The sequence below is a fragment of the Prunus mume genome, linkage group LG1 (genome assembly GCF_029339155.1).
Source record: "Prunus mume cultivar Tortuosa linkage group LG1, ASM2933915v1, whole genome shotgun sequence".
NCBI classification, from domain to species: Eukaryota; Viridiplantae; Streptophyta; class Magnoliopsida; order Rosales; family Rosaceae; genus Prunus; species Prunus mume.
Window position 1 is genome coordinate 26,692,112 of NC_142698.1, and position 140,156 is coordinate 26,832,267.

General features: G+C 36.7%; 21 protein-coding genes, 1 long non-coding RNA gene and 1 pseudogene across 24 annotated transcripts in view; 9 read left to right on the top strand and 14 right to left on the bottom strand.

Moving 5' to 3' along the window:
* The first annotated feature begins 7,304 nt into the window (after positions 1–7,304).
* On the top strand, positions 7,305–9,833 carry LOC103324634 (L-ascorbate peroxidase, cytosolic). Its single transcript, XM_008226718.2, has 10 exons — positions 7,305–7,373; positions 7,522–7,651; positions 7,724–7,898; positions 8,026–8,091; positions 8,687–8,735; positions 8,834–8,919; positions 9,063–9,142; positions 9,233–9,335; positions 9,425–9,483; positions 9,597–9,833. Exons 2-10 carry the CDS (start codon positions 7,533–7,535, stop codon positions 9,610–9,612), a joined length of 753 nt encoding a protein of 250 aa, XP_008224940.1. The 5' UTR covers positions 7,305–7,373; positions 7,522–7,532; the 3' UTR covers positions 9,613–9,833.
* A 4,059-nt stretch (positions 9,834–13,892) lies between these two features.
* Positions 13,893–16,306, top strand: MPK3 (mitogen-activated protein kinase 3). The gene is made up of 6 exons (XM_008226707.2): positions 13,893–14,157; positions 14,256–14,385; positions 14,631–14,768; positions 14,890–15,222; positions 15,446–15,629; positions 15,751–16,306. Exons 1-6 carry the CDS (start codon positions 14,000–14,002, stop codon positions 15,918–15,920), a joined length of 1,113 nt encoding a protein of 370 aa, XP_008224929.1. The 5' UTR covers positions 13,893–13,999; the 3' UTR covers positions 15,921–16,306.
* Positions 16,307–17,221: 915 nt separating this feature from the next.
* LOC103324598 (protein NRT1/ PTR FAMILY 2.7-like) lies at positions 17,222–20,285 on the top strand. Its single transcript, XM_008226673.3, has 4 exons — positions 17,222–17,468; positions 17,604–17,821; positions 17,905–18,443; positions 19,197–20,285. Exons 1-4 carry the CDS (start codon positions 17,315–17,317, stop codon positions 20,011–20,013), a joined length of 1,728 nt encoding a protein of 575 aa, XP_008224895.2. The 5' UTR covers positions 17,222–17,314; the 3' UTR covers positions 20,014–20,285.
* A 1,345-nt stretch (positions 20,286–21,630) lies between these two features.
* Positions 21,631–25,049, bottom strand: LOC148921464 (uncharacterized). Its single transcript, XR_016123319.1, has 2 exons — positions 24,458–25,049; positions 21,631–24,209 (listed from the first exon to the last, which is right to left on the bottom strand). It is a non-coding gene; the product is annotated as an uncharacterized LOC148921464 (long non-coding RNA).
* A 3,775-nt stretch (positions 25,050–28,824) lies between these two features.
* Positions 28,825–31,853, top strand: LOC103324588 (protein NRT1/ PTR FAMILY 2.6-like). Its single transcript, XM_089044280.1, has 4 exons — positions 28,825–28,986; positions 29,103–29,320; positions 29,689–30,230; positions 30,975–31,853. Exons 1-4 carry the CDS (start codon positions 28,890–28,892, stop codon positions 31,807–31,809), a joined length of 1,692 nt encoding a protein of 563 aa, XP_088900406.1. The 5' UTR covers positions 28,825–28,889; the 3' UTR covers positions 31,810–31,853.
* An 803-nt stretch (positions 31,854–32,656) lies between these two features.
* Positions 32,657–34,287, bottom strand: LOC103324805 (uncharacterized). The gene is made up of 2 exons (XM_089044281.1): positions 33,404–34,287; positions 32,657–33,171 (listed from the first exon to the last, which is right to left on the bottom strand). The coding sequence occupies exons 1-2, from the start codon at positions 34,108–34,110 to the stop codon at positions 32,970–32,972; spliced, it is 909 nt and encodes a 302-aa protein (XP_088900407.1). The 5' UTR covers positions 34,111–34,287; the 3' UTR covers positions 32,657–32,969.
* Positions 34,288–38,766: 4,479 nt separating this feature from the next.
* Positions 38,767–46,726, bottom strand: LOC103324785 (uncharacterized). The gene is given in 13 exon segments (XM_008226896.2): positions 38,767–38,988; positions 39,513–39,593; positions 40,031–40,139; positions 40,310–41,196; positions 41,198–43,672; positions 43,674–43,898; positions 44,003–44,422; positions 44,572–44,675; positions 45,140–45,303; positions 45,401–45,486; positions 45,571–45,809; positions 45,909–46,106; positions 46,350–46,726. Coding segments are annotated over 13 exon segments (5,232 nt in total). The 5' UTR covers positions 46,513–46,726; the 3' UTR covers positions 38,767–38,907.
* A 576-nt stretch (positions 46,727–47,302) lies between these two features.
* Positions 47,303–58,158, bottom strand: VHA-A1 (vacuolar proton ATPase A1). The gene is made up of 18 exons (XM_008226649.3): positions 57,750–58,158; positions 55,596–55,640; positions 54,595–54,717; positions 54,314–54,421; positions 54,074–54,187; positions 53,807–53,980; positions 53,536–53,673; positions 53,149–53,256; positions 52,881–52,988; positions 51,944–52,092; positions 51,064–51,217; positions 50,208–50,368; positions 49,283–49,489; positions 49,008–49,191; positions 48,829–48,912; positions 48,365–48,558; positions 48,169–48,228; positions 47,303–48,047 (listed from the first exon to the last, which is right to left on the bottom strand). The coding sequence occupies exons 1-18, from the start codon at positions 57,891–57,893 to the stop codon at positions 47,843–47,845; spliced, it is 2,460 nt and encodes an 819-aa protein (XP_008224871.1). The 5' UTR covers positions 57,894–58,158; the 3' UTR covers positions 47,303–47,842.
* A 2,053-nt stretch (positions 58,159–60,211) lies between these two features.
* On the top strand, positions 60,212–62,238 carry LOC103324567 (Cysteine proteinases superfamily protein). The gene is given in 3 exon segments (XM_008226640.3): positions 60,212–60,349; positions 61,405–61,986; positions 61,988–62,238. Coding segments are annotated over 2 exon segments (678 nt in total). The 5' UTR covers positions 60,212–60,349; positions 61,405–61,428; the 3' UTR covers positions 62,108–62,238.
* Positions 62,239–62,545: 307 nt separating this feature from the next.
* Positions 62,546–67,658, bottom strand: ADT2 (arogenate dehydratase 2). 3 transcript variants are annotated; one of them, XM_089044160.1, is made up of 11 exons: positions 67,285–67,658; positions 67,132–67,199; positions 65,939–66,031; positions 65,085–65,285; positions 64,924–65,004; positions 64,430–64,525; positions 64,275–64,352; positions 64,078–64,167; positions 63,856–63,996; positions 63,658–63,733; positions 62,546–62,708 (listed from the first exon to the last, which is right to left on the bottom strand). In XM_089044160.1, exons 1-10 carry the CDS (start codon positions 67,574–67,576, stop codon positions 63,674–63,676), a joined length of 1,200 nt encoding a protein of 399 aa, XP_088900286.1. In that variant the 5' UTR covers positions 67,577–67,658; the 3' UTR covers positions 62,546–62,708; positions 63,658–63,673. The 3 variants fall into 3 exon arrangements, with proteins under 3 accessions (XP_088900286.1, XP_008224846.1, XP_008224854.1); XM_008226624.3 differs by having other exon boundaries at positions 62,546–62,915; XM_008226632.3 differs by having other exon boundaries at positions 62,546–62,950; positions 67,285–67,657.
* Positions 67,659–74,613: 6,955 nt separating this feature from the next.
* LOC103324540 (dof zinc finger protein DOF2.1) lies at positions 74,614–76,948 on the top strand. The gene is made up of 2 exons (XM_008226614.2): positions 74,614–74,947; positions 75,815–76,948. The coding sequence occupies exons 1-2, from the start codon at positions 74,909–74,911 to the stop codon at positions 76,733–76,735; spliced, it is 960 nt and encodes a 319-aa protein (XP_008224836.1). The 5' UTR covers positions 74,614–74,908; the 3' UTR covers positions 76,736–76,948.
* A 2,650-nt stretch (positions 76,949–79,598) lies between these two features.
* Positions 79,599–81,290, bottom strand: LOC103324529 (small ribosomal subunit protein uS12). The gene is made up of 4 exons (XM_008226603.3): positions 81,155–81,290; positions 80,231–80,386; positions 79,996–80,122; positions 79,599–79,885 (listed from the first exon to the last, which is right to left on the bottom strand). Exons 1-4 carry the CDS (start codon positions 81,157–81,159, stop codon positions 79,745–79,747), a joined length of 429 nt encoding a protein of 142 aa, XP_008224825.1. The 5' UTR covers positions 81,160–81,290; the 3' UTR covers positions 79,599–79,744.
* Positions 81,291–82,214: 924 nt separating this feature from the next.
* RIP5 (ROP interactive partner 5) lies at positions 82,215–88,039 on the bottom strand. The gene is given in 7 exon segments (XM_089047632.1): positions 82,215–82,518; positions 82,617–83,106; positions 83,108–83,935; positions 83,937–84,314; positions 85,046–85,253; positions 86,565–86,672; positions 87,832–88,039. Coding segments are annotated over 5 exon segments (1,908 nt in total). The 5' UTR covers positions 86,585–86,672; positions 87,832–88,039; the 3' UTR covers positions 82,215–82,518; positions 82,617–82,632.
* Positions 88,040–91,682: 3,643 nt separating this feature from the next.
* LOC103324509 (tetraspanin-3) lies at positions 91,683–95,429 on the top strand. The gene is made up of 2 exons (XM_008226580.3): positions 91,683–92,540; positions 94,909–95,429. The coding sequence occupies exons 1-2, from the start codon at positions 92,028–92,030 to the stop codon at positions 95,251–95,253; spliced, it is 858 nt and encodes a 285-aa protein (XP_008224802.2). The 5' UTR covers positions 91,683–92,027; the 3' UTR covers positions 95,254–95,429.
* A 55-nt stretch (positions 95,430–95,484) lies between these two features.
* On the bottom strand, positions 95,485–97,455 carry LOC103324489 (tRNA-splicing endonuclease subunit Sen2-1). Its single transcript, XM_008226569.3, is given in 3 exon segments — positions 95,485–96,236; positions 96,238–96,374; positions 96,949–97,455. Coding segments are annotated over 2 exon segments (738 nt in total). The 5' UTR covers positions 96,369–96,374; positions 96,949–97,455; the 3' UTR covers positions 95,485–95,629.
* Positions 97,456–98,075: 620 nt separating this feature from the next.
* Positions 98,076–98,739, bottom strand: LOC107882071 (putative F-box protein At4g21240). The gene is given in 3 exon segments (XM_089048857.1): positions 98,076–98,185; positions 98,188–98,481; positions 98,484–98,739. Coding segments are annotated over 3 exon segments (660 nt in total).
* Positions 98,740–102,789: 4,050 nt separating this feature from the next.
* On the bottom strand, positions 102,790–104,086 carry LOC103324774 (F-box protein At1g30790-like). The gene is given in 3 exon segments (XM_089048860.1): positions 102,790–102,858; positions 102,861–103,601; positions 103,688–104,086. Coding segments are annotated over 3 exon segments (1,209 nt in total).
* Positions 104,087–108,099: 4,013 nt separating this feature from the next.
* On the bottom strand, positions 108,100–109,633 carry LOC107882057 (F-box protein At1g30790-like; annotated as a pseudogene).
* A 425-nt stretch (positions 109,634–110,058) lies between these two features.
* On the bottom strand, positions 110,059–111,440 carry LOC103324480 (putative F-box protein At1g19160). The gene has a single exon (XM_008226542.2). It carries the CDS (start codon positions 111,381–111,383, stop codon positions 110,193–110,195), a length of 1,191 nt encoding a protein of 396 aa, XP_008224764.2. The 5' UTR covers positions 111,384–111,440; the 3' UTR covers positions 110,059–110,192.
* A 309-nt stretch (positions 111,441–111,749) lies between these two features.
* LOC103324469 (ABC transporter A family member 2-like) lies at positions 111,750–118,394 on the bottom strand. The gene is made up of 16 exons (XM_008226532.3): positions 117,773–118,394; positions 116,392–116,623; positions 116,124–116,293; positions 115,808–115,993; positions 115,572–115,667; positions 115,291–115,491; positions 115,031–115,190; positions 114,721–114,947; positions 114,358–114,475; positions 114,188–114,264; positions 113,939–114,028; positions 113,574–113,717; positions 112,950–113,255; positions 112,790–112,870; positions 112,287–112,463; positions 111,750–112,166 (listed from the first exon to the last, which is right to left on the bottom strand). Exons 1-16 carry the CDS (start codon positions 118,139–118,141, stop codon positions 111,900–111,902), a joined length of 2,901 nt encoding a protein of 966 aa, XP_008224754.2. The 5' UTR covers positions 118,142–118,394; the 3' UTR covers positions 111,750–111,899.
* Positions 118,395–130,653: 12,259 nt separating this feature from the next.
* LOC148921465 (zinc finger protein ZAT3-like) lies at positions 130,654–131,966 on the top strand. Its single transcript, XM_089043797.1, has one exon. It carries the CDS (start codon positions 130,719–130,721, stop codon positions 131,661–131,663), a length of 945 nt encoding a protein of 314 aa, XP_088899923.1. The 5' UTR covers positions 130,654–130,718; the 3' UTR covers positions 131,664–131,966.
* Positions 131,967–136,016: 4,050 nt separating this feature from the next.
* LOC103324763 (uncharacterized) lies at positions 136,017–137,782 on the top strand. Its single transcript, XM_008226874.3, has one exon. The coding sequence runs from the start codon at positions 136,017–136,019 to the stop codon at positions 137,595–137,597; it is 1,581 nt and encodes a 526-aa protein (XP_008225096.3). The 3' UTR covers positions 137,598–137,782.
* A 142-nt stretch (positions 137,783–137,924) lies between these two features.
* LOC103324458 (uncharacterized) overlaps positions 137,925–140,156 on the bottom strand; it is a 7,226-nt gene continuing 4,994 nt past the window's right edge. Inside the window, 2 exon segments of the mRNA XM_008226521.3 lie at positions 137,925–138,489; positions 139,676–139,795. Of these exon segments, the coding sequence (XP_008224743.2) occupies positions 138,382–138,489; positions 139,676–139,795 (228 nt within the window). The 3' untranslated portion in view covers positions 137,925–138,381.

The following is a 140,156-nucleotide window of genomic DNA, read 5'->3' on the forward strand; positions in this document are numbered from 1 at the left end:
GAGAAGATCTATCTGGGGCACAAGTACGAATCTGAAATAAAAAGACTTGATCAAGTCCAAGAAAGGTGTAAAATCGCTGAAAAAAAGTCACAAGAGCGACTGATATTGCCGATATAAAGCACGAGCTCATGAAGCATATGTTGCTCAAAAGGAAACGAGTGAGATGAGTAGTTATTGGCAATGGAAAGATTGGCCCAAATTGAGAGGGTTGAGAGGTATACCGGAAGTTTGCCAAGGGAAAAAAGAAACTTGGATGACGAGTTAGAGAGAATTTTGTGTATCAGAGACAGGCCCGGCTAGGCAGGAAGTCGACCGCCCTGGGCCTAGCTCAAGGGGGGCCCAAAATTAATTTTTTTTGTCATTGTCAGGTCATATTTAACGATTATATAAATAAATAAAAAGACATCTTGACATAAAGTATTGCCACCGGTGTTGGTTAGGCCTGATTCTTAATTCGAGTTTTTCCAAAGTTCAAATCCCAGCATTGTGTTTCCATCCTTATGCATGGGTAAATGCTATTAACTATTTGAGCTACAAGTGCCTTCTAAATTTATTTATTTATTTCTAATGCAAACATAAATATTTAAGCAAGGCATAAATTTAACTAAATTCATGCATTTTAAATCACAAATTCCGAAAATAACTCGAATTGATCAATGACCATTTCATAGAGTGGCACACTACCTTCACTTTGTTAGATTTTTTTTTTTTCTCTTTCATACAAGTGATATTGATACAAGAGGAAATCGAACGTAAAACCTCTAGTACATGGATAAAAATGCTATTAACCACTTGAGCTACAAGCCCATTGCTATTTGTACCAATTGGTGTCCAAAACTTAGAAGAATCTAGGTGCATGTCAGAGTATTGTACCAACTCGAAAGGGAATCATCCCGATAACAAAAGGGTAATTGCAATTCGGCCATGATCCGCTATGTTGCAATCCCTATATGTGGGTAAGTTGAATTCACTTATAAAATTTTGTAGCTCAACTCGATTGGGTTCTAATGATAGTTTTGGAATGTAATTAGGTGAACTTACATGTATTTACATTATTTTGAAATATAGTTGGTCAAAATAATAAGTTGGCTTAACTTATGTAAAGGTCACCAGCTTCGCAGTGCTTCCTCCTCCAGTTAGGACTCAGGACTATAAAATCCCACATTGAAACAATGGAATCAAATTTCCATATCTTTTGGAATTTGAATCATCAAATTTGCATAAATCTCTTCCTAAGATATTTATGCATGCATCAAGCTCTCAAAGCTCCTGAACATAGCTTTGCCTGAAAACTATCGAACCAGCGTTTGGCCCCAAGCTCCCTAAGATTTTTGATAATTTTGAAGATAAACCTGTAGCATCTGGAAGTATTGCTCAAGTGCATCGATTGAGAGCTACTTTAAGATTTAGGTACCCTGGTCAACATGTGAAGCCTCATAGTAGTTGCCATAAAGGTTAGGCATCCTGGTGTTGGTGAATCGATTAGGAGAGATTTTGTTATAATCAATCTGGTAGTAAAACTTTCGAATTGCATTCCTACTTTAAAGTTGTGGAGATTGGATGAGTGTACAAAATTTTTTATCATGTCTCAAGTTGACCTTGCAAGGGAAGCTTCCCATTTGCATCCCCTTGTGCATCCTGCTGTTTTGGTGGAAACTTGGGAATGTTGTCAATGTTGGTAAAAAAAATAAAGATAATACGTGAGTATAAATTATTATATGTGAATTTTGTGTGTCTTATTAAAATTTTTGTAAAAAAATACATGTTTTAAACAAGAAAAATACTTTCGTACGTGTATAATACATTATTAAACGTAGAAGTGCTAAAATCTTTATACATATAATAACTCTGGGAAAGTAAAAAATCAAAAGGAGATGAGAAAGACATGAGCAATAGCCTAATAGTAATGGATTAGACTCTTGGGCTATGGGGAAATTTAACTAGGGATAAATTACTCAAATGATTCTTAAATTTATACCCGATTTACATTTTGGCCCCTCAATTAAATTATTCGTTTAAATGGTCCATCAACTCAAAATATATTATTCGCTTCATTAAAGGTCAAGATACTGTTACATTATATCAATATTTCCATTAAATATGAGGGCAAATTAATTTGGTCATTTTGTCCATCAACTCTCTCTCTTCAAATTTGTCACTTTGTCCATCAACTCTGTCTCTCCTTCTTCTTCCGTTCTTTCTAGGTTTCTCTTCTTCTTCTTCTTCCTCCTCCTCTTCCTCCCAATCGGTTGGGTTTCTTCTTCTTTTTCTTCCTCCTCCTCCCAATCTGACGCCTAGCTGGGTTTCTTCTTCTTCTTCAAAAAAAAATAGAAAAAACATATAGGGCATCCCAAGCCCAAAAAGCGTAGGGGGAGGGACACCCAATGCGGGAGTGAGTGAATAATATAGAGTTGATGGACCATTTGAACAAATAATTTAATTGAGGGACCAAAATGTAAAGTTGGGTATAAGTTTGAGAAGACCATTTTAATAGTAATGAATTGGGCTCTTGGGCTAAAAATTTAATTAGGACACCCAAACGATTTCATAAGAGTTAATAAATAGAAATTAATTCTTTTGTAGAATTTTTCTTTAATGTTTTTAATATTAAATAATAATTACTAATTAAAGTAATTCAAAAAACCTAAGATATTACTTAATTACATATATTAAATTAAAGAAGTAGGTCAAAAAACAGAAGTAAATAAAATAATTTTATATTTTTTAAATTAAAAAAAAAAACTCTCCTGACGAAAGTTCATCGACACATATCTATGCCGGCAACATTTTTGGGATTACAATTTTCTTTTAAAACAATATAGTCGTGCAGTTACACTATTTATATAATAAAAATGGACACGCCTAGCATATCAGATTCTATATATATATATATATATATATATATAAACACAGAGCTTCCATTAATGGATCCCTCAAATAAGCTTATTTGAGGAGCACCCCTTGTAGGCCTCACTCCGGATTGTATTTCACTAATCCAAACTATATATTTTGTAGATACTCATTCAAAGATCATCTCTACAAAAAATCACTTGAATCCAATATCATTTGACCACTCAATTGAGTTATTGAAATTTTAGTACTTTCTTGAAACACCATGTTCATTGATTTTGTAAGACACAATTGGATGTCGAAACGGTTTCCGATTTGTCTAATTTTTTGTAAGGATGATCTTTGAATGAATACCTAAAAAATAGATGGTTTGGATCATTGGGAAAAAAACTGTAGGATACCCTAAAGGGCGTCCCTCAATAGAAGGGGACTGTATATATATATATATATATAAAACATTTGTAAGTGATAGATGGAACTGCTATGAAGCTACTTATGTAGTAGATCACGCCGAAGAAATATACTGATATAGAGCTCCCCTCGGGTAGAACCCATGTCTCCAATCCAATTAGAACTCCGGAGTAAGTGCTACTCTTTCATTCACCCCAAAAGGGGCTCATTTCACTTACTTTTACACAGAGGTGTAGAAGATACACTACAATTCGGCACTCGGGAGAGGGACGATCTCCAGAGATTCTTGGAAACATCATAAATTCAGTTTATTTATTTATACAATCGAAATCAAGGATGGTGAAATCGAACCTACGAACTCGGATGTATAGGTAAATGCTATTAACCATTTGATCTACAAGCCCCTTCTAAATTCATTCATTTTGTTTTTTCTAATGCAAACATAAATATTTAAGCAATTGAACTGCATAAATTCAACTAAATTCATGCATTTTAAATCACAAATTCCAAAATAACTCGAATTGATCGAATACCATTTCATAGAGTGGCACACTACCTTTACTTTGTTAGAAATTTTTTTTCTCTTTCATACAATTGATATTGACACAAGGGGAATTCAAACCTATAACCTCTAGTACATTGATAAAAATGTTATTAACCACTTGAGCTACAAATTCATTACTAATGTACCAATTGGTGTCCAAAACTTAGAAGAATCTTGGTGCATGTCAGAGTATTGTACCAACTCGAAAGGGAATCGTCCCGATAAAAAAAAAGGTAATTGCAATTTGGCCATGATCCGCTCTGTTGCAATTCCTATATGTGGGTGAGTTGAATTCACTTATAAAATTTCGTAGTTCAACTCGATTCAGTTCTAATGATAGTTTTGGAGTGTAATTAGGTGCACTTACATATATTTACATTATTTTGAAATATAGTTGGTCAAAAAAATAAGTTGGCTTAACTAATGTAAAGGTTGGGTCCAAATAGAGGTTGCCAAAACAAAATGACCAAACCCATAATCACAAGGATTTTTATTTTTTTTATTTTTATTTTTTGGGGTCAAAATCAAGTTGCATTAATAAAAAGGGAGTTTCACTAAAACACCCAAAATGGGAGTTGAAATTATAAAAAAACTCAAGCACTATTTAAACATATAAACACACCCAAAATCCATCATTACACACACTCAAAACCCATTTATAAACACACCCAAAACGTTGACTTTGGGGTTGATTTTGGGTGTGTTTCTATGTTTAAATAGTGTTTGGGTTTTTTTATAAATACATGTCTAGAATTTGGTTTATTTATAAATTTGTATAATAAAAAAGTCAATGGCAGAAACTCAAAAAATGAGTTCAAACAAATTCAATTGAAAAAACTCACTAAAATAATAAAACTCAAAATAGGCATAACACTCAACATGCATAAAATCATAACCCAAAACTGATATAAACTCAGATCCCAAAACTGACCTAAAGCCAGAACCAACCAAAAACAAAAAGGCAAAAAGCCCACAAATAGCAAATGCTCATAATAGACAAAGCCCACAAAATACAACACTGCCTTAAGAAATCCTAAAACAAATAACATATATGTATCGCACAATCCAACAACCACAAACTATGCAACCAAACTAAGTCGACAACTACCAAAGAGAACCCGGTAACCAACGGAAAATGATGATGGGCAAGCCACCCACACTACGAGTGCAACGAACAACACTACCATAATCCAAGCAATAAATATTATTTGCACTTTAAGGGCATCACAACAAGTAACAAATTGTAACATCAGTTAAAGTCTCCGTGATTATTACTACAAGAATAATGCTTTATATGCCTAGTAGCCTGTGAGTCCATATATTGTTTTAATTTTATTTTCAACTACAAAACAGTCAGTCATCTCACATCCTTATCAATTATCTTATAGTAATATCATTGATATGAAGCTCAAATATAAATGTGAAGCTATATAATCAATTGGTAAATATGCTTCAAAGAAGAGAAGATAAAATGTCACCAAATTATATGCTTCAAATAAACATGGTTAAGTAGTTATTTTTAGTAGTTTATAACGAATGTCTAAGCTTTTATTCTAGTACTACAAGAATTCTCCTCCCATCTTGGAGAAACTTAGACATATCAGGGCCGATCTTGAGATTTTGAAGGCCCTATACAAACTTTAAATTGGGGCCTCATATAAACTAACACAAACTTACACTATTATATAATGTCATACAATAAATGTTTTTTTTCTTAAAGTGAAAATAGCTAGGGTATTGAATGTTGGCGTTGACATCGAACAAGCCTTTGACACAAGCGGGTTCTGAAGTTGCGTCCTGAATAGAAGTTGAGGCCCTGCAAACCAACACAACTAGGAACGTCTTTGTGTCAACAATTTGCTCACTCGGTATATATATAACATTTGTTAAACATGTATTATATACAGTAAAAAAAAAATCGGGGCCCCTCAAAATCAGAGGCCCTGTATGGCACCACTTGCACACCTCAAGGCTACCCCTGAGACATACCATAGATGCCTTTAGCTCATTGTTTTTTTAAACACGAACGATAGTCTAAATTAAAATGTGAGAAAAATTTCTCACATACATACTATCAAAATGTCATATAAATTCGAACACTAGAGTCTATTGTTACTTACACTAGTGATTATTGACCTTTTTTTTTTTGCGGTTGATTTTCTGAATTTGAGAAGAAAAAAAAGTTGAGACTTCAAATTTGATGAGATTGAGTTGTGATTATTGACTTCAAATTTTATTCCAATCCAAACGTGTGAAGCGGTACACACAAGAGGCCAGGCGCTAGTGCGCGATTTCGGTCGTTGTCACGTGGTGTTGTCACCCAGCCATCAGGCATATCAACGTGGCATTTTATCATTCGTGTTCGGAGCGACGCACAACCAACAGTCAGCCAATCAGATTAAAGGAGTGATATAAGGTACGTTGTTGTATGAGGTGGCTTTAGCATAATCCTAATGGAATCTTCCGAAGCCAAATGCGTTCACACTTGCGGTGAAGTTAATTTTTCCGTTTCGGATAAATTATTAATCACTTTAGAGTTCTGAAATGACCAAAGTGACCTTACATACATTATAGCGCATCACGACTCTTTCTTCTCTATTTTTAGTGAGTGATTACTGTCCTCAGAACGGTTATCTTGTTTTCTATTTTCTTCATTGCTTTCCTCCTTCCCTTATATATGTGTTTTTTTGGGTTCCGCTATGTTTCCGTATTTAATAATAAATTGTGAACTCTTTATAATACATATATATATATGTATAAAGATTATGATAATTCCAATTATCTCGTGAAAATATTGTTCCTAAACAGACCTAATATTTGTATATTTGTTTATAAATTTTCTAAATCAGTACTCTCATAATTCATGTTTCACTAATTTCTCTAATTTGTATTTATAGTAACGGTTGACATATTTAGTTGTTATTTTTAATCTTAAAAAAGAAACATCTTACCCAAAAAAATGTGAATGACAAAACATTTCCATGTGATATTTTCGATAATATTTACAATGAGCTCATTTTCTTTGTGGTCAGGACAATGAAATTGCAACTGAACTCATTTATAGACTCTCATAAAAATAAAATAAAAAAAAACCAAAACCATGGGTGGCATCCACAGATTTTTCGGCATGGCTTTTTCCAACTTGGACCAACGCACCAAGGGCATTTTGGTCAACACGCACGATAATCCGATCCAAATTCCTCAAAATGTACCTTTTTTCTGGTGGGCCCACTTATTTTTTTGCCATCCCAGAAAATCTGAAATTTTCCCTAAACACAAGGTCTTGACCGTTCGGGTCTCCTTAAATCAGCCACCAACCCCGCAATCACCACCGTACATCCAATTCCCTAAATAAATCTCGACCGTGCAAAACCACACCACGAAGCCAGCCGCAAGATCAGAAAAAATCCAACGGCTCAGATAAAAGCACTAGAACCTTCTCTTCCTCCCAAACCCCCCTATATCTTCCCTTCTCAGCCTGTGCTTGTGCTCTACTCGTGCCACTCCATCACTAGGGTTTCGAAGCTCTCATTTCTCTCATCACCAACAACCAGCCTCTGTTTCCAAGGTACGTGCCGAGCACTCTCACACTCTCACACTCTAGCAGATCGAAACGACCGCGTTTATAGAATACCAATCATCTGAAAATCGGATCTGAGCTGAGCTGAGCTGTTTGGTTTGATTTTGATCTGAGATTTTTGTGTGTAATGTTGCAGAACCTTTGACCATGGGGAAGAGCTACCCTACCGTGAGCGAAGAGTACAAGAAGGCCATCGACAAGGCCAAGAGGAAGCTCAGAGGTTTCATCGCTGAGAAGGCCTGCGCTCCTCTCATGCTTCGTATCGCGTACGTCTCTCTCTCTTTCTTCTCTGTGTGTTTTTGTGCGAGTGAGATTTGATTGCGTGTGGTCGGGTGCAGATGGCATTCTGCTGGTACCTACGATTCGAAAACAAAGACCGGAGGCCCATTCGGAACTATGAAGCACGCAGCTGAGCAATCACACGGGGCCAACGCTGGTCTCGATATCGCTGTCAGGCTCTTGGAGCCCATCAAGCAACAGTTCCCAATTCTCTCTTACGCTGACTTCTATCAGGTAATATTTAAAAAAAAAAACAATTGTAATCAATTATATTTAAGTTTGTTTGTGTTTACAAAAATGAATTAAGGGTTGCTAATTTTTGAATCGGATTTGATTTGGTTATTTTAAATTCTGTTTATAGTTGGCTGGTGTTGTTGCTGTTGAGATTACTGGTGGGCCTGATGTCCCCTTCCACCCAGGAAGAGAGGTTAGTAACTTTTGTTTTTCTTCGTATAATGTATTAATAAAAGTTGTAATTGTCATTTAATTACCATGAATTTATCAAATTTTTCTTTGCCTTTGATCTTGTTTGGGATATTTCGTTTTTTGATGGGATTTTTTGTTTTGTTTTCAATTGAATATATGTTATCTGTGTGCTCGTGGTGCAATAAACCCAAATACGTTGAGTTAGAAGATTGTATTGCCGTGGATAGTCATCTATTTTGAACGATTTCATTCCAGAAAGAGCTTAATTTGTTCTGTAAATCAGATTAATAATGTTTGGTTGATTGCCCTCATTTCCAGTAATTGAGTTCGTTATGGTTTCACAACAGATTTTCTTTTGCTTCAGTTTTTTTTTCCTGTGGTTGTTCAGTAGTCTTAGATTTAAACCCTTTTTTTTTTTTTTTAAACTATTTAGGGAATCTTGTTCTCTTTGTGCCTTCTTTTCTTCTTCAAAATAAAGGTGTTTGCTTTGCAATAATATCATTGGTTCAATTTTTGAACTATGCATTGGATATGCTAGTACAATGTTTTGTTTGCTTCATTTTCTTGTTATATTGATATTCCTCTTCTTGTGCCAGGACAAGCCTGAGCCACCTCCAGAAGGCCGTCTTCCTGATGCTACTAAGGGTTGATAATTACATGATCTTATCTCATTGTTTTAGTTTTAGTGTGTTGTTTCTCTGGTTGTGTGCGCATAATGCTGATATTATGTTGCAATGCTGCAGGTAATGACCATTTGAGGGATGTCTTTGGCAAAACCATGGGCCTCAGCGACCAGGATATTGTTGCTCTCTCTGGCGGTCACACCCTGGTCTGTTAACTCTTATTGCCCTGTTTTCTGCTTCGGTATATATTGTGCTAAGAAATTGCAGTTGGTAATGAAACATTTGTTATTGTGTCAATGTCAATACTGATTTCTGTATCTGTATGCTCACTGGTTATGGAACCTTGCAGGGAAGGTGCCACAAGGAGAGATCTGGATTTGAAGGACCCTGGACTCCCAACCCCCTTATCTTTGACAACTCCTATTTCACGTGAGTTTTGTTTCCCTGCTATGCTTTCTTGATACACCTTTTTGCATAGAGCTATGCAAGTAATGTATATAATGTTGTTTGATGTTTTAGGGTGCTCCTGAGTGGAAAGTATGATGGTCTTCTAATGCTTCCAACTGACACCGCCCTTTTGTCTGACCCTGTCTTCCGCCCTCTTGTTGAAAAATATGCTGCGGTGCGTGTTTTCTTGAGTTTGAAAAGTTTGCATGTGTGTACTTAAACATTACATTGCTGCATTTCCTGATTGTTAAAATTAACTTTCAGGATGAAGATGCCTTCTTTGCTGATTACGCTGCAGCTCACCAGAGGCTTTCTGAGCTTGGGTATTCTTTATATTCTAATTGTGTTGTTTGTGATTAGTTCTAGTTCTACTTCCCCTTGAAATTTATTCAACACTGAATTGGCCTTAATTTCGATTACATGCTTTTTTTTGTAGGTTTGCTGAGGCCTAAGCTGCGAGACTACAAGGATGATGCCAATGCCTGCATGCCATGCTTTTGTTTTTTAGATTGCCTCTTAGCTTTGGGGTTTTAGGCTGTTGGTATTTTTTTTCTATTGGGTTAGGGAAGTTGTGACTTCTGCTTCAGTTTGGAGAATTAATGTGTTAAGTTGGATATAATGATGTGGTAATCATCCTTTAGATTAAATAATACCGGTATTTTTCTCAGCCTCAGTTTGGTCTCGCTGATTGTTAATCTTTTGTGCCCTTGTTCGAAAATGTGGCAATATGGTCATTAATATATGAGCTAGCCCATGTTTGGCGAGTAAGATTGGATTCAATTATGAGATAGAATTGTATTGCACTGAAATATGCTATTAATGGTCTAACAAGATTAGACACTATCCAATTCAACTTAATCCCAACATTATGATGACCTAATATGATTAGACATAATTGAATTCACAATGATTTTCCGTGATGTATTTAACTGGGATTATCCTATCCGGTAATATAATGCAGTTTACCAGAAGATTTGCTGGGATGCGTGTTTTATGTTTACTCTGGACAAGTTCTGGTATAATTGATTCGTGCGACTTCGCTTCCGATTTTATTTGCGGGTCAACAACTAAAAGCAGCATGTTGGAGCGGCCGATGTTTGACGACTTGATAGCCCAAGCAAATTCTCATTGCCCGGTTTAGTTTTTGGTTGTTTGGTGTTGACTGGTGCTTGGGTTGGGCTTTGTGCCATATCTCTGTTCTAAACCAACTCTTAATTGGTGATGCAAAATGGGTGTGTGTGATCCCGTAAGTATAAGGAATTTTGGGGGTACCCAATTCTTGTTTTATGCCTGTGTTTAGATTAGTTAATTAATAAGCTAGCTCAATGTGGGTGAAGTTAGTGGAATGAAAAGTCTACATACTCCTGTATTTACTTCACATGGAAGAATGAAAATTCCATATAAAATCAGGAATTCAACTCCTAATTTTGGAAGAATTGGACTCTTGGGTGGGAGGTGATATTTTATTTTCTGGAGAACTAAGCCGTCTTTTGTACCCATTATATCTTTATACAAATTTTAAAATTCCAAATTTGTCATATACTTTATACAAATTTATAAATAAACCCAAACTCCCCTATATTTTAACCCAACAACAAGGGTATTTTAGTAATCAAACTAATTTTGATTCTAATTCACGGTAATTTAGTAAACAACTTATAATGAATCAATACCACTCATATCCGTTCCTTCTCACTTGATTGCAGATTAGTTAACATGTCATCTATTTGTACCATGACTAACCGAGCAACTAGTTAAGCAATATCAGCCACATGTTGTGCTTTGAGAGGTCGTCATCTTAGCCAATGAAGCCTTGCCACAAGTCACAACTAGGGGCATTGTTACGAGTCTCACATTGGAAGACTATAAGAGGTGGAGACTCTCATTCACCTAGGAAAGAAAATACAAATTTATAAATAAACCCAATCCTAGACATGTATTTATAAAAAAACTAAAGCATTATTTAAACATAGAAACACCCAAAATAAACCCCAAAGTCAATATTTTGGGTGTGTTTATAAATGAGTTTTGAGTGTGTGTAATGATGGGTTTTGGGTGTGTTTATATGTTTAAATAGTGCTTGGGTTTTTTTATAATTTCAACCCCCATTTTGGGTGTTTTAGTGAAACTCCCGAAAGAAAACCACTCTTTACTTAGAAAATGGTATTGACCCTTGGGCCTTGAACTTTTGGGCTTTGGAACTTAGGCCTTGGGCCTTCTTCCCTTTATCTTTGGGTTTAGCCCCTTGTACAAATGTAAGCCAACATTATTATAATGAGAACATCATTTTCTGTGGACGTAACCTATCATTCAGGTGAACCATATATACCTTGTTTTCTGCATATTTATTTACTTACTTTATTTATGATGAATGTCACTAGCTGCCGAAGGCAATAACTTGTCGATGGCCTTCACTAGTCATTAACCTGCTGAAGGTCCTCACCTTCCACTTAACCCACCAAAGGCAGTCTCGTGCCTTGCCTCCTGAAGACACATTCACATGCTGAAGGCCCTTGCCTTCACACATCATTCACCACTTCATATCTATCTAAGTTGATATTAATTTTGGATGTCAACGTCATCAAATATGATATTTTATATCTTCCCTTTATTTTCTGGCTACAAAATGTTCCTTATAATTTTGAATTATCAATGTCCACGTATGTGTGCAGGCCACTCACGGTAGTTGATCAATGTAGAACTCATTTTCAACTATCAATGTCAATGTCCATGTATGTGTGTAAGCCACTCAAGGTAGTTGATTAATGTAAAACTCGTGGTAGGATCCATTTCAGAAAAATAGCCCATCCACTTTTGCGTAGTGTCAACGGTCAACTTTCCCCATTATCCACGCTGGGTTTGCTTTTTGACTTTTCTGAGACCAGATGTGCTCACGTAGAATTCATAATCCAGTCTAAAAACCTACTTCCCATCTTCATTTTCATGTAAAATGGAGAATGCTACACGTGTTTGAAAATTTATTTTTTTGGTCAAACACATGTTTGGAAATTGGATAAATGTAAAACAGATCAACACCCTTTACTCACAACATAATTATATATATTGTGTTTAAGGATGAGAAATTTCCTTCTCATTTTAAATGATTATTGTGTGTGACGATAATATCATCTGACATGTCGATATAGTGTTACAAATGAATTACAAATTTGATTCCCACTCTAGGTGATTATTGTTTTTTGAATTAAGCACAAATGAAGTAGACCATTTATAATTCTAAAGTGGATTTGCAACCATCACATGCATTCTTATGATATATCTTATTGCATTTTAGTACACATCATTAGGGTTTAAACCAGATAGATAATATAAAAGAAGCCTCTTTACTTTGACCAAATCTGTTCGCCTGCAGGTAAAAGGAAACACATTGGTTTGTGACCAGTGTGAAATGGGAATTTGGATAGGTAATTTCCTCATGGTCTTTCTTTTGTAGCTTTTGTGTCAAACCCATTTTGCCAAAAAGTTTTCCAAACCAAACCCAGCAGTCAGTCTTTTATATAAATTCCAGGGACTCTTGGCTGAAAAACGTGTGTTCTTATGATATAGCAAAGCGGTGAAGAATGATGATGAGACACGCAATTAAAATAACATCAATAATGGAGCACTCCTCCTCATCTTTCGAATCTTGTCCTTGCTACAGGTGGGCTCATTACAATATAACTCTTATCCTGTGTCCTTTCATAATAACAACGACAAGTGCTTCGTTTATCCTTCCATTAATTTTACACATTTACAACTCAACAATATTTAGGTCTTGACTCGGTCATGTGGAAAAATAATCACGTATGACATGCTGTGATTGGCATGTGATAATAAAATAATGTTATTTCTATTTCACGTAAGTGTTTCTCGTGATAAGGATGAGACGGTCCTTATTAGTCAGGACTCAACTATTGTCAATATAACGTACTTCGCTCACCACTTGCTGTTAATCTAGTAATTTTTTAACTTCTATTGTTAAAAGAGATCACAAGTTTGAATCACGCCGCCGCTGTTGATAAAAAATTTACTGACACAATGAGCATTATTAGTATGATGTTTTTTTCCCTTGTTTGAGGAGACCTTGAGTTCAAATCTCATATATGATAGTTGTTAATTTAAAAGTTGAGCACGCCATATCAATTTGATATTTACTACAAATAGAAGTTAGGACTAGAATAAGTGAAAGATTTGCTTCCTTCAAATAGAAGTTACTGAAAATTCATACCATCATCCGTTTACATATATGAACAAAATCTCGTTAAAAAAGTATGAACATAAGACCATATTTCAAACTCTTAATCCTAGACCATTAGACAACCTTATTTTTTTGGAAGTTTAGATCCTATTTCTTGTTTTCTAGGTATTTTCACTTGTGAAAGCACAAAATCATGTTCAAAACATAGTCAACGGTCCACAGCAATCCACGGAGGAAGTGCTTCAGCACATCTCACTGCCACTGCTCACACGCAATCACTGTCCCATAAAATACTAAAAAAAAATTCCATAGCAGTCATACAAGAAAATAAAAAAAGCAGAATAATGGCCGTTGAAAACTTTGAACGAATCGTAGCCGTTCATCAGAGGCGGCTGCAATCCTGGTCCTCTGATCCTCTCCCAAACGCGTCCTCGCAATTTCTCACTGGCGCGCTTTCCCAACACCAACGCCCAGCGCCCTTCTTCCTCCTCCTCTCAGCTTTTAAAAGCGCTCGTCTTATTCTTCTCCTTCTTCGTCAACAGCAACAGCAACACCACAACACAAACAGCAGCAACTTTTAGAGAGAGAAGCTGAAGACTATTAGAGAGAGAAAGTCAGGTCACGGACTCGCACAGTGTATTGACATGGCCGACGTCCCTCCCAGCAGTGGCGATTTCCCGGCGGTTCCGTCGCACGGCGGCCAGTACATTCAGTACAACATCTTCGGCAACCTCTTCGAGATCACCAACAAGTACCGGCCTCCGATCATGCCGATCGGTCGCGGCGCGTATGGCATCGTTTGGTACGTCGTTTTTCTCCGAATCGATTCTTTCTTTTCTCCTTCTTCCTTATTTTGAGTTTTGGTTTTTGATTATTGGAGTGTTGTTTGGGATTTTGTAGCTCGGTTTTGAACTCGGAAACGAAGGAGATGGTGGCGATGAAGAAAATCGCAAACGCCTTTGACAATCACATGGACGCCAAGCGCACGCTCCGTGAGATTAAGCTGCTTCGTCATTTGGATCATGAAAATGTGAGATTAAGTGCTTGTATTAATTACCAGTTGTTTCAATTCAGTTCTAATTGCTTGTATTTATGACAAAGTTGACTTGTTTATATTCTTACTATTTATGGACTCAGAAAGGGGTATTACTATATTTAGTTAATTGGCTGAAGTAGAAGCTTTTGGGAAAGATTGAAGAATTTTATAAGAGTTTACTGTTAGAGATGGAAAGTTGAAGGGTTTGCTAAAAGTAGAATTTGATGATTGTCAAACAGGTCGTAGCTATCAGGGATGTGATTCCTCCACCTTTGAGGAGAGAATTTTCGGACGTATACATTGCCACGGAACTCATGGATACTGACCTCCATCAAATTATTCGCTCGAATCAAGGTTTATCTGAGGAGCATTGTCAGGTACTTTATAGTCTTTGCCTTTTAATTTCTACAGCCAAGCTCCATTGATTGGTAGTTTTTGTGTAAATAAATGGTTTTTATCATTTGAGGACTGATTGGCGTATGTTGGTATGCTTTGCAGTACTTTTTGTATCAGATTCTTCGAGGACTGAAATATATACATTCGGCAAATGTTATTCATAGAGACATGAAGCCCAGCAACCTCTTGTTGAATGCCAATTGCGATCTTAAGATATGTGATTTTGGCCTCGCTCGTCCCACTGCAGAGAATGAGTTATTGACAGAGTATGTTGTTACCAGATGGTACAGGGCACCTGAGCTTCTGTTGAACTCTTCAGATTACACTGCTGCAATAGATGTGTGGTCAGTAGGCTGCATCTTTATGGAGCTTATGAATAGGAAGCCTTTGTTTCCAGGCAAAGATCATGTGCATCAGATGCGCCTATTGACAGAGGTAAGATGACCTGACTTTGACTTTGGTATTTAAGAATAACACTTTAGAAGAAATGAAATTTCACTTGAAATACTTATTCTATATCTGGGATATGGTTTTCTGCTTTAATTAAAGTGGCTGCTGCATTGAATTTAGCTAAGTATCTATGGTAGTTACAGTTCTACCATTCTGTTTTCCTCCTGTCACTTGAATACTTACGCATGTTTTTTATTTTTTGTTACAGCTTCTTGGGACACCAACCGAGTCTGATCTTGGGTTTGTACGGAATGAGGATGCTAGAAGATATATAAGGCAGCTCCCCCCGCATCCTCGTCAGCCATTGGCGAGGCTTTTCCCACATGTTAATCCGCTGGCCATTGATCTCATTGATAGAATGTTGACATTTGATCCTACGAAAAGGATAACTGGTAATTTTCTACTCCCATGCCATTCTTCTTTTGGTGCTGTTTTTACCGGCCATATGTGTAGAATGTTGACTCATTGAGGTCCCAATTATGAATTTTAATTGTGTAACTTGTGCTTCCACAGTCGAAGAAGCATTGGCTCATCCTTACCTGGAAAGACTACATGATGTAGCTGATGAACCAATCTGCAATGAGCCTTTCTCCTTTGATTTCGAGCAACAACCCTTGGGAGAAGAGCAAATGAAAGATATGATTTACAGAGAGGCTATAGCACTGAACCCAGAGTATGCTTGATTTGAAAAGCAACATTAGTACTCGGTTTCTATATCTATGAAGTAGAAAGATTTGCATTTTCAGAGCTCTTTGATAAAAAGGTTAGGAAAGGTTATTGTTACCAAAATATTGGAATCATCTACATCATTACTTAGGTGGGTTTGCTGATTTTTTCCATGATGACCGCCCATCAATTTTACTAGACCTCTATATTAATTTTTGAGGTCAGTTCCTCCTTTTTCTTTTTCGGTGATCGAACTTGTATTCTATTTATCTTGTTTGTATCTTGATTTTTTTGTTTTTTGTTTTTTTTGGCTGTACCGAACTTGTACCGTGTATAGCAAGATTGTATTGAGGAACCTAACTGAGATTCAATAAATATCTTTATTCACTCCTTGTGAGACTAATTTGGGATCTTCATTCACAAGCTGTGAAGCTGATATTCTTATTTCATCTGCCTTTTGTTTGATGGACCAATTTATGCGTGACTTGATTCTCAGGTGAAGATTATTTAAGATGTTTTTCTTTGATGTAAGATACTCTTTGGTATTAATATAATACGGTTGAGCAATGAGTAAATTAAAACTCGTTTCACATCGGAGTCCTCCTTGCCGGCTTATTTGCTTGTTTTGTCACTGTAATTCCATTTCCAGCATTTAAGTTCTAACTGCAATGCTGTCGGCCAACATCCATATTTCATATGAGAAGATTAAGATTCAACATCTTACCTTTCTTCTAACGTGTGGTAATTGGTACCCCGCGCTCCATCTGAAAGGAATTTAAGGATGAAAATATTGGCAGTGCAAATAGTATCGGCACTCCAATTTATGAATATTTTGGGAGACATATTGATATTATTTTTGGTATCGGTGTACATCAACGTTGTTGGTTTTATTTGGATTAGAATGTCAATTAAGTTTTAATTTGGTTTATATTTGACTTAATTAGAGTTACGTTTTGGTTTGAATTTGCATCTTGTTCCTTGTAATAACCTTCAAAAATCATGAAATTCTCAACTATCAGAGTATGAGGGGAGAAATAAGCTTACCCACTAGTGTATCGGCCGATATTTTCGTCCTTAAAAGCAATTACATGAACTTGCTTACTTGAGTTAGACCACTTGCTCCAAGTTTCCTTCAAATAGGTCTTCTCAAAGGTTGCCTTCGTTTTTGGAAACTAATCTAGTTGAAAGTTTAGGCATCTACTGGACTAAAATTAGTGTAGGTGGATTTATCTACAGGGTTTTGGCCCTGTGACATTTACCACCATTTGAAATTGGGAAGTTGCTGTCATTGCCATTAAGTCTGGCAGCTGGGTCCGATGATGATGACAGAAGGGAAAGCTAGACCACAATTAGTGTGGCACCTACAGGACTGCACCAACTTTTTTACATTATTTAATAGGGCCGGCAGCTTATGAACATGCATTTTCAGTTAGGACAGGAGGCTGCCACAGAGTTGCAGCAGTTGGGTTGTAACATGGATGCATCACTCTCTGTTGATAGAGATGCAGAAATGCTTGATTCCGGTGGTAACCGCGGTGGTTGGATCATCTTTTTATTCATCATAGGTCTCTCTCTCTCTCTCTCTCTCTCTCTCTCTCTCTCTCTCTCTCATGGACATGACTATATATATGTTCATCACTTCTGTATGTTTGCAAAAATCTGTTTCTTAGAAAAACATGTGTTTTTTTCATTTGGACCAGGAACTTTTATGTGCTTGACACTTGCTGCTGGGGGATGGCAATCAAATTTGATTGTGTATCTGATTCAGGAATTTAACGTGAAGAGCATTGATGCTGCTCAGGTTTCAAATGTAGTCAATGGTTGCACTTGTTTATTTCCAATCATTGGAGCAATTATTGCAGACTCTTTTTCCGGCTGCTTCCCTGTCATCTTGATCTCTTCTTGTATCTCTTTTCTGGTAACAGCCTCACTCTGTCTCTACTCTTGCGCGAGCACGCACATACACCTTGACTTTCATTTTTAAATTGATTACCCTTGCAGGGACTGGTCCTATTAGTTTTGACTGCAACTCTAGACTCCTTGAGGCCTCCGTCATGTGATGACAGATTGAGCTTGTGTGAAACACCATCAGAATCTCAGTTTGCAGTTCTCTATGCCGGTATAGCTCTGGCATCAATTGGACTCGGAGGCACTCGCTTTACTATAGCAACAATGGGTGCAAGCCAATTTGATAAACCAGAAGAGCAAGGGATTTTCTTTAACTGGTTTTTCTTTGCAATGTATACAGCTTCTGTTATAAGTTTTACAGCCATTGTATATATTGAGGACAATGTCAGTTGGGGCTTGGGATATGGCCTATGTGCTCTTGTAAATTTGATTGGTTTACTCATTTTCTTATCGGGAAGCAATTTCTATCGTCGGGATAAGCCACAAGGCAGCCCATTTGTGAATATAGTTCGTGTTCTTGTTGCAAGCATCCGGAAAAGGAATGTTCTGCTCTCATCCAGAAGCGAGGATTATCACCACCACAATGATGGAGAGGCAAAGATGGTTCCTGAGACACATAAAAAGAGCTTGAGGTGCGACTTTGATTTTATAAAAAGCATCCTATTTTCCTCTTTATAAACATATTCACATCAACCTTCCTATTTCTTAAGAAAAATGGAACAGTCGGTACTTTTTTGTTCTTTTGATGTAGGAGCAAATCATTATAGAACAAAGCGGAAGAAAAAGTACTTTACAGTTTATACTCGGTTTTATTTTCGTTATCTTTTGGATGGAGGAAAATAGTATAGTGCACTGGAGATGATGGTAGCTTTTCTGTCTGATGGAAAAGAAAATAAAGTTGAAGATAGATGATCTTGAAGCTTAAACAACTTTTAATTTGCTTCTTTTGACTAAAAGACACAATTTTACGTATAAGATACATTTATCTTCTATTGCTTGGTTAGTTGGCCACTTTGGGATGTTTGATACACCTTTGGTGAACAGCTGCAGTGTTCACTTTGTGCGGAGTCAAAGAGGAAGGAAACGTTTTCTCCATGCCATATTCTATCCGTTATTATCATCACAATGACGTCATGACCACGTCATGGTAATGTCATAACAGCCTTGTTATTCGGCATGCACCACACCGGCCTGCTGGGCGCCTAGGCCTAGGCTTAGGCCGGGGCGAGACTAATTAATTAGGCTGAGGAAAGGATATTAGAAACTTTGTTGAGTTTGGGAGTTCAGACAGTGCTTTTCCTCTAAACCCTTGACAGTCATTTTTATTGTTGCAGCTTCATAAAAAGAAAAAGAAATGACAATTTCACTTTGCTCTCTTGTTGCAGCTTTCTAAATGGTGCAGCCCTGAAAACTGAAGGCGACTTGAAACCTGATGGCTCAATTGCAAAGCCATGGAGCCTGTGCACATTCCAACAAGTAGAAGATCTCAAAACTGTCATTAGAATTTTCCCTTTGTGGTCATCCAGTATATTTATAAGCACCCCAATAGCAATCCAAAGCAGCTTAACAACCCTCCAAGCTCTAACCATGGACCGTCGCATCGTGTCACATTTCAAAATCCCAGTTGGATCTGTGCTAGTCTTGGTTCAATTATCTACTTGCATCTCTCTCCCAATAATTGATCGCTTCCTATATCCCGTATGGAAAAAACTGACCAATCAATCTCCAACTCCCCTCCAAAGACTAGGAATAGGCCATGTCCTAAATATCATAAGCATGGTTGTTTCAGCATTAGTGGAGTCAAGGCGTCTCAAAACAGCCCACAGCTCCACGCTGCCAATGTTGGTTATGTGGTTATTCCCACAGCTGGCCTTGGTTGGCATTGGTGAAGCCTTCCATTTTCCGGGGCAACTTCAGTTGTGCTATCAAGAATTTCCAGCGTCGCTTCGAGGCACAGCGACTGCAATGGTTGCAATGACAATAGGCATTGCTTTCTACATGGGCACGGCTCTGATTGGTCTTGTTCGGAGGGTTACAGGGTGGTTGCCGGATGACATAAACCAAGGGAGGCTTGACAATGTGTACTGGATGGTAGTTGTGATTGGTGCGCTGAATTTCGGTTATTACTTGTCATGTGCCAAGTTGTACAAGCATCAGAATGTTAGTGAGGGAGTAGAAGGTAGTTCAGGCTCTGATGGTTGATGCTTATGTTTGCTAATTAAGAATTAAGATCGAGCAAGTGTCTTGGAGTCTACTACTAGAGAGGAATTGTGAGTAAACAGTATCTTTTGATTTTCTAGGCAGACAATAACTACTCGTTAATCTATATAAAGAATGTCAAAAAGATGAATTTGGATGTTGGAGTGAATGCTTAAAACTACTTTAAACTCTCCCTAAGTTTTCCATTAGTTAGACCTACATCCTCTATTGCTTTTGTTTTTCCTTGAATGTTAATTGAAGCATTTTATTACAAATTTACGAGTTATTTATTTTTTTGGTTGTTGCTAAAGTTAGGATGGGTGATGGGGTTTTCTAATACACACTTCCAAAGTAATGGGGACTCAAACTTTAAACCACTCATCTACAAGTCAAAGCACATAATATAACGATATAGGCAAATAACAGTAAAATATTCTTTTTTAAAATATATAGAACGATAAAATATTCACAAGATCACAAAATGTCATTAATTAATTAAATTTTAATAAATAAAACTATTCATTAAATAAAGATAAATAGTAAATTAAAAAAATTTCATATTAAAAATTTTTAATAAAAAAAGAGAAGAAAAAACAAAGGAAAAAATGGTCCCAAGAAAAAGAAGAGAAACAACGTTAAAGCCTGGTTCAAATTAGAGCACTTCCACCTCAATGGGGGAGGGCAGGCAATAGGGGGCCTCAGGCCCAAAAATCCCAGGGCCGCAAGGTCCAACCCGGGCAAAGGGTGGGACCCACCAACTCGGGCAACCCCATGGCAAGAATCGCTTGGGCTGTGGCGAAGGCTACTAACGTCACAATTGAAATCTAAATTATTTATTTATTTATTTTTAACTGTTGCCGAGTGAATTTCACGGAGCAAAATGATGGAATAGAGTTGAGCATATCAGATTATGAGTTGTCTATGGTTACTATACTAGGTTGAGCATATATGTCTTCATTGGAGCAAAATGATGGAATAGAGTTGGTACTCTTTTTGATATGCCTCAAATTGTAGAAAAACTTGTATGAAACGGAGATTGCACTGTTTTGCTATTCCTGACCAATCAAAGGCTATCATGTGAAAAAATTATCACGCATGGCATACCGTGATTTGCAGAGAATAGCAAAATAGTGTTATCCCCGTTTCATGTAAGTATTTCCCCTCAAGTTGGACAACTTTGCTGGGTTATGCTTCACATGCAGCTCACTATAGCAGTACTCTTATGTCTCAAGCTTTGGATTGGTGCTCCAAACAAAACAAAAATGCACTCTACTCTGCTTCAACTACAGCAAAATTCAACGCTTTTCTGCTTCTTTGGTTTAAACATTATTGTTCCAATCTCATGGTTGGATTCTCCACCCATGATCTTGCCAGGGGATGTTAGATTGTGTAGAACTAGGGTTGTGACAAGTGTCACCTATTGACTGATGCTTTAGAATTAGTTACTAAGCTGTTATAATCAGTTAGAGCCTTATAAAACTCAACTCTCTAATTGTATAGTTATCTGAGAAACAATATAGAAAAGTTCATCTTCTTCTTAATTCTTCTCTCTCTATTTCTCTTTCATTAACATATTCTAACTATAACTACTGGCCATAATATTAATGATTAATATAAAAGTACACATCAAGAAATGTATCATCTAATTAGCTAATGTGATTGAAAATGTGAGTCCTTTAACATTACACAGTCAATTTGAATAAAACAATATGTACTATAACTACCCCTCTTATAAAGTTAGGACCCATTATATTTGATTTGGGATTCTAGCAACATACAATATTCAGCTACAATAACTATCAATCAAAAGTGAATACAAAACTTGAATCTTTGAACATAGTAATTCTCCAATTGTTGAAATCGGAGAGATAGAGGATAAATAGCAGACATACTCAACCAAAAGGACATCCACATGACCCAAATAGCAGAAATGCAACTAACAATCTGAAATCCACCACATATCATAGTTGAGGAAATAGAACCTCCATAGCCAAACATGGAATTGAAGTCAACAAGTCAAATCAATCTGAACAGCCACACTTTGAGTAGTAATCTTACAGAAAACAAACAAATCCCAATCGATGGATCTTTAAATTCTCAAATCAATGGAGAAGTACGCGAAACAGCCACAATTCTACATACTTCCGCAAGAATTATTGTATGAGCCCATCATGTGACTTTGATATGCAACATATATGTGAGCTTTACTATAGTCGTAGCATAGACATGTTTTAAAAGGTAAATTATAAATGTATAAAAAGGGAAGTCGTGTATGACACAAAAATTCTTAAAACTCTAATATCATGTCATGTGGTTAGTTAACATCGTGATTAAATGTGATAATTCTAGCATTATTCTTTTTTGGAGTGAAAAGATGCATTATTGCTTATAAATGCCTAGCTGACTAGTGACTTAAAAGACATAATTATGCATCACATGGAACCCCCTAAATAGTCAAAACTCCACATATATATATATATATATATATATATATATATATGATCATATTGCAATCTTAACATCTCTTGGCTTGGCTTGGCTTGCAGGGCATTGTTCTATTAGCGTTGACCGAGACATTTAACTCGTTGAAGCCTCAACCTTGTGTGAAGGAACCAGAGCTATGCCAACCCACCTCCAAGCTACAGCATGCAGTCTTGTACACAGCTATAGCCCTAGCAACAATTGGGGTGGGAGGCACAAGATACACCATGGCAACAATGGGAGCAAATCAGTTTGAAAACCCTAAGAACCAAGCCACTTACTTCAACTGGTTCTTCTTCACCCTCTACGCAGCTACAGTGGTCAGCATCACAGCCATCGTCTATGTTGAGGACAATGTGAGTTGGAGATTAGGGTTTGGCCTGTGCGCCATTGCCAACCTTATTGGACTGGTCATTTACTTGTGTGGGGCCCGTTTCTATCGTTTTGATAAACCACAAGGGAGCCCATTTGTGGGTTTGGCTCGCGTGGTTGTTGCTTCAGCTCGGAAAAGGAATCTCCAGCACTCGTCTGGCGGAAGAAAGGATTATTACTATGGGCATGGTAGAGTGACAGATGACTTGGTGGGTTCTGCAACACCTAGCTCCAGCTTCAGGTACAAGCATTACTTTAAATTTCTAATGTTTTATTAGCTAACTTAAGATTTTAGGGTTAGTATAACATAGCATCAACCACGCTTTGATTTATCCTCTCTCATATGCCTTATCGTTATTGACCAATTTCGTAACAGTTTAAGATCCAATGATCGTCTAACATCTAAGCCATTTAGATTTCCTCTTGAGAAGATGTTGATGTTTTTTTGTTCACTAAGCCATTTAGGTAGAATAATGCATCTAAGTTAATAATGTACCTAATGAAGGACAAAAATTAAAATCTAATCTATGATCACAGTTTAATAACAAGTCATCTTGTCAGGGTTTAAAAACAGGTCGCCAATTAATATTTGACATGCTAGAGCAGGGAGTGGTCTTGGTGATCACCAATGTAAATTGATTCGTCAGGACAGGAGGAGGAGCTAGCACTAGAGATATTAGATATGGTGCAGTCAAAATGGTTGTGTTCATCATGGCGCACAATTGTGTAGAGAGATTTCATGTAAAGCAAATGCACTTAATTATTTGTGAGAGAAAAACAAAATGCACCAAATGCTTTAACTATAATGCTTTACGAAGTCTCATTATTTGGGTAGACTTTGTTGCCTAGTTGTCATCTCTTGGGGGCATATGATCCCTACTCATCCCTCTGTTATCGAAAGAAAATGATTTTTCTAGCTTTTAATCTAGTGGTATTTCTCTTTCTAATGTCGAAGGAGGTCCAAATTTGAATCCCCAACCAAAGTCCCATTTTCTCCACTTTTATATTAGGTGCTCCTAATAGCTTACTAATGCAATGACCCAATTGTTTACAAGAACAAAAACTTAATCTATGAAATGCAACAAACAGAAAAACTCAGCAAACGGCAACAATTGCCACAGATTCAAGAAGAAGACAGCAACACCAAGAGAAACTGCATTAAAAACCATCCAAGTATGAAAAAAAAATAAGTAAATTTAGGTTTTAGCCAAAAAAAATATTTTACTTTTGGAAAAAGCCAAAACTTTTTAAAAAGATAGAAAAACCTCTCAACTTTCAAATTAAAGACATGCAAATGTAGAACAATCGCCACAGATTCAAGAAGAAGACAGCAACACCAAGAGAAACTGCATTAAAAACCATCCAAGTATGAAAAAAAATATACAGAACCATCCAAATCATTTACTGCATAAAACATTTGTGTTGGTAATTCACATCATGGACAGAAATTGACAATGGATAACTGAGTTGGGAATTCAAATTCTATCTTGGTATTTCTCTCGGATCCTAGCAGTCTCTGCTCGTCTATCGTCACCGCGAAAAAACTCAGAAAATTTCACCAAACAAACATATACAAATTAAAACTCAAAAATACCTCGAAGCACTGAGCTGGCTTTGGCATCTGGCAAGGCGATGAACTAGTGACGAAGACAACTGAGACAGAAGCAAAGAGGTTGGATCTGATGGAGGTAGAGCTTCATCAGATCTAAAAGGACCTCCAGAAAATCAGAATCGATCAAAGGAAATCCACTACAGATCTAACAAACACTCAAAGTCTATGCCAAGAAAGACCTCCAAAAGTAGAAGCTTCCATTTTTTTTTCCGATGAAGGATGCAGAGGTAGGAATCTTGGGAAAAAAATCAAACAGACTTATTTTTTAAACTTTGCCATCAAAATAAAAAATAAAAGTCTTGTTTTTTTTTTTCTTTTTAACTTAGAAAAGTACACTACATATAAAAGGGAGGGTGGCTTGCGGTGGTGGTCATGGGGGAATGATGGAGAAGAAAATGGGTGGTTGCGGCGGTTATGGGTTCGTGTGGGGGGCGTGTTTGTCTGTGGGTTCTGGGTTCGTTGGGGGTGGGTCTGTGATGGGGAATGGGAGGAGCTCGAATGAGGGAGAGGGAGAGAGAGACCACACACAAGATTGTTGTGTTCAAATTCGTGGTTTTCAGAAACCAATTAGTTTTTTTTTAAATTTGGAATTATTCGTTGCGAGGAAGGGTGGCTTGCAGGTGGTGGTCATAGGGAATGGGGAGAAAGAAAACTGTGGTTCATGGGGGTGGGTCTGTGGGTTATGGGTTCATTGAGGGTGGTAGTCATGGGGAATCAGGTTAGGATGGGAAGGGTGAATGGCCTCGGGGTATAAAAAATTGAAGGAAGGGAGGTGGGGTATTGGTCTGGAGTGAAGGGTTGGTGGTCCTAGAAGGGTACGCGTCCGCATTGCACGGGAGAGATGATGAAGAATATGCCAAGGAGTTATACTCACTAGTCACTGTTACAGAGGTCCCTCCAGAGGGATTTACTAGTTTGGGCACCAAGGTGATCGACGAAGAAGACTGGACTGAACTAGTTTAAATCCCTTGTGTTTTTTTTCCCTTCTAGTTAGGTAATTCCAATTTTGGCTGTACTTTTATTTACTTGAGGATGTGTACCGGTTTTGTCCGTCTTGGAAATTTCTTCTGTTCAAATTTTTCGGAATTCTTCTTTTTTGTGTAGAAAAGCCATAGGATTTTTTTTTTTTCATTTTTTTTTTCCTCTAATTTTTTTTAAAAATATTTTTTTTAATGATTTGACGGATTATTGGATGACATGTTGTTGATTTAGACGGTAGGGGGAATTGAGAATAAAATTTAGTTCGAGCCTTTAATTAACCAAAAAAAAGGTCAGGGGGTAATTAACTAAAAATGCCTTCTCACTTGCATCCTTAATTTCTGGTATTAATTATGTTTAATGGGATATCTAGCACTCTTTTGAACTTTTCCCTTTATCTATGGTGATTTATTTCACTTCGTATTCCTATCACTTAGCATCTTGCAGTATATAAAAGGCCAAATATATAAATTTAGGCGTGCCTTCTCAGACTCTCCTAGCTTAAAATGTTTCTACAGATAATAGTCTACTGTTTCGGATATCAGAAACCTCGACAAAACATAGACCATTATAGGTTAAGTCAATTGACATTGACTTCAAAATTAGTTATCTACAGAGGATCTTTAAAATCAAAGGTTGGTTTGTCTCTCTTCCCACATAATGTATAATATATATACTAATGGCTTCTAGTTTGAGGATGAAATAGTGAGCCTAAACTTTGGCAATCCATTGATGTTCTGGAGAGGAGTGTGTTATTTTGGGATAGGAGCTGATCATGTTCTGGAGAGGATTGAACTTGTGTTGAGTTCCAATTAATCTTAATGTTAACTTAACTAATTTTCTAAGTTAAAACTCTTTCGTTTCTTGCTTGGTTGGAAGTGGGAACTAATTAGCCATGATGGAAAATACTTGCCCTAATGCCAGGATTGGGATTGGAACTTGGAAGGGAAGGGTGAGTTTATAGAAAGTGGTTTTTGAAGATAGTGAACTATATTATATATTACCTATCAAAAAGAAAATGAAATGCTTTAATATGCAGCTAGTTTTCTATGCTTTCATTTCATATTTCCATCCATACAGAAAGTAAAACTCATGTGTGTTTGTAAACGCCTATATTTGTACGTGTCGAAGACCACCTAAGGCCATCCCCATTGGGGACTCTACAGGGGGCTGCACCACCATTGTATTGGGCTGCAATATATAGCAACTGAAGGAAAAAGGGCATCCCTAGTGGTTCAATTTTGAGGCTTTAAATGGTTGAGCCCAACTGGAGCTATACCCATATTTACGAACATATCATAATGTGTACACTAAATTGGGGTTATTGACCGAAATGGTCCTCAAATTTTGCTCTGGTATCATTTTGGTTCACCAACTAAATTTTTCGTTTCAATGGTCCCTTCTTCATTTGGTATCAACAAGGTCATACCATCAAAGTCTGTTAATATTGCCGTTAAATTTAAGGGTAAAATTATCCATCTAAATTCAAATATTAATATAATAATTAAAAATTAAATGAAACTATTATAGGAACTTGTACCAATTTTAAAATTTTAAAAAATGAATCTCACCACCACCAACAATAAAACACTCACAAATCAAATCATACCTAGCTAGTCTATGTATTGCTCGTATTTATTTTCTTGAAAGAGATTCTTACGGACATTTACAATACAGGAGAATGCTAGCTATACATTCTATATCAAAAGTTATTTTCAAGTAATATGAAACACCGTCACGTGATAACTAGTCCACATGTCATACAGAAAATACAAAATTGAATGCAAAAGACCTAGTTGCAATACACGATATCCTAAGAAATGCATATGGAATTAAGAAGTTGTATTGGAAGAAGTAAAGCTTGTCATTGACGTTGACGTATGCAAATTTTGTGGGCAAACTTGTAAGCAATTAAGTAGCTCATTTCTTTGCAAAATAAGATTTATCTTGTTTGAACTTTTTTCTGTAAATTTTGGAGGAAGGGTCACTCCCACATGAGATCATTTCGTTAGGCACAGGGCATGCTTCTTTAATTAATTTGCAATATGCGTGTTTCAGACTTCATCAAAAAAGTATATCTAATTGGACTGCCATCTTCTTGTCTTTATCCTGACATCGCGTGTAAAATCATTCATTCCTCTCCCTTGTTTTCTGGAAATGGCAACCCAATTAAAATTTTGTTATTGTTGTAACTGCGGCTTTTGCCTCTTTTTCTAGTAAGACCATCTCCAACCATGTTGGGGCTAAACTCAAATTTTCACCCTTCAAAATACAACTATTCATGTATTTTCAGGACTCAAAATTTTTTTTCCTCCAACCTTGTAGACTCATAATTTGAGTCCGCAACTTTATTAAATTGTTTAAGAATGATTAACCCCTAAATTTTGATTCTTGTTAATTTTTCTTGACATTATTTTTGTTTCAACACTCGTGATTTAATTTTCTAAACATTTTAACCTAAAAAAAATAAAATTCCAAAACATAATTGAATTTCACTTAAAAAATAAAAATAAGTACAATACTATACGTATGCTCGGAATAATTCGAACTCTTCATTGAATTATGTACGTGTGTTTAAATTATCTAAGCATTTTTAAATAAACGACAATCATTAAATTTTGCCGTTGAGATTGCTTAAAATTAATCATGATTATTGATTACAAATATAGTTGTTGGAATATTTAAAATAAAACCAAACAAAAAAAAAAAAAAAAACAAAACAAAGAATATCAAAGTTACAAAGATATTATACAGTTAGAAAAAATAATAAAAAAACAGATTTTGGGCCCACAAAATTATCAGTCCAGCAAAAATGGGACTGATTTGAGATTTCTCAAATTTCCACCCCCCAAAATACATGGGTTGGAGATGGTTTTTGGAGGCTAAACTCAAAATTTGAGTTTTCACCCCAAGGGTTGGAGATGGTCTAATGATTTTTATAAATAGCTAGGGAACCTAAAATAATTAAAAATCTACAAGGGCATAAGATAATTGAATGCGGGGTACATATGGGAGATATTATACAAGAGTTGGTGATGAGTTATTAACTCTTGCTTGGCGTACCACACCAATACAATGGGGTTCGCCTCTATTAAAAAAATTGTACACAATATAATTAATATAACTAGCATTTTCGTTAACCTATTAAGTGGATACTGGTAATTTAAATGAAAAAGTTTTGTTAAGTACCAGAACTTTCTTAATGAAATACATACAATAATAACGTCATGAAGGACTCTAAATTTAACAAACAGAAATTCAGGACACCAAAAATATAATAGCAAATATACTGCAGACGTGTTTTGTGGGTTGTGTAGAATTGAAGGATACTCAAATATATATATTAACCCGTGCAACAGGTTCATGTTAAATATCACACTACAAGTTGTAAGCACATCAGCAACTTTGAGGTGGCGTAAATAGTTGACCCTCCAACATGGATGAGTCCCTTTCCCACAATGATGAAGCCCATGCATCATCATCGCATTCCGGTCGCAGGCGCGGTGGTTGGATCACTTTCCCATTCATTACCGGTCTCTCTCTTTCTCTCCATCTCTTTCATTTTATTAGTTTGCTAACTCACTATAGTGTTAGTGTAGTGATTGTCGAACATGTCCGAGTTATGATTATGAACTTCCATATTGCGCAGGGGCTTTGGTAGGCCTGACACTTACAGCCGGAGGATGGCTCTCAAATTTGATTGTATTTCTGATTGAGGAATTCAATGTAAAGAGCATCGATGCTGCTCAGATTGCAAATGTGGTTAACGGTTCTTCATGTTTTTTCCCAATCATCGGAGCAATCGTAGCTGACTCTCTCTTCGGCTCATTCTCCGTTATCTCAATTTCCTCCTGCATTTCCTTGCTGGTAATAAAATAGTCAATCTCTTAGTACATGCTTGTTCCGTCTGTGCCTGTTCTTTTGCTGCTGATTTATGTGAACACATGAACAAAACTTTTGATATGTACCTGATTTTAGTTGCTATATTCACTTTTATTTGGCAATTGCTAGCTAAGTACTTGGGTGGAAATGCTTAATTGAGGGGCTTAAATTGAGGGACAAGTTATATATTCACATTTAATGGTTGAATTTAACAATATAACATCGTTTGGTCAATCTGATCTTAGATTGATCACGTAGAGATGAATTATCTAACAATATAACATATCAGATATCAGCATAACCTTTTAACTCGTTAAACTTCCTGCATAAACTTGGATTCAAATATTTTGTAGGGCATAATTGTCTTAGCATTAACCGCGACGCTGAATTCGTTGAGGCCTCAACCTTGTGTCGTGAGATCAGAGTTATGCCAACCCACTTCAACATTACAAGATGCAGTATTGTATACTGGTATAGCTCTAGCTTCTATTGGCTTGGGCGGTACCCGCTATACCCTAGCAACAATGGGAGCAAACCAGTTTGACAAGCCTAAGAATCAAGAGAGTTTCTTCAACTGGTACTTCTTTACTCTATACTCTACTACAGCTGTAGCCCTAACAGTTATTGTCTACATTGAGGACAATGCTGGATGGAGATGGGGGTTTGGCCTATGTGTCCTTACCAACTTAATCGGCTTGGCCGTTTTCTTAACTGGAACCCGGTTTTATAACATTGATAAGCCACAAGGAAGTCCATTTGTTGCTTTAGCTCGTGTTGTTGTTGCCGCTTTTCGAAAAAGGAAACTCCAGCTCTCCTCCGAAAGCAAGGATTATTACGATAGACATGATGGAGTGAAAGAAGGCGTAGTGACTGGAACACTTAGCACCAGTTTCAGGTACAAACTTTACAGGGTTAATTACTTATATCGAAAAGTTATGCTATCTTACCAAACTTTTGTTGTCAGATAAATGCTTATGTTGTCAAAGAGTGAATCTTGGTCATCTTAGATTTGTAGTTTGGCGCAAGACAACAATTTCTTTTTTGTTTTTTTTTAAAAAAAACTAGTCAATGTCGTATAATATAGAAATCACGTAGAAATATGGGTTGAGAGCAGTCCCGCCTGCCCAGGGGCAGTCAGTGCGACTGCCCTGGGCCCATTTTTCAAGGGGGTCCCAAATTTTTTATTATTATAGTAAGTGTCATATTATATTATATAAATTGATTTAATATTTTTTCATAATTTTTAAGAATAGGATATTGAGATGAATATGAAATTTTGGAACAAAGGATCCATGACGAGAGTTTTAAAAGAAATTCTTTGATATTGGCTTGACTTGCATTCTTAAATTTCTTTGACTCACTGGTATGGTATCCATAGTTGGACATTTGTTTTCATTATTTAGGAATATGGAAGACATTGCTCGAAGTCTAAAAATATTTTCGAATAAATACTTTCTCAAAAAACCCAATGCTTAGTTGATAAAACAAGAAGTATACTAGTATTAGTTATTAATGTGTGTAAAAGCATACTTTAGATTTTCGCCCTGAGCCTTTGAAAACTCAGGACCGGCCCTAGTTGAGAGATCAATTCAATTTGGACTATAGAAATGCAAACTTGATGTCCCCTCTTCGCATACAGATACCTAAACCGTGCAGCACAGAAAATTGAAGGAGACATCAGATCAGATGGTTCCATTGCAAAACCATGGAGACTAAGCACAATGCAACAGGTCGAAGATTTCAAAACAATTATAAGAATTTTACCATTATGGTCAACAAGCATATTCTTAGGTACCCCATTAGCAGTCCAGACCAGCATGATAGTCCTGCAAGCTCTAAGCATGGACCGTCACATTGGGCCTCATTTCAAAATGCCATCTGGCTCCGTTATAGTCATTGTCCTACTTTCCACAGCCATCTCTCTCACCCTTATTGATAGGTTCTTATGTCCTGTGTGGCAGAAGCTGACTGGTCGATCTCCAACGCCCCTCCAACGTATAGGATTAGGCCACGTGTTAACTATTCTTAGCATGGCTCTTTCAGCACTAGTAGAGTCAAAAAGGCTCAAATTAGCCAAAGCGAACCACCTCCAACCTGTTGTACCAATGCTGGCCGTGTGGCTTTTCCCGCAGTTGGTTTTGGCAGGTATTGGAGAGGCATTTCATTTTCCTGGACAAGTTGCATTGTTCTATCAAGAATTTCCAGTGTCTCTTCGAAGCACATCGACGGCGATGATCTCGTTGGTCATTGGGATTGCATTTTATTCAAGCACAGGTGTAATTAATTTGGTTCAGAGGGTCACAGAGTGGTTGCCAAATGATATAAATAATGGGAAGCTAGACAATGTGTATTGGATGTTAGTTGTTGTTGGGGTGCTCAATTTTGGTTATTATCTAGTGTGTGCTAAGTTGTACAAGTATCAAAATGTTGAGGGTGTAGATGTTAATTCTGGCTCTGCTGATAGTGAAAAGTGATGTTGTCAGTCCAATATTATGTATTTCTACTATTGTGGATGAAAGAGATTCGTATGTATTAACTGTTGAAAGGATTATCTCACATCTGAAAATGAAAGCCTTACCTTAATAGTTTAAATGATCTTGAGTTTTTCCATTTATTGTCAATTAATTTTGGGTTACATGATTAAATTATTTTATTAACATTGAAATCGATGTGTGGAGAAGATTATTTTTCTTTTTCATTGTCTTAAATTTCAAACTCTGCCACAATGTAGAAAAGAAAATTGCACGAATATAATAGAAATTATATATATATATATAAGAGCACTTCCACCCGTGGTGTCATGGTCCCATATCAAAGGACAAGGGCAAGGAAGGTGACACTATTCTCGTGAATAGTGACTGCCCTACCCTTTTCTATTTTGCTTTTCCACCCACTGCCATAACAAGTAAAAGCAAGCATTATTCACATGAGATATGAGGAGAGAAATTTGTATGAAATTTGGTGTGGGAAGTGAAGAACATGGCTAGGTATTTATAGAACAAATATTCTGAATATTTTGGTATTTTTCCTTCTTTTTTTGTGTATTTAAATTGGTCGTTGATGTCAACATGAGATCAGCAAATCCAAACAGCAGCTCAATCAATTCTTGCCTTTGGACTAACCTGGGTAAATGGGGCTCATCTTTGCCCAGGCTACCTTTCATTGTTGGGGGCTTGTTACATGACTGGGCTCCCTTTTGCCCCGGCAAATAAGCACCGGTGAAAGTGCTCTAATAGAAGAGGATTATTGGAGTAAAATTCTTATTATTAGCTCCATCTTTTAGATTATATGCAGAGTCAAAGGATTATCTGAAGAAAGAAAGAAAAAAAAAAGCTAATTATCTTGCAATTAGTTTGTAAAAACAAACGTGCCATAACATATAATATGATGATATTTACCAAAAATAAAAAATAAAAGGACATATACAACCAACCCTGGTCCCTGCCTTTGTTGCCTATAATGGGTTGGGTGTTCTGACCAAAAACTTGATGTGGTCTATACAACTAACTAATTTTGACCATGGATGTGTGATCAATTGTTACATAGTAACTATTTTTACTTTTATTTTTCCGAAAGTTGGGCTTAAGACTATAGCCTATAGCCCATCCAATCTTGTGGCTGGCTCCCTGCCTGCCTACTTGCTTTGTCTTGGAAAGAAGCGTCTCGCGATAACATCTTTCCCATGAATTGAGAATTTGACTTTGCCGCTGTCGTCTACGCCAACAAGAATTTTTGTGATGTCTGAGGAAGATTTAACAACAACACGAGCAAACAGTGGCTGCGAATTTCGCTCGTCTGCTCCCATACATATTGCTTCTATACACTCTCCAAATTTCCTACAGATAATATACACGACGCCTTAAAACATTTAATTCTAATCTTGTCGAAGCTGATAATAAAATAATAATAGAGAATAACAAAATTACTTGTAACATCTTAACTAATCCTGCGTTGTACCGTCTCTAAATAGAGATTCGATCCAATGCGGCATGTGAGAATGTGATCAGTTACCATGTAACAAACATAGAAATACTCTAACTAATACGAAAAAAGAGAGCAGAGAAGCACCTTGTAAAGAAGCCTCTGAGTTCTTGTTCTGAAACAGGATGGCCCCTTGAGAAGGTCAAGAACAAAGTTCTTTCATTCTTGTCAGCATTGGGGTGGTGCCGATCAGGTCTTTCATCACATGCTTCTTGGGCTGGCAACGAAGGTTGAGCCTCAACAACATTAGGATCAACGCACAAATTAAGTGAATTTTGAAACCCTTGTTGCACTCTTAGACCATTCATCAAATGCAACAAGGGTTGCTGGGAAACAATAGGTTGTGGAATAAAAGCCAAATATGGATATATTGGAACTATATCGCTAAAAGCTCTCTCACACACTTTGTTCACAAATTCCTCCATGATTTGCTTGGTTTGCTCCTTCTTGTTAAACACAGAACTTAGTGAAACTTTTACGGGAACAAGAAGACGCAGTTTCGGAAACTGGCTATCGATGTCCTCGAACGGAGGATGAACGCAATCTGAATACAAACGTTTCAATAACTCAAAAGATTCGTTTGCCAAGTCATTGAAGAATGGATCGTGCAAAAATAAGGTATTCACCATAAATTGCTGGCCAATACTTTGTCTTTCAAGCGTGTACCAAAGGGCTACGATATACTTGGATAGGATAGGGTCAAAACCTAATCCCACCAAGAGTCGATAATATATGTTGCGATCGAGTGTATGGAAAAGCTTAAGTTCTTGAAGCGCTCTGTCAGAAGATTTCATGGTGATATAAGTGGCAGTACTTCTTGGAGTGGTTGGGGAGAGAGAGAGGCTTTGGATTTTGAAAAGGGTTGGCTAGGGTTTTAAAAAGGGGTGAATATCGGTCCTGGGGTTCATTGACAAGCAAGGCACCTTGTTTTATAACAACTCTAAATCAGTACCAAAAAGGGACTCTAATTTTTAACCAGTAAAATTCTCCCTCACGATCAAGGAAACTTGATTTCTCTTTTTCAATTAAACCCCAATTAAGTTTTTATTGTTTTATTCTAATTAGGCAAGTTCCAAAATTTTGTTGCTGAAGCAATTTTGTTGGCTCTTGAAGTTCCAGAGATTTGATGTTTTTGTGATGCTGCTGAAGCAACACAATATCTTTCATGTGCCCCAGTTGATAGGTGAGTATTATGATTGCTTGTTCTAGGTTTTGCACGTTTTGCTATATTTAGGTTTCCTTATTTCAATTGACTTCTTTCTTCTATGAAATTAGGTTTCCTTATTTCAATTGAAAAAAAAAAAAGTTGTTCTATTTTGGTTTAAATAGAACAACTCTTTAAATAAAGCCAAAAGAATAGTGGTATACTGAAACTCAAGAGCAATGGAAACACATGAGCAATTGAGTAGCAATTCATTGATTTTATAGGAGTGGGAGAGTTACAATTCCTTGCATATAAGGATCCAAAACAAATGAAGAAAGAATATGTAGCAATTGTGGTGCCATGAAAGCATTAACTTTCTTCATTTATTTTTGGGTAATGGAGGACGCGGATACAAAGCACATGGGGTATTGAGTCAATTTCAAATTCATGGGGTTAAATGAGATTTTTAGTGAAGCACACGGGGCATATCAATAAACAAGCCTTTATTTTTATTTTTATTTATCCTTATATGCAATTGTTGTAGCAATTTGTGGGTTACGAAAGCAATTTGGCAGGGGATCCAAAAGCAGTTCGTGTGTTATAGTGTGCATGCACTAAAAAGTTTTGCAGGACAACTATTACCTCTCCGGCTGCTTCAAGCGCAGCTAACCATTCATCCGAGAATGGAACGACATCTGATGGAAGCTTTATTTCTGGGGCATCTTGTTTCCTATCACTTCCAGACTTCTTACTGCAAGACAGGAAAATTGATTCACTCACAGAACTTTTGTACCATCTAAAACAATCCATAAATCATGTGAACCAAATAGCTCAAAACACACAAGGACACCACATGCAATTGCACACATACAAGTAGATAAAACTGATCTAGGCTTTTTGGTACATACAGCTCTTTTCTTGCCTCATTATCTTCTGTGGGGTGCAAGGTATCTTCCAACTCATGCTGCAGTTCACGGTTAAAAGTATGACTCTCTTCTAAGATATTAATTCCAGTCTCCAGATTCCTTATCTGCCAAAGTTTTTCTGCTCATCAATAATTAACTTCAATATCCTGCAGAATTCTTCCACTTGATGATCTCGGATCAAGCGATAACAGATGAGCATATCTATATGGAATAAATATATTTGAATCCCACCCAGGTGGTAATGATTTGTATTTTTCTAATTACCTAAAGTTCATTGTCATTGGCCTTTGGAATTTGAAGCTGAGCAGATATGTTCTGTAGCACAAGTAGAAGAATATGAAGAAGGCCAGATTCATTGCCTAACTCAACTCTAGCTATAATTATCACAAGAAATGGAAAATGAATATATTACCCAAAGGACTATGCACCATTAAATTTTCTAATGCTAACAAGTTCAATCTTAAGGCGTCAAAGTTGAAGTGCATGTTGTTCTCTATAAATTTGACTGCTTATGAATTTCTACTCCTGCTCAAGATACGATAACAGAAATGATAAATAGACGCCGCACTGACCTGATTTGCTGTTAGCAGCACTCTCCTACTAGAATTTGATCCCCAGGCACCAACTACACATGTGCAAGCATGGCTGCCAACATACTTTACATACATAAATACATTTACATTTGCAAACATGCTTGCAGGCACCTGCATTTGCAACAATGGTTAAACATCTTTCTCAAAAGCTTGATTCCCTTTTTCTCTGGCTACCCTTTTGCATGACTAAACAACTATAGCTTTAATAAGCGACTGATAGGAATGCTCCCACCAATTTTTATTAAGCACAACGCAGAACACACACACAAACGCAATCCAATACCACAATCTTGACAGACAAACTATATGAGCTGCAACTGTTTGTTTTTAAATCTTACGAAAAATCAGACGGTACGTAGTTACGAACTGTTGATGTATTCATCAATGGATTGTCGATCCCCATTCAATTAATTAGGTGGGAGCTTAAAAATAGTATTCTATCATGGGTCAAATATACATATATATGCCAGAAGTCTATCTAAATTAGCAAGATAACTTCCAATCCTCTCAACATTCTGTCAGGTGTATAAATTTCTCCAACTAATCGTAAATACAATCTGCTACAGGTGCCAATTAAGAAAAAGGAAATACCAATTGGACTTCCTAGTCTAGTTCCTTCTAGATTCTTCTAGAGTTATCCTATTTCTAATCTAGTACTACAAGAACGACACTTGTGCATCATGGATAGACAGAGAGTTAGAGAGGCTCAATCCACACCACTTTTCCAAAACAAAGAAACAATTGGAGAAAAAGCCTATCAGATAAACAATTCAATTTCTCATATCTAATCAGACGTAATTCCTCACCCAACAAGCTTTGGTCCGTCGAATCTCCACATTCAACCGCCACAGCCCGATTACTCACCCATCTCGGCTTTCTGCATATTTCAGCACACAATCAAACACCAGGCACTCAAATATTTCCGTTTCCCCTTTCTCTCCGTTGCTACATTTTCTCGGCAACCAAACAGAAACAATGGAATGAGGAACAGACGCGATTCATATAAACCTGAAGAGCAGCTTAGATTTTTCGTCAACGCCAGCATAGAGATGAGCGAAGGCATCGTTTGAGGTCGCGCTGCTTCTCGAAGTCGTACTTGTCGTATTTCTCCTTTCCTCACAGAATGAGAAGAAAATATGGCTGCGTTTGAGAGAGAATCGCTCTCGTCTCGTTCTCGTTCAGGCATTCTCTCTCTCTCTCTCTCTCTCTCTCTCTCTGCGTTTGTTCTATTTCTCGACTTGGGGCTGGGCCTATTAGTTTCCAAACGAAATAAGGAAAACTAGTCTCCAACGGCTATTCTTTATCTCCAAGTAACTGCTGGATTATAAATATAGTCGCTGCCATCAACACAGTTGATCAAAAATAAGCAAACAAACACTTGAACAAGAACCAAGGTCTTTTCTCTACCTCTCTCTGTCTCTCTCTCATGGCTAATTCCGGCGTGACGCAGCTGCTCGGCTTCCGGTTCGACCCCACGGACCCAGAAATTATCGGCTTCTTTCTCTACAAGATGGTGGTGGCGAACAACCCTCTGACTTTGATGCCGCCATACAACAAGGTTATAAACAAGTGCAACCTCTTCGGCAACAAACGAGAACCCTCAGAAATTTGGAGAGATTACGGAGGGGATCAACTTGACGATCAAGACTTGTATTTCGTTTCCGAGCTCCAGAGAAATGGTTTGCGCATCCAACGCAAGACTGGCCGCTGCGGTACTTGGAGTGAAACCGAAACCTACCAAGATGTTTAAAGATGAGGTGGATGGGGTTATAGGTAGAAAACAGAAATTCCGGTACGAGAACGGCAATACTTCGGAGGACCACGCCGGCTGGCTTTTGGATGAATATAGCCTTTCCTAAAAGGGCTGCAAGAATCGTACAAGTCGTAATTGCTATGATTTTGACGTTGTGATTTGTCGGCTGAGAAGGAAGTGCAATACGGACAAGTCCGGGAAAAAGAGGAAGTGCTCATCTCAAGATCAATCAAACAAGAAGATGAAAAGAGATCAATCTACAAAGGAGATGAAGACTGAAAATTCAGTGGGGCCGCAAATTATGAATGATGAGAGCAATCAGTTGATGATCAACGACATTACAACTTGTGATCAAGATGATTTGATCGACACCAACCATAAAAGTTTCGACATTGATGAACTCTTCGTAAAACTAGACCGCAAACCACCATTGTTACACTCGCAGCAACTACCTCAGATTGTTGAAAGCCTACTTCTTGCCTCTGTGTTAATCAATTTGATGGACCACTGGAAGCAGCCACCAGCAATCTGAGTAATTTTGAGTATAATAGCGATCAACTAGCAAGATCAACATGGCAACATAATATGAATGCCGATGATCATCAAGATCCGAATTTACTCTTCACCGTCGATGAATTATTGGCAGAAGATGCAGAGCCTTTGTCAACTTATGCGCTCGATGATGTTTATAATGTTTAGACCAAAACAGTTGTTGGTCCAAATCCTTTATGGATCAGACTTACAATTCCTATATATACTCATCAATAGAGGAGATCATAGCTGACAATTAGATATATTGTACAAGTGTAATTGGCTGTAGAAAAAAAAAAAATTGACTGCTCGTGGTAATTTCCATTCTTAGTACATGATATTGTTTCTTTATCTCGTTGAATTTCTGCATGCAAATTCCTTAATACCAATACAAAACTACTAACTATCTATTAGTTAAGCAAGTAATGACAGGTGAACCGTTGTGCAATGACAGTACAAACTTTGCACTATGTTAAACCAAAGTGGTAAAAAAGAAGCAAAAATAATAATAATAAGAATTGCTTGATTTTCTTTGTATGTTTCATAGCAAGATAATGTGACAATTATCTGTAAAAGTAGAAGAAAATGAGGAAAGAAGAATGGTGTCACACAGTTAGTGATTAGGCAGACTCCTCTTAATTAGGTCATTGAGAACTAGGAGGGACGTTGTTGGTATGTTTTGTACAATCAAATGGTCCGATTACTTGATTAGTTTTTCGTTTCACCTGAAATTCAACAATGGAAACACATGAGCTCATAGCAAAATAGATAATGCAAATAATAAAATTACATACTAAGCCAAAAGCACACCCCAAGAATAGATATTTAGTCATATACCCATTTTTAGCACTAAAACTATAAATAAACCCCACACTATTTAATTTCTATAAACAAACCCAAAAAATAACAACTGGCCCTATTGAATTTAATTTTGATTATTAAATTACTTTGATGCCCTATTGAGTGTTTTGAGTTTTTTTATGAAGTTTTTGAGTTGGGTTTGTTTTAAGAAATCAATGGCAATTTTGTAATTTAAAAGAAGTTAAAAGCCTTTTTGTTATGTTGTAAATGGACTTTGGGTGTGTTTCTAAAGTCATTTTCATATATTGTTTTTTTATAATTTAGGCTCCTATATTGGTATAATAGCAAATCACCCTTGTTTCTCTCCCTATCTCTTTGTGGGGGGTCCAAGTCTATGTATGGAAATGCAAACAACGAATAGATGATTGTCCAGTAAGCAAAACCATACCGGGGACCATGGACCTATTTGAGGTTCAGATTTGTTCGGGGGTGAATTTTGTACAGCACCACTTTTCTTTGTCAAAATTTCCTGCACCAAAACTTGGTATAAGATTTTTTGAAAAGAAAAACTTGATATAAGATTACAACATCAAATAAATTAAGGCTAATTGTCTTCCTATAAAATGTGTCTCTGTTTAAACCCAGAACCGCATTTCATTGATTTTAAAGAAGTGGGACAGTAGCATTACATACATAAAGGGTGCAAAACAAATGAAGAAAGCATATTTAAGAATTGCATTGCCACATCACAATTCATTGATTTTAAAGGAGTGGAGAGTAACAATTAATTGCTTATGAGGATCCAAAAGAAATGAAGAGAGAATATGTAGCCATTGTAGTGCCATGAGACATTTGGTAAATAAAAACAAAAAGTTATAAAATGCTGGTATGAATTGCAAAAATGCAGTTCGTGTGTTATAAGTTATAGTGTGCATGCACTAAAAAGCTTTGCAGGACAACTATTACCTCTCCGGCTGCTTCAAGTGCAGCTAACCATTCATCCGAGAATGGAACAGCATCGGGTGGAAGCTTTATTACAGGGGCATCTTGTTTCCTATCACTTCCAGACTTCTTACTGCAATCAGAGACAGGAAAATTAAATCTCTCACAGAACTTTTGTACCATCTAAAACAATCCATAAATTATGTGAAACAAATGGCTCAAAAGACAAAAGGCATTTTATCACACTTGCCATTGCGCACACATACAAGTAGATAAAATTGATCTAGGCTTTTTGGTACATACATCTCTTCTGTTGCCTCATTATCTTCTGTGGGGTGCAAGGTATCTTCTAACTCATGCTGCAGTTCACTGCTAAGAGTATGATTCTCTTCTAAGATATTAATTTCAGATTCCTCTGCCAAAGTTTTTCTGCTCAATACATTAACTTCAATTTCCTGCAGAATTCTTCCACTTGATGATCTTGGATCAGAGATGACAGATGAGTATAACTCCCCTTCGCAGGAACTATATGCCAAAGTAGAGGCAGAGTTTTCTTCATTGGTTGTTTTTGCAGATACATCAGACTCCACAGAACCAGCTTGATTGCTTAGCTTATTGTCATGACTGGACTTCGTACAAGTTTGAAGATTTTCTGATGATGGTTCAATCTTGAAGGAGCTGGTCACTGCAACTTCCATTTGTAAGTAGTCAGCCTTTTCCTCCAAATCAGGTCTGCCATCATGCATTGCTGCTGCTACTTTTGAACTCTTTGATTCAATTCCACAAGCATCACAGTCATCTAGACCAACCTCATGAACAGTTTCCTCAAATACCTTGCAGGAAGCGTTGTTTGCAAGCAAGGTTCCATTCAAACAAGATCCTGGATTAATGTCCTGGTACTCTCGTATGACACCAATATCTGAACTGAGATTGATCTTATCACTCTGCTCTACTGAAGTATCTTGCTGGCAATAGCTTTTGTCATCTTCAGTCTCTAGCTGAGGGACACCATAGCAACTTTCAACAAGTAAGTTGCAATCTTTGGTTCCAAAATCCTTGGGCTCAATTATGTCTTTTATCGCAGAGCCACCTGCAACTTGCACTTCCACATTTAGCTTGGACGTGAAGTCTCCCACACTATCCAATTTCAAAGAACAGTCTTGACAATGAAGCTGAAAGTCACTCATTGACTGTGAAGTCCAGGTTGTAACTCTCAACCACTGTTTCGTTGCTTTCAGATACTGATGCAGTATTATCCACATTCTGGGACTCCACTATTTCTGCAACATTAGAACTGAAATCTAGCATACCATGTGGTATTAGAGAAACGGTTCTGGAAACTTCTGATTCACTTCTGCAGGTACTAGTTCCTTCTGGTCCTTTTGAATCAACAAATTGAAGAAAAAATTTCTGCTGGGATTCTTCAGGGAAAATACTGAATCCATCCAACTCACAATAATTTAAGTGCAATTTATTTTCCTGGGAAACCTGTTCTCCAACATAGCAGGAATTTGGAAGGTCTAGCTGTTCAGGTTTTTCATTTCCACAATCAGTTCTCACCAGTTGACAATTTTCTGGAGCTGAAGTGCTCAGGTCAACATCAATCATTTCATCTATTAACCTTCCACAATTTTCTGGAGCTGAAGTGCTCAGGTCAGCATCATTCATTTCATCTATAAACCTTCCCCCTAAAGCCAGCATTTGTGCATCTTCCACATGTGGGTTCCTACTCTTTGTGTTAAATCTACTACCATCATCTTTTGCTTGGTTTTTAAATCTAGAGTCAGACAAAGCATCAGACCTTTTCAATTCAGATGCACTAGAATTTTGGACCTTTGGACTGACATCTGCAACCTTCACAGAATTGTAGCTCTGGATCTCTTCAGAAACTTGACATTCCTTGGTGAAACTACCCGTTTTTTCCCATATCATATGATCCTCATCAGAGATTTGGTTGCCTTCACAGGTCATAGGTTTAAACAGCTCAGCTTCTGCCCCATACAGTTCATTGATATTATGATCCCTGCTTGACTGATCATCGTATGCTATCAAGATGCCACCAGAAGAACTTGCCTCTTCAGATTTGGACTTTAAAAGGACACCACAATTCTTTTGTGGCAAGTCATGGGATTTTTCTTCAAGAAGTTGATGGATAGTTATTTTATTTTCGCCAGAAAAACAGGGAAATTTCACTGCAGAACTAAGATGGGGTGTAACATGGGGTTTATCCATATCTTTACTTTCTGGAGTAAGTACAAAAGCAGCCTTCACGCTATTGTCATCTTTATCCAATTGTTCACAGGATCCCCCCTGTAAAAGAGATTTATCAACATTCCTCTGAAATTCTACCTCTCCCATAGACTGTTGTTCTTCATGAACAGGAATGCTATTGAACTTTCGCTGATTCTCTGTCATATCATAACTATTTGAGCTAGATTGTACCTTCAGTTCCACCTTCTGCACATCTGTGACTTGTGAGAATGGTTCCACCTTGTCCTTTGTGGCAGAGTTAATTGTAGATAAAACTGAGCAACATGAACTTGAGCATTGGACATTAATATTTCCAATTAGAGAAAGGGTTCTGGAAACTTCTGATTCACTTCTGCAGGCACCAGTTCCTTCTGGTTCTTTTGAATCAACACATTGAAGAACATTTTTCTGCTGGGATTCTTCAGGGAAAATACTGAATCCATCCAACACACAATCATTTAAGTGCAATTTATTTTCCTGGAAAACCTGTTCTCCAACATAGCAGGAATTTGGAAGGTCTAGCTGTTCAGGTTTTTCATTTCCACAATCAGTTATCACCAGTTGACGATTTTCTGGAGCTGAAGTGCTCAGGTCAACATCATTCATTTCATCTATCATCCTTCCACCTAAAGCCAGCATTTGTGCATCTTCCACATGTGGGTTCCTACTCTTTGTGTTAAACCTACTACCATCATCTTTTGCTTGGTTTTTAAATCTAGAGTCAGACAAAGGATCAGACCTTTTCAATTCAGATGCACTAGAATTTTGGACCTTTGGACTGACATCTGCAACCTTCACAGAACTATAGCTCTGGATATCTTCAGAAACTTGACATTCCTTGGTGAAACTACCCGTGTTTTCCCAGATCATTTGATTCTCATCAGAAATTTGGTTGCCTTCACTGGTCATAGGTTTAAACAGATCAGCTTCTGCCCCACACAGTTCATTGACATTATGATCGCTGCTTGACTGATCATCGTATGATATTAAGACACTACCAGAAGAACTTGCCTCTTCAGATTTGGACCCTAAAAGGACACCACAATTCTTTTGTGGCAAGTCATGGGATTTGTCTTCAACAAGTTGATGGATAGTTATGTCATTTTCGCCAGAAAAACAGGGAAATTTCACTGCAGAACTAAGATGGGGTGTAACATGAGGTTTCTCCATATCAAAAGCAGCCTTCACGCTATTGTCATCTTTAACCAATTGTTCACAGGATCCCCTCTGTAAAAGAAACTTATCATTGTTCCTCTGAAATTCTACCTCTCCCATAGATTGTTGGTCTTCATGAACAGGAATGCTATTGAACTTTCGCTGATTCTCTGCCATATCATAACTACTTGAGCTAGATTGTACCTTCAGTTCCACCTTCTGCATATTTGTTACTTGCGAGAATGGTTCCACCTTATCCTTTGTCGGCAGAGTTAATTGTAGATGAAACTGAGCAACCTGAACTTGAGCATTGGACATTAATATTTCCAATTACTGTCCGATCATTGATAACATTTTGCTTTTTCCCAAGGGAAGAGGGCGGCCTCAATTCATGAATTGGATCTATGGAACCAACTTGCCTCAAATTAGGCATAATGCATGGCTGAGAGCTTGTCTTCAAAGGACTAGGCAAAGAAGAAGCTTTTGGCTGCAAACAATTTATCAAAAATATAGCAAAGGAAAATCAGACATATTGAGTTGAGAAAATATCATCTCTTTTATGCAGCTGCAGAACAGTTGTTTGAAAAATACCTGATGAAAGAAACTCAGTGATGGTGATGGCATCCGTAAACCTGATGGCTTTGATGTTGGGAGCTGAGTACGTGACAAGTTCACACCAGTATGAGGAAGAGGAACTGCAGGTTTTCTGGATCTGTCATCACAGCCATATGTTGCATGACCAGTAGAAGGAAGTGCTTGTTTTGAGATCGCCTCTGGAGCTGCAGTTTTCCGGGATCTGTCATTACGGCCATATGATGCATGACCAGTAGAAGGAAGTGCTTGTTTTGAGATCATCTGCGGAACTGCAGTTTTTTTGGATCTGTCATCATGGCCATACGATGCATGACCAGTAGAAGGAAGTGTCTGTTTTGAGATCACCTCGAAGCCATTATTTGCTTCAATAGTAGGTGGACATGTTATTTTGGTTGGTGAACCCTTCACCAAGCTGGCCTGCAAAATAATGGAAATTCACAACACAAGAAGCACATACATCTTTATTAATACCAGATTGTTGACGCAGTACAAAGGAAATGTCTATAGTCACACGTATTATTAGTAGTTAATTTACAAAGACTATTACTTAAGCTTCAAGCTCTCACCACATTTCTTCTGGCTTGCCGAACAGAACTTTTAGAAGTTAAAGATTTTCCAGGAGCAACTTTTGCATTATTTGGCCCAGTTTTGTTGTTGTTCAATTTCCCTGCTGCATGAGAGAGAAGTAGTTAACAGAATATAAACAAATAATTTCCATTTGATTCAAATGTGAAAATCTTATTTCTTTTTCTATATCTATATATATAAAGCAAAAGGCAGAGAACGGTAAAACATTCAAAATACCAGAAAATGCCCTTTGTTAATGCAAACATTAAGAATTGAAATTATTAATTAAATGAGTATAATATGGTAAATTCACACTTTTTCATATTTAAAAAAATTAAAATTAAAAGAAAAATCAGATAATGGATCCTAAATTTATGGAACACAACTACCCATTATCTTTTTTAATTCTAAAATAAATTTAAAAAATTTTAAAAAAGCCTCTCCGCGCGTGCGGAGAAGCTAGTCCTTTAAGAAAGTACGAACATGTTAGACTATAGGGCCTTCTAGAAGCAGTTAAATAAATAAATAAATCTCACTAATAAATGCAGTCAATATCTAAATATTTACCAGGGTGAGCAATCTGATTCCTCTTTAAATCATTTGCACCAACCATCACATTCTTGGAAGTCCTAGACAGCAGACAGGGATCAGGTTTTCGAACCGGTAATGTAGAAATTCTTGGTTCTTTAATCGGTGATTTCATTGTATTCACATTTGCAGGCCTTTTCAGAGTTCACATAAGTCAAGGCAAACCCTCCCAAAAATTCATTAACATAACAAAAGACTCACCAAAACTCTGACATATAGAAAAATTAATCAAAAGGATATGAAGAGGAGGCTAAAGGTCGAGGGCAACCACTGCGTTTTGAGCCACTTCTATTGATATCACGGGCTGAAAGCACCTTCCGCTTGGCCTAAAAATCAGAAACATGACTCCAATTGAACAATCTTCAACTTAAAGAAAACTTTCCCATCCTATAAGAGATTTGACTACTAACCGCAGAACCTGGGGCTGCATTATCTTTAGCTGATGAGTCACGCTTTGGTAATAAACTGCCACCAACAGTCCTATCTTTACTTGAAGGACTTTCCGGCAATACCTTGAATAATTTTTCTTCAATCACCTCTAGATCTTCTGAATCAGCAATGCTATTTGTGTCTTCATGGATAACTGACAGCAACCCATTAGAATTTGCACTTCCACTAATCAGGGATAACTCTTCGGAATTCAAAACACCTGACAAAAGTACCAAAATGGGAAAGAAAACAATAAACCCAGCTTTAATTTTCTTTTCTATATGAAAAAAATTAAAACAATCCAGAAACAAAACGGAACCTTCATCAGTAAAGAAGGCTCGATCCCAAGCTAGGCTTTTACGCAAATTGTATCCTCCCCCCTTCTTCCTCTTCATTTGCTGCGGCTGGAGGCTGAGTTTTTGTTCTTCTATTTTGTTTGCATTACTACCATTATTCTCTTTATCTATACTATCCCTACATGACGGAGAGCTTGGTTTTTGGGATTTCTCATTCACCGCTGCAATATAATTCACAGAGTTTTCATTGTATGCCATGCAATGTAGGTCCAATTATGTTCATATACATATAAACATGTAAAAATAAATCACTAAGACGACGAATTGTACACTACAGAGCACAATTAGAGGTCAATCTGAGTCAACATTATTCAAATGAAGAGAAAAACGAAACCCTACAAGGCCAAAACAGAGAGCAAAATGTGAAGCATAGACTCAGTGAGAGAGTAAGAGAAAACCCTAACCGACTGGCTTGGATCTGCGGGGTTGGAGAGGCGAGCAAAAGAAAATGGCGTCGTCGCTGGTGCTTTTGCTTCTGTTACTGTTCGAAATGTTATCGTCCTGGATCAATTGAAGCAGCGAATCGTCTTCTTCAGCGATTTCGATGAGAGGGACGTCGGATTCCATCTCCCTCTCTCTCTCTCTCTCTCTCTCTCTCAAAGTTTCTAGAAAGATCGAATGGGAAATGGGGGAAATGATCGAAGGAAATGGGCGTAGTGCAGAAGTCTGCAAATTGTTTGTTTGTGGATCTTAAAAATTTTGAATGGATCGACGAGCGGCAAAGGATGGATGGGGATGGAGACAAATGGACAGCGACCACGTGACTGCTGAGTCAAATTACGAATGATTCCCTTGTTGTCGAGGGGTTAAAGCTGAAAGGGATGGAGGATAGTTTTGACTTTGATGATTAATGCAATTAAGTCAGCGGATTTGGTTTGATCATTACTTGACACGAACACGAATATGATAGAATTTGTTAAACATGAAGTATAAATGAGTCGATTCATTATCAACCTTAGTAGCCTGATCTTCGAGATGGGGATTTGAGCAGCATGAGCTCAACTTGAATTGCTCAAGCAGATAGTGTATAACAACACAATGGTACAAATTTTGAACCTCTATGGCGCCTTCGTAATATGTGCGTGAAAAACCTCATTCTCTTATAATTTAGACCATTGCTTTTATTCAAATTCTTTGATTCCAAACATGTCCCCTAAAGTTAAGCGCGGTAATTACCACCTACATATCATCGCAAAGACGACGCTGAAATACTTGAAAAATGGAAGTTAACTCTTGATTATCTCCCGGAATAAAATTCATAAAGAAAGTTGCTATAAATTAAAACTGTCAAGGGGAAGAATTTCCATCATATCATTAAGCTCTTAAAGTTGAAGAACATTGTACGAATATCATGCTATTTTTCAGGCACAATGAGCTTGGAATTATCTAACTTATTTATCCTTACAAAATGAATTTCTTTGAATTTGTGATTCATAAACTTATACATGTCACAATTGTAAAGAATCCAGGACCAATTCCCAGCAAAATCAGCACTTAATGTGCATGTGTGTGTAAGCTAAATAAACTAAAATCCCAGAAACGCTACACGGTATGATGATTCCCCAGCTCCTCTTTACAAACGGTGAATCTAATTCCCCTGTCCCCTCTCATTCCGATTAGATATAAATGAAATACAAACAACGTAAATACACCTATGAAGGGAACTAACCATGACTCTTGTATGGAACCTTTTTTTTTTATACCAATGGAACACCAAATGAATACGAGCCAGGACTTTACATTTCTACGTCAAAATCGAGCATCTACCTCCTCTACGCCACCCGAAATGGGGCTCTCTGAATTCCATTTCAGGCTGGAGCTAGAACTCTGCCATTCTTGGTGCTTAGCTTACATATCTTCTCCTTCCAAAGAACAAGAAAACTGGTGTACAAGTGGACTAATCCTCATCCTCAGTTATGGAGGCAAAGGAAAAAGGTTTGAACTTATAGCCATCTCCATAGTAGAATTTATTTTGATATTCCACCCAATGAAGACGCAGGGCGTGAAGAAAAGCACTGAGCGTCTCCATCATGAGTAGTATGAATGCTGTTGCAAACGCAAAAACTGCTAACCCAATTAACCGGATAACAAAGTTGTCGTACCTGTTATAATTATTTTCACAAGTTCATTATTACTGATTGAAGAATACATGCACCATCATATGCAGCAAGAAAAACTAGCAGTCAGAAGCACATGCATGCCAAGATAGAGATTGGAACTCACCCCCAGGCAAGGAGAAGGACTTTCTCATAGAAAACGGTTGACAATTCTGAGTGGGCCAAGCTGTAATTGCAGTAACAGATATTAAAGAAAAGGGCTACCACATAGATGAAAGAAAACCACGGAATAAGCAAAAGAAAAATATATATACATACAGGTAAACTACAAAATATGTAATATGTAAACAATATAGGTATACCTCAGAGCCCATAGTCGTAGATATGATGCAGTATTTGAAACTGCACCAAGAACAAACTCTATGGAGTGTATCATCTGGTGTACAAATACCTCACTGAAATTAAACTCCTCATGATGTTGCCTCGCAGAATCAGGCTCTACATCAAGGTCCATCTCTGAGGTGCCAAGCATCCCATACGCACGACCTTGAAACCTCTGGAAAATAACATCAGGAAAACATAGATATCATATCTTCTCAAGCTCCTTATATCTCCCCTCAAATACCTTTAAGTGAGTCAAAGACAAGTCTATACCACATATAAATAAACTAAGTCCACTAATTGAGGATACTAATCACTAGTAATCACATTTTAAACAACATTTACAAAACAGAAACGTCAAAGAAAATTTTGGCTTTAAGTTTATTCCTTTGCTGGTTTTCTTAAAAATCCAAAACTGAAGCCTAAGCATGTTACACCACAGTACCTCCGTATGAAGCTTCTTCAAAATAAAAGGTTTTGGAAAGAGCATCCATGGAACTGCGATTAGAGCCAAAAGCAACAAAATGATCTGCAAAAACAGAGCCCTGTTAACCATAACATAAATTGAGAACATAAGCCATTATACATACGAAGTAACAATAAAGAGAAGATTAGAACTTGTGCCTGAAGTGGTCTTTGGCCCCAGAACAATTCATTTTCACCAAGATCATCAGTCGGACTTAAGAACATGTAAATCATTACATGATAGAGGTCTGCCTGAGAGCCGGTGCACCACTTGATGACAATAAGAAGTGAAAGATATCCAAAAAGGCTGTTAAGAAAGATCACCTGCGGCACAAACTGGTACCTAACAACAAGATGCAGAACAAGTCAAACGCTTGTGCACTTCATTTGAAAGTAATACAACAATGGGAAAAGTGAAAAAACAGGAGACCCACCTTATATCAATCGAGCTGCTGAAAAACCGTGCATTGAAGTAACTAAGTAGAATTCCTAAGTTCATTTGCGCCACACCCAACAAAATCGACATTTTCATTTTGAGAGAATTCAAGAAAGGCAGCTCTGAACGACTTCCACGCCAACTGGGATCCACACCAAATGGGTATGGATCTCGGTACTTGATTAAACCAATAGTGTACGCCTCACTGCTCAAAAGAAGACAAATTTATGATAAGTAGTTAGTTTTCTGCTGAGGAAAGTCATAAGTTCAGCCAGCATAAACAATGGAAGATTTTTAAGAGTTATAAAATAGAGGTGATTGAGAAACCGCCAGACAACATAGTGCCATAAATGCCTAGTGAAGGACAGCTATGATTAGCAGATCAAAGTAAGTTCCAACAACAGTGATACACATGGCTTGGATAGATATCGTATCTTCTCAAGCTCCGTGCACCACAGACCAGACAGATGCTCGTAAGTAACACACCACCAAAGTCATCAATCAAGATGGGGAGAATCCCCATGGATTGAATGAGGGACGACCCTAGCGGCAGCAGGCCATAGGAATGAACTCTAAAGGAGGCAATGAAACCACCAATCCATCCAGAATGATGATGATGAAAAATAACTATTAGATTAATAAATAATTATTAAACTTTTAATAGGAAGATTCTGTGAATCTTATAAATATTAGATAATTCGAAAAACATTAAAAACTCTTACAAGGATTGATCTCTAATTAAGCAGAGGTGTGATAAAAGCCATGTAACACCAGCCTAGTAGTGGGGTTTAAGCACATAGATTCCAGAAACCTCAATCTCTAAAACAAGAAGTCAGAGTGGTATATTGTTGAACACAAACTCATTCCAAACAACCCAGCTGAAGGAAAAATTAGAGATTGAAGATTTAAAATAGAGAGCTTACCTGCAAGCGGTATCTCTACATTTGTAAGCAGACCCACCAAATATGTGAAAAGGAACAGAGAAGAACTCATTGTAAATCAACCCACAGTAGATTGAAAATAGGGACATCAAAAGAAGTACATATCGCCCACCAAATAGCATCTCCATAAAGCTCCCAAGTTTCTGGTAGGAAGTAATATAAAATTTCTTAATAAGACAAGTGGAAAAAATACAATTCTCTTTCACGTGTTAAATGCATGTTATGTTCTTTCTAAACACCAGAATCATAACAAATATTTGTTAAAAACGAAAACTGAAAGAGAACTATCCTACTTATAGCTCCATATGAAAGAAATTATTGCTACTGTTGCTGTTATAAGTATTATTATTTGATACTGTCATCATTACCACAGTAAGACCACATCATTCCTCCATAAATAAACCATGAGATTGTGAATCTAGCTCAGGATATTACGTTGGTGCTAGCTAAATCTTTGCTGCAGGATTGGTTATATTATGAATCCTTGGATAACAAAAACCGCAATCTCTATTATATTAAATCTTGCTGAATAGCATAGACACAGTAACAACGACAACCAGAAAAAAAGTTCAGGGTCAGTGGTACTAGTGGACAATATTGGTTATGGCTAGGGTTGCAACATATCTTTTGACAACTTCTGGGGAGAGCGAAAGATACTTTTAATTGCAGCTGATCGAGTCAATGCCTATGAACTGGAAAATGGTACATGTTGCCAAGCAGCTTGAAGAAGTTTTGACTTAACTAAAGCAATATAATTCATTAGTGATCAAGTATAACGTCTTCAGATAGTACACTCCTCTTAAATTTAAATGCTAGAAGTTCACAAAAAGGGGCGTACCTGAGCACTGAGCTTAGTTTCACGAGCTATAAGAATTAATGCTCCCAGCAACAAGCATATTCCATGACCCCAGTCCCCAAACATCACCGCGAAAAGAAATGGAAAAGTAATACAAGTGTAAACAGCAGGATTGGCTTCTTGATATCTTGCAACACTGCCAAATGATCATATAGCTCGTCACCTAAACAACTTATTATGTTGATTCACTTATCATTTTCCCTTTGTAATGAAAAATGCTAACAGAAATACTTAAAAGGAGAATTGTTTCCTCATCATGTACTTTGCAACTGGCTCTCGCTCTTAATTTTCCTTTTTCATTTTTCTCCTATCAATTATGAAGATTTAACCCAGTAGTTAGAACGCTAAACTTTCTAGAATTTCAGCTAATTTTCAAACGAAGTTGAAAAGTTAATTCCCCTATTTTAGGTGTGGGCAAAGGAAATACAGAATATTCCTCATTATTTAGTTGTAAAGTAACAACTTGCAGCAAATGCAAGCCTCCCATCCCATTCCTCGACAAACTCCTAACATCTCCAAGCTCCACCCTTAAGTAGGTTGGACATGCAAAGCACCTGATGTCTGATATTTAATTTGCTTGTTAATTGAAGGACAAAAAATCTATGTAGTAAATCACTTGTGCCAGCATGCATTGGCTTTCCTTCCTAATGTGTCAACCATAGACACCTACCAATATGTGAGAAGTGTACAAACAGAATGTAATTTCTAATCCAAAATATTCATTATTTCTAAGAACATTTGCCCACTGTTCACCATTAATTGACCATGATTTCACGAGGAAAATGATGCACCAATTTAAAGACAATTTCCTTTCATTAACAGAAGAAATGATAAAGTGTCTAAATATCATATTTTGACTAACCCATATGCATCAACAATTTCCTGAAATGCACTCGTGAAGCGGTTGGTTCTGAAATATGTAGGAGGTGATTCTATTGCATCCATCAGGTGAAATATTATTCCCACTTGCGAATTGCTATCAAATGTAGCACGTTGCAGTGCCTCCTGAATCTGTTCAACCATAAAATTACTACATAAATATAACACAAGTTCGCAAAAGTCATCTACAATCAAAAAGTATTAAAGTAACAACATAGTAACATACCCTTGACAAAGCTAAAAATTAGATATAGGTACTCACTAGCTTTTTTTTTACACGAGTCCAATGGTATCTTTTGGATCTTGCCTTATTTTATGGCTTTTTGGAAATATCAGTAATGCCCTTTTAAGTATTGAATATAATAACTTGTACATTTACGTAAATTCTAAAACTCACATATTTCATTCCACTTTACATAAAAGTTGTATTTTGGGAAAAAAAAAAATCGTAAATATTTATCAAAGACAACTCATGATAACTATAACATTATGTATTACAAATGAACTGATGTACCTGTAAGACAGATACATTATTAAAATGAATGATTGCATCAAAAGTGAACTATAGGGGGCAAAGGCTAATCTATCCGTGGTACATGCATTTTCTAGAGATGAAAAAAGGCCTTATGTTGCGTTAGGATAAGGGATCTGTATTACCGTTACATAAATTATTTTTTCAAAGACAACCTTAGGTTCTTCACGGGCCTTGTTTCATAGATATTGACGAATGTTGGCAAAAAATACAAATTCTATGCAAGACTTGGACATTTATAGACGCATTGTCGATTTTTTACAGAAAAATGTACAATCAGCTCATAAAATTATGCAGACACGTCATTAATGAGAGACCTAACCCAAAAGAAACATTGGACTTGTGATACTGCAATAAAACTATTGATGAACATAGTGACAGAGGTTACCTTAGTGTTTGCAAATATAGGACACCAGCCCTCTCCAACAAGACATTTTTTTGTAACATCAAAGTTAAGCATGTTCAATGTATCATATACAGCTTTCTCCCTTCTCACCTGGTAAAGAGTAGAAAACACGACATAGTTGTCACTATCAGGATAAAGCTAAACCACTCCAATTCACACAAACTGTTAGTCATATATTAGATCAATATTTTTTGTCGCTCACGCCAAAGAAATAACAATTAACAAGAGGCAAGCAGGACCAATATTTTACCATGTTCATCCATTTTGCTAGGTGAAACCCAACAGAAGTAAGGGCCTTATTTCTGTGACGGATCCCTGCATCCAAAGTTGCTTCCAATTCAGCAAGGCGTGACGAAACCTGCAACCCAAAACCTGAACTTTCAAAAAGATAGAATAGAGTATTTGTTGATACTATCATCAAGATCCGCAAATATATGCTATCACAAGATAAAACAAATTAAAAGGAGTAGTTGAAGATAATTATGCTATCAAGCTCACATCAGATATACACAAACATTAAAGCAGAACAAAGTTTTGTAAGATGTTTGAATAAAAACAAGGATTCCATCTTTAAGCTTGAAACTTCATTCCAATTAAAGAATAAATGAATTGCCAACTATCTCAACTGAATGCTTACTTCTCTAGTTATTTGTCTTTGCTTAGTTATATCTTCAGGAACAGGATAGCAATTTGCACCAAATGCCTCACAAATTTTCAAAATCTTTGTTTTTGCCTGCAGCCCTGAGAAGAACACTACAAACACTGTTTTCTCAACCTGCACAACTTTCAGGAATTAGTAAAAGAAGCGAATAAATATTCTCATTCTACACATAACAAAGCTCAAAGAAACCGCACCAAAAACAGGAAGAAAAAAATACAATTTTTATAATACTGAGGCAGAAGAAAACCATTTCAGTAGATAAAGGATCCATGATCTGTTCATCTGCTGATGCTTGATTAAAAAGCATATTGCCCCTTGTAGCACGAAACAACATCCTCTCGAACCTGAGAGCTTTGGATTTACAAATAATTCCACTAACAAAACTCAAACCAGATTGGTCTGATGGCCCAGGTCTGATATCCTGTAAAATGCATAATCAATTACAAATGAAATCATAGCAAAAGGTTTTGCACCAAGAAGACATTAGATTTAGAAAAGCATAATTAACAAGTACCTGCTCAAGTAATGAAACTGAATCACCATAGTCATCATTTGAGTAAACATTCTCATCTAGTTCTCTCTCCTCTGGAACCGCATGGCTATTACTTGAAACAAGAAAGCCACTTGCCTGAGATTGCCGACATGAAGATATATAATGAGGCACAGGAAAGAGCATTTGAAACTATAATTAAGGTGTACTAAAGGAAAGAGAAGCAGACAGGAGGCTGCTAATACATCAGTAAAGGCTAGTTACCTTTTGCAATACTATCTTGAATTCCAGGAGTTCATTATATGAATGTTGAAGTCTATCACTATTAGAGTTCATTTCAATTAGCTCATGTTCGTGCTCAGCAAGTTGTATCTGGAATAGATACATGCAATTCAAATTATCAGTTTACAGAATTAAATGCTCTCTAAATAAGGGCGCAATTGGTTAGTGCCATTTTGGACTACAAGTTTCAGGTTCACACTACTGCTGCCATTATAAAAATCATAGCCAAATGAGGGAGAGATAAGGGGCAACAGTAAATGCACCTCTAATTCCTCCAACTCAATATCTGGTTGCAAAACAGGATGTACAGATGAAAGTAGACCAGCTTTACTGATTTGATCTCTGAAGAACCGCAGCTTTCTTGACATCTCTGCACATCGCTTTACCTGTGGAAATCCTCACAATGATATAACAACTAAACTTAAGTATGATTGGCTACTGCGATCAACATCACTATCAACTATCTACTATAATCAATAACATTTCAATAAACTCAATCTCAACCTACAAATCTCATCAGTTTAATAATTTATAGAGATTACCTAAACAGGGTTCAATTTGCACAGATTCCAGGTAGATAAAAAGACTACCATAGAATACTATTTCTAGTTAAAGATCAATAGCTTTTTTTCCTCTGGTAAATAACAAGGAAAGTGGGGCATGCACGATCAAGGTTTAATGTTGGAGAATGTTGCTTTTAATTAAGCAAGTAAAGCTGGCAGACATGTCAGACACAATACACAAGGAAGTGGAAAACCAGGCATTGAATATACAACGATATAGGGAAAATTATACTTATGCCCCTTCAACTTTGGAATCCATCCCACTTACCCCCTGAAAAGAACAATTTACTCAATTTCCCCATTTATATTTGTTGCACCATGGGTCTTCCGTGCAACTCCATCCAAGATTCTGTTGGACTCCCCTAGTATTAAACTTCCACATTTTTAAAAAAAATTTGGCTGAAGTTGCGCAAAAGACCCATATTGGAACAAATTCATAATACAGGGGGGAATGTGAGCCAATCCTTTTCTTATGGAGCAAATCCAGACACCAAAAAATTGAGGGGCATAGATTTAGTTTTTCCAGTATATAAGAATATGCACACTAAAAAGTGAAAGCGTGAAGTCTCTAAAACACCAGCAATTCAAGAAATGAAACATTGAAATATCATATTAGCAAAATATTCCATTGAGAAAGATAGATGCTGCAGTCCAAAACATTCAGATTGCAACTGTAGTTCTAATAAAATCTGAGTAGATACCTGATTAACAAATGTTCGTTGGAAAGGACTTTTATCAGCATTTAACTGCAAAAAAAAAGGACAAAAATAATATGACCCTGAGTATATCTGAACGAAAGCTAAAAAGACTATATTGCATATTCATTTAAAGAAATTATAAATGAGAGGAGACCAGAAAAGAAAGAACAAAGAATTTCAATGCTTTTCATAAGATGTCTCATATACAATACAAATTCAGGTGTTTCACCAATAAATACAGTGTGTTGCAGAAAATGCGAACTCAACCTATACTGATGGAAATATGCACTCTCTGATGCTAACACAAGAAAATATGAATAGCCATCACTCAAGGGCATTAAAAGTACTACTTTATAAACAACACTAAAAAGGGTTTGGCATTGTTTAATGATTAATAGTTACAGAAATTGTTTAAACCCAACTAGATATGGAAAGTTTGAGCATACTTCTCTGGTTTGGTTTCTAAAGAACTTAGAAGTTGTCTTTTTCTATTATCCTATTAGATTGCAAGCTGCTGTGGATTGAATATATTGGTTTCAACACTTCAAAACATACTCAAATTAGACAAATTTCTCTAACTATTTCATTCAAGCCTTGAAATAGGTAGATGATACAGGTCCAGTACATACTCAGTTTAAAGAGAACTATAAAACATAAAAAATCCTCAAACCACTTTTAGACAATGTATTATTTCAAGCTTTCAGTTTCAGGATTCAGCTTATTCCTTTCCTGCCAACTGCCATTAGAATCGGAAACCCCGCCACCACACTAATCAAAATGGAGAATTGATTTTTTGGAATTACTAAGATAGATTTTGACAATGTATAATTTGAAGTCTTTCAATAGGTAGGTGCTACAGCAAGCCCAGTACATCTTTAAAAGGACATCAACAAAAATTCTCTAATGACTTATGAGTTACGATTATTAGCATAACAGACTTTATGATAGTAACGATGGACAGACTCACTTTTACCATATCATCTTGAAAAATATAATTAGTAGTACAACTAACTGTTCAGAATCATCCATAAAATTAATTGCATAATGGGTAATGCAAATAACTCTACTTGCGTGATCAATAAAGAAAAATTGGGTACAGGAAGATTATAAGTGAAGATAGTTTCACAAATACATGTGAATGTGCAGGGCACCACCTACACGGAGAGCATAAAACCGTTGGCAGAAATGTCAAAACAAATCAGTTCCAAAAACTCTGTCAAGCATGGAAGATGGAATATGTGAATCTCACATAATACCAAAGGATAGCCCAAGTATCCAATACCTAGGGAAGCATCGTATTAAAAAGCCCAAAAGTGTTTCAGGCAAAGCCACAGAGGTCCCAATACTTCACAGACCCAAAAGTACGGGTTTTTTTCCATCAAATGAAGTTAGCAAACCTGATCTAAGTGATAATAGGATATAAGCATTACGGAAAGACAACTCAAATGGATTATATAACTGAAACTTAAAATTTAAATACCTTAATTGAGAGGAAGATGTAATTTATCTAATTGTGAAGTGGATTAATCTGGTATAGAGACTTACAAATTTATTCACAAGTGCGAGAACTTAAATTTAGTACGTAATTATTCAAATTAATGAAAAAATGCGGTTGTATATCTTGCACAATGAGGGTAAGGCATCCTTTACCTTTAGGATACTTACATGATACTGAACATTTCTCAACCTACCCAGGCAAAATACCATTAGGAATGCAGGAGGATTTTTCTTGCTAAAATCAAGCAAAATAGGCCTCCATGCAAACCCCTCCTAACTGGGAATATATGCAATATAACCAGATCTAAAGTACTCTCAAATACAATGTGCGTGTGATACAAGTAAAATATGCTCCTGACCAATTAACCGAACAATCAAGGAACCATAATGATAAATCTCAATTCCCCAATCGTGCCCCAAAAAAAATCTAAACTTTCGCAAGAAAACTAAACAAATCAAAAACTTTCAGAAGTAAATTTCTCAATTGCTGACTGGTATCTACTCAACTACTTAATTTAATCAAACTGAAGCAAAACTCTCATTTATCCTAAACCAATCAATCAAACCTCTCACTTCAGATCACTAGAGACACAGAGAGATGCCAAATCTAACACAATTCATGAAGACCGAGTCGTCGGATCTGAGTTCTCGAAAACTTACGTCTCGGAATTGGAGGAGGCCGAGTTCGCCGAGATAAGAAATGGCGCGGTGGGCAGACTCGACGGGGATGATGAGCTGGACGAAGGTCATCTTCTCGGAGCGCATCAGATCCATGGCTGGTAAGTTGTCGATGAACTTCTCCATTTTCTCGGCAACCAAACAGAAACTGATTTTTTTTTTTTTCTTTTTCTCTTTCTTCGCCTCTGGATCTGAAACTCTCTTTCAGATCTGAAACTGAAAACTGCCTCTCTCTCTCTCTCGTTTTCTCTCTCTACGTGATTGTGTTTGGTTTTAGTGCGTTATTCCGAGGTTTTCATTTTCGGGTTTTTGCTTTTCTTCTTGCCAACTGCCATTAGAATCGGAGAATTCGCATCACTTTCCATGCCCGATGCCAAGTGATGTTGAAAATAATATTATTTTGACAAAGGAAATAATATTAGGTTTTTTTTTGGGTCAACTGAAAATAATTTCGAGGTTGGCGTAGAGCCAAAGGTGGTTAAGTGAAGTCTTAGTCCGCACAGAAACTTTCTACGTTAATTAACATGTATTAGGTTGCAATTAAATCCATGTTGTGTCCAAATGTTGTATAATAGTAGGCATATGAACTCTAATTTTATTTGTATTTTAATGGATTATTGTTTTATGTATTTATCTTTTTCAAATGAAGTATTTATGTTTGAAAATTTCTCTTTAATAAGAGGATTTTTGGCCAACTTTAAAATTTAACCATAATGGCTTCAATAGAAAAAGACTTTGAATTGCAAACAAGTATTCCCATGTTTGAATCCCACGACGTTTGGTAACGCTTAAGGGAATTCTATATCAGCACCAATATATTGAAGACACCCACTAAATTTTGAATGTGAAAAATTAGTTTGCTCTAACATAAAATGACTATTGAGGTCAAAGAATTTTTAAATGTAAAAATTATTTTGTGACTACATTCCAATCCAAGGGCCCATATTTGGTAACTCACACCCATCATCTTCTTCAAACTCTCATATTCACCCTCATTCCACTCATTATATGCATAAAAATCACAAATATTGACAAAAACTAGTTATTGTTTACAAAATATAGTGTCATATCTTTTTTTAATATAAGAGATAGTCTAAACTATAAGGGAAATAAAGTTTTACACACACTATCAAGGTATCATATAAATTCAAACCTAAGACCACTAATCTGCAAATAAATGTTTTTTTTTCATTATGCTAGATCCCGTTGACCAAAAATGATATCACTTTTAATTTCATACATAGCTTGTAAAGTAATAGTCAAATATTAGTTTTGTTTCCATCTTGAATTGTAATATCATCGAAGAATGCACATGCTTAGTAAAAGACATCACATTGATTGTTTGTTGCATAAGACATGTGGTTTGTATTTGAATTCAATTAAAAATACTAGAAATCAAATTCTCAACAATCAAAATATGAAAATTCAGTTTTAGTATAAGATACAGTTTATATCAATATTGATACCACATTTAGGCACATCCCTATGGGTGGGCTCGGGCCAATCCTTTCAAACTTCGACATGACTTGGCCCGGCCCAAAAAAAAAAAAGCTTGACAAGACCTGACCCAAGCCAAAAAATTTAGAGACAGCTGACCTGATAAAGAACTATAAATTCAATGATGTAAAGAATGCGATAAAATACATTGTTTTAAAGTAACTAAAAAAGTCAAACAGTCCACGCTTGATTCGAGTTTTATACATACAATTTAGACAGCATAAATAAAGTCCACATGGATTTCCATATGTGTATATTAAACGTCATGATACCCATTTTGAGCCGTGCAATGAAATTCTCTAAGAAGGTTTGTAAAATAAGCAAGCGTTATATATATTCTCATTGTTGTTAGTGTCGATACCATCAATGTAAAGGGCATGTAAAGGAGGTGTAGTCTAGATATTTATGTGCACTTAGCGTGAGTTGTGCTAAACAGAGTGTTTCCTTTCTAACTTCTACTTTGAACTCTTTAATTATTCAATAAGTTTTTACGTTTCATTTGAAACCTTGATACTCCAAAACAAACATCATACACTTATTTTATCCGTTGTATAAACACAAAGGAGAATTGTAAAATGACTTTTATTTTTGTAAATCATTAATCCCATTTTACAATGTGAAAATAAAACTTTAAAAAAATAAAAAAAATTAGAAGTTGGTGCTCTTCTCTAAGCACTATGGCCAGTGGCTTGTTGACAACTTGGCATAGTGCTCCACTGTGAGTGTCATGGCCAATTAACCACAATTTAGGAGTCTAAGAACTATGGTAGCCCAAACTAGGTCCAACAATTATTTTTTGGTCGGAGATATATATAAGCAAGCGATTTGGACCTCATTGCAAGTCAAACTAAAATACAACACTACAATTGTAAAAATTGAAATTATAAGGACTGAAATGAAAAAGGGGTATAAAAAAATACGTGGGCCAAATGTAACGAAGATTAATAAAGCAACCCAATTTGTCTCTTGTAAATAAATAAAAACCCCATTTGTCTCTCAACTCTTGTGACGGTGTCCGTACAAAGATACAAGCGCGAAAGGGCTTCGTCTTCTCAATCTTAACCAAACGTCCTTGAAATCGCCCTGTAAGTTGCCCTACCTTCTCTCTTCTCAATCGTTTATAAATATGTTGCCTTGTTCTTTGCATCAAAATCGTCATCAAACCCTGAGATATAAAATCTCTGATCTTAATTATATTTAAGCAATTCAAGAAAAAGAAACAAGAACCCTTAGGTTGTTTAAGCCAAACTGATAGTGAGGTCCGGAATTTCTCTTTCTTTGGTTGGGATTTTATTTTGGAGCCAAATAACTTTTAGTGAAAATTGTACTCGATGGAATGGGAAACTGAGCTGGGTTTTGTTATTTGGGTGAATTTTTGGTGGTGGGTTGCGTTGATTTCTTATTGAAATGGTTATAGGGTTACCCCTTTTTCAGTTCTGGGGCACACGCTCACACAAGCAATTTTCTATTCTGCTATATTGTGCTCTAGATTTCTTCAACCTTTTTCCACCCCAGAGAGCCGAAAGAACTGTATATTAGTACGGGAGGTGGTATTGAGTTCAAGATTTGATATTCCGTTTAGCTGAACGCAAAAGGATGCATGTTATATTGGCGAAAGAGTGGTTGCATCCAGTTTGACTTGGCCATATCTGGTATTTGCACTAATGGGCGTAATGAGGATATGTTGGTATGTTTGATGGCATTCTTATGTGAATATTTTCGTTACTGTTGGTTGAATGCATTTCGTTCAAGAAGCTGAATTTGGGAAGATAATGTTTGTGATTTTGTCCTCCTTTTCATAAATTAAGTGTTTCAATTGGAAGATGAATGTTCCTGTGTATAGTGGCACCAAGGACGGTTGTTGTGATATAGGAGAGATCAAAATCTAAGGGGGCCAGGGCCACTCCAGGCCTAGGAGTGGCTCTGCCACTAGTTGTGAGGTTAGAGTTGATGAGGGCCACATTTAGAGCTTGCACAGGATGGTCCTGGTGTGAGCAACTGTCTGACTATCACATTATTGTTACTTCAATGGCCTATTTCTATCAATTTCTTACGTTTTTCATTATTATGTTTCTAAAGTATCGAATCCTTGCTTTCTATATGATTGCCTAACTCGGGTTTTTGAATTTTGTTTGATCAGGAGTACATAAACATTATCTACCAAATGGGAAAAACCAATCCCGATGAAAAGATTCTCAGCTACAATGATGTTGTACTCCGACGATCAGACTTGGATATCCTCAGTGGCCCATATTTTCTCAACGATCGAATCATTGAGTTCTATTTCAGTTATCTATCATCGTGTTCTGAGGAGATCCTGCTGGTTCCACCTTCGATTGCATTCTGTATAATGAATTACCCAGTTGGTCAAGGCCTAACGGAGTTCCTAGAACCTCTTCATTTGTCTGAGAAAAAACTGGTAATCTTTCCCGTCAACGACAATGATGATGTGAGTGAAGCTGGAGGTGGGTCTCACTGGAGCCTACTTGCATTTGAGATAAACGCTAACAAATTTTTTCATCATGATAGCAATAGGGGGATGAATAGTATCCACGCCAAACGACTTTACAACGCTGTTGTTAGCTTTATGAGTGTCTCCGGTTCTGCAACTAAGCCCGTTTATCAAGAGTGTAACTCTTCACCGCAGCAAATGAACGGTTATGATTGTGGCCTTTATGTGTTGGCCATTGCAAGGGTTATATGCAGCTGGTATGGAGAGAGAAGACAAAGATGGAGATAAAATGTGGTTCTCTGCTGTGCAGGAGCAGGTTACCCCAAATGTTGTTGCCAGAATGCGAAATGAGATCCTCGGGCAGATCAGAGATCTCATGCCCATTAAGTGAGGTTTTGGGAAGTCTTTAAACACAAAGTAGTTTATTAGATAGATCTGCTTGCTTGATACAAGACGATTGTAGAAATCCGTTTGGTTCCTTTATTTTTTTTGATATGAGATGCTTGTAGAATTCTTCTAGAACATGCCCACTTCCCTTCGTTCTTGGACCAGAAACATAAGCACACTGGCTAGTAGAAGCATTTGATGGCATTCTAGAGCTTCAGAAACTCCATATTTATAGTACTCTATGCAGATTTTCCTATAGTTTTTTGTGTTCTCTGAACATCTCTATGCTCCAACAAAAAGCTGAATTTTGCATGTTGACCAATTTTCTCTGCTCCTTGTAGGTGGCAGAATAGCATTGAATGAAGGATTTTAAACTGTATGTTTCAAATTTTCAAAAATAATCTAGACATTGAAACTAGAAATTTTAATAATGAACGTCATATTGATGATAATCAATATATAATAATTATTTAAACTTGGTAAACAAGTCCAATTTAAAATATACAAAAACACTTGACAAACAAGGGGCAGAAAATCAGAGAAGATGACAGCAACAAGAACGCCGGCGTGATGACTAAATTTTCTCAAGAATAGAGGGGGGAAACCTAATAATTAAATGAAAAAAGTTGAGAGAAGACACTACAAAATTGCACCCACGTGCAATGTCGCAGAGCATCTATTAACAATACATTATAAAACTTCTGTACTTGCAGGGGCGCACAACAGCAAAGAGTAAAGTGAGCTTCAGAAATATTTGTGATGTAATTTGGTCAATTTTATTCTTGAAATTTGACAATGATAGAAGACGAAAGCTGCTCAAGGAAAATCATCCACATTTCAAAGATACCTTCATAATCCATGCAACAGCAAGACCAATGATAAAAAGAAAAATAAAGTATCAGAAATCAAACGCTCACAGAAGAGAATTGAAACATCATAAAACATGCAAAAACATCTGCACCCTAAATTATGCTGTAAATTTTACATTATCACAACACTCTTAATATAGGTAATATTTTCTACATAATAAAGAAAATGATGGAAGGATCAAGTATAGAGAGTTGATATTAGGAAGAAAAAGATATACCTGTCACTTTCTTTTGCATACACTTTGTCATAACTATTTATAAGGAAACTACATCAAGCTACATCGAGGTTTAGGAAAATTACAGGAACGTTTTACTATTTCAAAAAATTACATATGCTTAGTGTATTGTATCAAGGGATCTTTGTGTAATTTGTTAAAATAGGTTTCTGAAATTTCAGTAAACCTCAAGAGAGCTCTGTGTAATTTACTCTTATTGGATTTAATTTTTTAAAAAGAGATAGTAGCCCTTTTTATAGGTGAGTAGAACCTTCCACTTCATTAAAAAGACCATTACTGAAATGGGAGGAAGTTTCTAATAATTGTAGGTCCCACCTTGAAATTATAAGTATGGACAAGAGAGAACTTGTAATTTTAATTTTGTTTTAATGGAACATATGTGACTTTGTGGTGCAACCAAACCTTGAAGGGCTCAAACTTATATGAAAGGATTCACAAGTTACTCTTACCACATTTGTCGGTCATTCATATCATGCTTCTATCCATCGGATAACTCCCTAGCACCCGCAAGAATGTGGCGAATTCCTGCGAAGGAAATTTAGCGTTGAGGAAAAATTTCAACTGAAGATACACACTACCCCCTCCAAAACCCACCCAAAATCACACACACACAACAAAACAAAAACCCAACAAAAAGACAAAAGAACCTTCAGATGCCTAAGGGCATTTTGTGCACTTTGATCAGCCATTGATGCTTCAAAATCCACATAAAAAAGATAGTCAAAGTATCTGCCATTATTATCATCAGACGCTCGCAGCGGTTGCTTCCGCAAGGGACGGCTTTCAATCTGGTTAACGAAACAAATTAAGAAATCAACAGTTGCACCAAGCAACTACAGGAAGCCTCATAAAAAAAATCCAGGACCAACCTTTGTCAGATTGATTTGACGCAAAGCAAAAACAGCAAGCGCCTTAAAAAGGACCCCAGGGCCTTCCTCTAGTGAGAAAACTATACTCGTCTATAAATTCAATAACCGTGTGATTAACAAAAAAATTAATTTATAAAAGGAGGTCTACCTACAGTAAACTGGATACCAATGTATTCAAAAACCAAAACAGGCTTAACCTTGAATGGCCTATCTGTGCCGGGAATAATAGGTTCTCTTGCAAGCATTAGAAACCGGGTCACATTGTCACAATCATCCTGTACATAGAAGCATATAAATTATCACTGGAGTGAAGTATGAATCATGACCAAACCAAATGTCCTTCGCGACAAACCTGAATATCCTGTGCAAGTATCGTCAGACCATAAATGTCTGCAGCTGCTGAGCTAGCAACAGCTCCTGTATCTTTTAGTTTGTGGAAAGCAACATGCTACAATTTATGGAGTACACAGTTAGCGACACCAATATAAAAGCCATGATAGTTACAATTAGGTGATAGTACTAGACAATTTAATTAAGAAGATTGTAGTTTTATCTGTAGCTTCAAATAATGCAACCTACTTCAACCATACTGGACCAGAAGGCCCCCTGAGCTGAGAGTAATTAAAGTTGTTCCACTTAAAATAGGCAGGCCCCATGCGATGACTGTATTGAAGTGGTTCCACTTAAATAGACACCCAATTATAGTTTTTGGAGGGAAAGATAGAGAAGAAAAACTCCGAACACAAACACAAACACTATGCACAAAGCCTGACTCATGAGGTAACTTGGTATCAGGACTTAATGGACTAGAAAATCAGCTGCCCAACTACCTGATCAAGGGCGTACCTTTGCTGCACCAGCAGTATCATCCACTGCTTCTCGGACCAATCCCAACTTGGTTAATGTGTGCTCACACTGAGAAAGAGCCTGAAATATGACTAGTTATTGGGGGGAATCATGAGAAAATACTAGATGGACAGAGAATCTAGGAGCACTGCTTTATATACCTGTGGATGGCTAAGAACCCTTTTCAGGTCTTCCACTTCAACACCATGATTAGCCAGTAAGCAATGCCGAACTGCAAGTTTCACTTCCCCTACTATATGCAACCTGTGCCTGAGTAAAAGGTCGTAGTTTCTGTGGATGCTTCCACCTAATGAATTCTCAATTGGTAAGACTGCTCTGTCCACAAGCCAGCGTTCAACAGCCTGCATTTGAGTTGAATGGGGAAAGAATAAAACATTTACAGTTAATCCCATATTTAAGAACATGATTTCCATTATTAGACAGTTTAGTAGTTTTCCTATTAGATATGAAACTGATAACCATACTCCTTGTGGCATCAAATATGCACAAGTCAAAAACACCACGAAGGGGAAGAAATATGGAGCGTACAATATTTTCCTAAAAACTCCTTCCCTACTTTAACATATTAAGGTAAATTTGTCCATCATTTTGATTGTACCAAAGACCCTTCTTCTATATACAAAAGGCTTCTAACTCCAAATTTTTGCATAATCAGAAGTTAGAGTAATTCCAAGGGAAGGAGAACTAAATTTCACCATTCCAAAATCATGCTATCAGTTACTTTACTTCTTACAAAATCAAGCCCCTAAAGGAAAAACCTTTCACATGCAGCCTGACTTAACAATGTCTAGTGGTTTAAAGTCCATGAAATCAAATGCAGTTTCCCTTAACAATTACTAACTGTGGAGCCTCATGATCATTTCATTTCCACATTCCATATGCATTGTAGGTGAATACTCATTAACAAATATTGAAAACCTAAAATGAAAGTTAGTTTCACAGTTTGATCCAACAATGAGAAAAATGATGATGAAAAAAATTAGTAAGTATTCACTTCAAAAGCGGTATCAAATTGTTCACAAGGCACTGCTTCGCAGTTTGGATATGCTTTCTCTGCAGCTGATTCACTATATGCTCCACGAACCCCCTGAAATTTCAACATTCAACCATTTATAAACAATTGAATTAATTTCATTCAATACCAATCCCGAACTTGAATAATTTGAGGGAAAATTAGCATTAACCAAATTCATCACACACATGCATATGAAAATGATCAATTGAAAACCTCAGTTGAAGACCCTCAAGTTCCAGAAAATAAAGTGATGACTCTGGTTGAGTATATTAACCATTTAGAACAGATTTGCAAAAGCCTTGTCTAAGGATATACTTCTCAGCTATTAGATCAAATCTAGAGAGCTAATATACACAACAGGTGAGACTTCAGCCGTCCTTATAAATGAGAAACAAGTCCTTATATAAGGACTGTCGTAGAGAATAGCATTACACAGGCACACACACATAATGATGCTTCCGTTTGAAACTGTGAATCAAAAATTGTATCATTCAGAGCCATAATTCAACTTTATCAAAAATCACAATTGTTGCAAAATTGCATGGTAAGAAAACTAGAATGTTTGTCCAACGCCATTATTGGACTGCATACTCTCTTTATAGTTGCCGTGCATGCAATAATTTAAGTCAAATCAGATACCAATTAACATTTGATGTTTTCCTATCTATTTGAAAGCAACAAAAAATTTATCAAACTACAAATATTATTCACATTCCAGATAGGGGAGCTCCTAATCTTCAATTATCATAAAACTGGCACGCATGATGGATACAAAAAGAATGTTCAATGAAGGGTTGGTTTCTAATAAAACCAACTCAATAAAAAGTTAGTGAGAGGTATAAAGTCAAGCTACTGTTACACCAGGTGCACTTCGAACATAATCAATACATACACATCAAAGATATGTACAATATATGCATATACAGTCATCATATTCTACTCATCTATTAATATTGAAATCCATGCTTGTTAATTAAAAAGAAAACCCTTTATCAGAAATTGAATGTTTGTTGATCAATTAAAATTCCTCCTAACACACACATATAAGTAACTAACTATAAAAAAATTAAAAAAGGTAGCTACTTTCAGTCATAACAGTGGAAATGTTTCAATTGAGTGCTAGCTACTTGGCTTAGCTACTTATAAACTCAGATTTTTTTTTTTTTCTTTACCTGATATGCAACACGAAGGCGGGGGCCATCAGAGACCGAATTGGAAAGATGGGTCGATGACAAAGGTCCTGAAGCAAGAAAGACACGAAATCGAAAATGACACCCGATTTGTTACAGAGCAATCACAACAATGACAAGGGCGAAAAATGGTACTTGGGAGAGTATGCAAGTCTTTCGATACGACGTCGTAGGGGAAGTCCTCCAAGGCGCTGCTGTCCAATTCGAGAGCACCTCCAACCAGGTGGTTGTGGCCGTGGCCGCCGTTTCTGCTGCGATCGTTGTCGTCTGAGCGAAGAGAGGCCGGAGCCAGGGCGATGCGACAGCGTTTGAACCGAGGGTCGAAGTTTAAGGCTGTTTTGGGAAAGTGATCGGACTGCGAGGGTTTCGATACGAAGTTCAGTGGGAAAGGGGTTGTTGCGGATCGTGCAACAGAAGACGCCGCCATGGCGGGTTGAGAAAAGTTCAAGACGGCGCCTGAGATATTTTCCGAGACGCCCAAAAGATTATAAAATGTTTTGCTTATTCACTTTTAATTTTATTTAATTTTTTCCATTTAAAAATGGAAATTAGATTGGATTGTAAGAAACGTGAACTCAGGCCTCAACAAAACTCAAAAACCTTCCCCAGCCGCCAGCCCAAGTATCTTAGGGTCCCAAATTTTGATTGAGCCCATGAAAATGAAGCCCAAATTACAAAAAAATAATACAGCATGTATTTATAAAAAAACCGATATTTAAACGAGTCAACTTTTTGGGTGTGTTTATAAATAAGTACAACATTTTGGGGGTAAACTCCGCACCGATCGAGTGAATAGTACCATTCCGCTAACATTCAACTTGCAGGAACTAGCCAGTATTTGCGCTAGACTAAACCCCTTTGGTCGCTTGGTGAAATTTTTCAATATTTATACTTTTAGCTTTTTTTGTTTTTTCAAAGTCAAACGAGAGTTCATTAATCTCAACAAAACAAACAATAATGTTGATGTTTAGAAGTGTGGCCTTGTTAAAAACCTTCTCGAATAAAATAATGATATTTAACTATAAGAGTCGCAAAAGAGTCGAAAGCAAATCCACATTTTAATTAAAAGGAAAGCTTCTTTGCCAACATATTTTGGAAAGTATCTGCCCTTGAACATTCATGCTATCAAAGAGTTAGACAACCCTATAATTCGCCAACCCTGTTTACAAAGTAGAGCCTAAAAATCTCACAAACTTGTTGAAGCCAATAATCACTAAAATTTATGTTGGTATATTGATTTCCATAATTTCCAATGAATTCTCTTCTCCTCATGTTTTGACCACCAACATCCTGCAGTGACATTTTGAATCTTATAACATATGCTAACTAGCAATGAAAACACAATTAAAGATATGACATGATTGCATGATACATACCTTTCTTTAAAACTTCTTTACCCGCCGTAGACATCAACATGATTTCCCACCACGGATTATGTTCAACACACGAATTTTTTATGTCTCGAAACATCTTTTGTTTATCCGTTCTAGCATTAGTAGGGAGACCCAAATAATATTCATGGCATATGACAATAGTAACTCCCAACATGTCTCAAATGTGTTCTTGACGTCTTCTTGATTTGAGGGACTAGAACAAAGAGGCGACTTCTTCAAATTACTGTTTTTGCATGAAGCAACTTTATAGACTCCAAAAAGTCCATTGAAATTTGTTGTCTCTACAAACACAGCTTCATAATATTTTTAGAATTCACATGTATGATATCGTTGAAGGCTTATGTATTAGTTTCTTCCGATATCTCATATACAAAAATATTTTATTTTATAAATATTCATTTTATGTCCATACATAAATATAAATATTCAAATTAATAGTATCATGGAAATGAAACAATGGTGCAAATCCTTCCTTACCCTTGCCGGTAAATATAACGTTTTTTCATTGTTATTCAATGTCATATAACAAGATGTGTGCTGCAAGTGCACATTGTGTGGGTGGTTTGTCACAAAAGTGGTGTGTGATGAGAAAGGATTCCAACCAAAATGAGATGGATTCTAACATCTTTTTTTTTGTCGCAGAAGTCAACTTAGTGTTTAACAATATTAAAAAAATTTAATTACTAAAAACCCTGTTAAATCTGACATTAAATCAAGTATGGCTTTGGTTTAATTGGAATTAAATATTATTATGTGATCTTGCATAATGGAAGCAGCGGCTTGTGGCTTCCTGGTTGGTGATGTGTCAAGATGAGAAAGCAAGGGCCCTTAATTAGTTGTTAATCTTGAGGATGACACATGGCCACTTGGCCTTGTTTTAGCATAAAAATAATGCCGACAAGGTATATTTATTAGTCAAATCGTGGATTAAAATAGTAATGAAATCTTGGTTGTTCTTCAAACGGGGAATGTTTTGTAGAAAAAACTGTTCCTTAAACGTGTTTTGGCATGTCAAAACGATGGAATATATCCGCCTCACTTTCATTTTAGTATATTGTTTTTCATTGATTTAGGCTTTCACATTCTGTATGAAGTCGTCTAAAGAACTATATTCAATCAGGGCCAAAGTTCTTTAAACTCTGATAGACAATTTTAATACTCAAAATCTTTCTAAACAAAAATATAATCTACAATAAGTTTTGGAGATTTGTATTGTATCGATTTTCATTAGCTTTTGTTTTTCGGGGGCTTTTGAAAATCAGAAACCCTACACGGTAGAGCCACTTGCACTACTCCATGGCTGCCCCAGTTTTCTATTGGAAAAACAAAAAAAACTCTTATGACCTAATAAAAACTTATTACATTATATATTTTGCGTTTGAATCCCATTTTTTGCATAATTTTTAAAGTTAATTATTTATGATAATAATCAAAGAAAATCTCAAAGATTAAGTTCGAAATATGAGAAATTCAGTTTTGTTGTTTTTGTTTTTGTTTTTGTTTGTTTTTATGTGATAGAGGGAGTGGACCTTGAGCCTCTCAAGCAAACATTGCATGAAATGTATGAACAAAATAAAATGTATACGTTACCAAAGCTCTCGTCATAAGTTAAATACAATTTGGACCGTAGTCGCTAAGCATGTTTCATAACTGACCCATGCCCACACTTGGCGACAAAACCCAATCCGTTACCAAACACCCACTCTCATGATCTCATCCCATCCGGCCCATGATGACGTGTACCTGTTCCCTTCTCGTGCTCCGCGTGACTCTCCCATCATTATTCCCACGTGCCCAATAACCAACTAACCTCATCTCTATTATAAAAATAGAATATTGTAGGGTAGGGTAAGCCATTAGGCTAATGCAGGGAACTTTCAAATTGGGAAATAACGAAGCTGTATGGAAAGAAGTTATTTTCATTGAGTTGTTTCCTAATCATTTATAAATTATAGTATATGAATTAGAATTGTTTGTACGGATTTTAAGTGAATTTTAATATGGAATTCATATATTTTTCTCATTCGTTATGTGTTAGAAAACACCAGGGAGTCAACTTGATAGAAAAAGAAAAACACTAGGAAGTCGACAATTATAATCATTCACATTCTTTTCATAGGGAGATTCTCCCGTAAATATTTTGTGTTAAGAATTAGTTACATATTTCTTATCTTGGTTGTTAGATTACATTCATAATATATTTGTAGTCTCTTAAAGTAATTTATCATTTATAAATATCCATTACTGTGTATAAATAAATATGCTATTAAAGAAAATATAAATAATAAAAATATTCAAATTAAAAAATACCAAAAATAATAAAATAATTGAGGAGAATTATCCTTTGCTTGACAAGAGAGGACAAGGGTGGGGTCCACCGGTAAAGCCCACTAAGGCGGCCCAGTAGGACTTGACAGGTGAGGGTGTAGGGACTGTTTGTGGTGCTGCGGTGTACTTTCCTCGTAAACTGAAATATTCGTCTCGTAGCCGCATCGGTGGTGCCACGTGTCCGAGCAAGAGGGACAGGGGCATTATCCGGTGGAGCCCGCACTACACCGACCATATCACTCACAGCTGTCCCTACGTGTTTCTTTGCTTCTCCAAGTCGGCTCCTCCTATTCCCGCTTCTGGAATTTCCAACGACCAGCCTCAACTTTGTTCACACTTCAACTTCAACTTCAATTCTTTTTTCTTTTTCTTTTTTTAATTTCTGTTTTTTTTTTAATGTGAGTTTTTCTGTTTCTTTTCTTTATAAACAAATATACATTTAAACTTGAAATCCTTAGCCCCCAAAAAAAAAAAAGTTGCATATTTTTTATGTATAATCTTCATAAATAAATAAATAACAAAAACAAATTAGGAAAAACTAGGAAAGTACAATGCTTCTCTATTCGTTATATGGCAAGCCACATTCATTGTAGAATTGCTTTGTAAGAAACATAAGAAAATGCGTGCTACCCAATTGAGAAATTCAATAGTGAAATTCGATACGAGCAAAAATAATGATTCTCTAAAATATCTTAAAATTCTGTCCATAAAAAATGTGTGAAAAATCACGTTCAATGAACCAAGTTAATCAATTACATAAAGCAATGACTTCAGCAGTGAGAATATTATTAGGAATAATTGTAAAACTTGTTGTTTTAATCATAGTCAGATCAAAGAACCGAATCATCAAATTAATAAATTTGCTTTATTTATAACAAATCACAAAGAAAATTTCCTAGAAACCACGTTAAATTAAAGCACACATTCACATCACGCTCATAGAGTTTGATGGTTCAAAGATGCATACATTTGACCATCAAAGTCTATGGGTGGTGTGATGTGAATGTGTGATATTAAGTTATAAACCCAACCCCCAAAGTCCAGATTCTTTTCTTCATAGAAGATGCATACGCTGTCACTATTCACTATCACTATCATATATATGTCCCTGCCTGGCACAGTTTCCCATCCCACTTTACCTCTTTTTCTCATTTTTGCACCCCCAGTATTTTCTTTGACCGATCCGTTTGACCAGTCAACTCACTTGACTGATCAATCCCGATGCTTTCATCCCCATCTGGCCCCACATCTCATCCCTGGCCCACCACCACAATGTTTTGTAATTGCACCCCAAGGTTCCTATGCTTGCTTGTGAATTGCATTATTCAACTATTTTCATCATCAAAATTTCTTGTTTAGAATGTTTATTTTTTATACAAGTGTTATTAGAGAGAGGGGAATTTGAATCCATTAACAAGAGAAATCATAATTCGAACGCAAGGTCTCGGATATATTGTAACTGCTCTTACATACGTTTCTTCTTGAAATGGGTTCTTGGAGACGAAGCCAAAACTTCATATTCTTAGGATCCAAAGGATGCGATATGATGGTGGTCTCAATCATTGTTTGTTTATTATTTTCTTGGTTTCTGACAGGTGATAACATGCAAAATACTTGAAAAATCTTGGTTGGTACATTGTGTTTCCCGCTAGCTACTCCAAGAATCTTGGTCCGAATATGGCAAATTTGAACACATGTAAAGATGGATGAATATCAACCGTTGGATCATCACTTGATTGGCTGATCTATCGACCATCATTAGTGGGTTGCATGTGGATAACAAAAGAATGATGTGTTAATTTGATTATTATAACAAATAAGCCAATTAGTGAGCTAATAATTCTCATTAAGGAATGATAGCTCTAGATAAAACTTTAATGACAGAGCAAGAAAGCTGCCGTGTGTTCAAGTGTGAATGATTAAGATCAAGACCTTAGAACCGACAAAAACCATTTCATTTTCTAAGTGACATATCCAAACATGCCCTAGTCTTGTTTAAGATTTTGTTTTTGTTTTTTTTTTTGGGTTTTATAATGATCCAATTAAAAAAACACATTGATCAGAGTCTTGGCATTGCTTTCAAGAAAACAGGCAAGGTTTCTCTTTACTGGGAAATGGAAAGAAAACTCAAATTGTGCTTTATGATGAGCATGCATGTCATTGTTAGTGGGTGATTATATTCTAAGCACAAGTCCACACAAATCTAAGAGGTGATATTTTGCAGAGAAAACGAACCTTCATCAAGACAAGGAAATGGTAATTACATATAGTTTAATTTTTTTGGGCAGAGCAGAAAAGAGAAGATTTGGTTGAAGCATTGAGCTGATATATGATATGATCTGGGCTCGATATTGCACTTTTGCAGGTTGTAGTTAATTTAAGGTGTCCAAGGTGCATGGTACAAGACAATTGTTATCTTATTAGACAATTTTATATGTTATATTTTAAGATTTATTAGTCTGGATCATTGATTAGGTTGATATGATTAACCGATTTTTCATGACATAACAATCGACATCTCCTTTAGATTGGATAACTTGAGAGTGTTGATAAGACTACATTTGCCAAAAAAAGAGCAACATATAATATACACATTGTCTTCTCATATTATAACATATGAATTAGTTAAATAACACCACGTTATGGTCACCAAGAAAAAAAAAATCCAACAGAAATCAATTTCCTTTCCCTTCTTCCTTAAGATTCCAGTCAATGCACATAATGACATTAGCTGTATCCTGTCTATGAACTCAATGAATCTATAGATTGTTGTAAAACTAGATTGCACTCACATTAAGGTAGACTCCCTCATTGGCTTACAATTAGACCTAAGAAAAACAAGTATATTTCGAGTACATAATGAATGAAGTAGACGTACATGTGCTACCCAGCCGTAAAACCAGTACAGAGTGGTACAAAATAATGGTAGTTGGCATGCTTTTAGGTTTGATTAGGACTGGTCACAAAATGTTCTCTCAATCTTCTCAATATTAGATGGACCACAACCTAAGCTAAGCTATTCTCTAAACAAAAAGAAAAAGAAAAAGAGAAAGAAAAATCAAGATCCTCTCTCTCTCTCTCTCTCTCTGTCTCTCTCTCTCATACACACACACACACACAATCAGCTGCAGTTGCCTGTCCCAGCCATCATCATACAGTCCACATCATAAGAACCTTCAACCAGACAATCACAGTAACAACAACAACAACAAAACAACAAGACAAACTATTGCATAGAAATGAAAATAATCAAATAAAAAACATGTTTTCGTTCTGTGGGGCCCCGCCATCCACCACTAGAATCCAAAAACACCTACCTCCTCCTTTCTTCTCTTCTCGTCTCTTATTAAGGTTAGACCAAATCACTGTTTTATTTTGTATTTAAAATTTTGTTTAATCATTTTTTGTTCTTCTTTATGTTTTTGGAACACGAGGATTGTGCTGCAGTCTGTCTGCATAAAAGGGTTTTTAGGTGAGGAATTGGGTTGAGCGGTGGGAGTGAGAGGGAGAGAGGTGAGGTGTGGTTAATTAGAAGTAGAAGTGGTGGTGGTGATGGTGGTGTGGTGGTGGTGGTGGGGACCACACTAATGTGGGGTTGTGGGGCCCACAAATAGTTGAATCCACGCGAGAGTGGGACCCCACACATAAGAATGGGGCTAGTAGAGGGAGGTGGTGGGGACTGGCTGATGTTGCTGCTGGTTGGCTCTCTCTCTCATTATATATGAAACCGTTGCAGAGAACAGAGATATGAAGAAGAGACTCGAATTTTCTCAACACACACACTTTCTCTGCGTGCAAGCTAGCTCATCTAAATCCCTCATCGATCAAAACCCATCATCATCATTACCCCATCTCTCTTTCTCTCTCTCTCTGTGTTGTGTTTTTGGGCTTGCTTTGCTTTATATACCTCACTGTGCATGTGACATACTCTGCCTATACCCAAAACTCCCTCTTTACTCTTCATATCCTCTCTCTCTCTCTCTCATACACAGACTAAACATTTCTTTCAAATTAAGGAGACGTGTTTGATTGATTGCATGAACTATATGGATCCTTCAAGTGGACAACAACACCAGGTAGGAATCAATAAGAACTGGGCAAATTTTATTTTTCTTTTGTCTCTTTTATTTTAGTTTTTGTTTCCGTGTTTTGTATTTTCAATAATATTAGCATGGTCCATAAATTCTTCATAAAATTTTAATCTACCTTATTACCAGTTGGTAGCTGATTCTTTGTTCTTGGGTCCCAATTCTTCAAGAAGAAGAAGAAAAATATTGACTTGAATTGAAGCATAGAGTACTCACTTTCCATAAGAAGAATTCATCTCTGAGTTGTGTTTTTTGTTATTTATGCATATATGATGGTTTTTCTTTTTCTTCGTCTTCTTCTTCTTCTTCTTTTGTCCTTGAGTGGGTGCAAATTACAATAACGCGTTTTCTATTCTAAGAAAATTATTAAATTCATGGGGTTTTGTTTCTGTTTTCTACAGCCCATTTTCTTGGCACTCAATTTTCACACTTGCCAGAAGAACGAATTTATTTCTTTTTAGTTATGGGGTCTAATTTTCCAAAAAAATAATAATCCCTTGCTTCTTCTCTAATTTACTCTTCGGTTTTTTATATATATAAAATCCCCCTCTCGTGTCAAGAAAACTTCAAAAACAAGCAAACATGAAATCATTTTGCTATCATCTTACTTTGAACCTAAACTAGAATTCACTTGGGTTCATATTTTTAATGTGTGATCTAGATTCGCAGTCTAAAACCGTTACGGCTCATTATAAAAAAGCTGTCGAGATACATGTGTGATTGTAATTAGTAACATATGTAACTTAAAAGCTAAGATTAGAATATATCCAGCACTACTATTCCATTTCTTGACATACCTAGATTTTTGTCTGATTTTGTGTTTCTAATATTTTCAACTTTTGTTGACCAATTCAGGAAATGTCAGCTCATTCACTGGACATGCTGGTCTGCTCAAAAACCCAACAGCAGCAGCAGCAGCAGCAAGACAGGAAGCCAAGGCCTCAACCAGAGCAGGCTCTCAAGTGCCCAAGATGTGACTCCACAAACACCAAGTTCTGCTACTACAACAACTACAGCCTCTCTCAGCCAAGGTACTTCTGCAAGGCCTGCAGGAGGTACTGGACCAAGGGGGGTACTCTGAGAAATGTTCCAGTGGGTGGTGGGTGCAGGAAGAACAAGAGATCCTCCTCCTCATCAAAGAGATCACAAGACCAACAACCCCTCACACCCAATTCCAATAACCCTCTCCCTTCCCTTGGATATGACTCAAATGACCTCACCCTTGCATTTGCTAGGCTCCAAAGACAGTCATGTGGGCAGTTGGGTTTTGATGACCAAGAACACCTTTCTATTTTGGGAAACCCCAACAACACCACTTCCCATGGTGATCATTCTATTCTTGGAAACCATGGCCTTAACATGAACACTACTTCAGCTGCTGCAGCACCTGGGTTTCTTGATGCACTCAGGACTGGGTTTCTTGAAACCCATAATGGTAATTTCCAGAACATGTATTATGGGTTTGGAAATGGGAGCAACAGCAGCAGTTTGGGTGAGGTTGAAAATGGGGTATGTGGAGAAATGGGGCTCCACACATTTGAGGAAATGACCAACTCAACCACCACAGCAGTCACAGTGACAACAATGAAGCAAGAGCTTTGCAATGCAAGAGATCCTCAAAGTGAGAGCAACAGGGTTTTGTGGGGCTTCCCATGGCAGCTCAATGGAGATGCAAACAATAATATGGTTAGTAATGAGTGTGATTCAGGAAGAGTAGAGAGCTGGAATGGTCTTGCTCCATCTTGGCATGGGCTTCTCCACAGTCCCCTAGTGTAAAACCCTTAATGAATTCAGCAGTGTTTAGTGTGATGATCAGCAAGAAAAACAAAAGCTAAGAAAGCATAGGTTTTTAATAGGTTTTTTTCTTTCTTTCTTCTTCTTCTTTAATTTGTTCACTTATCAGACTTAAAATGTCAGTTTTAGTGCTTTTAAGTTTTGCATTAAGATGTTATATCAAATGGATATGATTCACTTGAATCATCATCATCATCTCCATTTTCATTTTACTTAGTTTTGGTTTCCTTTTTTATTGGTTGATAAAACTAATGAAATCCCCAAGATTTGTTTGCTAACCAAATCAAGAAACTTGCAGAGGCCAAAGAATCATATGTACATTTCCATATACAAAAAAGAAAAAGATTGACAGAGAGAAGAGAGAGAGAGTGAGAGTGATGTTTCATGGTTTGTGCAGTCTGAACTCTCTGACTGTTTGAAAAGCAAAGTTGTTGGACAGAGAGAGAGGGCTTTGGATTTCGAATGAGTGGTATTTTCAACATATTCGGCTATGATTACATCTTATTTTCAGGTTGATATTCTTGGAATATTTTAATTGGGATTATTAAATTACGTAGGAATAATTATATATTTGATAGGGTTCTCTTCTCTCCTCCCCAAGCATAAAAATTTCAGTGAAGCATGACTCCATGAGGCACCAATTTCCTGGTGGATTTCATTCTGTTAGTATTATTAGCAGACCAAATCCAAGTTAGGATTTGGGCGTGAGATAATAGTCAGCAGAATCAGCAGCTTCTGTTTGAAAATCTCTGTTTAGGGCAGCTGTACCTGGTTTACATATTTTATTACTGGTCTGCCAAATTGACTGCCATTTGAATTTGAGTGGGACGACAAGATTTTCAGAATAGAAAATGAAAACATGCAAATTCCAACTTCAGAATTTTTTATATGATATGGTATGTTTGGTTTGGATGACATTTTCATGTCATACTGAAGATGACAGTGCTCATTAACGACAAAGGGTCGTTATTCACTCACCAAACATGCCCTACAAAATTTGTCCAATTTGCATAATTATATGATATCAGGCTCTCCTCCAGCTGTTATATTAATTGGTACGGCATGGTATTAGTCAAGATAACGAAATCTCCTGGTACTACCAAATAAATAAAATCACCTAAATATCCTTGCTTTTCTAAAGTGAAAATCTTCTCCCCCCAACAAAATTTAAATTTTATACCAATTTTCAACTCAAATGGTATGGATCATTTTAGTCACGCTTCAAAAGAGATGTTTTTAGTTTTTTCAGAAGTTTTCATCATAGCGATATTTCTCTTCTCAATGGTAGAAGTGGTCACATGTTCAGAGTTTTCAACAAAAGTTTTAACTGTTGCTCATCAAAACAATAATATATATATATATATTTAAAAATTCCAAAAACTAAGAACTATAGCTGTTAAGATAAACGTTGCCTTGGTGACCATCCCTGTTAAGAGTTGCATTGTAAGTAGCATCTCATGCATACCTATATGAAATGGTAGTTTAGATTGTAGGGTAAATGGCATTGATGATCAGGTTCAATGCTGTTTTATGTTATTAGATGTACTAATTTTGATATAAAACAATTAAGCCAGGGTAGTTGATTTTTACATTAGTATTTAATATAAATGTGTATATATATAGTCCTAATGTGTGCATTAATTATATATTTTAATAAGCTTGTATACATGCAGACATGGACTTAGTTAAGTTGATTAGAACGGATGTGCTTCATACTACGCACCGAGTTCCAATCCCTTGTATAAAAAATAAAAAAATTTAAGCTTGTATATATGTTGGTCTACCTCGACTCCATAACTGGGCTGTTTGGATCGGGTTCACATAAGAGGCTTCAGAGCCGAAGAGAGGGGCCTTTTATAGGCAAAAGAAATGGGGCTTCCACTTGTAAGCTTCCATATCAGGCTTGGGCTTGGCCCAAGTTGGGCTAACTATAGAAACAGAGCAGATTGTGAATAGGATAGAGAAAACAAAGGAGGTGAGTGAGTGCTGTGCCAAATACATAAGGTACAAGAATTCTATAGTGAGGGGGTTATACATGATCCATTACTAGTGGAGTGGAAAGAACAAGAGCTTGACCAATGAATAGAACCACCCGCCTTGTTAAACCCATGTCCATATTATCATGACTGCTAAACCAGTTAGTAGAGTGTGTATTTAGTTAGTCAACAAGGAGGTTAAACAACATATTAGGATAAGCTTCCACTGTCAGCATGGTTATGCAACATCACCGTAAACAACTTGTATGCGAGTAAGGGAGTTGTTATTGACACTCTAGAAAAGTCATTCTTGTGCGTTTATACATGAGATGACGCTTTTAAAGTGCCAATAACAGCGAGTAATACTTTTCAAATAAGAAACCATCTCATGTTGAGAGTCACTCGTTCCTCATGAGCATTTGTCAGTTGGGCATAGAAGAAATTGCTTGGGATTTGAAATTTGTTAATAGATTTGCAGGCAAGGTTGAAGGTATCGATATGGTATTGGTAAAATGGACCATAATCTTGAGAGAAAATTACATACTTGTTTAGAGAATTCAAGCGATGAGAAAGCTCTAAAAGCTAAACACTTTATGAGGTAGAAGAAGCACCAGTATATAAACCAGCGAAGGGGCTCGTTCCGCAGTGACATAACAAACCAAAATTTTGATACTAGATCATGCAGGCAGAAACTTCACGTCCCTAAACATTGCAAACTACTAAAAGATTTGATACTGCACCTACATAGAAGCTGGGCCAAAAACCACTGCACACAGTCGACGCATAAACAAGCATTGACAGATGAAAAGGCCAAGTAAAAAATGAGCACGGGAGTGATCGAGAAAACATAAGCAGAGAAAAGGAACATATTTAGCCACAAAATTTCCATTAAAACATAAGCATCTGATTATAGAAAGAGGAAGAGAACAACTGACAATGGAGGCATAAAATGCTGACAAAATCTCTAAATCAAAACGTTTAAGTAGCACAACAGATCAAACATTTTATAGGAAATTCAAGATCTTGGCTTCTCCTTCTTTTCCTTGAAGAGGGCCAAAAGTGACACGCCTGAGACCTTCACAACCTTGAACCTAACTCCGGGAATATCACCAACAGCATGTCCCTTACGACCAAATCCAGCAATGAGAACCTCATCCTGCATGTGGCCACAATAATCAGTACAAACAAAACCAATCAACTAAAAGACTTAATTTTTTCAAATATGAATGCCAAGGGCTAGCAGCATTTATTCTCTACTATACTCACATTCTCTTCAATGTAGTTCAAGCAACCATCATTTGGCACAAAGGCAGCAATCTTCTTTCCATTTTTAATAAGCTGAACTCGAGCACACTTTCTAATGGCAGAGTTAGGCTGCTTCGCTTCAATACCACTGCACAATACAACACCAAAAAAATGTAAGAACTATTGTCTAAGAATTCGGACCTCAAAGGATTGGTTGAAAGAGTGAGGGATAAGGGATCAAGCTGAATTTCCATACATTTTCTCAAGAACAATGCCTTTTGCGTGGGATGATCCAGCAAATGGTTTCTTCCACTCATTTCCAAGATGAGATTTCTTGTAAGACTTGTCAGCCCACCTTTGCCTTCTGCGGTGGTCCTTCAGCTTGCGAGCTGCTCCCATACCACGTGTCTTCCTGCGAAAAGTTGCTACACATGTTAAGTCAATTATTTCTAGAAGGATTTAAAATCTGTACTGACATTGATTGGTTTTAAAAAACTTGTATCACCAACACAGCTAATAAAATAGTCACTTCACATGACAAGTATGGAGTCTGATTTTTTTCATTGCATCAAATAACTAAGACAAGAAGATAAACAAGGTAAAAACCCAGCTAATCAATATAAAATTTCCCCAAACTATTCCAGTTTTGTGCTTATTTTTGTTCAGTCAAGTTTAGTCAGATGGTATTTAACAAAAACGCCTTCTAGAACTTAGGTTCAGCTTATTTCAATTGTATTTTGGTTACAGAACCAACTCAACATAAGGGTAGAAATATTTTCTTCTTATGTCAAGAAAACATTTCCCGGAAAAATGGTCACAAAACGAAACCTTTTCGTTTCAAACAAACATCATAAAAAATTTCCAACTGGAGAAACTTAAGCAATCGAAACCATAATGAAACGAGTCAAATGCATTGATTCAATTTCTTTCTGAAAAAAAACAAACCGGTCACAAAACTAACATATTCACTCGGTTCTTAGATCCAAAAACGTGTGCAATAATTTGCAGAAAATAATATATTATTTCAGTCCTAAGCTTCATTATAAACTATTTGATTCAACTAATATTGCTGAGATTTTGAGTAGATTCTATTCAATGAATTCTATCGAGAAACTAGTTTCAGAGAAAACAAACAGAAAGTGAAAGCTGAATTGAATGGATGTAGGAACGGGAAGCTTACCCCATGGTGACCGACGAAGAGACTCGACGATTAGCAGAAAGAGCTTCGGAGCCGCAAAAAGAAGAAGAGCTCTAGGTCACCAACAGCAATGAGAAACCCTAGGGGCTTATCACTCTCACTTAAATATAGGTCTTCGTTTTGGGCTTAGATATAAAACAAATAATGGGCCTCAGCTGCCTCAAATGAAAGGCCCACTAAACCTCAATTTACACATAGGCCAAGTCCAATCCATTTATTTTCTTTTTACATATAAGCGATTTTGAGAAAATGGAACCGAAACTACGATCTCGGGTAGATGGGTAAATGAAAAAAGGCTTGCCCCGGATCCAGATTAATTACAGAAATTTTGAGTCAAATTTTGGTGCCAAAGTGAGTTACTCTTGCTTGACACTAACTTGTTGGCGCGGAAAATGATACGACCTACTAATACAATTAATTATTGTATTTGTTGGTACCCTTTGTATAATGAGAAGTTTCCAAACATTTTTCAAATTTTTTTTTTCAGTTATTGCAACTTGCCAGTAATTGATGTTGATCTATAAAATGTTGTATAAACTCCAATCCACGAGTCGCTAGTTTCCTTCTATTGTGATAGCTAAAACTTGTTATCATAGAAAGAATGTTGGGAGCCTGGAGATATGTGATAATTTTCTTCTCCATAAGAAAAAAAAAAAGACAAGAACAAATTTGAAAAGACATGACACAATACGAAGTTTCTCTTTGATAAAAAAAACAAAAAAACAAAAGCAAAAAAAACAGCAACAACAACAAAGTCCCCGCTCGCTTGGTTTATTTAAAATAAAAATAAAAAGAATCATCAAATTAAGAAGAGCTAATGAGATTTTATGAAATGACCTTCCATAAAAATAAAAATTATGAAATGAGGTACACTTAATTTGGGTAGGAAATTTCAGCTTCTCTTGGGTTGAAGCCTCATTAGTGGTAAGAACGCACAATAACACTTTAAATAAAGCAGAAAGAAAGGAATTTGGCACATCATCACTTTAATCAACTCAGATAATAATAATGAGGAAATTTCCAATCAACAATAACAAAGGAATTAAGCAAACAGCTCAATAAGGAGGGGAAGCAGCCAACCCAGATATTTTAATAAGTAAATAATGTCTCCCATAACAGTAAAATTTGTCCTTAACTAATACATACATATATACCTTCCATAACTCATGGCAGCAAAGCTCAATTTTTTCATATAGCAGAAAATTCATAAATATAAACTCTCTTCTGGGTAAAAGGGAATGAACCAAAATAATCTATGCATTGCTGCCACTACACTAGTAATAGAAGCTTAGTAGATTGCCAACTTTAAACCAACTGCATTAGCTCTTCCCCAAAAACCATAACATCTGTCGGAAGAAAAATAAAAATGTAGTTAGATTATAAGTAATTGCAAGATGAAAAAACCATAAAGTTGATGGATGCAAGCAAAACTAAAAGTATCAACCTGTCCAGTGGCGTTTCTATTTCTGTGGCTTCTTCCAAAAGACTCCAATCTTCTTTAGCATGTTCCCATTTTTCTTCTTCAGTAAATCATCATCCATATCTTCAGAGTATGGTGAGCCAAACTTCCCAGTAACATGATTAAAGCTGCTGTCCAAAGATGCAGTTCTGTCCATGAGCTTGCCATTATTTCCAGCTGAAAGCATGGCTGCAGCTGCCTCAGCAGCCTTCCTCCACTGGTCAGACTGCACTTTTAGCCTTCTCAGTTCTGCCTCCATTTCTGCATTGGCTGCTTGAGCTGCCTCCAGCTGTTCAGCCACCCTTGCTACCCTCTTGTTGCTCTTATCTGCCTCCTCCATCACAATCCCAAGCTTCGTGAGAGCCTCTCGCTCCGCGCACCTTGCTGCCTCTACTTCAGCCACTACCTCATTGTTTACTTTACTCTTGTTCATTTGGATTTTGTTGATTTCCAATCTCAGCATGTCATTCTCTTCAGGATATACTCTGTAGTTCTGTTTCCTTATCCATTAAATGAGCCTTCAAATCTGCAACATGCCCCTTCAGTTCTTTCAATTCCTTTTCCAGTTCATACTCTCTCTGGCATGACAGGCTCTTCTCAAGTTTGGAATTCAGCCCCTCATTTTCCTCTGAAATGCATTGTAATTCAGTTTCCTTATCCATCAGGTGTGCCTTCAACTCTTCAATTTCAGCTTTGGTTTTCTTCAGTTCTGCCTCCAGTTCCCCCTCTCTCTGACTAGATGTAAATTTTATCTGCTCCACCAGTTCATTAGCACTTCTTAGCTGCACTGTGCTCTGAGTTTGTTCTCCATGGTATTTGGTCTCAGCAGTTTCAAGAGTAGATCTTAGCCATTTTACTTCAGACTTCAAGGTATGAAGCTCTGCCTCAGTCTGGTTTGATTCCAGAGTCTCTCGCTTTTCTCCAAATTCCTGCTGAAGGTCATGGTCAACAGTCTGATTTTGCGAAACATTGCCGCTTGCAATAATTAGGTCAGCCTTGAGTTTGCTAACAAGTTCTTCTAGTAAATTTATATGCGCCTTTGACTGATCTAACTCTGAAGCAATGGAGTTGTAAGCTTCTGTTGATTTCATGCCATCTAACCTGAGTGCCTCCACTGTTGTTCTTGCAGATTCCAACTGCAGTAGGGTTTCACCAACCAGTGCTTGTGCATGAGCTTCTGATTCCTTACTGTCCTTTAATTGGTTCTTCATGTTCTCCAAAAGAGAAAGCGTTTCTGCCAAGTTTCCTTTCAAGCTTTGGAGCTTGGCATTTGCTGATTCTGCATGCTTTGTCTGCTCAGCCTCAGGATGCAGCTAGCGATTCAAGCTGCACCTTAAGACTCTCAATCTCACCAATGGCAGATGCCAAGGCAGTTGAGTCAACTGAGTGCTGCTTCCGCACAGCCTCAAGCTCGACCTGCCATGCTCGATCTTTTTCTTGTGATATCTTGTGAAGCTTGATAACACGAGCTTCCTCAGAAAGAGAAAGCTCCGGAAGCTGCAGCTGGGATTCTTCGAGCTTTGAAGACAAGGACAGTAATTGCTTCTTGGACTCCTCAGCATCTTGCTGAGCTTTTTCCTTGCATGATTCAGAAGATTGCAACTGGTCCTTTGCCTTTTTCAGATCTTCTTGGAGCTGAGAAATCTGAGATTCCAATTCAGATATTCTACGAGAGCCCTTCTTCTGGGTCAAAAATATAGATGAATTTTTAGAACCTTTTCTACATCACATAACAAGTATACAATGTATGCAATACAAACATTTTTACTAGCAAATCTCACAGCTGTGACACATGAGGAAAAGGTACCCAAGTAAGGATGGCATTTGAGCAAAGACAAGATGAAGAAAGACCTTTTATAACATAATGAAGAACTGAGCTAACAAAAACCATGAATATGTTTTAATTGTAAAGGAAGAATAACAGAAGAAACATATTAAATGTTACATGTACTGTAATGGGCCTGCATTTATAGATTAGGCAGAACAGGGTTTTCTCTTCAGAAATGAGAAGCTTCTCTGCCGCCTCTACATCCAAAATGTTCCTTCTATATCATCATAATTTATGTTGGCGTATGACACTAAAAATTAATAAAGAAGAAACAAATGCCTCCAGCTTCAATATTTTTAAACAGAAAGGAAAAAAGTTAAAGAAAAATATGATGCCTAAAAATATGTTGCCATTTCTCACAAAGTTATAAGAAAGAGAAAAAAATCCAACCACAAAGCAAACTCATATAATTATGTCTATTCAAAATCCAAACAGGTTCTCTTGCAACTAAAGCATTTATGAAGCTTCTAGCACATATAAAGTATAAAACCCCGGGTTTAGACTATCCTTACAGTACACTCTTGTGGTTATACAGCATTCTATATATTGTGAAACAGAAAGATCCATGGAATCCGTTCAAAAGTACCTCAGGCAATGGACTTCTTGGTGATCTCCGCTCATTCACTTTTGGGCTTTTGTCTTTAGATATTCTTCTAGCTTGACTTGAAGTAGATGCAGAATCAGTCTCCAATGCAGTTGGCCTGAGTTGGCGAGCAACTCGAGGGGAGACCCTTTGAGGTGGAGAGACCCTTTGAGGTGGAGAGACCCTTTGAGGCACTTCAGAGGAGCCACTCCTGATAGAAAATTAATAAATGAATCAAATGAAGATCAGGTCAACTATCACAAGGTTCTGGGAATTCAAAATAGTAACTCTCAGAACGATGAACTTGTGCTTTATTTCATGAAAAACACAGGTTATGTACATTGAAAGATTTCATCCTAGAATACTGACATTTGACTTATATCCTACAGTGTCTGGTGGATAAATGGACTAGCCCATTGTGCAAACCTTGGCAACATATTTAGAACTTAGGAGCAAGTCTCTACCAAAATATCTGATGGAGGATAAAATAATAAAATGAGTAAAGTTGATACAATATTAAAGGGATGCCATATTTACTGGAAAGAAACAACTTTCCCAGTATGGAACGTTTTGGGGGGCACTGTTTGCTGATTTACAGTATAACTAAGATCCATATTCCATGCAACTAATATAATTCCACTTGATACGAACAGTTTGGTTGCTTAAAACAATTTACCAAGATTTACAATATTCATATCATAAAACAATTTTATCCAGTTTTTATCCACTCTCAAACAAATGAACCTAAATTTTTTTCGAACTTTCGAGAATCATAATTGTTGCAAGTCCACAATTCCAATCAGCTGCAGTAATGGAAAGATCCCACACAAACATAAGTAGTATACGCACTAACACAAAGAAAACCACCAAGAAAAAATGACCTCCCACATTTCAAACCATATAATCAAGCATTGTAAATAATGATGCCCAACCAATAAGTCCTCAATCTAATGTGCTTGTGAGATTATGCAACTAAAGTCACTTAATTGGTTCATGGGGCCCGTTACGTTCCTTTGATAGCTGCCAAGAGGCCCCAGCTTAACCTCAAAGGCAGAGGAGACGACAAGTTGCTAAATCTTTATTTTGATGCTGATATGATAGATAGATATTGCTACCAAGGCGCTTACCACAAAACCAGTCCACTACTATCAACAGTCGAAGCGCCACAAATAGATTGGTAAACGGAAATGGAATACATGATACAAGTATGATGTTCCACAGAAATAGGACAAACTCGAAACCAGATGTAAAGAGTTGAGTTTATAAAAATTAAAGGAGAGGCTCCTCGCAATAAAGAAATATAAATGCATACAAAAGAGCTAACAACAACGTCAATTTCTCGCAGCATCAGTGGGCACTTCTGGAAATGTATCCTTCACCATTATTAGTTTCATTAGATTATACAGCAATAATGAAAAGTATACAGCATTACCTGTTGCCTCAAAAAACAAAACAACCCCTCATACGAACAAGCTCCTCGGAGGAGAAGATACCAATCATAAAAGAGAGCAAGTGAAGTTACCTTGCTTTTGGGGTCTGCATATTCAACTGCCCTTTTCTAGGAACAAAGGTGAGAATGAGATTGAACTAATTTAAGCTTCACTACTTGAGTGCCTGCGACCCACAAGACCTGAAACAGTTGAGATAAAATCACAAGGGTATCCAATGTTTTAATGTAAAAGAAATAAATGGGTTTCATGAAGGACATGTGCTTCTTATCATCACAAAGGAAGCCATTATGGCAAAGATGTGCCAAACATAAATTCAACGTTCCAAACCAAAAGATAAAAAATAGTATCTCAACAAACCAATTTAATGCTTGATACCACAGCCCCACAGGGTCTAACCATGATCAAGACCCATCATTGTAATCATAGCTAGGCGACCAAATTACAGAAATACCCCTTATCCTAACAAGGAACATAGTCAGCTAATTTCGCTCCCAAACGAGGGCAGTTTCGTATTAGGGAGGAAAAGTTCCCTCCACTAGTTCTGCCGTGAAATGAGGGCACTAGTTTAAAAATGGAAGAACACAAAATGGTTTTCTCAAAACTGCTCAAAGCTTTTTGGTAATGTATTATGTGAGTTGAAACCCCCCACTAATTCTTGATTTTCGAAGAAAATACTATTTTCTCGGAAGGGTATCATTATTTTCCCTAGAAACAAACAAACAGAAACAGATCTGGAGACAGCATAAACCCAAAAGAGATAAAATAAAATAAACCATGGAATCAGAATCTGCAGAATAAAGCAGGTAATGTAGCTGAAGAAATTGAATCAATGGCCTCTTTGGAAGAGGGAAAGGGAAAGTAGATTGTATGGAACAACTTTTTGAGATTCGAGTTTGCTTTTCAAAGTCTGCAAAAACAAAAAGCCTGCAAATGCTGAAGCTCTTCAGCCAGAAAAGAAGAGCTGCATTGTATTGTATCACTTACCAGAGGAGCTTCTTTTTATATACTCAGATTTCAGCCAAAAAGAAGTTCAAAAGAAACATCATTACCCTTGAGACTACAAAAAAAAGTTTTGAAAAAACTGTAAAACGGAACTAACCCTGTTTGGTTGCCAAGAAAATGTAGGAAAAGAAAAGAAAAAGAAAACCCATTGGGACATCAGAAGCAAAATGCTTGAAAATGCATGGTAATGGGATAGTGCTGTTCTGTTTCCTCTGTATCCCACATTTTCGCAGCAGACAACCAAGAGCAGAATATTTGGGAAAGTTCACAGAAAATTACAAAATAAAAACAAAAAACAAAAAAATGGAGACATAAAGAGAAATGGGTCAACCTTACTTGGAGAGCTTGTGGGAGATAATGTAAGTATATTGTAAATGCAAGAAGCAGAGTATGGGGACTGTCGTTCTTCTAAGTTTTGTTGTTGCAGTTTTCGAGGCGCTCTCTGCAGTCTCTATATATGAGAAAGGCTTTGCTTTGTTTGTTCAGGCTTCAGACTTTTGGAGAGTGGAGGGGTGGACTGTTGGAGGTGGAGCGGAGAGGCATGTACGCAGAAAAAACAGGGGAGGACTATTTGTCGTATATTGAGAAAGGATCATAAAACTGAATTTAATTCGACTTTTACGTCCGAATTGGATATTATTATTATTATTATCCGTCTCCTCACCTCACCTCAGTTTTTTTTCAAATTTCAATGACAAGCCGAGAAATTGAAGAAAAAAAGAGAGCAGGTGAAGGAAAAATATAAAACATATATAGAATTAAAAACTATTTTTTTCGAATTTTTTAGCTCGACTTTATGCAATTTTACAAATTTACAAATTTTCATATTTGATTTGGGTTTGTTTTGGACTGCTTCTTTAGCAAGCATTTCTGCTCATAAGTTTTTCTAATAAAAGTGCTTTTATTATAAAGATGTTGAAATTTTCTGAAAAAATCGAAATGCTTCCTTAAAAAATACTTAGGAGAGCTTCCTGAAGAAGCATATCTTCTCATAAAGACTTCTATAAAAGACTTCTAAACTTTTTATCAAAAGTTGTCAGAAGCATTTTTGATTGTATGCGTTTTTTGTTGTATTCTTATTTTTGGGCTCTAATTGTATTTAGGGTGGGCCACTGGACTATGTGTGTTGTTTTATTTTGAGATTTTTTTTGTTATTGTGTTGACCTGGGTGTGCGAACTTTGTTCTAGACTTGGTTTGAGTTTCGATATTCTTTTCTAGTTGTGTTATGGTTCTATTGTGCCATTGGTTTATGCTTTATACACTTACCTATTTTGCGTTTTAATGAAATAAGATATGAATTCGAAAAGAAAAAAAAAAAAGCACTCCCAAACAGAAAAGTGGGGCTACATACTGCATTTTGCAAAGAAATATTTTCTAAATCAAGTGTGGAAATTGGGTACCATGTGAAAAAAGAATTGAATTGGTCATTTTCTATTTCTTTTTTATTTAAAATGTACTCTTTTTATTTATTTATATTAAATTTGGTGTTGGCAATGCGACTTTTTCCTGGCATGATAATTGGCGCCCAGAGGGGCCTTGGGCTCTCCTGGTGTGGCCTAACAAGAAAGAAGGGTCAGGTTCTTGGTTGGTCTTGGGCTTCCTTATCGGTTGTTGGGCCTTTCAGCCTAGTGATTTATGGACCTTTTTATTACTTGGGCACCCAAATCCAATCTAATAGGTATTGGATTGTGGATTTTCCGATCCAATTTAATCCGACTTGGTTTAAGATCCGATCCAATTGATTTTGAACTATTGGATTAAATAATCAGATTTAATGATACCAAAAAATATTGAAATACGAAACAATTCTTGTCCAAATTAATGCAATCAAACATTTTAATAGATGGCAATGGCACCACAGTGGAAAAGTGAGTCAAATTCTCCTATCTCCTCCCCTTTAAAGTACACTTGAATTTGATTCACATACGAGATAATCTCGAAGCAACCTAATTTATTATTCTCTCTGCTCCTCCTACTCCTAGAATTTAAATAATAATAATAATAATAATTTTAATGGATGCAAATGTAAAATAAAATTTATAGATAAATATATAGATAAGTTTGACCAAAAAGTCAGAGAACTTTTATCGCGTAGCACCGACTACTTGGTAGTTTCTTTATAGGTATTATATATATTTTTTTAATGAAAACTTTCTAGGTACTTTCGGTTTTGCATATTCCAGATGTCATTCAAGAACGGCTATAACGTTCTTTCTTTTGGGCCCCTTCCCTTTCTCTCTTGCATATTCCAATTTCCAAGTCTTTTAACTTTTTAATATTCCAGGTTCATAATCGCGTGGCATTCATACCTTCTCCTTCTTTTCAGCGACTTGCTGTGTACTTTTTTTTTGGGGGCCAGAACTTGCTGTGTAAGTTAAGTGCACAAGTTGGCATCACCCTGACATGTGAAAAACAACCCTCCACATTTTTCAGCCCAAAATATTTTTCATTAATTATTTAGAACTCGTTTGATAATCATTTGGATTTTAGTTTTTAGTTTTTATTTTTTGTGATAGAGCATAGAAGAAAATAAAAGAAGGAAAGTGAGATATAAGAGCATCCATAGTAGGAGGGTGTATTTTCAAGGGTGTAAAGTCACTTTTACATCCCCTTTATACCTTCGGGGGATGTAAATACGTTTTTTGCTTCAATGGAAAACGATGTAAATCTAAAATGTATAATTTTTCTTCTCTTTTCTTGGGTGGATCTCGCCTGTAAAAGATGTAAAAATAGATACAAATGTGCATTTTATTTTACATCTCTATGATGGTGACGTATGTTTACAACTTTTTATCTCTCTATTTGAGATGATTTCGATGATAAAAGGTTTATATTTAATATACATCTTCTTATACACCCTCACATTGTGGATGTTCTAAGATTAAAAGAAAGGATGAATAAGAGAAGTGAAGACAAAATCTTAAAATGTGATGGCTTTATCTTCAATCGACATGCAGGTCCCTTCAATCGACATGCAGGTAATGATGCACATCTTGCGCTGGGATCCACTAGTCTCTATCACAGTTGTATTTGGGGGATATTGGGAGCTTGCCATTTGGGGAGCTCGCCATTTCTTTGGGTAGGTATTTACACTTGAGGTTAAGATATTTTGGATATTTAAATGGTTATCATAATTTTTTGTTTTATACAAGTGGTATTGAGAGAGGGTGATTTGACCACATGACTTTAAATGTAAGGGTAAATACTTTTAATCATTTGAGCTTCAAACCTCTAACAATATCATAATTTTTATTGTAATTAACTTGATATTGTTCACAGTAAATTGGGTCACTTTTAAAGATGTTTTATTATATTGTTACAAAAATTAACACACTTAGGATCTATGATTTGAAAGAGATTAAACAAATTAGAGAGAAAGTGGAAATGAGTAATGGATTATGATTTAGAAGTAAGAAGCGTGTGATTTCAGAATAAAATACGATAAGAGGCAGATAGACAATTTGAGTTTCGCAATTGGAGATGTAGGATTTGAAAGAGATGGGACAGAGGAGAGAGAGTTTTCAAGTTATGCCATGTTTTCAAAATTGTAATTAACTCATCATATCATAGAACATTGCTTTTTGAAGAGTAAAAATCTAGTGGTCTTGGTACTTTTGAAAACCCAATCCAATCTCTACATGTCTGAATTCACGCAAAATTCTATAGTGAGGATATCATATGTGGATCCTTCAAATGAATCATGTGGCTAATATAAATATCTATATCTATAATCTATATATGACACCCTCATTATAAAACGACTCGTAAAGTCATATACAGTGATATGAAACCAACCCCAATCTTGACCGTCCACGAATATCGGGCTCAAGTGGACAGACAAACACTAGTTCCATAATCTATAGAACATTTATAAAGAAGCAAACTTTGAGCTTCATGCACACATGAAATGCTTAAAATATCTTCGGCTTTATATGATTACATAAAAGTCATTATTATGTATTTTGAAATTCTTTCTTTTTGGCTGAATTAAATTGGAAGTCATTGTCAACAGCAGAAAACCCAATTGAATAAACAAATTACAAATCAAAATCTTCACACAGTAACCATATATTGCCTGTCTACCCACATAGTCAACACAGTAGTTCTTCAATTGCACGTAATGATTTTCCCATTTTGCCCCGAATGCCCACTTTTAGGTTACAAGACAAATTCAAAACATATGGCCAGTAATGTCAGATACACATATCTCATTTCTTATAGCGCGTGGTAGTCCGTGATTGGCAGGGACAGTAATTATGGCAATTTCTTACAGCGCGTGGTAGTCTGTGATTGACGGAGAACACCCAACAGTGCTATCTCTGTTTCACATAAGTTTTTCTGCAATTTTTACTCTCGAAACAACCAAAACCTCCATTATAAAATATCACCCACATCTCACCCAACCCCCAGTCAAAACTCCAACTTTAAGTATCAGAACGGCACCAACAGCAGAAAGCAGAAAGCAGAGGAAGAAGAAGAAGCAAATCTTCCAAGAAAAACAACCCAGAAAAGGAAAAAAGAAACCAAGATCATGAGGTTCAGCAACCACTTGATTGGGCTACTAAATTTCGCTACTTTCCTCCTCTCAATCCCAATCATTGGAGGGGGCATATGGCTGAGCAGCAGAGCCAACAACACAGACTGCCTCAAGTTCCTCCAATGGCCGCTCATCATCATCGGGGTCTCCATCATGGTGGTTTCCCTAGCTGGGTTTGCAGGAGCCTGCTACAGGAACACTTTCCTCATGTGGTTTTACCTGTTCGTCATGTTCTTCATCATAGCAGCTCTGATTGGCTTCATCATCTTCGCATATGCTGTCACAGACAAAGGATCAGGCAAGCCTGTGACGAACAGGGCATATCTGGAATATTATCTAGGGGACTATTCCGGCTGGCTGGAGGAGCATGTAGCTAAGGACAGCAACTGGAGAAAGATTGCCTCTTGTGTTAGAGACTCCAAGGTTTGCCAGAAGATGGGGACGAGTGTGAACGGTGTGCCCCAGACTGCTGACATGTTTTACAACAAAAAGCTCAGCTCTGTTCAGGTATTTACTTAAATTTGTTTCATTTTATTTACAGCCATGGATATATATTTTTTCTTTTTGAACAATAAGGAAAAAAAAAAAAAGAAGCTTGAAAAGAAGAATTGGGTTTCATTAGGAATTTTATTTTGGGTTGTGTTCATATAGCGCAACTTAATCTGATCACTTTAGTGCTTGGGTTTTGAATTAGGAATTTTTTGTTATGTTCTAATTTTTGTGGTTTAGATTTTAGAGGGCCCGGAAAGAACCCGGCATCCAAGTTTACCCAATTTTCGTGAATTAGAGTAGTTTAGAACATCGCTATTAAAAAAAAGTGGAAGAAGATTAATTTTTGATTTAGTGGTAGATCCAGTTTAAGATTTGTTAGATGTTTCAGATTTGCTTAGGAAGGTTATGGCACATGGGTACAGGCAATATGACAAGCATGGGTGGGGTTTGAGGTAGGAGCCCCCCTTAATATGTGGTTCTTGCACCAATGGAAAATTGCCTCTTGCTGGCCCTCTTTTCTTTTAAGGTTTTATTTATGTTTTCTTGATAATGACGGAAAACCCCACCAACATAGAACCAAAGTACTCCAACTTGTACACTGTCCTTATCTAATTATGTGATTTCTGATTTTATAAAAATAAAATAAAATTGTCATATTCACAAAAGAATTGTACTTAGAACACAAATTTTGCTGCACTTCATATCTCAAGTGCTGTCTTTTCTTTTTCTTTTTTTCTTTTTTCACCAAAAAAAAAAAAAAAAAACCATTGTGGTTGTAAAGGGCACTGATGTAATGGCACAGTGGACCACAAGAGGCGGTGACCTAAATCGAGAAAGAGCTGTTTTTTTTATTTTTTGGGACGAAGAGAAAGAGATAGCCTAATTACAATAGTTATGCGGTGGATGAAATCCTTACTTATTACAAAACTTGTCAGAAATTTTAGTTTTATCTTAAATCAGCGAAAATTAGAAGATTCTTATTTAGAGATGTTTCTTTCTTTGTTATTTATTAAAAAAAAAAAAACAAGTGATAGTCAAAACTACAAGGAGAGGTATCATGGGAGTTCGAATGTGAGATCACTGGTGTCTAGTAACTTATTGTCCACTCAACTTTGCAGGCCTATAATCATCTTAGATTAATTTGTTTGCTCAATTAAGAAACGTAATCCCTTGTTAAACACTCATGACTTTAGCTCTTTACCTTTTCCTATTTTCTCCCAATATTTTCTTGATTTGTCATCAATATTCATGTTAACGGTCATCATATCACCCTTTACAATTAGTTAGCCTTAGGTTGTCTGTCTTTAGATCAAAATCTAATGCTAGGGAGATCAACTTTAGATACCAGCTTGTGTACCATCTCTCTAATAGACTCCACCTCTATTAGAGAGATGGTACATAAATTGGTATCTAAAGTTGGTCAGAATGTTGTCTTTTGGGAGCATTGGATTGGATGGTGGCCTTTTCTGCTTTATCGTAACAGAATTTCTTTTAGGTGGTATATCCCTTTCACATTTTTGTCTGCTTTCCCTGTTAGAGATAGGAAGTAATAATCATTACAGGCTTGGAACAAACTTGGAATTCTCGCCCAAATATTTTTTGGGTTCATTTTCTGTGTATTTTTCTTTGTCGACAAGTCTCCATTATTGCTGTAAAGAACAAAAATCCAAATTATAGGTGCAAAGAATTCAGTTTTCCAGATATTGATGCATGGCCTAACTCATGTTCCATACTTTCTTCACATGTTGGACCATCCATTTTAAAATCACTTGGGAAAGAAGGAACAATTTTTCTATGAATAAATAAGTACAACTTTTGACTCTTTATTGTATATTATTCACCAAAAATAATATAGTTCCACAAAACAATATTCGCACTAGTAATTTCATGCTTTGATAGGTCATATATGTAACCCAAAGGTGGTGTAATATTATTATTATTTTTTTGTGTGGCCGAAGTTAGGAAGAGGGAGGGGTAATTTCTTTCACACATACTACCAAGGTGTCATGAGAGTTGAACTTGAGACCACTAGTATGCAAATTAATACCCTTTTTCACTGAGTTAAACCTGTTGCCAAGGTGGTGTAATTAATCAATAGGGTTAACTAAGTTACAAATTCTTTTGTTTTCAACATTTCAAGCTTTTGGTCAGCATTTTCTTGTTTCTTTTCTTATATAATTCATGCTTATCCTTTGTTGCTCCAAAAGCTAGGGTATCATTTATGCTTACCAGATAGCATTTATATCAGGAAGCAGGTTCTGCAATTTCTATAGATTGATAGAACTGAGGGAAAAGGGGGGCCTTAACTTGCCCACAAAGGGCAGTGTATTTGTATTGATATGATGACTAAAATACCAATGTTGTTTTCCCATTTGGTCCACAGTCTGGCTGCTGCAAGCCCCCTACAGAATGTGGCTATACTTATGTGAATGAGACGACTTGGGAAACTGGAGGAGGTGTAACGGGAACCAATCCTGACTGCACACTCTGGAACAACGACCAACGGCAACTATGCTATTCCTGTAACTCTTGCAAAGCTGGTGTTCTGGCCAGCCTTAAGAAGAGCTGGAGGAAGGTCTCTGTGATCAACATTATTGTATTAATCATCCTAGTTATCTTCTATGTGATTGGCTGTGCAGCATTCCGAAACAATCGTCGGATTGACAACGATGAACCCTATGGGGAGGCTCGGATGACAAAATCACAACCTAGTGCTTTCCAACTCTAGTTATAATGGTAGAGAATCTGATACTGGAAACGAAACTCTGAAAAATGTATCTTAAAGGTTTCGGGATTGCACTAGGGCTTATTTGTATTAGACAAGTGAACATCAAGACTTTGGCTTGATTTTTCATAAGTTGGCTGTATATGTGAATTATCGGCACTTTATTTTCTCTGTATTAATCATCTATCTACTCTAGAGAAAAACAAAAGATGTCATTTGCAACAAGACAATAGATTTCACGTTGAAAATGCAGAAAATCAACTCTAGATTAAAAATTCCCTAGATATGAAACAGAGTCATTTATCCTGCAACATGCTCATGGAATTTGTAAAATGAGAAATAGGATTCTATACTATAACTGAGCTAGTTCCACTTTCAACTATTGTGATACTTGTGATTCAACATCAACTGATGTATCATCCTCGCGGCCTTGTTCTGGAACCCATCTTGAAACCGTGCGCTCGTCAACCGTATAGTTCTCCAAACATGATGGGGAGGCAGCATCATGACCATTTTTACTAATACTAAGAACTAGCAATGTCTTTACAACACCTAAACAAAGCCTTAAGGTGCCATGAATATCAGACCACACCCTCAATCGCCCATTTGCTTCACCATCTCCTTCTGATGACACAAGCACAGCATAATCAGAATGGACCAAATTCGGATGGTGACGGTAGGCAACAAAGTCTGCACCATATTTAAATCCGGGCCTTACAACCCAATTTTTCAGTCGAAGATGAGAATAAGCCTTGTAAAAATCAGGGAATGCTGCTTTTTTGGATTTCATGTACTGCCAGAGCTCTTGAACATCCTTTGGGCGTTTATCTTCACCCACTATCTTCAGGCATTTGAGAGAATAGCATAGGAAAAATGCCTCTTCCATATCCAACTGAAACCACTGCTTATCCTTCTCGGCGTTAATAACACGGTCGCCAAAGTAGGCACGGCCAAGGAGATGAGCTTGTTCGTCTTCTGCAGCAAGGTACACTACACCCACACAAGATTCCTCGGGCATCTGATTGGATTAGAGAAGACTGAAGCTGCAATACTATCTTTGACATGGGATCTGCAAGAGCTTTAGCTTCTGCGTCTTTCGCTTTCCATTTACGCGCCATTTAATCCTACAACAAGATCAAACACTTAGAAATTAGAACACACAACAGAAACTACTGTAACAAAAGAAACCCACCTTTTGTTTTCCTCAAGTCATATATGTTTTAGGAAATATTGAAGACCTCTAGAGGATATCCAGAATCAATTTACAAGTAATGCTCAATGCACCAAACAATCACCCTAAATATCAACCTACAAAATAAGGATGCTGTGTTCTTAATTGAACCAAATATTATTGAAAAAAAGAAACAGAGACAGAGACTTAGAAGAAGTGACAGTTTTTAGAATAGTGTTTCACCCTCAGCACAAAGAAGGAAAAAAAAATTCTGATAGAGTTTGGAATATTTATTAGATCTTCTATGCAATCAGAGTTTTTCACTAATATATTTTCTGGTTGTATCTTTTCAAGCCACCAAGCCCCAAAATTATAAGCCAACAACAACAGGAAATTAGGCATTTATGTAAAATCAGAAATTAGACATTAACTGAATCCCTAAACCCCTAATTTCTGAATGAGGAAATTAGAATGTAGAAATAGAATGAGAAGTTAAATACCAAGAAAAAGAAGAGTAGAAGAAGAACCGTTTGTGCAGCTGTGGAGCTATGGAGCGCCTGCAAGCCTACAAGGTAGACGGAGGACTGACTGAGGTGGATCGTGGAACCGTTTTAAACGCAGCCGTTTTGCCGCTTTGGCCTTCCAAAAGTTACGGAGAGAGATTTTGCAACAGAGATAAAGAAGGAGTTCAATTCTCCTGTTACCATTTTCCCTTTCTCTCTCTCTCTCTCCCCCTCTCCCACTTGATTCTGAATCCAGGCCTATCTCCTTTCCCTGCTCTTCTAGCTTCTTCTTTGAAAGAGAGATGGAGATCGAGCGTGAAGCAGAGAAATCAAGGAAGATAGAAGTTTGGGGACAGAGGTAGAAAAAACCAGATAGAGAGAAAGAGAAAGAGAAAGAGAAAAGTAGGCTTCGCCGGCGGCGAGAAGGAGAGGGGGTTGCCGGTGGCTGACGAGATTAGGTGGGTGGGAGTTTTGGTGGCCGGCGGATTTGGGGTTGCTGTGGGAGTTCGCTGTTGGGTCTTTTTTTCTTCCTCAATTATTTGTTTTATTTATTAAACATTAGAATATTTTAACAGTATCGCCGTGCGGCTATACTCTACAAATATTTTAAATATATAGCCGAGCGGCTATACTATTTGGATAGAATATTTTAACAATATAGCCGTTCGGCTATAATCTATTAATAGAATATTTTAAAGGTATAGCCGAACGGCTATACTTGGGAGACTTTGGAAAAACACAAATGAGAGAGAAATTTTGTAAAAGAAGCCAAAATTAACAAAATTGCCCTTATTTATTTTTGGATTTCTAAGGAATTTGCATGTCTTTGATAAAGTTGAGAGATTTTTCTGTCTTTTTTGAAAAGGTTTTGGGTTTTTCCAAAAGTGAATTTTTTTTTTTGGCTAAAACATAAATTTACTTATTTTTTGAAACCAGGCTGTACGCTATGAATAGTTTGAACAGTATAGCCGGGCGGCTATACCGTTTAAATATTGTACTCTAATTTCATTTTTTTAATTACTTTAATGAGTAAATATGTTTTAATTATTATTTAATTAGTGAATAGTATTTAAATATTTGTATTAAATATTATATTAAAGAACAAAATTTTTAAAACAGTTACTATATACTAGGTAATATAATTTATGAAGTTAATTAAAATAATTAATACTAATTTGAATATAAAAAAGGAGATCATTAAGTTCCACCTCTATGCGCCTCCATGAACTTGCCCCCAATTTGAATATCTTGAACACAAAATGTTACCCCTCAAGGCATCAGGGATGAGCTTTTGCACTTGGAGAACCTTATACTCATTTGCAAAAGGGCTGAACCCAAAATGGTGTGTAACATTGGCAGTGTGTGATGCAAGTGAAGCATGGGGAAGAGTGATAGACTCTCGCGTGGAGGGGTTAAATACGGGAATGGGGTGTTCAGGATCGGTTTGATTGGGAACTGAGGTGTTATGAAGGTAAAGACAGACCAAGCCATTGATGCTTTGCGCATGGTAGAGATGTTCATTCTTGGTTCGCGGCGTTGGAAGGCTTAGAAGATGGACGGACTTCCTTGTCGGTTGATTTCCAAGGAGAAGAAGTGCTGCTGCGTTGTGGGTTTGTCCCAGGCAGTGAGGAGGAGGTGAGTGTTCTTGTTGCATCCCAAGTTTTGATGGGCGCTGACAAAGGAAGGGTCGCGGGTGAGAGAAGACCAAGACTTGCATGCACATCTGAAGCGCATGAGAGACTTGGACGGCAGCCTTGGGAGAATCTCAAAGCATGTAATTTGGCTGGGGAGCTCTGGACCTGCAGCTGGCTCCATGTATTGATCTTTGTGCCATTTTGGGATATTATCCTTCCTTACAAGTTACAAGTCTAACAGTTGATAGTTTTGTATGGGCAGATGATTGATCGGAAATCTAAAGTTCATAGTTTGTATCAGAGGGAAGCCAAGAGTAAGACAGATTGAAGTGAAGGGGTCTTTAAAGAGATGACAAGTTCCAAGTTGGTATTGAATTCCAAGTGCATCCATTCTTGTTCTTGGTCAGCAGATCGGGTATTCTTAAGTATAATATGAACAAATTATGATGCAAACCAACATCATACATGTATTAGTGGGCCCACCTCTATTAGAGAGGTGAAGAACAATATGATCGATAAATCTGATACAAATAATATTATTGTTAGTAAAACTTGTTTATAACGTGAATGACAGAACGACTAGCTTAGCATGAACATCGCGATTCACATGTCATGCAACCATAGGCCATCATCATAGCGAATGGAGCACTACTACATGTTGTCACCAGAAGAAATGCTTAGAGTTCCATTTCAAAATTTCAAGAAGTGAAGACTCTCCCTCACCTATAAGAGGAGACCACTTCCCCACTTTGCAATGATCTCTTTCATCATAGATATTATGTTTGAATCAATCTCTTCTACTGTGTAAGGGTGAACCACATATATATCCTCAGAGTGTTTGTACTTACCAAATCATGATATATCCCAATTTAATTAGGTATGTTAACCAATAGTTCAGAATTATACATGTTAGGTACATATACAATAATATGCACTCACTAAATAGAGTTGAACAATCGATGACTTTAAAAGATTAAATGAATTGCCGATATCATCATCAAAATTCATGAATATATTGATGACCTGATTGACCTTGTATTGGTTGAAGAGCAAAAACCCATTATATGTACCCTGATTTTCTTGAATGATACGAGACAGTTGACGTAATTTTTTTCAGTAGACAAGCACCCCACATTCAAAATACGCAACAACGCAAATTGTCTTTGGGTACTACTTTTGGTTGGGAACTATAATGATCTAGTTTGTTGCTGCACACATTGGCTCAATCAACGTGACATCTGCAATCTCTACACCAAGCAGTGGGTGTGCTCCGCCTCCCACCACTCGATGTCACAATAACATATGAGCTGAATTCATATGCAGTTCTAAGGAAGATGATGGCATTGGCGATGGAAAAGAAGAATACTACAAGTACAAGATTATGCAAATAATGATTCATGAGAGTCCAAGGGATAATTCCTTTCAATTCAACTTGCATATATATGTTATGTTATGAGAGTGGTAAATGAACAGAGACTGTTGAATCAAGCCCACGAAGCTTTAGTGTGAATCATTTGTGTTCCGATGCCAGTGTTCCTCACAATGGTATGTTGTATTGGTGTGAACGTGCTTTTATTATTAGCTTGAATCCCTACTCCAACGATAATATGTAGAGTTAGGTCAAAATTGATTTTCTAGGTGTGTGCCAATTGTACCTCAATCTAGTTGTGGATGGTTGAACCTATCTGAGAGTTCACAAAGATGATGATCATGTTGATGGTGAATGGTGTTTGGTACCCAGAGTTTACATCGACCAAATGGCTTTGAAAGATCCGTTGATCGCTAAATGAAAACATCAAAGCTACTTGAAAAGCACTCTTTAAGGTGCAAGGATTCAATTCAAATAACGAGGACGTCTTGTGTCTAGAATTGCATCAACAACTAGTCATGTGCAACATTCATACTAGATTCGTAGTAGCATATCAAAACCGCAACTTATTTGAAAAAATTAGTTTCCTCCAATATTTCATATGTTTTTCTTGCAATTATGTTGGGATAACAATAACCTTTATAGCAAAAAAGAGCGATCTTGGAAGCATTATGACCAAAAACCTATGTTTACGAATTGAGCGACATGTGCACAAGCACATTAGTCCTAATTCTAATAACTTGTGAATAGTCATGCCTCTCACACTCACTCACACAAAACTCCCCACACCAACGCCCTTATCATCCTTATCACATTTTCTACACTAAAAAATTGTTCTTACAGTAGTTGATCATTTAAAATGAATCACCAGTTTCTTATATGATCTTATCACCAGTTTCATATTACAATGCGGCCCTTCTGGTCTACACACCAAAAATAACAGATTTTTAGCAATAAGTTCATTTTAGCACGACATATTAAACTTTTTTTTGGTAAATACCACGAGGTGTACCCACACCCAAGGGTGGTATTACTCCCCGCTGGGGTTCGGCTTGTCCCTGGCCACAAAGTGTTTCCAACGGGTTTCGAACCCCTGCCATTGAGGCACCAGGTAGCTCGCTAGCTGAAGGTGGCAGTTTGCTAACCGCACCACACCTTATGGTTCGAAATATTAAACTTTAATTATACATGTTTTAGGAAATATTGAAGGACCTCTATGGTGAACATCCAGAAACAATTTACAAGTAATGCCCAATGCACCCAACAATCAACTAATCACCCCCAAAAATCAACCTATTTCTGCTGTTAGAAATTAGAATTGGGATGTTGTGTTCCTAACTGAATTCATGCTATAATACTTACCAATTTACCAAATATTATTATTATATATATATATATATATATATATAAACTAAAACAGAGACTGAGATAGAGGCAGACTAGCTCTCAGAACAGAGGTGATTATATTTAGAATAGTATTTGCCCCTCAGCACAAAGAAAAATCTGATAGAAGTTAGATATAGATATTTTTAATTATTACATAAATTATAGATATTCTACGCAATCATTCATGGTGGTCGTGTTGTATCTCTTCATCGTAGTCACCTGAGTTGAGTTACAATTTGTAAGGTGCCACCAAGCCCACAAAATTATAAGCTAACAACAATAGGAAATTAGGCATTTATGTAAAATTAACCCTCAATTACAACACTCTTATGAAAAACATGCTAACACATGCCATTTCAAGTTTTATCTATTAATTTTACGGTGTTTACGATTTCGACTTGATTACAAACCAAACTAAATTATGAAGGCCAAAATTTTCAGAAAGTGAAATTAGAAGAATCATGGTGAATAATAAGTCGACCTATAGTCCAAACCAAAATATAGTGGATCCTACAATGTATGTCAAATTTCTCCAAAATAAGTTCATAGTTTTTATCAGGAGGAAGCCAAGAGGTACAGGACAGATTGAAGGGGTCTTCAAAGAATTGACAAGTTCTAACTTTGAGTTCATTGCTATATATGCTGAGCTGACTATGCAGCTAAGCTGCTTTGGTTTACTCGCTTGAAAAAAATGAGAGAACCCAAGAAGTTAAAAAAGGAGGGCCAACCAAACAAATATTAGACTCATAACTACAAATTGACAGATACAGGTGCAAGGCAAATTGCTCCACATTAGGAGGGGGAGGGGGGAATATTTTTTGTGTTATTGGCTAGTCGGCTAGTTGTATTTCTCTTCCCTTTGTTAGAAGATGTTCTATGTTTAGGATTTAGGGTTTAGGGCCCAAAAAAATTAAATATAAACGAAAATAAATATCTAATCAAATTGGAACATTGACAAAATAAAACCAAAATGGGGGTTGAAATTATAAAAAAAAACACTATTTAAACATATAAACACACCCAAAATCCATCATTACACACACTCAAAACCCATTTATAAACACACCCAAAAAGTTGACTTTGAGGTTGATTTTGGGTGTGTTTCTATGTTTAAATAATGCTTGGGTTTTTTTATAAATACATGTCTAGGATTGGGTTTATTTATAAATTTGTAAATAAAGTACAATATATATTAAGTGTTTCGCTTCAAATAATATTGGGGTTTTTTTGTGTGATAAAACTCACCTATTGGACTTTGTAGGTAGGTGGTTAAGTTGAGAACAATATCAATATTTGGTGGTTTGCTGATCATTCTCTCTGAAATCTTAACAAAAAAACACCTAAAAAACAAGTTGCAGTTGTTTTCCCTTGTGACCAATTGAACTGAAGCTTGATGATGAAATACACCATATCTCATCTTAAGAACACAACGCTATCCTCTAGTTACTGAAGCTTGATGATGACATAGGCCATATCTCATCTTAAGGGCACAATGCTATCCTTATAACTAGCCAGCAACTTCAATCGATCATCGTTCAGAGTCGATGCATATTCAGGGGCAAAACAATCTCATCACTTCCCCTAAAACTTGCACTCTCCATATTGTATAGAAGCACCCTCGGATGACCAGGCTTCTGTATGCTTAACCTTGAAGATTGGAGGAGGAGCTCACCTGTGTGAATGGCACAAAAAGGAACTGGGTACCCTGCTTCCTCCCAATGAAGGGGAAAATAGATGGTCTCCTTCACCCAAACCTGATTTTGATAGTCCTCCAAAACCCAAAGCCTTAAAATGTTCAGTCTCATCAACTCCTTGTCACCTGTTAGAGCCACACATCCATCCACTTCAACTATACTCTCAATGGGAAAATCAATACGATGTGTAAAACAATTATAATCTTTAGGAAGTGGAATTGCTCTGAATTTCTCATCTCCAATGTCAAAAGCCAGTATGACATTGTTAATCCCATGAATCCAATGTACAGCCCCGTTGACGCAAACACTTCGCTTATGAAATGGGGATGTAAAAGGATTAATACGGAGACCATTACAGTCTACCTCTATGTGCCTCCATGAACTTGTCCCCAATTTAAATATTTTGAACATAAAATGCTCACCCCTCAAGGCAGGGATGAGTTCTTGCACTTGGAGAACCTTATACTCATTTGTAAGAGGACTGAACCCGAAATGATACGTAACATAGACTTTGCGTGATGCAGGAGCGCGGGAGAGAGCGATAGACTCTCCGGTGTAGGGGTTAAAAATGCGAACGGCTTTGCATGATGCAGGCTGCAAGGCTTTTCCTAATGTTCACAGGGGAGAAACAAATATGCGATAGAATATTTCTCTCAGGTGGAGGGGTTAAAAATGCGAACGGGGTGGTCAGGATCGGCTTGATTGGGAACTGTAGTATTATAAAGGCAAAGACAGACCAAGCCGTTGATAATTTGTGCATTGTAGAGACATTCATTCGTGGTTTGCGGAGTTGGAAGACTTAGAAGATGGGTGGCAGGGATTAGACTTCCTTCTTGGTTGATTTGCAAGGAGAAGAAGTGTTGCTGCGTTGTGGGTTTGTCCCAGGCAGTGAGGAGGAGGTGAACGTTCTTGTTGCATCCCAAGTTTTGATGGGCGCTGACAAAGGAAGGGTCGCGGGTGAGAGAAGACCAAGACTTGCAGACACATTTGAAGCGCATGAGAGACTTGGAGGGTAGCCTTAGGAGAATCATAAAGCATGTTATTTGGCTGGGGAGCTCTGGACCTCCAACTGGGTCCATTTATTGATCTCTATGCCCCTTTGTTAGGATATCCTTCCTTGCAAGTTTTGTAGGGGCAGATGGTGGATGGGAAATCCAAAGTTTAGTTTTTATCAGAAGGAAGCCAGGAGCTTCAAGACGGATTGAAGTGAAAGGTTCTTTGAAAACATGACAAGTTCCAAGTTGGTGCTGAATTCCATGTATACATCTATATTAATTGAAGAATATTAATATTACAAATTTAATGATTCCCATAATTATATATTTCATATTACTTGGGACAAAAACAAAAATTATTGTTTACATACGACAATGTTTCAAGTAAACAATTCAACATAATGTGAGTCCGAATTGCCTTTATAATAGGAGTATTGCTACATCAGATTTGTTAATCATGGGAGAGATAAAAACTATAGGGAAATTTGCATAAATCCTACCTGAACTTTTAGACATGTGCACCGAACTTTTAATTTTTATTATTAACCACCTGAACTTTAGAGAGTGTTGCAATGTACAACCTATGTTTAACTCTGTTAAACTTTTCGTTAACTTTAAGAACGATTCCGTCAATTCACTATAACTAAAAAAACTTAACATTTTTAAAACTAACAGAATTTATAATTAATAATTTTTGTTCTTTATTAAAAACCTAACCTAAATTATCCCATGGTTTCTCCCATCCATTCAACAACTTCCCCCTTTCCCAGTAGACCCTCCCCCACCCTCTACATATATCCAGGCTTTTTGGGAGATGGATTTCATGGATCTTCAAACATTTAAATTAATTTGGCATTCAATTATGTTCTTTTTTTAATTATTCATAAGGTGAAATTTCGTTCAAAAGTCAAAACGGAAATACACGAAAAAACCATACAAGAAAGGGCAATAGCATACAGAGAAGTACAACAAGCAAGCCTCCCAGTAAATCAAGCCACCACGAGCATAAAGCGACAACATAATACCTCCCAAAAAAAAAGCTTAATCAGTAGAGGCAAGGAATCCCATCTCTAAACATTACCATGACTAATGAGAGAAGGGGCTGATTAATCCGTATGAGTAATGCACCCTCGAGTTGGCCTTCAACTCTTCAACAACCCACACCAAATATTTTATAGATTCGGTGGAGAGAGATGGGTGGCAGGGATATGAAGTAGGGTGTATGCAGAGAGGGTGGGGAGGCAGCTAGGCAATGGGGAAGAATTTGTGGAGACTGGGGAACGATAATTAGGTTACCTCCAACTGGTTTATTATTTTGCCCCTTTGTTATTTAAATTTGTTAGTTTTAAAATTTTTATCAGTCAAGACGGATCTTTTAGTTATAGTGAATTGATGGAATTGTCCTTAAACTTAACGGAAAGTTTAATAGAGTTGGACATAGGTGGTACATTGCAACACTCTATAAAATTCAGGTGGTTAATAATAAAAATTAAAAGTTTAGGTGGTAATAGTGCACATGCCTAAAAGTTCAGGTAGTATTTATGCAAATTTCCCATGGGAAACTATATAAACGAGAGTTACATAAGTTTTATTTTTGTGTTATTTACAATGACCAAGAATAAAGTTTTTTTTTTGGGCAAAGACCAAGAAGAAAGCGCCTCGCATATAAAAAAGGCAACTATATTTCAACCAATTACTTTCATTCCCGGTCTAAATGACATGGCTTTTAATTCATTGTTTATGAAACACAAGTCATTGTGAAATTGGTACTTAGGTGACAAGGGGTAAATTTTACGACACTTAAACAAAACGCAACAATCTTCACACACTTTAGACCTTGACCAAATTTATGACTAGTCAACTGCTAGTCATGAATAATCACAATCAAGAATACACACAGAGCATGCTACAATGTACCTGCAACTCTAGAAGATTACTAGTGACAACTTAGGCACTCAGAAGGACCCGTCAATCTAGGCATGCTCTGTGCTAGCAACAACTATAGTGAGAGTGTGTGAAATCATCATAATCAAGTAAACACCAAACAACAGATAATGATAACTAGTTAACTACAAGGACACAAACCCAGAATTCATACGATGGCTAGTCAACCACCAAGAACACAAACCCAAAAAAAATTACAGAGATGCAAATTAGAAATTGTTCACCCAGAAACCCACCATTGGGAAAAACTAGGGGTCATCAACTGACCATGCAATCCATTAAGTGGAAAAAGATTCTTACAAAGGAACACAAGCAAGCTCAAGAGAAACCTAGATCTATTTAGGAAGATGAGCTATATCTCCTTCGTGCAATCTTCTTCTCCAACTTAGCAAAACTTGAAGCTCAGTTTTTCATAGCAATGACAACTCCTTCATCAGCTCTTTCATCCCATGGCACTAGCTTGCAAGCTCTAACTTAGACATAAACCAAAATTTGGATTCAAAGGAGAATGACCAATTGCTTCAAGAAACCATACTCTTGAAGAAATCAGTCTTGAATCTGACCTAGATATAAATGAGAGAGTGTTTTAAGTAGCTAGATGCAGATTAGTATTTCAAATGTAGTTTTTCACAAAAAATCAATTTGGAAAACTCATAAATGAAAATAAGATGGTTCTCTCTTGAGGAAGAAGAGAAAGATGGCAAGTAAAACTTTCCAAAACTTCCACACCAAAGAGACTGCATCCAAAAGAGGAATTATTTGGCCATTACACCCAAAAATTCCCTAGGTCAGAATCGACACATGGTAGTTGAGAGAGAAAGGAGAATAGGACAAAAAAAGTTGGTTCTCCAGCTGGAAATCCTACAGAGCAAGGAGGACTAGTCATACGAGAAACAGACTACTAGTCATCATTTTATTAAATCAATTTAATGAAATGTGATGCAATGCACAATTTACCTTTGTCAATTTGCTTAAACCTCCATAGGATAGTTGTTAGTTAAGAACACATAGAGAAGCTATTCTAAATCTAAACTTGAGCTTGATAAAAACAATAAAAATCCTATTACAAAATTGTCAAGGGAAGCCAAAAGAAAATCACAAAATGCATACACTTAACTTACACATTGTTTACTGCGGCAAAAAGAAAATATTTTCTTGCAAATCAACAAGATATTGAGGAATTGTCCATACATAAAATTATAATTATTGATACGGGCCTTTTCCACATAAAAAGGGAATTCTTTGTTATAATAGAGATTGAGTCCATTAGGGATTTGATTGGGATCCAAATCTCCTAATTTGATGATGACTATATCTCCTTATTAGGATAATATCTAAATTAATGATATTATCTTATTAAATAAAGATAATGTCCTATAATTAAGACATTATCCCAAATTAATAAATTGGTTCAATTAATTATTTTGAGGCATAAGCTCCAAACCCATATTCTTCTTTTCCACGTGACATGCTATGATTGGAGACGAAAATATTTGCTCCCACAACTTTGGCGTCTTATTGAACAAAAATAGTGATATTGTTCCTCCATTGATCAAGAATCTAGATTTTTGGGAAGTCTCATGATCATCCAATGAGAAGGGTTTCAATTTTTTGAAATGAATGATTTGAAAACATATTGATTCTAACAACTGATTGCAAAGTTGAACATTCGAACAGAAAATTTAGTTTCCTCCAATATTTTATTTTTTTCAATTATTTTAGGATGACATTAAGTTCGTTGAGACATATAACCTTTACAGCAAAGACCAATCTTTAAACTTGATTTGTCACTATCTTATAGACCAATTATCACCAGAAACATATCTTTGGAGCAGAGATGTGTGCACAATAACATGTGAATAATCATGCCATTCACACTTACACAAATCTACACCAACACCATTATCATCCTCATGACATTTCCTACTTCCTTTTTTTTTTTTTTGGTTGAAAAGAAAAAAAGAACTGTTTTAGATGAGGGAATCTTTGTTGTATAGTTGATCGTTGCTTCACAAATTTGACACCCCAATATCTTCTTACTATATTTTTAAATTGAAAATTAATGGGAAGTTAAACTTTATTTTACTCTCATGGCAGCAGAAATATCAAATTTCAGGGCCTCCTTGTCTTGCAACAATTTGTAAGCACAAGGCACCATGAAAAAACCCAATATGTTTTTGAAGGTAAGAGAAGCCACCAAAATAACTTCTATTTGCAAGTTCACCATTGAATTAAAGCTTGATGATGAAATAGGTCATATCTCTCTTCTTAATTGCACAATGGTATCCTCATAACTAGCAAGTAACTTCAATGCATTATCCTTCAGAAATGTCGATCCGGGGGGCAAAACAATTTCATCAATTGCCTTAAAACTTGCAGTCTTCATGTTGTGTAAATGCTCCCTCATATAGGCAGGGTGATGCCAGCTTAACGCTGAAGACTGGAAGAGGAGCTCACCTGTGTGAACAGGGTACCCTACCTCCCTCCAAAGGGAAAAGTGATGGTCTCCTTAAGCCACAGCTGGTTTTGGTAGTCCCTCAAAACCCACAGCCCCATCAGTTCCTCTCCCATAAACTGCTTGTCACCTACTAGAGCCAAACAACCATCCACTCCAATTATATAACCAAATGCAGAAAACAATTATAATCTTTAGGGAGTGGGATTGCTCTGAATTTCTCTTCAACAATGTCAAAAACCAATATAACATTTTGCGTCGCATGCAACCAATGTATGACCCCATTAACGCACACACTTCGCGAATCAAACGGGTGCTTAAGAGGATCAGAAGGGAGATCATTAAGGTCTACCTCGATGTTCCTCCATGAACTTGTCCCCAATTTGAATATCTTGCACATAAAATGGTTACCCCTCAAGGTAGGGACAAACTTTTGCACTTGGAGAACCTTATACTCATATGTAAGAGGACTGAACCCGAAATGGTGTATAGAATGGGCTGTGTGGGAAGCTGGTGAAGCATGGGGAAGAGCGAGAGACTCTCAGTGCAGGGGTTAAATAATCGAACGGGGTGGTCAGGATCAGTTTGATTGGGAACAAAGGTGTTATGAAGGTAAGACAGACCAAGCCGTTGATACTCTGCGTAAGGTAGAGCGTTCGTTCTTGGTTCGAGGCATTGGAAGGCTTAGAATGTGGGTGGAGGGTGTTAGGCTTCCTTGTTGGTTGATTTGTAAGGTGAAGAAGTGTTGCTGCCTTGTGGATTTGTCCAAGGCAGAGAGGAGGAGGTGAGTGTGCTTGTTGCAGCCCAAGTTTTGATGGGCAGTGACAAAGGAAGGGTTGTGGGTGAGAGAGGACCAAGACTTGAATGAAGCGCATCAGAGACTTGGACGGTAGCCTTGAGAGAATCTCAAAGCATGTAATTTGGCTGGGGAGCTCTTGATCCGCAGCTGCTTCCATGTATTGATCTTAGGATAATATTATTATCCTTCCTTACAAGTTACAAGTCTAAAAGTTGATGGTTTTGTAGGGGCAGATGGTGGATGGGAAATCAAAAGTTCATAGTTTTTATCAGAAGGAAGCCAAGAGTAAGACAGATTGAGAATAAATCTGCTTTGTTTTAGTCGCTTGTTGAATTTGTTTAAAACTTTGAAGAGTAAAACAAGAAAACAAACATTTACACAGTGATTTTATTTTTATATTCCTCGTCAGTGTCAATACATAGTTACTATGCTTTTTTGCTTTGGCTCTTATCCAAAACAAGAGAAAAAAATGAGCGACGAAGAAGTATTTTTCTATTATTCATCTATTATTCATCTATATAACTTTTGTATCACCGTAATGGTTACTCTTTTTTTTTCCACAATCACTGCCCTACAGGCTACACCCTGCAAACCAACAAAGAAGTGAGATATGAAAATCGAACTCCAAACCACTAGCAAATAAGGCTCTGACACAGTTTTTTCAGGAATTTTAGAGCTATGATTTTGGAATTTTGGAATTTTTAATTTCAAAATACCAAAAACCTTTACAAAGAAAGGTATAACATAATGATGTTGACTTTTTTAACTCTAAATGTATGAAATTAGCCCATAATTAATGTAATTACTCTCTAGTTTGCAGTCTTCAGTAAAGTAGTGAATGAGAGAAAAATGAAGAAATAGAGCAAAAGGAGAGAGTAACATGACAAATAGTGAGAAGGTAAAACATCACCAAGTTCAGACTTCAAATTTTCTAGAAGATAACCAACCATTGAATTGAAGCTTAGAATTAGATGATGAAATTAGGCAATCTCTCATCTTAAGGGGACAATGCTATCACCACCACAGCCAACAAGCAATTTCAACCGAAGATGATCTGAAAGTCTCGACCGTGGTGAAACAATTTCACTTCTGAAACTTTTACTCTCCATGTTGTAATAGAACACTTTCACTTGGGCAGGATCCTGCCTAAGCAATCTTGAAGATTGCAAAAGTAGCTCACCAGTGTGAATCGTATACAAAGGGACAGGGTACCCTAAGTCCCCCCAATAAAAAGGAAAATTTATGGTCTCCTTAACCCAAACCTGGTTTTCGTAGTCCTTCAAAATCCATAACTCCATCATGTTCTGTTGCATCAGGTGCCTGTCTCCTATTAGAGCCAAACATCCATCCAGGTCAACTATGTCCCCAAGGGTATTGTTGATACCATGGATGCCATAGTTATAATCTTCAGGAAGTGGGATGGCTCTGAATCTCTCGTCTTCAAGATCGAAAACCGCTATAATGTTCTGCGTTGACCCGTGCATCCAATGTATGGCTCCATGAGCGCACACACTTCTCCTGTCAAACTGGCACTTGAGCAGATCAAAAGGGACATCATTAAGGTCTACCTCTATTCTCCTCCATGAACTTGTACCTAGTTTGAAAATCTTGAACATGAAGCTCCTATCCTCTATAGAATTTAGAGGCTGAAACCTTTTCACTTGAAGAACCTTATACTCATTCGTAAGAGGACTGAACCCGAAGTGGTGTGTAAGGTGGATGGCGCTGTATGCAGGAGAATCATGAGGAAGAATTATAGACTCTCGGGTGCATGGGTTGAGTATTCGAACGGGATGGTTTTGGTCAGTTCGATTGGGAAACACTTTGTCAGAAAGGTAAAGACAGACTAACCCATTGACACTCAGTGCATTGTAGAGACGTTCACCATTCTTGGTTGGAGGTGTTGGAAGGTTTAGAAGGCGGATGACGAGCGTTGGACTTCCTTGTTTGATTTGTATGGAGAAGAAGGTCTGCTGCAGCATGGCTTCGTCCCAGGTGGTGAGGAGGAGCTGAGTGTGGTTGTTCTGGTGGAAGTTTCGATGGGCATTGACAAAGGAAGGGCTGCGGTTGAGAGAGGACCAAGACTTGCAAACGCATTTGAAGCGCATAAGGGACTTGACCGGCAGCCTGGCAAGTATCTGAAAGCATATAAGTTCGCTTGGGAGCTCTGAACCAGACTCCATGGATCTCTGCGACTTCCTTGGGATATTATTGGTATAAATCACAACTAGTTTTGTAGAGGCAGATGGAGAATAGAAAATGTAAGGGGTCATAGTGTCTGGAATCCGAAGGCGGCCAAAATATGTCAAGGGTCTTTAATAATGGACAAAAGTTCCAAGTTTGAATTCATCGTCATATGTTGACTAAACTGCCTTTGGTTTTTTGGTTGACTTTAGAAAGACAACATGAACTTTCCATTTGTTTTCTAAGAAAAGAAAAATGGCCAACATGTCACCTAACCAATTAAAAATTTAAGGGCTGCTTCTAGATTTTGAAATTTTCTTATTATAATTGGGGTACTGGCCTATACTTCAAGAACAAAACATACATAAAGAAACAAGCAATGAAGTAGTGTGCAAACTTCTGTAAAATTTCTGTATACATTATTTAAGGAAACGTAAATGGCTATGTGCTTCCAGTGGGGTACTCAGTAAATGTACAAAAGTTATGTACTTCTGGTATCTTAATAACTAACAGTGTCAATGAGGACTTGTGCTACTGATTTGATTGGGGTGAATGACAATTCCATGAACTGGTCGTGACCGGCCTATCGAGTTTCTGCGTGAGGTTGCAGCAGAAGAAGGCATTGGTTCAACATTAGGAGGTATTGGAGTTTCAGGTGAGTGGCCAGATATGCAGAGGGCACCGGAATCATCTTGCTCCCAGTAAACTTCTACCATAATCCCTCTTGGATTCTCTGCAGATTCTGTACCTGGAATCCCCACAAACCTAGCTCCGACTGGTATCTGCATAATCATTGAGATACAATAAGAGAAAAACAAGAAAACAAGAAATTACAAGTGATTTTATAGCCATTACTTATGTATCTCACTACAGAATGATATAAAGAGAGAAATTGAGCTTACCTCGACTGGGGCTCCGGATGTTAAAGTGAGAGTGACCAACCTCCCCTCAGCTGTGGCAGTTTCTAGCTCTGCCTGCCTTGCAATATTCAAGAAAACTTCCTCTAGAGTTGTAAGACCAAGTTGGATGTCTGATATACCGAATTCACTTTGTCTGTCTTGAAGCTCCGCAAAAAAATTCTGCAGAAGATTTACAAAATATATGAAAACACGTATACCATCTTGGCAATTACATGTGTCCTCCAAGCTACTGAAACGAAAAACATAAGTAAATTACACGATTTTACTATCGAATAATCAAATTTATTGGTTTCAACATAACATCTTCCTTCTCCTGCAAATAGAGTAATATGAGAGTTTTCAAATTCATTTTATTAGCCACAACCTACGAGAATTAGACATTGTGCCATCCTTCTTGTATCAAGTTTCAGTATAAAAACAACTGTAATTACCTTGAAAAGAAAAAATTGCTATAAAAGATATATACTAGAAAGTGAAATTATTACCTTCAAAAGCCCCTCTCTGTCATGAGGAATAACAAAAGTCAGAAAGGATTTGTTCTCTTCTTTTGGTAAAACATCCAAATGCTGTCAAAACATTTCCCATGTTAGAAATTAACCTTTGTATGCGTAAAAAATGTTTAAATCACTTTCGAAATTATCATACATGTTTAAAGAACTGCTTCACTGCCTCATGGTGAGGTGTAGCAACTGCATCACTGTTTGGAGGACTTTGTCCATTGGTGCTTCCAGTGAAGCTAACATTAGCAATAAAACCAGTCCCAAACCGTGACTTCAGCCTGATTGAAGTTCCAATGCAACGGAGCCTACCCTTTGCCATTATTCCAATCCTGTCACTTAAAATGTCAGCTTCTTCCATTGAGTGAGTGGTTAGGACAATTGCCCGCCCTTTTTTGGTATCCTCTATGATGTCCCATACATGTCTTCTAGTTATTGGATCCATACCAGTTGTCTGCAGATCATAAACTAAAACACATAAACAGAGCGTCTAGATTTACTCTCTCATTGGCATAGGCTGATTATTGGTCATTTAGTTCAATGGCTGATTTGTAGCTCAAATTAAGTTCTGATTATTAGGCATGTAGTTGAATTTGAGGCTTATTGTCTGATTAGCTTAATTCAAGGCTAATCTTCATAGCAGATTTATGTCTTGGTATCCCATATAAGCACCCATGTTATTCTTCATAAGTAATGCAACATAATGATCTTCCTCATATTTTAATAAATTATTTTAATACGAATACAAGGGAAAAGTTTATAATTTCCATACCGGTTCATCCAATATGACTAACTTTGGATCACCAATAAGGGCTATTGCAAAACTCAGGCGACGTTTCATTCCTCCACTGTAACTCCCAGCTCTCATTTTGGCTGCCTCAGTGAGCCTCACCTCTGCCAAGGACTTCTTAGCAACCTACATTTGAGAAGGAGCATTCATCTTATACATGAACAAACAGTTATTCTGCTAGCTTGAGCTCATAAAGCATGGGGACAAAAATGAAAGATTATAATGCCCAGAGTTCAAACATTTGCAAAGTAGAAAGCATGCAATAGGAAGTTTTCTGCCCTATCATCGGTGGTATACAACCAGTGATAGGGAAGAATTACTCCTTGAATAATTAGCATAGCACATACTGATTTGATTGAAGCTGGGGATAGGCCTTTAATACTAGCGAACAGGTGAAGGTGCTCTTGCCCAGACAATGCATCCCACAGAATGTCAAACTGTGAACATAGGCAACATATGGACAAGTTAACTCTAAATTTATCAATGAGTTGAAGCACCACGATGAAAACTACGTAACTTGCATACTCTTGAAGTACAGACATTCATATACATTCTCATATGTGTGTGTACGTGTGTAGGGAGGGAAAGCAGATCACCTGTGGACAAACTCCAATCATTTTTCTAATTTTTGCCATGCCAACAGAGCTTCGGGCAGAATATCCATAAATCAATGCTGTTATCAAGACAGTTCACAATTTATCATATCCATAGTGATTTCATCAGGGAATTTTTTAATTCATGAACTCAAAAATAATGATACTATTACCATCTCCGCCAGTCACCGGTGTGATGCCAGTCAGACAATTAATTGCCGTGGTTTTCCCAGCTCCATTGGGTCCAAGTAAACAAAATAACTGATCCTTGGAAAAGTTCACCCATAAACCCTGAAGGTTGTTCAAAAGAAACCATTGTTATTATTAATTAAAAACAAACCTGAACATATATGCTGTGTCTGCATTATACTTTTTGTCCCAAGTGTTATAATATTAATGACAGCCGATGAAAATCATGAAATATCAATCAATTTAGCTTAGAGGGGTATTCCTCTAGGCAGCTAAGTGATTGAAGGAGAAGTCCTTTTAATCTCTCAACTTTCACTCAGAACTAAAAGTCAGAAAAGGTTCTTTACCTTGAGGGCATGGTAAGGTGAAGTCCTCGTGCATCTACAGCAACCAATATTTGTGGTCCCAGGATATGTCTTTACAAGGCCACGTATCTGAACTGCAATGTTCGGATCAATTATGCCTTCCCTAGTTTGTTGTTTTACAATGTTCTCCTCTTCAAGGACATCTTCATCATCTGGAGTAAGTTGCTCCTGTGGTGGAACTGAACCTATGCAACTGCAAATGCCACCCTCTATGAAAAAGAGGAAAAAAAGCATTAAGAAAAATCCAACAAGGTAAACTCACACACAATCTGCATTCCAGTCTTATTTTTACCTTCTACTTTGTTTCCACCTTTCCCTATCCAGTACCCAGGCTTCAAAAAGTAAAACACTGATTTTCTCACACCAGATGCGTTTGGGATGATATTATCGAAGTAGATAGCCAGTACAAACCAGAGGAAGAATGTGGCCACCAGCCATATATAAATGTCATTCTATAAAAGTTCAAATCAGAATATTATAATTACGTACTAATAAAAAGGACTAATAACCTATTGTAAATATTTTGAGTGTGAGGATCAATGTGTTACATACAATTGTTATAACACAGTCATCATCATTTGGTGCACACTTTGTTCTTCTACTCCAGCTAACCCCAATATCTTGAGGAGTGGATGTTGCACCAGCGAGTATCTGTAGAGCTATGGCAAGAAGATTAGGTGGGAATAATGACCAGAGGCTTCGAAAGGTTCTGGAGATGCTATCAGAATAGGGAAATCCAAATGCTGTAACAAGCTGCAATGACAAAATGGATTCTGTTAGTACCATTGAACCAACAATCCCTAATATATAAATCTTGTACTGAGGAATCTTGCCTGGGTCATAAAACCAACAATAAATATAGAGAAACCCACAGTTGTGGATGAAGATGACTTGCTTATGAAGGCCGACAACATAAAGGCAAAACCTAGCTGGCATGAAATGTTAGAGACGACGGATCAGAGGTTATGAAATTATGATAAAACCAAGAGGCTTATTTAAAAACATAAATCAGAAAGAATTAGAATGAATTAAAAAAAAGTAATTGCAAACTTGCAAGAAAAAGTCTTACCATATTGAGTTGGAAAAGAAAGAAGACAAGGAACAAGACCGCAAAATTGTTCTTTAGGAAAAAATCAAACTGAAACATCATTCCGAAAAGAACGATGAAAAGTGATGAGAATAGTGTAATGATTCCCTCCCATGTGAGCCATGAGAACCAGTATGCAGTATCATAAAGACCCATCATTGTCATTGCCTGCTTGACGAAACAAATAAAGCACCAGATAATTAATTGATTCTTCAAAAGAACAGCAAGGCTAGTAATAGTAATAGCCGTTTAACTGGACAGTGTTATGCATTAACTTAAAGCAGCTTAAAGCCATCACCTGTCGAAGCTTTAGTTCTTTCTCTGTGATCAAAGAAGTCATTTGAAACACAAAACCAAACATGGCAGTTGCGAGAAAAAAGGTTGGTCCTACTGTATCCAATGCAGAGAAAAGCTCCATTGCAGGGTGTGCAAATTCCTTGAAAGCAACAACCCAGCTAAAATTTGGAACTGAACATGTCATTATATGAGAGCTAAGGTCAGGGTGATAATCATGCAAGTAAACTTTCTGCACGTAACACAGGACTACAAGAAACAAAGCCTAATACCTCCAATCAGAGACCGAGCAATTTCACGCTCCGCAGCAATCTGAAGCGGAATTTGAAATTTGAAAGTGGGATCTTCATATTGCCCTCGTTTTGCAACAGGAGTAGAATTAGTCTGTATGCCATAGCTAATAACAGTGGCGTTTCTTTCCATAAAATGCAACGCTCCTGGGCAATGCATTGGATTACTATACAGCCATGCATCCACTTCAGCTGTTGTTCTAAACGATTTGACCTGCAGAAATAAAAGGCACGACAAGAGTTATTACATGATATTTGTTATTCAGACTTTCTCACACCCAATTGTGATTTCCCTTTCCCAAGCCCCATTTCCCATGAACCAAACGCACCCTAACAGTAACAAACAATGCAAAAGAAAGAAACTTAACGCAACTCAGTGAACCAACCTATTTAAGTGAAGCATAAATCAATGAGTTTTAACATTTTGAATTTGTTCTCCCCCTTCCCTCCCTTTTAGCCTCAATTTTTCAACAACCAAACCCAAATTTTGATTCTCAATGATGGTAACAATTCAATCTTAAGATATCAAGTGTCACCATATTCAAAATATAAACAAAAATTCATGACTGAATATGAATACAATCAAGACTTCTTAGTTTTAATGAGGTTTTGTTGCATCTATGCTTATGCTTAAAAATTTGTATAAAAATTAATCAGGTCCAAAGGTCATATCAGACAAGGTTTCTAGGCATTTTTGCATTGTTTAGTCTTAAAAGGTTATCAGGTCAAAAGGGCGTATCATTTATCTTTGTTGGGGTTTTACATGGAGGCTTGAGTAATCAACAGCCCTGCACTAGGTGGCATTGGCTTTTCATTCTTGCATGTGCATCAAGTAAAGGATATATCCTCTAAAATCTGAAAAGCCAATGCCAGCAATTTGTCATCACCCAGATCCCTCATATCCCAAGCTCAGGCAACACAATACCATCACCAAAATCAGTATTATGCATGCTACATATATACTTAAATGAACTAACAATAAAATTGCAGGAGAGAAAACAATCAGATTGATGCTGTAACAAAATCAATTCGCAGAGTCAGAATCAAATTCAAGCCCAAAGTGAAACAGTTTATTTTCAAGCAACTGGAAATGGGTCGTGTGCCTTTGGTTAAGAAAAAGTATATGCCTTTGGTAAAAAATTCTTAGCCTATGGTAAAAACAAACAAACAAAATCCTTCGTAAACGAAGACCACATTGCTGACGTGGCTAAGTAATGCGAACGGTTATCGTTTCCCCAAGTAAAACAAACAAAACAGAATCAAAAGAACAAGAAAAACGGCCCCGAACACTTTCTCCCCCATTTTCTCGACAACCAAACACAACACCAAGCTCTACACAGCAATAATCCAAATCCCTCCTTACCTTGCTCGCAGGAATGGGCCTGCCGGGATTATTATCCATGATAGCACTCACGATTCTCTGAATCCTAGAGCTCCCATCTCCGCTCCACACGAAGTCAAAGCACGGCGTTTTGATGTAGTACTTGTCCTCGCACGGTGGGATCGGCAGCGAAACCAGAGATGGAGGATCGGCGACGCTCTTGTACGCCGTGGACGACGCGTTTCGAGCCTCGATCGCCTTCTGGATGCAGAAGATGAGGAAGATGAAGATGAAGGACGAGAAGAGCTGGAGAAATGTAGCCCTCTTGTTCCGCCATGAGAGCAGGAGGTTCTTCCTGAACAGAGCCTTGAATTGCTGGTACAGCAGCGGAAAACCGCTGCGTAAACCCATGGCTTCTCTGAGCTTTTGCTGTGGACTTTTGAATTGAGAGTTTGTGTGGGAGGACTGGGGAGAAGCTTTATGCTTTATACTGATTTTCAGTGGACTGGTTCAGTTCTGTTTCAGAGGGCGCGGTTTTACGCGTTGAGGAGGTGATGGTGAATTCCCAAATCAGCCTTGAGTTTTGGTAGAATTTGCGGATTTGCCACTGTGCTTAGCTTGTTTTAGGACAAGGAAGCTCGTCTCCACGGGAAGGACGGAGACTTTCTGCCAAATGTCGTGAGAATGTTTAAAAGGCGCCTGAAAATGCTGGTGATATTTCGCGCTGTTTTTTATTATTATTATTAATATTATTATCTTGTTTTTTTCAAAATTGACCTTTTGTGTTTTTTTGGGTAAATTATTTGACCTTTCGTGTTGGTTTATGTGCTGAATAGGTCATTAACCCCCTTGGGTGATCAAATGTTTTATTAATTAATTAATTATATATATATATATATCATATGGGTGATGAAATGTTTAAGTGAAAACAAATTTATTTTAAACAAATGAAAATACAAATAATATTATTGGAATTTTCTTTTTGTTATCAATATGTTCGGAACTTTCGAATTTAAGATATCTTTTAATGTTGTGAAGAGAAATACCATTAGACCTTTCAAAATCATTTTAAGCGTAAGGAACCTTCTATTACAAAATGTTTTAAGAATTGATTAGTTGATTCCATTTGTATTGCCATGAAATTAGGAGCTTTGTTCAATTCACTCTAACGTTCTTGAGGGCAGAAGTGTCATTGTAAAATTCATAACGGTGGACGACGCTCTGTGATGATAACATTGGCAGCAATCAAAGAAAAAAATGTACAGAAGTATTACGTCGAGCACAGAAACCAGTTACTTGGAACTTAAGTAATAATGACACATAGTATATTATTACAGAAATGACTCTTTACTCCTCCTTACCATTTAAAAGTATATAATTTTAATAACACCATGATCAATTGTGGACAACATGGGATTTGAATTCCACACAATGTGGTTCATAGCCACATGCTCTAATCCTCTAAGTTACGGACTCAACACGGTCTCTACTAGATTAAGGGTAACCTACGTAAAATAAAATAAAGAATTTCTCCAGTTCTCATGTTGAGAGAAATTAATGTTAAAATGAAATTTAATGGTTAATAAAAAAAAGTGATGTGATTTAAAACAACTTATCTCAAAGACTATTATTATTTTTTGAAAGGTCATGAGAAATTATAGAATACTACGGCAGTATAGTCACGTGGTACATTTTGTACACGTGTTATAATATAGGTAGATGACAGAGTTTATTTTTTCTCCTTTCAAAGAATAATATCTATAAATATCTATTTATATTATAACACATGTATAAAATATATCACGTCACTGTATTATCGTAATATTCTATAATCTCTCCATCGAATGACATATTTTTCACCATTGTGTGTATATGTGATTCTTTGACCAATCTTTAGTTCTTCTCATCTTGGAATTTGAATTTGAATGCAGTGTTCATTTAAGTAAGGTTTCCATGTTCTGAAATTACAAAGATTATTTAATTGATATCTATTTTGAATGAACTTTAAAATTCACAAGATACAATTTTTTTAAAAATCGGCATGAGTCACATGACATACCATTTGACCGCACGAAGCTCCATGGCAAATGCTTGGTTCAGAGGCCACTCTTTAAACTAAACATTTTTTGGCTAATCAATTGGGTCTGAAGAAGCAATGGATGCCTACATTAATTAAGTAATTAAAAGTGCAAATAAAGATACAATTGTTCGTTTCTCTATAAGTCAAATCACTTGTTTTTATTTTTTAAGTTTTATTATTTTTAATTTTTTCTCAGAACTATGTCATATAATACTTTATTCCTTAGAACATCTCTAAAATTATAGGCAAACTTGTTAGGAAATTTTGTACTTTGGTGACTTTTGTGGCACTTTAGCTTTAAGTTTTGCCTTATCAAAAGTTTGTTCATCCAAGAAATTAGACAAATGATCAAGACATTTATTAATTTTTTATATTTTTAATAATTGAAAATTTTATTGTATGGATGAATGTCCTATATATATATATATATAGAGAGAGAGAGAGAGAGAGAGAGAGAGAGTTTCAATTGAGGGATACACTTATAGACCCCATTATGCATTGTATTTCAATAATATGAACATCTAGTTTTTAGATATTCTTTCAAATATCATATTTGCAAAACAATTCGTAGGGGACTCTAAACAGTATCCTCAATAAAAAAAGACTATATATATATATATATATTTTTTCCTCATTCGTTATTACCGTGCGGACGCCTTTATAAATAGGAAGGAAAATAGGGAGATGTAGTAGAAAATACATGACGATTGCATGATAATAACATCCGGACTTTCGCATAAGAGAATTTCTTTATATATATATATATATGTATATAAAGAAATATAACCTTGCCAATGAAGGCCATATTGCCTTGCTTGTTGCCTCATCCTTTGGGGGGAGTAATTTGTTGAGGCCAGGCAAGACCCATATATGTTGAAATTAATTTGGCACAATTTTTTTTTTTCTTTTTAATATTTGGGCTTACTTTTCTGCGTGCTTGGGCATCCCTCTCTGTCTTGCGCTGTTGCTTCTCTTGTTTTTTTTTTTTTGCCCGTTTATTTTGCTGTGTATTTGTTGGACCTTGTGTGTTATTTGGTCTCCGAATGGTTTTAATATGTATTGTGGAACTGGGCATAAACATAATTTCTTTTGGGTGAATATATAATTTAAAAAAAAATACAAGTGATAGTTTAAACTACAAGAAGGAAGAGAGTTTCTTACACACACTAGCAAGGTGGCATAAGGGTTCGAACTTGAGACTATTGACCTGTAAATCGACCATTTTCCACTATGCTAGACCTCGTTGGCCACTTATTATATACTTGTTTCAAACAATTAGAAAGAAAAAAAGTACAGTCCAATTACCAATTGCATTATTCTTCTTGCTAATGAAATTTATTTTCCAACCTAAATTTTTTGAAAAGATTACGAGTAGAATAGGGGACAAATTTTTAGAGGTATTCTCTAACCAAATAACCCGACAAAGCTATGCATCTTAAAGCATATCAAAATGATGTATAAAAATCGATGGGACCATGTTCTTATAAATGTCAATGCATATCAATATCCTTAGTCAAATAAGTTGATTATTTGTTTATTTGAGTTGGAATGAGGCCTTACTAGCGCATGTTCATGCCCATCCTGAACTCAATACCCAAGAGACTACAACAAGCAGAACATCCTTTGTGGGGTAATTTATAGAATGTATATAACTATTAGTTAAAAAAAAACATACTATTAATAATTGAAAAGAATTAGGGTTGTAAAGATTCCTCATACTAAAAAGAAAAACATTCAGTAACTCTCTCATCAACAATCATTCAGGCCAAAAATTCAATGAAATCCACTTGCAGTTTCAATGTCTATTGTGATAGTCAGAAGAAGATGTGTTTCAACTTTCAAAGAGGCAAGTTACCTTCATAGTTCTCTTTTTGTATCAATGGCAACAATGCGGGATCTACTTTATCTTTACACAGTAAATCAACTATCAATTCTGTAGTTGATGCATCCGCAGAGAAACCCCTCTCCACCATTTGTTGAATAAGTCCCATAGCCCTGTCTGTCTCGTTGTTATTGATGAACCCCTGGCACATGGGAAAGTAGAGAGGAAAGTGAAGCCAAACTTGAGTTTTATTTTCCTTTATCATGAGAAGGTTTGATAAAATGAAGCAAACATTAAAGATATATTTAGTCATATACCCATTCTTAACATTAAAACTATAAATAAACTTTACACAATTTAATTTCTATAAACAAACCCAAAAAAAATCCAAAAAATGACAGCTGACCCTATTGAATTTAATTTGATTATTAAATTACTTTGATACCCTATTGAGTGTTTTGAGCTTTTTTTTATGAGGTTTTGAGGTTGAGTTTGTTTTAAGAAATCAATGACAGTTTTGTAATTTAAAAGAAGTTAAAAGCCTTTTTGTTATGTTGTAAATGAGCTTTTGGGTGTGTTTCTAAAGTCCATTTCATATAGATTTTTTTATAATTTGGTCTCATATATTGGGTATAATAGTGAATCTCCCAATATTAAATATACATTTTTCATGACCATTTTGTCATTATTAACAATTTAGAATTACAGTATATCATTAAATGCATTTTTTTATTTGATTTATATGGGTATAATTGGAAAATTATACCAACTTTGTTTTCTATTCATTCACAAAACAAACATGGAAAAAAAAAAGTGATATATCTCGGTTAATTTCACAACATTATCAAACGGGGGAAATAAATCTTCCATTTCCCATCCCTTAAGAAAAAAACATGAAAAGTAATTTCGCTTCAAATTCGTTCCATAAATCAAACGGGGCCTTAGAGTACAAGACCAAAAACCCACCACAAAATCTATGACATTAAATCTTCTAATTAATAAAATAAATATCATGCAAAAAAAAACCTTGAAAAATTTAACGAAATCATCCACACACAAAAATCACAATCTTGTCTCATTGGAAGGTACTAGTAGAGTACGACGATGGTCACCTGTATTTGTCCATGTATTTATCCATGAATATTCACCTAAACCTTAACTCCTATCAGTAAATATCCACCTAAACTTAACTCGTCGATGAATTATACCATGTAATGAGCTCCAATAACACACGGCCTCATTTCAAAGAAATATTTTAACAATCCTTCTCTCTCTCTCTCTCTCTCCCCTTTCTGCTTTCTCTTCTTTATAGCAATAACTAAAAAGCTTAAGCCAGCTCAACTAACATGAAACAAAGTAATCTATACACAGCTTCAGCATAAGAAAACCATGTTGACGTACCTGTTATAATTCTTCCCTCCCCCCTTCATTTTATTGAAAACAAGCTTTGCTTCAATCACAGAAAACAAAAGCAACTGAACCATGGAGTCTCCTCATGGACATGCATGCACCATTGTTGGCTTCTTCTACACATCAAATGGCCCTCCATCCTAAAACTTTTCAGCATAATCTCCAGTTTCCTTGATCACATCCAGGACGAATGCAGCCCTGTATGATAAAAGAATTGAAGATTTCGCGGATATGTTGTGCAAATCAAAGTAACTTCATAATTACACTACAAATTTATGGCTATGAAAGTAAGGACTGATGCCCAGTTAAAACAACACCGGACTAAACTTTCAAATAAAAATGTCACTAACACTTACTACAGTTTTATTCAAAGTTTTCATATTTTGAGCAAATTCCAGTAATTATCGTTGATGGTAATCGATATCGGATTTTCGTAGATACGCGGTTGAAGATGTAGAAATAAATAATAAAAATGTTTGGCATACACTTTAGGAACTGTCATCAAAACAAAAGAGACTCCACTGAAATTTTCCGAGAAACTTTCCACCTAAAAAAGTTTGGCTTAAAAGCTCAGTTCACCCTATTTTCTGCGCAATGATGGATTTTTCTGTTGGCCCCAGCAGCCATGCATGAAACTACCTGACCATTTCTGTGTCTTTTTTTTTTTTTCGGGTCAACTTAGGCATGACATGACCCAATCAAGATACTACACCTGGCGTAGAAGAAAAATGCTACAAATATGAACTCCCACCGGATCCCATCTCTCCCCGCACACCGGCTCCTACCTACCTGGCAGGCAGCCGGCATTCCCCGCCTCCGCCCCCCCCCCCCCCCTCCTCTCACTCTCATCATCTATCTCGGGCTTCAACGGTGATCAGAGAGGGTGTCATCCGATTGGAGAGTCTCCAACTGGACCCACTTGTCAGCCACGTTATCAATTCTCCTTGTAAAGAAAAATGGTTGGAGATTCTATATTAATCCCAAATTCCCAAAAAGAAAAAAAATTCCTATTAATCCCAATTCTCTCCAATCCCCACCTACAGTAGTAGTTTCAAAACACATTTGGATATCTTCTCTCTCGCTCTCTGTCTCTGTCTCTGTCTCTGTCTCTCTGTCTCTCTCTCTCTCTCTCTCTCTCTCTCTCTCTCTCTCATTTTTGCCATGAAGAACTTTCATGAGAAAAACCAGTCCCTCCAATTTCATGCCGGTCCAGAAAACGGGGACCATAAGAATAATCCTACGTTTAGAAGACGACACAGAAAAAGAACACCACCATGATCTCTATCACCAACCTCCTCCTCTTCCCAGGATGAAGACGATGGTCAACAACACGTGCCAGTTTAAGCGGCGGCCCAACAAGTACCGCTCTTTGAAACAAATCCTCAGCACCAGACCACCACCTCCTCCTCCTCCTTCTTCTTTTTCTTCTTGTTCATATGAGTACTCGAATGGCGAAGAGGAAGACGAAGACGAGGGTGTGGTGAAGGCGTCAGATAGAATTGATCTGGCTGCATTCGCGTTCAAGTGGGGAAGGACTGATCGGAGAGAGCGTGAAAGTTTGGTTGCGGACAAAACCCATGAGTTTTCAGTGGAGAATTATAACAGAGTGGTTCATGAGCCTGCGGTCGGGTACAAATGCGGAGCTTCTTTGAAGAAACTTCTGTATGGTATGTATGGAAGGGAGGCTGCTGCCATGGAAGACGATGAGAATGATGACGCGACTAGTCGTCCCCAAAATGAACTAAACTTCAGTGAAGGTCAGTTTGCTCGTCTCGTTAATTTCGCCAGGAGAAAAATCACGAAATTTCGGTTCGTTTTTTGTTTTGATTTTGATTTTGTTAGAGTTAGAGAGGTTGAAACAATCTGTGGAAGAAATGAGGGATGAGAAATGGTGGAAGGAGGGAGGACGAAGAAATGAATGTGATTCTACGAAAAAGGAAAAACTTGAAAACATAACAACGCAAAAGTCAATTTTAGTTTTAATTTCCTTTTTATATACCGTTTCCTCCCATTCTTTTTCTTTCTAAAAATTCATTCCATATCTAACAAATAAAAAAATAGAACACGAAATGGTTATCGAACGAGCCTAAAAATTATACTTTTTTTAAATTATGATTCCAACATGTGTTAAAGGAACTGTTTGTGTAAACAAATCACTACACAAGTTTAATGTTACTATACGTACCTTTGTTATAGCTTTAATTTTTCCCGCCTGTATGTCTCTAGTTGATGATATTGATCAATATTGTTGACACTAAACTTGCCTTTAAATTTTCGTTTTTCTACAAATCATGGTTGGTTTGTGATTTCTTTTTGAGTGGTCTTGTGTCTTGGGCAAAGATCGACACTCCTTGGCTCGTTACATCTAATGAGTTATATTTCTTTACAGACAAATCAAATTATAATATATTGGCAAAAGTAATTCATTATAATTTTATGCACATATGTCAGACTGTGATTTGTCTGCAAATGGAGGAACGGCTCCTTATTATATTTTCCCCTCCAAAAATGTGAAAATCGATTGATGCTTGAAGTTGTCTATTTTAGAACCCATAATTAGTTAAGATTAGGTTTAGTATTATGGGTAGTTTGTTTCAGATTTTGTTGGACCCAATAAATCATAATGTAAATATGAAAATTGGGTGTAATTTTAGATGTGCTGCAGAATTATAAGTCAAATTTCCACCAGCTATTGGTACGTATGCTTAGAAAAACTGATTTATTGAGCTTCCAATCGTTGTTTTTTCGTTCTTTCTGGAAATGATGTATGAGAAGAACTCTTACATTGCACGTGAATAGGTATTTCAATGTCGCTTCTTTTTAAATGCATCGTACGGATTAATGGGGTTTAAAAGAGAGTCGTCATTACTCACTTATTTATCTAGTTCTTTTTCATTGTTTGTGTGTATTATATATTGATTAAATATAATTACTGGCTCACTTTCCCTACCGAGCTATAAGCAGCTCACACATCAATAGATTTTGCAGGTAACTAGACTGCGAATTTGGAGGGGGAACACCAAAGTGATGCTTTTAGAAATGCTAAATAGCATGCTTGATGTTTTAGTAGCGATTAGGTTGTGCCTTTGTTAACTTCAAGCTGCAACAACCAGCAGGTATAACTTTGGGACTTTGGTTGTAATGCAATCTATTAAATCTTAAGTTCATACCAAATTTATCTTGATATTTTGAGTGTAGAAATTTTGTTTTGAACAATTAGAGTATGATTCACACCCTAACTCTAAATTGATGGTAATTTTTAGGGTTAGGGTTTGAATCATAAGGTATATGCTTTATTTATAGACATAACACACACACACACATATATATATATATCTCACGAATTTCTAATATACGTTCTCAAAACACACGCAAAAAGAAAATTCAATTTACGATGGTAAGATATCTTACAAATTGTTCAAATAAACTATGAATATCCATGAAATCTAGGTGGTATCCTCCAACCAAGGTTTTAAATATTAGGGATTTCGGAAATATTGGCAGTCCAAAAATCTGAAAATATTGACAAGTTATCAATTTGGTAAAAATTGGATAAAAACAATGGGAATTATTTGTGAACTAAAAATATAAAATTTTATTTTGACACATGGAATTAAAGGAAATCTATTGTATAGTGGATTTGAGTTAAGTGATGTCTACTAAGTAATCAAAGAAAGATTAAAACACATCATAATCTTTTGTTTATAATGATTTACTTTATACATTGCATGGTAAGTTACATAAGTAACTTAGTAGCATATATGCCAATGGGGTCTTAGCTTAATAGTAGAACTGTTGGCATGTAGGTTAGGGGCAAAAAAAAAAAAAAAAAAACTTAGTATCATATAGAATTCCTACGAGGTTCAACTTTTCACTATTGCAACTATTAGTATCGGTATTTATAGTATGAGTATATGATTTCTTGAGTAACTAACATGTCTAAAGGAATAAATATGAGATTGTGTGGAATGGTAACAAAAAAGCGGTTGTAGTTTGTTGGATGAATGGCTCAATTGGGAGTGCTTCTTTCCGAAGCGCTTATGCTAGTGGCGCTTATGCCAGTAGAGCTTATGAAATAAGCGCTTCTACAAATAAATAGTTTGTCGTTTGGATGTCACATTTAAAAGTGCTTTTAAACTATATAAAAGTGTTTTGGATATTTTGTTAAGTGTTTGACTGACATAGTAAAAGCGTTTTTAAAAGTACTTAAAAAAATTTAAAGAATCCCAAAATATTATAATAAACATAGGAAATAAAAACCAGATATCTCTATATGGTAATGTCTTCAGTATTGTTCCTAAGATCCAGCACTATGGGCGTATAGTTGATCTCCTAGGTCGAGCCAGTCACTTAGACCAGGCAGTGAAGTTTATTGAAAGCATGCGTATCAAACTAGATATCTTTATATGGAGTTCCTTATTGAGAGCATGTGGAAGCCATCAGAATCTAGAATTAGCAGAAAAAGTATTTCAACAGTTCATAAAGATAGACCCTCTAAATGATGATGCTTATGCTCTTATTTCAAATATATATGCAAAAGTTGGTAGGTGGGATGATGTGAGCTGGGCAAGAAAGAAGTTGCATGAACTAGGAATGAGGAAGCAACCAGGATGTAGTCCAATAGAACAAAATGGAGCTGTGCATGAATTTACGGCTTGGGATTTCTCAAACCCTTAATCCGCTGAAATTTATGCTATGTTGGATGAAATAAAGGGTAGATTGCAAAAACAAGACCTAGTAGAATCATCATCTCATCATAGTAAAAGATTGGCTGTTGCTTTTGGTCTTTTAAACAACCCCCCAAGAACTCCTATCCGTGTAGTTAATAATCTGCAGATTTGTAGACTGCCATTCAGCCATGAAACTAATATCTCAGGCCTACAACAGAGAAATTGTTATTAGGGATAATTACAGATTCCATCGGTTTGTAGACGGAATCTGTAATTACAAAACGATCATCCATGGCTGAAAAACAGTTAACAAATGAGTGAATTTACAAAACGATCATCCATGGCTGCCAAGCAATGCACACAAGCAGCTCTTTGTATAAAAAAATAAAAAATAATAAAGAAAGGGTATTTTGGCATTTTAAAAGTTTCATTAAAGGGAGCCAAATGCTTCCCATGTTTTTGTCCTGCAGTACTTTTAGGAAGAAGCACCTCTCAAGTGCTTCTTCCAAAACCACTCTAAGTGCTTTTGAATCTCACCTAAAGCGCTTTTGTAATTTTTGTCAAACACCATTTTTAAAAGACAAAATCGCTTTCATCCATTTAGAAGCTCTTTTTGCTGCTCCAAAAGCACTCCCAAATGAGCAAGAAGCTCTCTTGTACTAATAAGGGAGGAACAATATGGGTGAATTTATTTTATTTATTTTAAATAAATTAATTGTTAGTTAGTGTTGTACCCTTAGAATTTTACAAAAATGATTGACAATGAGCATTCTCTTAAATAAAAGTAACACTTTCAGTTTTAATAAATTAATGTAATGTGTTCTCCCATTTTTCTACTGCAATTCTATCTTGTGTCAAATTTACTATGAAAATGCTGATGGAAAGTTTGTAGATGGTTAGCTGTTAGGGCCATTCTCATCCTAAGTGGTATAACTCGTTCACATAATTAATATAATATATTAGTGAATTAAGAGTTAAGATTTCGTAATTTAAAATATAATATCAATAAATGTTCACATGAAAGAATTATATATTTATACCATGTGTCTATACTCTAGTACCACGTTATAATTACTTTTACGGCATGGCCCAAAAGTTACATTCATGCAAATCAAAATTATGTAAGCGTCGATGTTATGCTCTTTTAGCAACTATCACTACTAACTCCAGTTCTTATTATTTCTTTGTAATTCTTGAATCTTGAATCAATGAATTCAACAAAAGAAGCCAAATCACAGTGAATGCCATTGCCAAAAGCTTCCCATTACGCTTTAAACGTAGAAGACCGAAGAGTCCAACACAACAGAAATGAGAGGGAGGCATCGGGCTTGTTGCACAAAAAAGGGCTGTTTTAGTTTTAGCCATAGTCCTATATAGAGGGAAGTGGGTTCTATGATCTGCTTAACTTACAAAATAAAATTGCATCATTAGGTTAAAAGTTTTTAAAACACACATATACTTTAAGGAAAAAGAAAAAGAAACCATTTTTTTCGATAATCTGCTCTCTTCTCATCTCCAATGATATGTGCAACCATAGCAAATGTGAAACAATGGCATTGACCATTGTTCTTTCTTTCACTAGAGCCGGTATCAAAAACCGTTTTCCTGACAAAAGCGACTGGCTCGAATGGAAGCTCCATAGGTCACAAGCTTTTTTTTTCTCATTGATGGTTCTAATTTACATTATAAAAAAAATTTCTTTCTCGTCACCCATTACAAAGAGGAGAGGCTCTAGTTTGGAAAGCATTAGAGCAATTCCAGCAACAACACTCAGCCTTGGCAAGACAAGGCCCGAGTCCAAAAAGCAGCTTCCAACAGGCTTGTGAAGCTCGGGCAGGCCATGGGTCCCATGAGACTGGGCCAGCCCGTAGGCGAAACCAGCTGAGGTTGAGCCCAAAGGCTATTGATGTCAGCGCTAACGCCAGCTTGACGTCACTGCAGCAATTCAAATTTTTCTGCCGCATGGTGCATTTTGGTACGCCGATGCTCTTTTTTTAAAATCCAACAGATGGGCTTTTTGGGCAAAACAAATTCGAGATTAAAAAAAAAAATTCTGAACCTTTTTTTTTTTTCTATAAATACCTACCATTCTTCTTCACTTTCAACACAAAATCCTCATATCATTTATTCTCCTTCTATTATTTTTCATTTTCTACACAAAATTTTCAACACATTCCATACATCAAACGAAATATAATTAAAAGAAAAAACCACAACCAAAGCATAATTTTTTTAAAAAAAAACCACAATCAGGGCATAACTAAAAATAAAACATAAACAAAGCACAAATAAAAATATTCTCCAAGTTAATTGTTTAGGTTATAAAAAAAACAAAACAAAAACAAAAACCAAAAGTGAATAGTATTTGCCCCTTGTCATGACAATGGGTGAAAACACATATTACTTTTTATAAGCAATACTATTCACGTGAATGGTATCTGCCTAGCTTTTCATAGAATGGGTGGAGTTCTTTAATGTTTATTTGAAAAATGAACATATATGCTTTGACCCACTTGCCTTTCCACTGTGAGACCATGAGGCTAAGGCCCAACCAATTAAATTCGGGTCGCAGGCTAGACTGCGGATTATTGATCCAGTCCAATAATAGATCAAGTTGGGAGGACCCACAAGCAAAAGAATGGCCCACAACCCTACAGATAGGCCCACCTATGGCCCACGATAAAATAAATTATTGTTGGGTTTTAGTTGGCTATTATAGGAAATATTAGAGTGGTGATAGGAATTCACACTATTGGTAGCTCCTATCTTTAAGTGCAATCCTAACACTTTAATATAAGTCGGTGGACAGAGCAACAGTCCAACTCAAAGTCAGAAGCCTCTCCTAAACTTAGCTGTTTACTCCAGCACCCTGCCTTATAAATAGCAAGCCTCTCTTAAACCCTAGTCACCATATCACAAACGTAGCAAGCAACTCCTTCTTTCACATGTTCTTTCTGTCAGTTAAAACTACAGGTTATTAGGTTATCCTCAAACCTTATTTTTCTCATGAAAAACTTTCAAGAGGAAGATCGAGAATATGATGAAGTAAGGGATGACCACCATCGTATAGGTTCACAAGAAGTAAGGGATTACCATCATATGCCCTCAGAAGACACGAAACAAGGAGTAGTGCATGGTTTTGATGATAGTAAAGGTAAAGAAATAGTACTGCGAAGTCTAAATTGTGAGAACAATCAAGATCCAGATCGAAGTCGAATATGCAATGTGTGTGGTAAAAGATTTGGGAGTGGACAAGCTTTGGGAGGTCACATAAGTGTCCACTTTGAACCTCGTCTAGGTCCCAAGAAGATGAACAACAAGTTTAAGGTCACCAAGCAACAACAATTACAATATTATCCGTCTTTGGATAATAAATTCTCATGCCATATTTGCAAAAAGATTTTCCCATCAAGGAAATCCTTGTATGGCCACATGGGATCCCATAGTCGAAGAGTCAAGTCTCCTTCTTTTTCTTCTTCATCATCATCAACATCATCTTCAGCTGAGTGTAATGATCTTGATCTTAAAGAGCAAGATTATGACCGAGTAAAGTTCTTACCAGGCTGGGCTAAGAAAGATAGGGGAGACATGAAGATAGCTAACCAAACACCTAATTATAACAATGCTTTTGCAAGAAAGTACAAGTTCCCGTCATCAAAGAGATTGAAATTCTTAGATGGCCATACATGCAATATTTGCTACAAGAAGTTCCCAACGGGGCAGGCTCTTGGAGGCCACAAGAGGGCTCACTACTTCGATGAAGCACAACCAGTGCTAGAAGCTCCACCAGCAGCTACAGTTAAAGTAGCATCGACCAAGGATCATGATGATGGTGAGACCATAGATCCTGTGGATTCCTCGCCATTAATGCAACTGGCTGAACAAGCATTGCATCTTGCAAGTCGGAGAATACTCGACTTGGATCTCAACGAACCTCCCAAGGGGGAATGATGAAGGATGAAATCAGTAGGTAGATAAATAGATACAGCTGCTTAATTTGCTTGTTTATTAGTTAGTTCAATTTTAGAGAAGCTGAATTTGGTCCAAGTTAATTTTACTTACTTCGACAATTAATGTAATTTTTCTCTATTATCCCTCAAAGAAAAAGAAGGGATCAAGAATTAATTTGTCATTAAGGACCCGAACGGGACTGATCACAGTAAATCCTAACTTTTGGAAATCTGATATGGTCTGCATGGTTTAACCAAATCGGAAACTTTGCGCAGAGTTTAATTACTATTAATGGGTAGCTCCGCATTTCTTATGGGCACAGGCATTCCAGGTAATTCGGTCTTATCGGTCATGATAAACCCTAACTTTTTTCACTTGTCGCCCTTTCTTTCTTCCTTTTTCTCCGTTGCTTCTTTTCTCTCGAGAATTCTCTCCCTTTCTCACTATTTCCCTCTTCTTCTTCTTCTTCTTCTTCTTCTTCTCAACTCTCTCTTCTTCTTCTCCCTTTTTCTTGATACTGAGACCTAATAAAATCAGGAGGATCATAAAAGGTTGACAAACTCTACTCAACATATAAACCCAATTAAGTTCTATACTAGACCTAATAAAATCAGGAGGATCATGAAAGGTTGACAAACTCTACTCAACATATAAACCCAATTCAGCTAATTTATCTGCCACCATATTGCATTCACGATAAATAGAACATCCCATCTCTCTCTCTCTCTCTCTCAACCATTTATGCCCTCTGTCTACATTAGCTCAGCCGCTAGATCCAGTTGTCGCCAAATCTAGGTCAAAGCAAAACTAGATCTTAGCATTCAAGGGCAAGCCACCCTTAGACTGGGAGCTCCAGCTAGGGTTCATCATTGAGGCAGGGCCCGCTTGAAATTTGTGGGTGTGGGTTGGGCCTTACGAGTTTTTTTTTTTAAATTTTGGGCCAAGCTGAAGTTTCAAAGGCCTTGGCATGGGCCGCCATGGGCCTAGACAAATCATGCCTTTTTTTTTTCCTTTCTTTCTAAGTCTATTAAATCTTTTTGTTACAAATTTTTAGACAACAATGAAAAAATTATGATCTTCAAAACCAATATGTACTCAATTGCAACTTTTAATAGTTGGTAGGTGGAATTTCACCTATGTGGAACATCATTGTCTACATTTTTCTTTTTAGGTATTTTAAACATTAAAAAAAAATACTTTGGAAAAAGCCAAGATTTTCATTTTCAAATCAAAGCAAAATGTATTGGATTCAAAATTAAAAATAAATAAGGGCTTTTTGTCATAAATTCATGCCTTTCTTTTTTATATTTAACTAAACAATTTACTCATAATTCATGCCTTATCTAATGAATTTATGCTACTTACAATATTAGTTATTTATTCGTCTACACCAAGTTGCAACTTTATTACTCTATTTATTATAGGCGGGTCGAAATGGCTTTTATGAGCCGATCCTAGACGGGCTCAAACGGGCTTGACCTAGACGAACTCAAATGGGTCGAGCCGAGGTTTCAAACCTTAGGCCGAAGCCATACTCATACTTAGAGCGGGTTAGGTAGACTAGGCCTAAATATCGGGCTTTGGACTACCCACTTTGGCCCACAAGCCAAATGATGATTCTAATTCCAGCATGGTTCAAATAATTAGAAAAAAGAAAAAGAATTTAGAGTTATTTTTAGGAAATTCAGCATATTTAGTGAAAATTAGCTCACTCCATTCCACAAAAAATTAGTCTACTCCACTCTAGTAACTTCTTAAACAAACAAAATAAAAAATAGCCCACCCATATGAGAATTCCTTATTCTGCCCTTGTCAACATTGTTGCCAAACCAGACTGCACCGAATGACTGTTCGGTTAACCAATTGTTGTTGGTTTCTCCTCTAGTCAGCTCGACGTCGATAACATATTTGTGGACCACCTAATGTGCCTACTGAGTTGGCTAACCATACCCTTCACGTCATAGAAGCCTAAGTGACATTTAGTTTTTTCATGTATCTTTTGCTTATACCTCCTGCCCTACTTCCTCCCCAATCACCAGCGATAAGAACTCTCTTACCGTTCGGTGCTGGCAACAATAAGTTCATCTTTGTTTTACTCTTCGATTTCCTTCTTTGTTTTACTCGTCTAAGTCATTTAAATCAGTAACTCTTATGATGATTGGAGTTCTTGGATTGATTTTTTGGAATTCAATGGATCACTGATATATCACTTCTTTTCTAGTAGAAACCTTGCTTTACTATTTGATTTCTTCCTCTACGAAAATAATGTGGGGGATTTAATTTTTTTTCCTTTTACAGATTCCTCTTTAAAGCACATCACTGAATTCTAACTAAATAAACTTTTTTTCGTTGACCTGAATCCTATTTAGGATATAATTTATACGTTGACAAATTTGTAATTAATTGCCAATTGTAACGAGGATTCCTTATAAGATAAGGTTTTGTATACCCTATATATATTGGACCTCCATTTGGAGAAGAATACATGCAGCTTGATCAGCTAGGGTCTTGGAGACAAAGTACATATGAGTTAAAAAGCTAGTTGGACCTTCGGTTGTATAGACCTGTCCCCTCTAGTGTGCACGGTCGACTCATCCCTATTAAAGCCTTGTGCACTCAACAGTAATATCGTTGTCGAAGTAGTCAAATGAAGTCGTCAGCATGGCACCCGAAGGGGTCTGCCAGTGCCATATCCACTACTGCCATTTCCCCAAGGGGTCTGCCATAATTTTTCTTATTGCTGGCAATTAAAGAGGGCATGGCAGAAACCCCCTAAACCAAGCTTAGCGTACGTCTCTAGTTGCAGCCGTTCTCTTATCGTAGATAGATGGGCCTTGCAAGTAGAGTAAAATTGTGTTTTCTTCTCTTATATACATTTTTTTTAAAGTAAAAGTGCGATCGAAAATGAAGTACCAATGCAAAAAATGAAATTTTAAGTATGAACAAATGGTTTTCCTCGGGTGTTTAGACCTCATCAAGTTAGCACAAGCATGAGACTTCCACCACTACTTTTTCTCAATAATTCAGGGGCTTATTCAATATAGGACTATTTATTTTCTTTTGATCGGTGAGGAAGGAACTCGAACTTGAAATCTATTCCAACATTACGAAGAGAGGTAAAACAAGTTCTAATTGATTCTACATGGAACTAGTTAGGAGATCTATTAGCGGTGGAGTCTTGTGGACTTTGAAGGAATTTGATGTATAAGGGTTAATGTCAAAGTACATTGACTAGCTAGTCACCATTTCTCTTGAAAATTTGGTGGATTAATTTTCTTTCCATGGTTAAATTGGATATGGATCCTCTAATTAAACTAATAAGGATTAATGCACATAATTCAACTAATTAAAATAAATTAAATTGTTACGAAGTGTTCTGTCTTATCAGGGTACAAAGATTTTCAATTTTTTGCCACGCCATAAAACCCTCACCATATCTCAATATGTGAATCTTGAAGTCTCGTCAGTCGTCAAGGGCTTAAACTTGGCTTTGGCTACAAAGGATCCTTGGACTTCACTTTTTACCAGCACTGACTTTTACCATTCAAAGATTAAATAATAAGTAGCTCATGCACTGACAATAGCTTAGTTAGTTTAGCTTTTTCAGCTCTACTTATGTAAGCAGAGGTTCAAAATTCCCAAACACCCAATGAATATTTGTGTAAACTCCATTCCTTAATCGCTTGTATTTAAAATAAAATAATTATTTATAAAAAAATTTAAAAATTTAAAAATTTAAAAAAAAAGCTCATACACAGAATGAAAAACCAGTATGAAATTACGTTATTGTATCCTTTAAGTGGCTTATAACTCAAGTAGTTAAGTGTATTTACCCCTACACGGTTGCATCATCCTAGGTACTAGGTTCGATTTATCCCTCCTCCAACATAATGTGTATAAAAATAAAAATAAAAATAAAAATATTGTGTCCAATTTGAACTCAGCAATTATCTCTTACCCAACGATGTTTTTTACCCCAATATACCCAATTTAATTACAGCGAGCTTGTAGGATACGCAAACATATTAACCTGGACACAACTCATAATTGGACGGATCAGAATCAGAGATTTGAGCCAACCCCTAGAAGTCAAAAAACTCCAATCAAATCTTAATTAATTACCACTAATTAATTGGGACGATTCTTTGTCACTAAAAAAAAAAAAAAAAACTGAGCAGCACATCAAAGTAAGAACTCCTAGGAAATCAATTAGGGCTTTAACCTTGTTGATAGGGTCTCAATAAAACTGAAAATGCAACTTTCTTTTAGAGTTTGTTATAGATAAACTAACAAAGCAGCCTCTCCAGTTAAAACCCTAATCCCAGTACAAAACGATTTCTATAATTCTTCTTCATGAAAAAGCTCCAAGCGAAAAATAAACACCTCCAAGAAGATGATGAAGATCAAGAAGATCAAGAAAGCATGGATCGTGATGATGAGGACATACATTCACAAGAGTCAGAACAAGAAGTAGAACTATATGATGATCAGAAGGGTAAACAAGTAGTACAGAGTGATGTTCATAATCAAAACGGAGATCGGGTTTGTGAGCAATGTGGTAAGAGATTTCAAAATGGAAAAGCTTTGGGAGGTCACATAAAAGTTCACTTCAATCAATCTCTTCTTCCCAAGAAGAACAAAAACTTGTTTAAGCCCAAGAACAAACATCTTTCTTTGAAGGAAGCACATAGTCCTGTTGGTGATGATCACAGCAACAAAATTTCATGCTATGTTTGCAACAAGAATTTCCCATCAATCAAATCTTTACACGGTCACATGAGACTCCACCGAGAAAGAGACTGGAAGGGTGTCAGGCCTCCGGGGCCTTCTCTGTCCCCGTGTGACGAAATCAACTCTTCTTCTTCATATGAAAATGTGTCTGAAGATGAGGATGATGGTGATAGTAGTTTATCTGACCGCACCATAGAGACAGATAATGATGTAGCAAATTTCTTAGTAAACTGGACCAAGATCGAACAGAGACGCAGGAGTCTAATTGCTAACCAAACCGAGCCTAATCATGCAGAGAATAGTGGTCTATCTAACCAAAGACAAAGAGTGCCTCATTATGCAGAGGACCAAGTTGGTGAATTTGCAGGGAAGAAGCCAATAGAAGAATCACCAGTTGGATACAAAGGCAGCCCTTCATCTAAAAAAATCAAATGTGATGGTAGAAGTAACAAGAAAAGTACCATGGAGGCAAGTAAAAGTACTGGAGGTACAAAACCCATGAAAGACATTGGCTTGCTTGATCAAACCCACAAGCAGATTCCAACAAAGCGTCAAGAATTTGGATCCAGAAGATCAGATACAATCAGTGATGTGAACATGGATGAAGATTCTGGGTTTAGTAGTAAATATGTGGAAAACCAAGTTGGTGAACTTTCAGTGAAGAAGCCAATACAAAAATCACCTGTTGGATACAAAGGCAAACCTTCATTAAAGATCAAATTGAAACTTGATGGTAAAGGAAAGGCTTCTATGCAAGATGTTGATGAGAATGATGATCAAACTAGTTGGAAGACGAAGCCAAAGAAGATGACGATGAAGTCGACTTCGAAAACAGGTACAAAACCCATAAAAGACACTGCTTTACTTTACCAAACCCGCAAGCAGATGGCAAGAAAAACTCAAGAATTTGGTACTAAATTTGCTGAGAAGGGAAAATACCATGAAGAAGCTGAAGCAGTGGAACATGGCATCAAACAGTTTGAGTGCAATATTTGTCCCTGCAAGTTCTCAACGGGTCAGGCTCTTGGAGGCCACAAGAGAGGTCACAACTATAAAGGAGTACCAGTGGTAGAAGCTCGAGGAACAGCTCAAGTAGCACCCATGGATTTAGAAGATGGTGAGATCAGAACAGATCCTACAAAATTCAACTTGGATCTCAACCAACTTCCTCATCAGACAGACGATGAAGATATTGGTGGGTAGAGCTGCTTACTTGTTTATTAGTTAGATTTTAGGAAGTTCAATTCAGCAGAGGTTTCAATTACAAGTGAATTTGACATTGATAGTTCTTTTTTTTTTCTTTCTCATAGAAAAGAAAGAATCGAGAAGTTGTTTGTTTGCCATTTTGTACTTGGTTGAAATTTTTGTAGCTGAATTACAATGTGAATCCGAAATGTAACTGTTACAAGTACCAATTTCTTACCAAGGAGCCCATTTTCCTTTTGATTTGGAAGACCGGCGTTGCTTTCAGTTCGAGGGCCTACCAGATTGTCATGGAAGACACTTTTTCCAAAATGAACCTGATGGAAATTGCACAAGAAAGTATATTGTAGCATTCTCAGTATATAAACTTATCATTGTAAATGTGGCATGTATTTTGGGCTGAGACAAAATTATGAATGTGGTGCTTTCCATCAAGCTGATCTACAATTCTTTGTATAGGTAACAGAACAATGTATTATGTAACTGTGGTACAACAACACAAACAGAAAATCTCCTATCTGCGTATTTCCTTCTTTGATAATTTATCGGACTATGATACATGTTAGCGTGCTATACACTCTTCCGTCAAGTTTATGCTGCCAAATGTATCAGCCGGAAAACAATTTCAATTCTTGCATGTCAACTGACATTCCTTCAGTACGTCGTCGAATACGAAATAGGTGGGGGCCTGCTGTTATGCGATGGACGGACGTGATTGTCATTAGAACCCAACACAAGAATAAACAATTTGCTCCATGTCAACGAAAGCCCATGCCGTGTGGATTTAAGTTGAGAGTTGAGCTCTCTGCCCACTATAAATATCTTCACTTTCAGGTAATAATCTCTGGTCGAAATCTTCCACACTTTTTACCAAAGTCGGCCTCCCAAGTTCCTGTGTAGAATATAATAGCAGTCGTTAAAAACTAGTTTGGAAGCAAGTTAATAGATAGCAGAAATTGACTTGTAATGTAATGTTCAGTTTTAAAATAGAACTACATTTTGCAATTGCCAAGCATACTCTGGTATTTGTCAATTACATTTTTCAATGTTAAAACTAGGAATACCTAGAATACACTGGCATACAAAAAACCCACACTAAGCAAGTTGATCCAGCTAAAGTTCACTCTGAAATGAAGTTGAATGACTGGAAACAATTGAGCCGGAAGAACAAAAATGACAAAATAGATGTAACTATAAGACAAATTGATACAAATAGAGCTCAGTACACTTTTACCACCCTCTAGTTTGCTGAAAAGTTTTATTGTTCCCTCGAACCTCAACTTGAACAATGTTAACACTACATTTTTCAATTATGACCGATGGATCCCTCAATCTGTTTCTATTAACCACACTGAATGGAAAAGAAAACATCCACATAATTCCAATGTGATCTCAAGTCCAAATATAAGTAACTCCCTCCATATACATGTGAGTTGGAAAGTGATCACTAACCCATCCTATGATCCATTACGGATATAGCAATTCACAAGGATGTTTAATCTGAAAAAATCTTCAAATGAATCAGTTTTAATTAGGAAAATTATAATCCAGTTAACAAAATCCATAACTCATCAAACTTCTTGTTGGAAATAGAGAAGAGTCTGATAAAGACCGCATGCTTCTCCCGTGGTCAGGTAAATATGGATTGGTTAGGTAATTTGCGGAAAATGCAGTGTCTAGTGAAATTGAGATTGTGTCGTGTAACAAGTGGTCTTTTTTGTCTAATTTGATTAATAGAATTGGATAGAAGGTCTCAATTATACAAGACCAGAGGTGCATGATTGACGTTTATCAGATTGCGATACTGTAGGGAATAAATTGGCACTAATTGGAAATTACAAGGTTGACACTACTCAAATTGAACTAGAGGGACCAGATTGAGACTCATAGTAAATTATCACCACCATATAGATAAAGCATAACTTCAAATATGAATTCTTCTAACTACTTTAAAGCTCTATGATTTAAATTCGATCACTATGGAGTTCCTTTTTCTTTTGCTTTGGATATCTAATGAAATTTAGAAAATATGCAATCTCACGTCTACCAAAGAGTTGTCAAGTATAGAACCTTCATACCTCCTTCAATGAGTCACTTTGTTGTTCAAGTTCACGTATCTGTTCCACTGTCAACCCAAACCATTCATCGATCCAAGCAAAACAATTCCGGTGACTTTCTAGGAAAAGAGCCCGTTCACCCTATAAAAAATATTCCGGTAAAAAACACTATAAAAAGGTATAACCGAAGATAGATTGGACAAAGATTTGATAATATGAATAGATACTTGAAAATAATTACCACATGCTGCAAGATTAATGGAAATAGATGTAAAATTAAAAAAATTCACACCACATCGCTTAATAACTTTCTAAAAAATAAAAAGAACATTTTTTATTCATAGAGAAAAGATGAAGTACATAAGAGGACGAGGTAACCTCAAACACTGCTTAATAACTTTTTAGAGGCCATCACTTCGCTGATCATAACATTGGATTTTTAATGCTTTTCTCATATCTATGATGTTTTCAAGCCAATCAGATAGAGATAAAATATGCCATC

Bases quoted from the DNA above. Each gene is read 5' to 3' on its own strand.
- MPK3 (XM_008226707.2), top strand. From the start codon at position 14,000: ATGGCCGACGTCCCTCCCAGCAGTGGCGATTTCCCGGCGGTTCCGTCG. The intron at 14,386-14,630 runs GTGAGATTAAGT...ATTGTCAAACAG, and splicing joins GTCATTTGGATCATGAAAAT to GTCGTAGCTATCAGGGATGT. The intron at 14,769-14,889 runs GTACTTTATAGT...TATGCTTTGCAG, and splicing joins TATCTGAGGAGCATTGTCAG to TACTTTTTGTATCAGATTCT.
- LOC148921465 (XM_089043797.1), top strand. From the start codon at position 130,719: ATGAAAAACTTTCAAGAGGAAGATCGAGAATATGATGAAGTAAGGGAT.
- LOC103324469 (XM_008226532.3), bottom strand. From the start codon at position 118,141: ATGGGTTTACGCAGCGGTTTTCCGCTGCTGTACCAGCAATTCAAGGCT. The intron at 116,294-116,391 runs GTATTAGGCTTT...TGACATGTTCAG, and splicing joins TGCTCGGTCTCTGATTGGAG to TTCCAAATTTTAGCTGGGTT. The intron at 114,948-115,030 runs GTAAAAATAAGA...TCTTTTTCATAG, and splicing joins AGGTGGAAACAAAGTAGAAG to AGGGTGGCATTTGCAGTTGC.
- LOC103324588 (XM_089044280.1), top strand. From the start codon at position 28,890: ATGGATGAGTCCCTTTCCCACAATGATGAAGCCCATGCATCATCATCG. The intron at 29,321-29,688 runs GTAATAAAATAG...AATATTTTGTAG, and splicing joins CCTCCTGCATTTCCTTGCTG to GGCATAATTGTCTTAGCATT. The intron at 30,231-30,974 runs GTACAAACTTTA...CTTCGCATACAG, and splicing joins ACACTTAGCACCAGTTTCAG to ATACCTAAACCGTGCAGCAC.
- VHA-A1 (XM_008226649.3), bottom strand. From the start codon at position 57,893: ATGGAGAAGTTCATCGACAACTTACCAGCCATGGATCTGATGCGCTCC. The intron at 53,981-54,073 runs GTACTTGTTAAT...TGCATTTTACAG, and splicing joins CAGTTTCATTACTTGAGCAG to GATATCAGACCTGGGCCATC. The intron at 48,913-49,007 runs GCACAAGTTCTA...CTGTTTTTGCAG, and splicing joins GGGGCCAAAGACCACTTCAG to ATCATTTTGTTGCTTTTGGC.
- LOC103324763 (XM_008226874.3), top strand. From the start codon at position 136,017: ATGAAAAAGCTCCAAGCGAAAAATAAACACCTCCAAGAAGATGATGAA.
- LOC103324529 (XM_008226603.3), bottom strand. The intron at 80,123-80,230 runs GTATGGAAATTC...TGTATTGTGCAG, and splicing joins GGCATTGTTCTTGAGAAAAT to TGGTATTGAAGCGAAGCAGC. The intron at 79,886-79,995 runs GTGAGTATAGTA...GGCCACATGCAG, and splicing joins TGAACTACATTGAAGAGAAT to GATGAGGTTCTCATTGCTGG.
- LOC103324598 (XM_008226673.3), top strand. From the start codon at position 17,315: ATGAACATGCATTTTCAGTTAGGACAGGAGGCTGCCACAGAGTTGCAG. The intron at 17,469-17,603 runs GTCTCTCTCTCT...CATTTGGACCAG, and splicing joins CATCTTTTTATTCATCATAG to GAACTTTTATGTGCTTGACA. The intron at 18,444-19,196 runs GTGCGACTTTGA...CTCTTGTTGCAG, and splicing joins ACACATAAAAAGAGCTTGAG to CTTTCTAAATGGTGCAGCCC.
- LOC103324509 (XM_008226580.3), top strand. From the start codon at position 92,028: ATGAGGTTCAGCAACCACTTGATTGGGCTACTAAATTTCGCTACTTTC. The intron at 92,541-94,908 runs GTATTTACTTAA...TTTGGTCCACAG, and splicing joins AAAAGCTCAGCTCTGTTCAG to TCTGGCTGCTGCAAGCCCCC.
- LOC103324540 (XM_008226614.2), top strand. From the start codon at position 74,909: ATGAACTATATGGATCCTTCAAGTGGACAACAACACCAG. The intron at 74,948-75,814 runs GTAGGAATCAAT...TGACCAATTCAG, and splicing joins CAAGTGGACAACAACACCAG to GAAATGTCAGCTCATTCACT.
- LOC103324805 (XM_089044281.1), bottom strand. From the start codon at position 34,110: ATGAAATCTTCTGACAGAGCGCTTCAAGAACTTAAGCTTTTCCATACA. The intron at 33,172-33,403 runs GTGCTTCTCTGC...TATTATCTGTAG, and splicing joins CTCAGAGGCTTCTTTACAAG to GAAATTTGGAGAGTGTATAG.
- ADT2 (XM_089044160.1), bottom strand. From the start codon at position 67,576: ATGGCGGCGTCTTCTGTTGCACGATCCGCAACAACCCCTTTCCCACTG. The intron at 66,032-67,131 runs GTAAAGAAAAAA...TTGAAATTTCAG, and splicing joins GCCTTCGTGTTGCATATCAG to GGGGTTCGTGGAGCATATAG. The intron at 64,353-64,429 runs GTTTGTCGCGAA...TTCTATGTACAG, and splicing joins TACTTGCACAGGATATTCAG to GATGATTGTGACAATGTGAC.
- LOC103324634 (XM_008226718.2), top strand. From the start codon at position 7,533: ATGGGGAAGAGCTACCCTACCGTGAGCGAAGAGTACAAGAAGGCCATC. The intron at 7,899-8,025 runs GTAATATTTAAA...TTCTGTTTATAG, and splicing joins CTTACGCTGACTTCTATCAG to TTGGCTGGTGTTGTTGCTGT. The intron at 9,336-9,424 runs GTGCGTGTTTTC...ATTAACTTTCAG, and splicing joins TTGTTGAAAAATATGCTGCG to GATGAAGATGCCTTCTTTGC.
- LOC103324480 (XM_008226542.2), bottom strand. From the start codon at position 111,383: ATGGAGTCTGGTTCAGAGCTCCCAAGCGAACTTATATGCTTTCAGATA.